Source organism: Mustela erminea, chromosome X (assembly GCF_009829155.1).
Source record: "Mustela erminea isolate mMusErm1 chromosome X, mMusErm1.Pri, whole genome shotgun sequence".
NCBI classification, from domain to species: Eukaryota; Metazoa; Chordata; class Mammalia; order Carnivora; family Mustelidae; genus Mustela; species Mustela erminea.
This window is the reverse complement of record NC_045635.1, coordinates 67,811,697-67,955,875: the sequence shown is the minus strand read 5'-3', so window position 1 is coordinate 67,955,875 and position 144,179 is coordinate 67,811,697. Positions and strand designations below refer to the sequence as shown.

Here is a 144,179-nt window from a genome sequence, read left to right as displayed (position 1 = left end):
CGTCTCCCCTCCTAAATCCCCTGCAATGAACTGAATGGCAGCCCTGAACATATACATCCACATCTGGAGCACCTGGTTGTCGCAGTCAGTTGAGCATCCACCTCTTGGTTTTGGCTCAGGTCATGATCTTGGGATTGTGAGATCAAGCCCTGCTTTGGACTCCATGATCAGCACAGAGTCTGCTTCAGATTCTCTCTTCTTCTCCATCTTCCCTTGCTGCTCTTGCTGTCTCACTCTCTCAGATGAATAAATAATTTTTAAAAGATTTTATTTATTTATTTGACAGAGAGAGATCACAAGTAGGCAGAGAGGCAGGCAGAGAGAGAGGAGGAAGCAGGCTCCCTGCTGAGCAAAGAGCCCAATGCGGGGCTAGATCCCAGGACCCTGGGATCATGACCTGAGCCGAAGGCAGAGGCTTAACCCACTGAGCCACCCAGACGCCCAATAAATAATTTTTTTAAAGATATGTCCTAATCCCTGGAACCTATGAATCTTACTTTATTTGGACAAAGAGGTTTTACAAGTGTAGTTAAGGATCTTGAGATGAGAAGATCATCCTGGATTTTCCAGGCAGGTTCTAGATGTAATGAGAAGAATACCTATAAGGGTGAGGCAGAAGGATAGTATATAGAAGAGGAAGTACTGTGACCACAAAAGCAAAGATTGGAATGATGTTACCATACACCAATAAATTCTTGGAACAAAAAGCAGTCAAAAAATACAAAGAATAGATTTTCCCCTAGAGCCTCCAGAAGGAATACAGAACTATTGACATCTTAATTTCAAACATCTGGACTCCAGGACTGAGAAAGGTTAAAAGTTTGTTGTTTTAAGCTACCCAGTTCATGGTAATTTGTTATGAGACTCATGAGAAACTAATATGCCCCATGTACAATTTCCCCAAATTAAGACGAAATAGAAAAAAAAAAAAACCTGGGGTCATGGTGAGGTCAGAAGCGGTTTCCCTTTATGCTGTTAAAAAGGGAGACAAGGATATTCCTAAGATCATACTATGTTAGAGAAAGCTAGTGGAATAACATAAGAATCACTCCAAGTCCCAAGTAGTTTTTTAAAAATAAATTTTGTAATACAGAGATTTTGAAAAGGCAGGTGGCTACACAATAAAATTAATAGGGTTGTATGCTATGAGTTTTTTTTGGAAAGATGAAATGAAACAATTGAAAATAATACATTATATGGCACATATTTGCATTTTTGTATTCAATTTGAATTTATTACTTATGATAATAATTATTAATAACACTGTCTTCACTTAATGTGCCAGCCATGTGTTATCTTTTTTTTTTTTAAGATTTTATTTATTTATTTCACAGACAGAGATCACAAATAGTCAGAGAGGCAGGCAGAGAGAGGAAGGGGCGAAGAAGTCTCCCTGCCGAGCAGAAAGCCCAATTCGGGGCTTGATCCCAGGACCCTGAGACCATGACCTGAGCCGAAGGCAGAGGCTTTAACCCACTGAGCCACCCAGGTGCCCCCAGCCTTGTGTTACCTTATAACTGATTGGGTCTACATCTTATAGCTGATGAAAAGAAAAGTTAGAAAATTAAATAATTTAACAAATATCTAGAACTAGTAAGTGATACAATAATCAGAATTTGCAATGATGTGGATGGAAATAGAAGAGATTATGTTAAGTGAAGTAAGTCAATCAGAGAAAGACAGTTATTGTATGATATCACTTATATGTGGAATTTAAGAAACAAAACAGAGGAGCGTAGAGTCCATAGTCTCTCATGGTTCACCTCCCCTTCCAATTTCCCCCAACTCCCTTCTGCTCTCTAACTCTCCATGTCCTCCATGCTATTTGTTATGCTCCACAAATAAGTGAAACCATATGATAATTGACTCTCTCTGCTTGACTTATTTCACTCAGCATAATCTCTTCCAGTCCCGTCTATGTTGCTACAAAAGTTAGATATTAATTTTTGATGAAGGTACCAAGACTACTCAATGAGGAAAGAATAGTTTTTTTCAACAAATGGTGCTAGTACAATCAGCTATCTACATAGAAAATAATTTATATGGACCCTGTACCTTAAGCCAATATATAAAAATTAATTGAAATTGGATGAAAGACATAAATGTAAGAGCAAACACTGTAAACATCTTAGAAATAAACATAGAGATAAATCTCTGTGTCCTTGTATTATATAATCATTTCTTGCACCACAAATAAAAAGAGATAATTGGATTCTATTGAATTTCAAAATGTTTGTGTATCAAAGGCAACTATTAAGAATGTGGAGAGACAACAAACACGATAGGAGAAAATACTTGAAATTATGTATCTGATAAGGGTAGAGTATCTAGAATATATGAAGATTTATTACAATTCAGCAACAAAGAGGACGATCCAATTTAAAAATGGGCAAAAACTTGGATAAACATTTCTTTAAAGAAGATGCAAAAATGGCCAACACATACATAAAAAGATGTTCAGCATCATTTGTTACTTGGGAAATACAAATCAAAACCATAATGAGATATCACTTCACACCAATTAATATGGCTGTTTTCAAAAGAAACAAAATGCAGATATTAAGAAACATTGGGGAGATTGTGGAGAAATTGGAATGCCATGCACTATTGATGGGAATGCAAAATGTCATAGCCATGGTGGGAAAGAATTTAACATTCTCTCAAAAAGTTAAACATGGAATTATCCTATGACCTCACATATACATTCTAGATATGTGTAAATGTAAACACATGCTTATTGGAGCACTAATCACAATAGCCAAAAGGTGGCCATAACCTAAATGTCCATTACCAAATGAATAGATAAATGGTGGCATAAACATACAATGGACCATTATTCAGCTATAAATAATTGAAGTATTGATACCTACATCATGGATGAACCTCTAAAACATAATGCCAAATGAGAAAAGCCAGACACAAAAAGTCATGTATTTTATGATTCCATTTATATGAAATACCAATAATACATAAATCCATACAGACCAAATGCAGATTGTTGGTTATATAATACTTGGGAGAGTGGAAATAGGAAGAAATTGTTTAATGAATAAGGAGTTTTATGTTGGTAAAAAATAACAAAAATTAACAAACAAGAAATACAACATCAACTTCTGTCTGAGTTTCTAGCCTGCTAATCTCTACAAATTCTAGACTTTCTAGTTCACATAGTTGTGTGAGTCAATTCCTTAAAATTATTCATATATCAGTATATACACAAATTTAATTTTGTATATACTGATATATGAATAATTTTATATGTACACTTATAATCATATAATATATACATATTTTTATGTATACATATACATATGTTTATGCATATGTATATGTATATATGATACATCATATATATATATATGATGTATATGTATATTCCACACACATATATATCACATTTGTTCTGTTCTATTCCTCTAAAGAATCCTGACAGAGATTTTGGTACAAAGGGTTGTTCTATAGGAACAGAATCTTAAGGATGAGTACTTTTGTGATTTGGTTTTGGGATTTTTAGTATTGTTTCTCTAATCTGATTAGATTTGAAGGCATTACTGAAAAGGGCATTGATAGTCCCAAGACATTAAGTTGTCAATAGAAAAAAATCAAAATATAAACACTGGATACCCCTAATCAAATATTTATAAGAAGTTTCTATGTAACTAAGTATTTTATGCCATAAAATATTCTTGTCAGATTCGTGAATATAATGAGATGGCAGTCTCCCCCTAACTGCACCAGAGAAAGTGGGGAAAGGAAAAAAAAATGCTGGTATCTAAAATTTCTTTTCCAATTATATGGAGAGATAGAATACATGATTATAAATACGTATATATTATATGATTATAAGTGTATATATAGAGATATCAATGCTGATAATGATGCGTATACATATAGATGTATATTAAGGTGCATTTCTCACAGGACATGTTGAGCATCTTTCATGTGTCTGTTGGCCATCTGTATGTCTTCTTTGAAAAATGTCCTCTGTCCATTTTAATCAGATTATTTGTTTGTAGGGTGTTGCTTTATATCATTGTTTTAATCACTTTGGATATTATGCTGCATTGGATATATTGTTTGTAAATATATTTTCCCATTCAGGAGGTTGTTCTGTCATTTTGTTAATGGATTCCTTCACTGTATAAAACCTTTTTTTAATTTGATGTAATCCCAATAGTTTATTTTTGCTTTTGTTTCCCTTTTCTAAGGAGACAGATCCAGAATTATATTGTTAAAGCCAATGTCCAAGAGATCACTACCTATATTTTCTTTAGGAGTTTTATGGTTTCAGATCTCATATTTAGGTCTTCAACCCATTTGGGGTTTGTTTTGTGTATACTATAAGAAAGTGGTCCAGTTTTACTGTTTTGCATGTAGCTCTCAAGTCTTCCCAACCCCGTTTATTGAAGAGATGGTCTACTCCACATTGTATATCCTTGCCTCATTTGTTATAGATTAATTGAACATATAAGAATGAATTTATTTCTGGCCTCTATTCTATTTCATTGATTTATCTGTCTGTTTTTGTGCCAGTACCACATTTTTTTTTTTCATTTCTGCAGCTTTGTAATATAGTTTGAAATCTGGGATTGTGGTACCTCCTGCTTTGCTCCCCCCACCCCCGCAAAGTGCTTTGGCTATTTGTAGTCTCTTGTGCTTCCATACAAATTTTAGGATTATTTGTTCTAATTTTGTGGAAAATGCTATTAGTATTTTGGTCAAGATTGAATTGAATTTGTAGATTGCTTTGGGTAGTATGGATATTTTAACAATATTAATTTTTTCATTCCATGAGCATAGACTATTTTTGAGTTTATTTGTGTCATCTTTAATTTTTCATCATTGTCACAGTTTCCAGAGTACAGGCTTTTTACATTCTTGGTTAAATTTATTCCCAAGTATTTATTCTTTTTGATGCAATTGTAAATGAAATTCTTTTTATTAATTTCTCTTTGTGATGGTTCATTGTTAGTGTGTAGAAATGTACCAGATTTCTGTATATTAATTAACTAGTATTTGTGTATATTAATTTCATATCCTCAAGCCTTACTGAATTTATTAGTTGTTTATTAGTTGTGATAGTTTTATGTGAATTCTTTAGGGTTTTCTAAATATATTGCTATGTAATCTGGAAATAGTTTTACTTCTTCCTTTCTTTTTTTTTTTTTTTTTTGAGATTTTATCTTTTTTTTTTTTAATTTTATTTATTTATTTATTTATTTTTATTTCCAGCATAACAGTATTCATTATTTTTGCACCACACCCCGTGCTCCATGCAATCCGTGCCCTCTATAATACCCACCACCTGGTACCCCAACCTCCCACCCCCCGTCCCTTCAAAACTTCTTCCTTTCTAATCTGGTTGCCTTTTATTTGTTTTTTTTTTGTTTGTTTGTTTAGTTAATATATTTGTTTTTACTGTCTAATTGCTGTGGCTAGGACTTCCATTACTGTGTTGAATAAAAGTGGTGAAAATGGATATTTTTGTATTGCCCCTGATCTAAGAGTAAAAGATTTCAATTTTTTACTATGAAGTATGAGGTTAGCTGTGGGTTTGTCATATATGGCCTTTTTTTATGTTGAGATATCTTCCTTCTAAACCCACTCTATTGAGAGGTTTATCATTAATGGGTGCTGAATTTTGTCAAATGCTTTTTCTGCATCTGTTGAAATGATCATATGATTTTTATCCTTTGTTTTGTTGACATCATGTATTACATTGATTAGAAGATGCTGAACCATCCTTGTATGCCTGGAATAAATCCTACTTGATTATGGTAAATCATAATTTTAATGTATCACTGATGTTTTTGTTTTAATAATTATAGCTATGTTTGTGTGTGTGCAGTGGTGTCTCACTGTGGTTTTGATTTTCTCTAATGACTAATAATGTTGAACTTGTCTTCAAGCACCTGTTTGCCATTTGTATATATTTCAGAAAAAGTCTATTCAAATATTGTGCCTAATTTTAAAATGGACTAATATCTTTGAATAGCTGAGTTGTAAGCTTTTTAAATATTATGGATATAATTTTCTTATCAGGTACATGATTTTCAATATTTTTCCCCATCCCATGCATTGTCTTTTCACTATCATGATGGGTGCTTTTGGAAGCACAAAAGTTTCAGTTCTGTTGATGTCCAATTTATTTTTTCTTTCATCGTTTGTGTTTTGTTGTCATATCTAAAGATGTTTGCCTAACTCAAATCCATCTTTGCTGCCAAAGCAATAATAACAAATTTTTTACAAGTATGAAGACATGTGGACCCAGGACACACACTAGGAAAATTGTAAAGCAAGACCACCATTCCATCACAAGCCTCTTTTTCTGTTCTCACAGATAGGTCTGTACCGTAACAAAATTTTCATGTGTCTGTTGGCCATTTGTGTCTCTTTGGAAGTATCTATTCAGATTCCCTGCCCATCTTTAATTGTTTAATTAATTGTTTAATTATTTGTTTTTGTTATTGTTGAGTTGTATATGTTTTTTTTTATTTCTGAAATTAACCCTTTATCAAATATATGATTTGCAAATATCTTCTTTCACTCAGTAGTTTGCCTTGTCATTTTGTTGATTGTTTCTTTTGATGTGGAAAAGCTTTTTATTGTGGTGCAATTCCAAGAGTTTATTTTTAATTTTGTTCCAACTTGTTAATCATAAGGGAAATGCAAATCAAAATCACAATGATATATCACTTGATATTTGTCAAAATGACCAGAATTAAAAAGATAAGACATAAGAAATATTGGTGGGAATTAAAATTGGTGCAGTCACTATGAAAAACAAAATGTGGGTTCCTTGAAAATTTAAAAATAGAATTACCACATGTCTAGTAATACTGCTATCTGGTATTTAACCAAAGAAAATAAAAACACTTACTTGAAAAAGTATATGCAGCATTATTTATAATAACCAAGATATGGAAGCAACCTAAGTGTCCATCCATAGAACAATGGAGCAATAAAATGTGGTAATGGAATATTATTCAGCCATAAAAAGAAAAAGATCTTGCCATTTATAACAACATGAATGGAACTACAAGGTATAATGCTAATTGAAATAAGTCAGACAGAAAAGAAAAATACTAATGATTTCAGTCGTATGTAGAATTTAAGAGCCAAAACATGTTTGAAACAAAACTTTTTTTTTCTTTCTTCTTTCTTTTTTTATTATCATTAACATATAATGTATTATGTGTTCAGGGGTATAGGTCTGTGATTCATCAGTCTGACACAATACACAGTGCTCCCCACAACACATACCCTCCCCAATGTCCATCACCCAAACACCCCATACCCCCTCCATTCAGCAACCCTCAGTTTGTTTCCTGAGATTAAGAGTCCTTTATGGTTTGTCTCCCTCTCTGGTTTCTTCTTATTTTATTTTTTCCCTCTCTTCCCCTATGATCCTCTGGTTTTTTTTTTTTCTTAAATTCCACATACCAGTGAGATGATATAAATGCCTTTCTCTAATTGATTTCTTTTGCTCAGGGTAATACCTTCTAGTTCCATCGACATCATTGCAAATAGCAACATTTCATTTTTGATGGCTGCATAATATTCCATTGTGTGTGTGTGTGTGTGTGTGTGTGTGTGTGTGTGTGTGTGTATATATATATATATATATATATATATATATATATATATATACCACATATTCTTTATCCATTCATCTGCTGATGGACATCTGGGCTTTTCCCATAATTTGACTATTGTGGACATTGCTGCTATAAACATTGTGATGTATATGCCCCTTCAAATCACACTTGTATCTTTGGGATAAATACCAGTAGTGCAACTGCTGGGTCATAGGGGCTCTATTTTTAACTTTTTGAGGAGCCTAAATACTGCACCAGCTTGCAGTGGCTGCACCAGCTTGCATTCCCCCAAATTTTTCTTTATGAAGAAAAAAAAATAAAAAAGAGACAAGAAAACCAACTCTTTTTTTTTCCAGGAAAAATTTTTTTTTAATTTCTTTTCAGTGTGACAGAATTCATTGTTTTTGCACCACACCCAGTGCTCCATGCAATACATGCCCTCCTTAGTACCCACCACCTGGCTCCCGCAACCTCCCACCCCCCGCCCCTTCAAAACCTTCAGACTGTTTTTCAGAGTCCATAGTCTCTCATGGTTCACTTCTCCTTCCAGTTTCCCTCAACTCCCTTCTCCTCTCCATCTCCTATGTCCTCCATGTTATTTGTTATGTTCCACAAATAAGTGAAACCATATGATACTTGACTGTCTCTGCTTGACTTATTTCACTCAGCATAATCTCTTCCAGTCCCATCCATGTTGCTACAAAAGTTGGGTATTCATCCTTTCTGATGGAGGCATAATAACCAATTCTTAAATACAGAGAACAAGCTACTGGTTACCAGAGGTATGGTATTTGGAGAGAGGGATGAAACAGATAAAGAGAACTAAAAATATACTTACCTTGATAAATGCTGAGTAATGCATAGAACTATTGAGTCCTTATATTATAAAATGTAGACATAAAATTTAGAGAGTCATATTTTTACGACAGACTTCCTTGATGACCCAGAATGCCTTTTTCTTTTTTTTTTTAAGATTTTATTTATTTACTTGTCAGAGAGAAGGAGAGAGTGCACACAAACACATGCAAGGGGAGAGGCAGGCAGAGGGAGAAGCAGGCTCCCCACTGAGCAAGGAGCCCAGTGTGAAACTCAATTTCAGGACCCCTGGGATCATGATCCAAGCTGAAGGCAGACACTTAACTGACTGAGCCACTCAGGCATCCCCAGAATGACCTTTTCCTTTTTGTATCTCCTTAGAGCATATAAAATAAATTTTAGGGAGCAAAAAATGTAGAATGGAGCTGGAAGGGCTATTCCAGAATGTAGAATGGAGCCGGAAGTGCTATTCACCACTAACTATATAGACTGATGTATCACATACTGAGGTGGCAGTCACTATACCAGGTGCTCAATTTGTGGTTCTTCCCACCTCCACTACACTTTAGTTATTATAAATTGAATATACACAATCATTCCCAGTGCCTTCATTTAATATTTTATTAATATTTAGAAATAGTTGAAATCATATATGATTTGCATGTATTTCATCTGATATTATGAGGAAATGTGAAAAGAAATGAACTTATCCATTATTTCTCCCAAGATCCATCTACATGAACAAACCAGTTTCATTGTTTTGACTGACTTAACCAGTTTAAACCGGCCAGAAGCTGTCAATCACACATCATTTGACATTTTCCCCTGATGGCTGGAAAAGTCAGCACAAAAATCAAAACACTTCACTCATGAAGAGCCAGATTAAAATTAGAAAAGCTAAACATTGGAGACAAAATTTGCACTTTCTTTTGTTTCCTAAATTATTTGCATTTATTTGCCTCAAAATACCATTTCACAGAGCAGACATTCTGCTTCTATAGTAACAGCAACATTCAGTAGGACTAGGATCTGATCCTTAAACATAAACAACAACAACAAAAAAATGGTTTTGGGCCTCCAAATTTGACTTTATAGTAACGTTTTCAGAAATATAGTGATCTCATATATGTGGCCTGGGAATAAAAGGGGCAAAAAAGACAGTTTCTTTCATGCTAACTTTTAAGGAGAGACAACACTACAGATTTTGAAGTTACTAGGACTAAGGTAACTGCTATTTCTCAGCTGTGTGTCCCTGGTAAAGTTATATAACTTCACTTTTTCCATCAAAAATATGGAAATAATAATGCCTATTGCATTAATTAGGGTTCTCAGAGAAACAATGCCAATAATACCAACAATACCTATATATATGCATCTCCTATTGATATATATAAAATATATATTGTATACTATATATATATATACATATATATTTATATATATATATATATATAGAGAGAGAGAGAGAGAGAGAGAGAGAGTTGGTTTAAGTGATAGTGTAGGTTGGCAAGTCTGAAATTTGCAGAACAGGTCAGAAGGCTGGAAATTCCAATAAAAATTGATGTTGCAGTCTTGAGTCCTGAGGCACTCTGAAGACAGAATTCCTTCTTCCTCAGGGGGCCTAGGTCTTTTTCTCTTAAGGCCTTCAACTGATTGGATGAGGTCTCCACACATGGAGAGTGATACTTTATTCAAAGTCTACTGAATTCAATGTTAATCATCTCTAAAAAATACCTCTAAGACGATATCTAAATGCATGTTTTAACAAACATCTGGGCATTAGAACCTAGCCAACTTGATACATAAATTTAGTCATAAATTTAATTTAATCATAAATTTAATGATTACATCTACTTCTCATGGTGTTGTGAAGATTAACTGAAATTATGTGGACAGAAGACCTGTACAGTGGTCAGAGTATGTGCACAGCCTTCACCTTGCCCAATCACAATATAATAATTGGGATTTGAATGAAGAAAAGTAGTGAAGAAAGAAAAGGTGCTATATATATATTATATATATATTATATATATATATATATATAGTCTAGACTATAGACTAGGTGCTATATAAAAGACTATAGAAAGGTGCTAGGTGCTATAGACTATAGAAAAGGTGCTTTATATATATATATGTGCTATATATATATATAGTCTAGACTATAGACTATATATTGATATATAGTCTATCCATATGTAGTCACATATATGTGACTATATATGGCTATATATATATATATCATATATATGTATATATATGTGTGTGTATACATATGTATATGTATGTATGTATATATACACACATATATATTCACATATATATATATATATATATATATATATATAGTCATCTTTGCTTTGCTTAAAAGTAGGGGAATGAAAATAAAGTTACTAAAATAGGTTCCCATTACTGTCTCTCTGCTTCTTCCCCTACACTAACCCAGTACTAGGGCAAATGGTAATACAAATTAGTAGCTCAAAGTTTTCAAGAATCTCAGTCACTTAAATGGTTTGACTAATTTCTGAAATTGAGTCCTTTTCTTTACCCTTACATTTTTAATTTGGGTCATTACGTTAACCTTCCCACAATGTGGACTTTTTAAGAAACCTGGAAAGATCACCAATTTTTTTTTAAAGATTTTATTTATTTATTTGACAGACGTAGATCACAAGCAGGCAGAGACAGGCAGAGAGAGAGGAGGAAGCAGGCTCCCCACTGAGCAGAAAGCCCGATGCGGGGCTCGATCCCAGGACCCCGAGATCACGACCTGAGCCGAAGATAGTGGCCTAACCCACTGAGCCACCCAGGCGTCCCAAGATCACCTATTTTTAAAGTTATGCTATTTTGATGACATTTTGGGAAAATATAATTTTTTCCATAAATCCCATGGCATGATATGTTGGAGGAATTAAAGACTTTGTTTTTAGAGTATAGACCTATACTGGAATAAGAAATGGCGCCAGATGGTAACTTAATTCCACAGGAAGAGATTCAGCAAAACAAAATAGTAAATAGGATTAATATGCACATAAAAAGTCATTTATATTTGTTCTGTCTCTCTTTTCTCAGACTCTTTTAAAGACATAAGATTAAATAAAGTAATAAATAAAACAATCTGTTGTTGAATTTGTAACATATGGATGTAAGAAGCATAATAATAACAGCACAAAAAAGAAAGAAATAATGGAATCATATAGGAGTGAATTTTCTATATCTCACTGGAATTAGGTCAGTATGAATCTGAGGGTGATTTTTACTAAAATGAATATTGTGTCCTCTGGACAAACATTAGAAAGTTGAAATATTATTTAAAAATTATCAAAAAATTAAAAGATTATAATAGAAAATAACTAATTCAAAAGAAGGTAACAGGGAAGGAAGAAAGGAACAAAAAGATTATGAGGTATAGAAAACAAAAAGCAAGATAACAAATGTTAATCCATCTATATCAATAGTAACATATGCAAATGGATTTAAAAATCTGATTTGAAAGCAGAGTACATCAGATTGGATTAAAAGAGCAAGTTCTAACATTAAATTGCCTGTGGGGGATATACTTTGGATTCAAAGATAATAACTGGTTGAAATGTAAGGATGGAAAAGATATAGTTTGAAAACAACCACCATAAGAGAGGTAAATTGGGACGCCTGGGTGGCTCAGTTGGTTAAGCGGCTGCCTTCGGCTCAGGTCATGATCCCAGGATCCTGGGATCGAGTCCTGCCTGGGATCTTCCTTGCTCAGCAGGGAGTCTGCTTCTCCCTCTGCCTCTGTCTGTGCTCGCTCTCTCACTCTCTCTCTCTGACAAATAAATAAATAAGATCTTTAAAAGAAAAAAAAGAGAGAAGTAAATTGATAATACTAATATCATGCAAAACAGATCTTCAAACAACAAAAATGTCATTAAAGAAAAAGATGGACATTTCATAATTATTTTAAAAATCAATCCATGAAGAAAATAAAACAATCATAAAACTACATACACCTAACAAAAGATTTCCAAAACAAAGAAAGAAAAAATTTGCAGAATTGAAGTGAAAAGTAGCCAACTTAGCAGTAATAGTTTGAGACCTTAAACAACGTGTTTTCAATAATGAATAGAATAATTGGGCAGAAAATCAACAAAGAAATTTGAATAAAAATATAAACCAATATGTCGTAGTAATCATCTTTAGGACAACATTAAAATACTTGCTCAAGTGTACATAAAATATTCTCCAGAGATCATATGTTAGGCAATAAAACAAGGCTTACTAAATTTAAAAGGATTGGAATATATGATGTATGTTATCTAAACATAATAAACTAAAATTAGAAATTAAAAAAGGAAATTTGGGAAACACAAAAAGTAGAAATTAAAAATAACAACAACAGCAATCCTAAGTAACCAATGAGTCAAAGAAGAAATCACAAAAAAATTAGAAAATATCCTATTGCACTTACCTGATAGAAGAGATACCATAATCAAAAAAATACATTGATATAAGTGAAAATAAAATCATAACATTCTCGAACTTATGGGATACAGCTAAAGCAATCCTTAGAGGAAAATTTATAACTAATATTTTAATATAAGAAATATCTCAAATCAATACATTAACCTTCAGCTTTAAAAAGTTAAAATAAGACAAGCAAGCTAAACTCAAGAAAGCTAAAGGTTAGTGTGGAGAATTAAAAATAAGTTTTTAAAAAACCCACAAAAGTTGATTTCTTGAACGATCAGCAAAATTTGCAATTATTTAATTAGACTGATGAACAGAAAAGAGTAAAGACTCAGAAAAGAAAAAAGGAACATCATGATCAACTACACAGAAATAAATAGAAGCATATGGAACAGAACAAACAACTGTATTTCAACAAATAAGGTAATAGATAAAATGGATAATTTCCTAGAATTTTTTTAAAAACTGTAAACTAACAAAGAAGTAGAATATCAGAACAGATTTGTAACAAGTGAAGATATTTAATTAATAATACAAAGAATGTCCAAATAAAAAGGCCATCGATCAGGTTGTTTTACTGGTAATTTCTGCCAAACATTTAAAGAAAAAATTAGCACTTATCATTACAAAAATTTGAAGAGGAGGATAAACTTCACAATTCATTCTATGAAGCCAGTATTACTGTGATACTGAAAGTAGACTAAGTCATCACAAGGGAAAAAATGACAGAACAATATTCCTTATGAATATAGATTCAACATTGCTCAAAAAACACTAATAAATGGAATCCAGAAATATCTAAAGGAGATTATGCACTATGGCCAAGAGGCACTTATCCCAGGAATGCAAAGTCAGTTCAACATATTTAAATCAGTTAATATCCAGATACGATATCACCCTCAATGGGGAAAAACTGAGAACTTTCCCTCTATGGGCAGGAACAAGACAGGGATGCTACTACCCAAAGCAATCTACATAAATGCAATCCCTGTCAAATATCAACAATATTTTTCACAGAGCTAGAGCACATGATCCCAAGATCTGTATGGAAATACAAAAATAAAACAAAACAAAAAACAAAAACAAAAACAAACAAACAAACAAAAAACTGGGTAGCTCAGTTGGTTAGCAGCTGACTCTTGATTTTGGCTCAGGTCATGATCTCAGGGTCATGGGATCAAGCCCTTCATCAGGCAGTATGCTGGAGATTCTTTCTCTCCCTCTGCTTCTTCCTCCTGCTCTTTCTCTCTCTCAAATAAATAAATAAATCTTTAAAAAAAAAGACCCTGAACAGTGAAAGCAACCATGAAAAAGAAATGTAAAACTTCAAGCATCACAATTCTGGACTTCAAGTTATCTTACAAATGTGTAGTGACCAAAACACTATAATACAGACACAAAATAGACACATAAATCAGTAGAATAGAAAAACCAGAAATGAACCCACAACTATGTGGTCAATTAATCTTTGACAAAACAGGAAAGAATATGCAATGGGAAGACGACAGTCTTTTCAACAAATGGTGTTGAGAAAACTGGGTAACTCATACAAACAAAGGAAACTGGACCATTTTCTTACACCATATGCAAAAATAAATTCAAAATGGGTGAAAGACCTAAATGTGAGACAGAAAACCATCAAATGCTATAGGAGAGCACAAGCAATAACCTCTTTAGCACTGGCCATCACAACTTCTTACTAGACAGGTCTCTTGAGGCAAGGGAAACAAAAGCAAAAATAAGCTATTTGACTTCATTAAGAAAAAAAGTTTCACCACAGTGAAGAAATAATCAACAGAACAAAAGACAATCTATGGAATGAGAAGATATATTTGCAAATGACATATTTGACAAAGGGTTAATATCCAAAATATATAAAGAACTCATCAAGCTCAGGACCCAAAAAATGAATGGCCCAATTAAAAACTGGGAAGAAAACAAGAATAGACATTTTTCCAAAGAAGACATACAAATAGCTAACAGGCATATGAAAAGAGACCCAACATTACTCATCATGAGATATACAAATCAAAACTATAATGAGACATCAATTACCTCACACCAGTCAGAATGGTTAAAATCAGCAACACAAGAAACAATAGGTATTAGTGAGGATGTGTAGAAAGGGGATCCCTCTCTCACTGGTGGTGGGAATGCAAACTGGTGCAGCCATTCTGGAAAACACTATGGAAGCTCCTCAAAAATTTTAAGTAGAACTCTTCTATGACCAACAATTGCACTAGTAGTTATATACCTAAAGAATATGAATATGAATTCAAAGGGATGCATGCACCCCAATGTTTATAGCAGCATTATTTACAATAGCCAAATCATGGAAACAGCCCAACTGTCTACTGTCTATTGACAAATGAATGGATAAAGAAGATGTCATATATATATATATATATATATATATATATATATATATATATGTCATATATATATATATGATATTACTTAGCCATCAAAAAGAATGAAATTTTGCCATTTACAGTGACATGGATGGATCTACTAAATATAATGTTAAGTGAAATAAGTAAGACAAAAATACCATATGGTTTACTCATATGTGGAATTTTGGCAACAAAACAAATGAGCAAAGAGGGAGAAAAGAGAGAGAGAGAGAGAGTCAAATCAACAAATAGACTCTTTACTATAGAGAACAAACTGCCAGTTACCAGAGGGGAGGTGAGTGGAAGGGATGGCTTAAAAAGGTAAGGGGATTAAGAAGTACACTTGTGATGAGCACCAGGTGTTGTATGGAAGTGTGAAATCACTGTATCTTACACATGAAAAAAAATGCACTGTATGTAACCAACTGGAATTTAAATAAATACTTAAAATCAATTAATGTAATATAACATATTAATAGAATAAAGGGAAAACATGATTATCTCAATAAATACAGAAAAATAATTTAACAAAATTTAATACTGTTGCCCAGAATATCTTACACATTGGCAAAGACTGAGTGCTCTTCCTACATCAAATTATAAATCATAGAAATACCATATGATTCCTATATATATATAGCAAAGAGAGAGGAAAATAAGTGCTCAAATAAAACAACTGTACACAAATATTCTTAGCAGCATTACACAGAATAGCCAAAAAGAGGAAACAACCCAATTATCAACTGATTAATGGATGAACAAAATGGTTAAAGACATACAATGAGATATTATTTGCTAATAAAAAATGAAGTACTAATGCAAACTACAACATGGATGAATCTCAGAAACATGTTACTTGAAGCCAGCAACAAAAGACCACATATATTGTGATTCCTTCTATATGAAATATTCAAAATAATTAAATCCATAGAAACATAAATAGATTAATTGTTGCATAAAGTTGAGGGAGTATGAGATGGGCAGTGTCTGCTAATGGACACAAGGTTTATTTGTTGGGTGATAAAATGTTCTAAACTTAAATTATTGCCATAGTTGTGCAACTCTAAGAATATACTAAAAAGCATTTAATTGTATACTTTAAACAGGTGAATTTTATGGTATGTGAATTGTATATTAATGAAGATATTTAAAGGCAACTATACTCAAATAATACTTATATTAACTGTATGTTAACATTTAGGTAGAAATTCAAAATTGTGTTTCCTAAATAAGAGAGAGATAACTGATAACATTTAGGGACAGCATGGGGGTGGTGGGGGGCAGAACACAAGAAAGCTCCAATGAATCAAATGTGAATGACTCTTAATCAGTTTTACTGGAATTCTTCAAAAGAAAAGAAATATTTATTTTACAGAGAAAAAGATAAGTCAATGCCAATCTTTCTATATTTTCACCATCCATATCAGGACAATAAAATTCATGTGAGTCTTCTTTCTTTTTTTCCTTTTGCTGAATAAATGAAATATGTGAAGTGAAGTCTGATTGTACAAAATTCTCTGTATTTATACTTTCCTGAGGAAGTAAATAATAGCCTGTTTCAAAATTCTGTTTCCATATTGGATGAGATAGACATAACAGACATATACAGAACATTCTATCCCAGCACAACAAAATACATATTCTTTTCAAACACACATGGAATATTTTTCAGAATAGATCACATATTATGCTATAAAACAAGCCTCAATAAATTTAAGAAAATTGAATCATAGCATGCATCTTTTCTGACCATAATTGTATGAAACTAAAAGTAAATCACAAGAAAAAATTAGAAAAACAAAGACATGTAGAAACTAAACATTATATTAAATGGCCAATGGGTATATGAATCAATCAAAGAATAAATAAAAAAAATACATGAAACTGAAAACACAATGGTCCAAAATCTATGGGACACAGCAAAAGCAGTTCTAAGAGGGAATTATATAGAAACAGGGGCATACCTCAAGAAACAAGAAAAAACTCAATGTTAACTTAGGCCAATGGAGGAAAAAATAAGAAGAACAAAGTCCATGGTGAATAGAAGTAAGAAAAGAATACAAATCAGAGCAGAAAAACATGACAAAGAGAATTTAAAAATAAAAGAAAAAACTGAATGAAACCAAGGTCTGGTTCCTTTAAAAAATAAACAAAATTGAAAAGCACTTAGCCAGACTTATTAAGAAAAAAAAAAAAAAAAAAAAGAGAGAGAGAGAGAGAGAGGACCCAAATAAATAGAAGGACAAACGAAAAAGAAGAATAACAACTGACACAACAGAAATACAGATTTTTTTTATTTATTTGACAGAGAGAGATCACAAGTAGGCAGAGAGAGAGAAAGAGAGGGAAGCAGGCTCCCTGCTGAGCAGAGAGCCCGATGCGGGACTCAATCCCAGGACCCTGAGATCATGACCTGAGCAGAAGGCAAGGGCTTATCCCACTGAGCCACCCAGGTGCCCCAGAAATACAAAAGGTTGTAAGAGAAAACTATCAAAAGTTATATGCCATCAAACCAGATAATCTATTAAAAAATAGATAAATTCCTAGAAGCTATTCCAATCTTCCAAAATTCGTAGAAGCAATTCCAATCTTCCAAAATTAAACCAAGAAGAAATAGAAAATCTGAATGGACGGATTATAAGTAATAAAATTGAATTAGTAATCAAAAACCTACCAAAAAATAAAAGCCCAGGACCACATGTATTCACAAATTAATTCTACCAGACATTTATTTTTTTAATTTAAGTTTAATTAGCCAAAATATATTACATCATTAATCCCACAAGTAGTGTTGAGTAATTTATCAATTGTGTATAATTCCCAGTGCTCATCACATTACATGCCCTTCTTGATACCTATCAACAAGCTCCCCCATACCCTCACCCACCTACCCTCCAGCAAGGGAGGTGTTCTATAGTTTGTTTTCAGTTTTTTGTTTGTTTGTTTGTTTGTTTGTTTTGTTTTTATTTTTGTTTTTGTTTTTATATTTAAGAGTCTCTCATGGTCTTTATTCCTTTTTGGTCACTTCCCATTCAGTTTTCCCTCCCTTCCACTATGATCCTCTCTATTGTTTCCTATATTCCACATGTGAATGAAAACGCTTGATAATTGTTTTTCTCTGATTTACTTATTTCACTCAGCATAATACTTTCCAGTTCCATCCATGTTGATTCAAATGGTAAATATTCATCCGTTCTGATGGCTAAATAATGTTCCATTATATAAAAATACTACATCTTCTTTATCCATTAATCTGTCAATGGACATCAGGGCTCTTTCCACCGTTTGTTATTGTGGATATTGCTGCTATGAATATTAGGGTGCAGGTGCCCCCTCAGATCACTGCTTCTGTATCCTTGGGGTAAATTCAAAATAATTAAATCCACAGAAACATAAATAAATTAGTTGTTGCAATTGCTGGGTCATAGGGTAGCTCTATTTGGGAATATTTTTTAGGAACCTCTATACTGTGTTCCTGTGTGGCTGTACCAGTTTGCATTCCCACTAACAGTGAAAGAGGGATACCTTTTCTTCCCATCGTCACCACCATTTTTTGTTCCTTGTCTTGTTAATTTTAGCCATTCTGACTGGTGTGAGGTGGTATCTCATTATGGTTTTGATTTGTTTTATCTGATGGTTAGTGAGATTGAACACTTTTTCATGTGTCTGTTATCCATTTGTATGTCTACTCTAGAGAAGTGTCTGTTCATGTCTTCTGCCCATTTCTTGACTAGATTATTTGTTCTTGGAGTGTTGAGTTTTATACGTTTTTTGTTTTGTTTTTAATCAGTCTTGGATACTAACCTTTTATCTGATATATCATCTGCAAATATCTCGTCCCATTATAGAGGTTGCCTTTTGGTTTTGTTGATTGTTTTTTTTTTGTTTTGTTTTTGTTTTTGTTTTTGTTTTTTGCTGTGAAGAAGCTTCTTATCTTGATGAAGTCCCAGTTGTTCATTTTTTGCTTTTGTTTCCCTTGCCTTTAGAGACAAGGGACATATCTAGCAAGAAGTTGCTATGGCCGAGGTCATAGAGGTTTCTGCCTGTGTTCTCCTCTAGATTTTGGTGGATGCCTATCTCACGTTTAGGTCATTCATCCATTTTGAGTTTAACTTTGTGTATGGTGTGAGAAAATGTTCCAGTTTCATTCTTCTGCATGTGGCTGTCCAATTTTCCCAGCACCATTTATGGAAGATATTGTCCTTTTTCATTGGCTATTATTTTCTGTTTTGTCAAAGATTAGTTGACCATAGAGTTGAGGGCCCATTTCTGGGTTCTCCATTCTCTTCCACTGTTTTTGTGTCTGTACCATACTGTCTTGATGATTACATATTTGTAATATAGTTTGAAGTCTGGTATTACGATGCCAGCAACTTTGGTTTTCTTTTTTAACTTTCTTCTGGCTATTCAGAGTCTTTTATGGTTCCATACAAATTTTAGGATTGTTTGTTCCAGCTCTCTGAAAAATATCTAAAGTATTTTGATAGGGATTGAATTGAATGGCCAAAGTCAAATGCTTGTGTTCTCCTCTAGGATTTTGATGTGTTTGTAAATTAAATTTAGGTTTTTCATCCATTTCAAATTTATCTTTGTGTATGGTATAAGAAATTGGCCCCATTTCATTCTTTTTCATATTGCTGTCCAGTTTTTCCACCACTGTTTGTTGAAGAAACTATCCTTTTTTTCCACTGGATATCCATTCCTGCTTTGTCAAAGAGTAATTGACTGTACAGTTTTGTGTATTTCTAGGTTTTCTACACTGTTCCTTTAATCCATGTGTCTATTTTTGTGCCAATACCATACTGTCTTGATGACTACAGCTCTGTAATATAGCTTGAAGTCCAGAATCGTATGCCTCGGTGTTTGCTTTTCTTTTCCAGGAATGCTTTGAATATTTGGAGTCTTTTGTGGTCCCATAAATGTAAGGATTGTTTGTTTTAGCTCTGTGAAATATGCTGTTGGTATTTTCATTGGGACTGCATTGAATCTACACACTGCAAGTGTAGATTGCTTTGGGTAGTATAGACATTTTAACAATGTTCTTCCAATCCATGCACATGGAGTGTTTTTCCATTTCTTTGGGTCCTCTTCACTTTCTTTCATAGGTGTTGTATAGTTTTCATATTACATATGTTTTACCTATTGATTAGGTTTATTCCTAGGTATCTTATAATTCTTGGTGCAACTGTAAATGGAATCAATTCCTTGAGGTTATTATTATTATTATTATTATTCCTGCTTCATTATTGAGGTATAGAAATGCAACAAATTTCTGTGCATTGATTTTATATCCTACAACTTTCCTGAATTCATGCATTAGTTCTCACAATTTTTTTTTAAAGATTTCACTTATTTATTTGACAGACAGAGATCACAAGTAGGCAGAGAGGCAGGCAGAGAGAGAGAGAGGTGGAGGAAGCAGGCTCTCTTCTCTGCAGAGCAGAGAGCCCAACGCGGGACTCGATCCCAGGGCCCCGAGATCATGACCTGAGCCACAGGCAGAGGCTTTAACCCACTGAGCCACCCAGGCGCCCAGTTCTCACAATTTTTTGATGGAGTCTTTCAGATTTTCTGCACAGAACATCATGTTGTCTGTAGTGCGTGAACATTTGACTTCTTCCTTACCAATTTGGATGCCTTTTATCTCATTTTGTTGTCTGATTGCTGAGGCTAAGACTTCTGGTATTATGTTAAAGAGTAATGCTGACAGTGGATATCCCTGTCTTGTTCCTGACTATAGATGAAAAACTCTGTTTTTCTCTAATGAGGATGTCATTAATTGTGGGGCTTTTATATATGGCCTTTATTAGGTTAAGGTATGTTCCATGTATCCCTACTTTCTTGAGGGTTTTTATCAAGAATGGATACTGTATGTTGTCAAATGCTTTTTCTGCTTATATGAAGAGGATCATATGTTCTTATCCTTTTATTAATGTGATTTATCACATTGATTGATTTGTGAATATTGTACCACCCCTCCAGTCCATGAATAAATCCCACTTAATTGTGATATATAATTATTTTAATGTAGTTTGACTTTGATTTTCTAATATTTATTTATTTTTTTAAAAGATTTTATTCATTATTGGACAGAGAGAGAGATCACAAGGAGGCAGAGAGGCAGGCAGAGAGGCAGGCAAAGAGAGAGGAGGAAGCAGGCTCCCCGCTGAGCAGAGCACCCGATGCAGGGCTCGATCCCAGCACCTCGGGACCATGACCTGAGCCGAAGGCAGAGGTTTAACCCACTGAGCCACCCAGGTGCCCCTGATTTGCTAATATTTAATTGAGAATTTTTGCATCCATATTCTTCAGGGATATTGGCCTGTAATTCTCCTTTTCAGTGAAGTCTTTTTCTGGTTTTAGAATCAAGGTCATGTTGGCCTCTTAGAAGAATTTCAGAGTTTTCCTTCCATATCTGTATTTTGGAACAGTTTGAGAAGAATAGGTATTGACACTTTTTTAAGTGTCTGGAAGAATTCTCTTGGGGAGCCAGGTATCTGGCCCTGGACTTCTGTTTGGTGGGATATTTTTTGATTACTGCTTCAATTTCTTTGCTGGTTATATGTCTGCTCAAATTTTCCACTTCTTCCTGTTTCAATTTTGGTAGTTTGTACGTTTCCAGATACTTATGCATTTCTTCCATATCTCCCAATTTGTTGGCATATATTTTTTTCATAATATTATCTTATAATTGCTTGTATTTCTGTGGTGTTGGCTGTGATCTGTCCTCTTTCATTAGTGACTTCATGTATTTGGGTCCTTTTTCTTTTTTACTTTTTGATAAGTCTGGCTAAGGATTTTTCAATTTCATTATTTTTCTTCAAAGAATCAACTCTTATTTCTGTTGATCTGTTCCACTTTTTTTTTTCCTATATCATTTATTCCTGCTCTAATCTTTATTATTTCCCTTCTGCAGGCTTTAGGCTTTATTTTCTGTTCCTTTTCTAGTTCCTTTAGGTGTAAGGTTAGGTTGTACATTTGAGGCTTTTCTAACTTCTTGAGGTAGACCTGTATTGTTATATACCTTCCTCTTAGGATCTCCTTTTTATGCATCCTAATGGTTTTGGACTATGGTGTTTTCATTTTCATTTGTTCCATATTTTTTTCCTTCTTTAATATCCTGGTTAACCCATTCTTTAGTAGAATGCCCTTTGATCTCCATGTATTTATGGTCATTTAAAATTTTTTCTTATGGTTGACTTTGACCTTCATAACATTGTGGTCTGAAAATATGCATGGTATGATTCTGATCTTTTTGTACTTGTTGAAGGTTGATTTGTGGCCCATATGTGATCCATTCTGGGGAATGATCCATGTGCACTTGAAAATAATCAGTTTTCTGCTTCTTTAGGATGAAATGTTTTGAATATATCTGCTAGTTCACCTGGTCTTGTTTATCATTCAAATCCATTGTTTCCTTGTTGATTTTCTGCTTAGATGATCTGTCCATCACTGTGAGTGAGGTGTTAAAGTCTCCTACTATTACTGATTATTGTAAATAATTTTCTTTATGCTTGTTCTTATTACTAATTTATATATACATATATATACACATACATACATGGGAGAAGTACAATATATATATTGTATATCAAAGTACAATATATATATTGTATATCAAAATTAATGGGTTTATCCATCAAGATCTAACAACTGTAAATAGTTATGCCCCAACATGGGAGAAGACAAATTTATTTACAGTTGTTAGATCTTGATGGATAAACCCCTTAATTTTGATATAGTGTCCTTCTTAATCTTTTGTTACAGACTTTGTTTTAAAATCTAGTTTTTCTGATATAAGTATGTCTTCTCCACCTTTCTTTTGATGTCCTTTAGAATGATAGATGGCTCTCCATCTCCTCACTTTCAAGCTGCAGATGTCTTTAGCTCTTAAATTGGTCTTTTGTAGGCAGTGTCTAGATGGGTCTCTTTTCTTTATGCATTCTGTTATCATATGTCCTTTGATTGGAACATCTAGTCTACTTACATTCAGGATAATTATAAATATATATGAATTTAGTGCCATTGTGTTACCTGTAAATTTGGTGCTTCTGGTGATGTGCTGTTACTTTTAAGTCTTTGTTGCTTTTGGTCTTTCTTTGCCATTCAAAGCCTCCCCTTTAATATTTCTTGCAGGACTGGTTTAGTGGTCACACATTCCTTTAGTTCTTGTTGCCCGGGGAAACTTTTTATCTCTCCCCTATTCTGAATGATAGTCTTGTTGGGTAAAATATTCCTGATTGCATATTTTCCCCATTCAGCACATTGAATATATTATGCTACTGTCTTCTGGCCTGCCACGTGTCTGTCTGTGGACAGATCTACTGTTAAACTTATTTATCCTCCCTTGTAGGTTAAGGACCTTCCCCCCATCCCTTGCTGTTTTCAGAACACTTTCTTTGTCTATGTACTTTGTAAATTTGACTAGAATATGACTTGGTGTGGGCTGGCTTTTGTTGAATGTGATGTGAGTTCTCTGTGCCTCTTGGATTCTGATGTCTGTTTCCTTTCCCAGATTCAGGAGTTTTTCAGCTATAATTTGCTCAAATAAACCTCTTCTCCTCTTTTTTTATTCCCTCTTCTTTTGGGACTCCTACGATATGAATGCTATTACATTTTAATATGCAGCTGAGTTCCCTAAGTCTACCTTCATGTTCCATTATCTTTATTTTCCTCTTCCTTTAAGCTTCATTATTTTGTATAATTTTATCTTCTATATCACTGATTTGCTCCTCTACTTTGTCCATCTTCATTGTGTTTGCATCCAGTCAGCTTTACTTCTCAGTTATAGCATTTTTTATTTCAGCCTGACTAGTTTTTAGTTCTTTTAGCTCTGCAGGAAGGAATTCTTTGGTGTTTTCTATGGTTTTCTCAAGTCCAGCTAGTATCCTTATGATTATTGTTTTATAAATTCTGGTTCCAGTACCTTATTTATATCTGTTTTGTCTAAGTCCCTGGCCATTATTTCTTCCTGTTCTTTTTTAGGGGATGAATTCTTCCACATTGTCATTTTATCTGAGTCAGTGTGTGTGTGTGTGTGTGTGTGTGTGTGTGATTGTTGGAAAAGCCTGTTATATCCCTGCTTCTGAGACTAATGGTTATATTTAGGAGAGGTCTTATATTGTCCTGCCCTGCTGCTTGATGAGGTGTTTCAGCATGTGCACTCTGCTTTTGTGTTTTGTTTACTCTTCCCTCAGGTCAGTCTTCTGCAAAGTTTCTCCTTGCTTGCAGTAGGGAGTATTTAGACCTTTTCCACTGTTTGGTAAGTTTTACTTAGGTGTGTTTTGGTCTGCTTCTTAAGATAAGTTTGATCCTGGGGCCCCTGGGTGGCTCAGTCAGTTAATTGTCTGCCTTTGGCTCAGATCATGACCCATCAGTCCTGGGATCAAGCTCCGTATTGGGTTATCTGCTCAGTGGAGAGCCTGTCTCTCCTTCTTCCTCTGCCTGTCACTCTGCCTGCTTGTGTGCATGCTCTCTCTCTCTGTGTCAAATAAATAAATAATAAATAAAATCTTTAAAAAATTAAGTAGAAAGAAGCTTGATCTTATTTCCCCTGGAGCTGAAGCTTTGCAGCAGTCTACCATCCATAGATCTGGTGTGTGCAAGGGGTTTGTGTTGGTCTTCTGGGGGAGGGTCCTGCTGTGCTGATTTCTCAGGTGGACTTGATTTAGTGGAGATACACCCACAAATGGTGGGTCATTTATGCAAGCTGTTCTAGCCTCCAATGGGGACGCTGTGTTGCTCACTGAAGTTGGTTTGTACTGATGGGGAGGAGGGGAATGCATTGTCTTGTTCTCTCAATCTTGTAGTGGGGAATTCACTCCTGCCACTTTTCATGAATCCCTCACAGAAGAGCAAACTCTCTTCTAGTCTCCCTAGCTTCCATCAGATCCATGCCTTCACCCTGTGTCCAAGCTCCCTGTCTTCCAGGCTACACAGTACCTCTGAGTTTTGTCTCAGGCCCATGGCTGGGTTTCAAAACTCCAAATTTTAGGCACCTGCATGGCACAGACCCACACTGATCTTTTAGGGAGAGGATCTTGCCACACTGTGTCTGGTGCTGGTCTGTCCCGGAAAAGCAGTCACATGACCATGCAGTGGTTCTGAATTTATAGTATATTGCAGCAAAAATGGTGACACCAAGATTTGCTGCTATCAGCAGGGGTCTCTGTTCCTCTGGTAGTGAGCAGGGCAGAACATGGGCTCCTGCCATCTCTTTTGTTCCCAGAAAGGCCATGCCAACACTCCCACATGAACTCCAGGAAGGGGAACTCTTCCTCCCTGTGGGACCCAGAGGATCCTGAGACTACATTGCCCGCTCCTGGGCCTCAGCCCTCCTTCCCCACAGGTACACTGCTAAGCCTACCAGGCACAACCCTGGTTTGTAGGGTTGTAAAATTTGTAGACTTGTAAAACTTCACAGATTTGTAGACTTGTAAAACTTCAGACTTTGAGCTCTGCTGGGTTACAAACTTGCAGTAAGTAGTCACCCCAACTCTTTTTCCCAGTCAATGGTTTTGGTAAAGTTTTTCTTGACCAATCTACTATATGCTTTCATTCTCTCTTTCTCACTCCTCTCTCTGTGATCAGGATTCCCTCCTCTCTCCACAGCACCCACATTATTTTCTCCCTCAAATGAACTCTCCACAACTCCTTTAACAATGTGACCATTGTTCTACTTGTAGATATGCAGTTTGTTCTGTCACTCCTCAGACTGATTTCTTGAGTGTTCAGAATAATTTTATATTTATCTACCTGTGTTTGAGGGATGAAGCAAGCTTAGGGCCCCCCTACTCCTCCATCATCTTAACTCTGAGGTCAAAAATGTCATTTGTTTTTGATGGATTTTTGACATTTTTAACTTATTTGATAGTAAAATAATTTCAGTGCGGTTAACATACAGTGCTGTATTGGTTTTAAGTGTACAATGTAGCAATTCAACAATTTCATATATTTCTCAGTGCTCATCAAAGTAAGTGTAAAAAAGTAAAGTAAGTTAAAAAAGATGCTTTTTAACACTATAATCCATAAGTATGTATATGTAGCATGTTGAGCCTTATATTCTGAAATAATCTATTTATATAAAACAGAAAATATGTTTTGAATTTTCAGAATTTCACAGTAGCAATATTATATTATTATTATTATAAGATATTATAGTGTCTTATTCTATCTTGTGAAAATTTGGATTGAAATGAAAATTAAACTATTAAGTACAAACTATAGAATGCTTCATTGGAAAGGCACCTGGGTGGCCCAATTAGTTAACTGTCTACCTTCAGCTTTGGTCATGATCCCAGAGCCCTAATATGGAGCCAGGCATCTGGCTCCCTGCTCAGCAGGAACTCTGCTTTTCTCTCTCCCTCAGCCTCTCCCTCCACTTGTGCTCTCTCTCTCTTTCTGTCTCTCAAATAAATAAATACATAAATAGATAAACAAAATCTTTAAAAAAAAAAGAATGCTTCATTGGAGACAATGTAAACTTGAAGGATGAAAAGTGGGTTGACATTGGTTTCTATACTCCACTGTGATTATAGGTTTTTTTAAAAGATTTTATTTATTCGACAGAGAAAGACATCACAAGTAGGCAGGGAGGAAAGCAGAGAGAGAGAGAGGGGAAACTAAGCTCCCTGCTGAGCAGAGAGCCTGATGTGGGGCTTGATCCCAGGACCCTGAGTCCATGACATGAGCTGAAGGCAGAGGCTTAACCCACTGAGCCACCAGGCACCCCTCCACTGTGATTATTCTGAGCACGTAATAAAACTATAAAATTGTATTAAACAATTGAATTAAATGTTAATTTCTTTCTCTTGTTGAATATCTGTGTCATGAATAGCAATGTTTTAAAAAGTATAAGGGAGGTATTATAAGACTCTGAACTGCTGGAGGAATGATTCACTCTTCATGTTGGTAGTATTATGTCTTACATTCCCATTTATAATATCAAAATAATTCACCATAATTAATGTTAGGATAGTAAGCCAACGAAAGCAATAGTGATTTGCTATATTATTTGTTATTATCATTTAAGAATATTTCAACTTAGTACTATTACTTTTCTCATAATTTAAATGAACTGAAATACAATTTTTGAATGAGTAAGTATAAAGAAATGTCCACATAGAATATCGCAAGTAGTATAATCAACTTTTAATAAAGCTTAGGAAAAGATAGTCACCAAACATTTTTTTAGCATTTTCCAGAATCTATGACAAGGCATCCTGTTTTCTCTAGAGTTCTCCCTGGCCTATTTTTGAAGACAAAACAATGGAATAGCTCTTTGTGCTAGTCTAGTGTGGGTAGCAAAATTTAGAATTTTAAAAAGGAAATTTAGAAATTGCATTCAAATTATTTTCTTTCTCTTTATTTAATTTTCTCCTTTGACGCCTTTTAAAACATGTGTTATTCATCTAAAATTACTATTATACTATTTAGAAACTCTAGGAACACATAGATTATATTTCTAAAAAGACTGAATTTATTTTAAAGCATTGTGTCAAGTTTGAATTTCAGTAAACAAAGCTATATCTTCATTATATGCTGATTTTGGCAAAAAGCACAGACTTGAATATATCAAATGATATGATAAAGTAATTTAAATTAAAAGGGTTTTTTAAAGTTTTAGTATGGAATTAAAGTATAATATGTATATCTTCTGGTTAAGTAATTTAAGCCATAATGTTTCTTATTTTCTTAGAAGTTTTCATGATTAAAATTTTTAAAATGGAAGTTTTTAATCTAATACTTGTGCTATTCACTGTAATAGAAGCATAGAAAATATTCTTTCCACTTACATTAATAATTTCATGCAATATATGCCTAAATTGAAAAAATATCAAATATCTAAGAAGTAGTGGCATTCGTGATCATAAGTCATTTTAAAAGGAGGAAATGCTAAGAATTTTTTAGCAAAGATCCTACAAAAACCAGTCTTGGGCACTGAATGCTGTGACCTATCTTATAGTAGTTAATTAAAATTCTGAGCTCTTTGCAAAAGGTTGCCATTTTAAACTTGCATGCTATCATACATTCCTAACATATATACACATGTATCACTGGGCAAGCAACTTAGAAACATGATCACATTATAGCTGTGCAGTTAAGCAGGGAACTTGTTAACTGAATGCATCTATTTTTTGTAGGAGGTCATCTGTTCTAATCACTGAAATATACAATGAAAGGCTACATTTAGAAGCCTAGAAAACCTGTGGTTTACTACATACAGTTTCAATTACAAAATAATAGGAATGTTATAGTTACCATAAGAAATTACAATGTCTAACATATCATAAATATTACCTGCAGGTACCTTTCAATCACAAAAACTTCACATCAAATGGTACATATTTGGGGCGCCTGGGTGGCTCAGTGGGTTAAGCCTCTCCCTTCGGCTCAGGTCATGATCCCAGGGACCTGGGATCAAGCCCCGCATTGGGCTCTCTGCTCAGCAGGGAGCCTGCTTCCCCCCCCCCCGCCAGCCTCTCTGCCTACTTGTGATCTCTGTCTGTCAAATAAATAAAAGTTAAAACAAAACAAAACAACAACAACAAAAAAAACAAAGTGACTGTACCATTAAAAAAAAAAGGTACATATTTTTATTAACTAAAATTAATGAGGCAATTTGGGGACAAGAGATGGATTCTTTCTTTCACTCTGTATTTTAAATTCCTCAACATAAAGCTACAGAAATACTTAAGCTGCAATAATAATACCACAAAAAAAGGACACATCTTCGCTTTTTAAAGTAACCGAAGTACATAAAATGCCTTGGAAGATAACAATACTATTCCATGACATCTAAAATTTTTATGCACACCTCCCATTAGCCTCATCATAATATTCATATTTTAGTTATGTATTCGCTATGATTGTTTGCATGTGAAAAAACCAACTAATCTATTATCTCAACATTAAGCTGATTTCTCTTGAAGCCAAGATGATTTTAAAAGCAATAGAGACTCCTTTTTCAGGATGCTTAAGGCAGAATGTTTAAGGTTCATGCTTGCTGCTTTGCCTGAGCTTCTGCTTCCTGAAATGAAAAACAAACAAAAAAGATATATTTAAATATCACAGAAGGGACATCTATGTACATTGTGGATAAATTATATTAACTTAAATTATTAAGAATATTCAAAAGCTGGGGTGCCTGGGTGGCTCAGTCTGTTGAGCATCTGACTCGGCTTCTGCTCAGGTCATGGCCTCAGGGTCCTGGGATCTAGCAAGTCCTCTGGCTGGCTCTACTCTCAGTGGAAAGTCTGTTTCTTTCCCTCCACCCCTTCATGTGTCCTCTTTCTCTCTCTCTCTCAAACTTAAATAGATTTTTTAAAACAGAATATATTTTTTGAGGTTAGATTAGATTATATATTTCAGTGAGTTGCCTTGTTCACATAATAAAAAAATAGGAATCATCTTTTCATGACAGAGGATATACATATATCACCCACCACCAGGGTCACCTATCAAAACAGAATATTCAAAAACAAAAACAAAAACAAAAATGGCTTCTGGAGAAGACTGCCTTGCCTAAAAATTCTTAGTAGAAAAACTGTAAAGGGTGCCTGGGTGGCTCAGTTGTCTGCCTTTGGCTCAGGTCATGGTCCCACGGTGCTGGGATCCAGCCCCGTATCAGGCTCCCTGCCCAATGGGGACTCTGGTTCTCTCTCTCCCTCTCCCTCTGTGTGTATGCTCTCTCTCTAGATCTCTCTCAAATAAATAAAAATCTTTAAAAAAGGAAAAACCATAAAGTAGAAATTTCTGCTTAGAAGCAGCTATAATAGAAGACTGCCTAATCATTACTAATTATTTGAAATAATTCCATAAAGGCAAGTGATTTACAAGTATAGTTCATATGTTATTTGGAAGTAGATGATTTCTTTTCTGTATGATTTTTCACCAAAACTGGCTGTTCCACAACATCGTCACCTAAGGTTTACCGTAAATTGTTTTGTTTAATTAAGGTTGAAATTACTTGGAAATCGATCTTCTTGACTCTTTCAAAAAATATGCTATTTGTTAAAATATTGTTGCTTTTAAATTTTACAACTGTAGGCAGGAGAAGAGGTCAAGTTGCTATTCTTCTCCTCTGGCAATGAGTATCTCCAGCATAGGAACTCTGACCTATTGATGTGCTCTGGCACCTACCATAGTACTTGACACAAAATACATTGCAGGAAAAGTTTGTGGAACTAAAGATGGGTGGTAAAAGTGACTTTGGTGAAAGTTACTTCAGAGTTAGGTTGTAAAAATCGTGTATACTAGACAATACCATTATAAACATGTGCCGTAAGTTGAATACTTGATAGTCTCAGGAGGAGTGGGGACAGTTGAATACTCCAAAATGGGCATCTGATACTATGCCCAGAAAAAGGGGAAAAAGAAAAAAAATATGCTAGATTTTTATGAAACAAAAAATGGAGAGATGAAAGAAGGACACTAGAGAAGACACTGTACTAACTCACCTTCCAATACCCTGCCAAAAAAAAAAAAAAAAGCAGCCCTGAGCTCTTTTAAAACATCAAACTCAGTGTTTGGCTTTCAAAATGAATATATCTTAGACCCACATTATACATTTTGTTTCATTTTATGAAGTTAAATTCCAAGAATTTCCTTGCACAGAGAATGAATTTTACACCAAGATCCCTCAAAGTCCTAGCACATATAGTTGGGGAAGTAGTTATATGTAAATATGTTCTAATATGATGTCCTTTTTCTTTTACACATCCAATGCCCCTGAGTAACTAGTATTTTGGAAACAGCCTAATTCCCTAAAATCACATCCTATCAATCTTTGCTGTAATTTGTCATAAATACTTTAGTTCTCAATTATCCCTTTTAATGGAAGAAATTATTAGCACAAACATCCAAAACAAAAAGACAATTCAAAGTTCTTTATGGTTTATCTTTTTAATACATCATCTTTAAATTATTTTATTTTCTTTTTTTTTAAAGATTTTTAAAAATTTATTATTTGACAGACAGAGATCACAAGTAGGCAGAGAGAGAGGAGGAAGCAGGCTCCCTGCTGAGCAGAGACCCTGATGCAGGGCTCAATCTCAGGACCCTGGGATCATGACCCGAACTGAAGGCAGAGGCTTTAACCCACTGAGCCACCCAGGCACCCTTATTTAGTTTTCTAATTACATTTTATACACCATTTATGTAATTGGGCTGAAATATTTGTTACTGCACAGATGTGCCAATATTTATAGTTCATGGATTATGTAACCAACCAGAGAGATTGGAAACAGAGATATGAGGCATCCTCCTCCTCTATTCTTAATATAAACATTATTCTATAAATGCACTGATTTTGAGTCAGATAATCCTGGGTTCAAATTCCAGCTCTGCTACTCAATTATTATGTAACCTTGAACAAATTATTTAAATTATCTGAACATCAATTTCCTCTACTGTAAAATGCCATTGAGGATACCAAGCTCATAAGTATGATATAAGGATAAAACAAGATGTATGTGAAGTGTCTAGCTCAGTGCTTGGCCCATTGCAGACATCCATCCTTCTTTCCTGCTTTTCTCCACTCCACTTCTTGCCTAATAACTAGCACCAACACCACAGCTAAGTGAAATTAATATAAAATTTCTCTTGGAGATGTAGTACAATAGGATGGGCTTAGTGGAAATAGGAATGCTTCAAATCTCACAGCAGAGGGAGTTTCCATTGCTCCTCCCTAAAGCAGGGTGGTTCAACCAAAGCTAATGAGAACATTTCTCTAATCAGTGTTCTCTACTCCATCAACATACTAGTGAATAACAGTTAATGATTTTTCTCTCAACATGATATCACCAAATTTTTACTTTTTAGTATATATACAATATTTTCTTTCATATCTGAAAATAATCACCTCCACTATAAAGAAATGCTAGTACTAAGGAATAAACTTTTGTATTAATAAAAAAGAGTAATTTGTAAGTATCAATATGCACTGTTTTAAATGCATCCAATATACAAAAAAATATAAAAACTGTCTTCCACAGAAGGATGTATTTTATGGAAGTATATTTGTCATAAGGTACTTTTAAATATCAAGTTCTCCACTGCATTGGTTTTGAATAATTCTTAAATATAAAGACAATGTATGTTAATTATTTGGAAAATGAAGAAAGGAGAAAAATAGTCACATTTAGCTATGGTTAAGTTCAGTCTCCTAACATAATTAGAATATTAATTATACAGTAAAAACAGCTATGTACTGTATTATAGTGTATCTTTACACAAACCCCTTATGTATTTATTAATTATTTTTATTAGCATATAATGTATTATTTGCCCCAGGGGTACAGGTCTGTGAATCGTCAGGCTTACACACTTCATAGCACTCATTATATCACATACCCTGTCCAATGTCCATAACCCAACCACCCTCTCCATACCCCTCCACCCCGCCCCCAGCAACCCTCAGTTTGTTTTGTGAGATTAAGAGTCTCTTATGGTTTGTCTCCCTCCTGATCCCATTTTGTTTCATTTTTTCCTTCCCTACCCCCCAAACCCCTAACTCTGCCTCTCAAATTCCTCTTATCAGGGAGATCATATAATTGTCTTTCTCTGATTGACTTATTTCGCTCAGCTCTAGTACCATCCATGTTGTTGCAAATGGCAAGATTTCACTTCTTTTAATGGCTGCATAATATTCCATTGTATATATATACCACATCTTCTTTACCCACTCATCTGTTGATGGACATCTAGGTTCTTTCCACAGCTTGGCTATTGTGGACATTGCTGCTATAAACATTCAGGTGCACGTGCCCCTTCAGATCACTACATTTATATCTTTAGGGTAAATACCCAGTAGTGCAATTGCTGGGTTATACAGTAATCTATTTTCAACTTTTTATAAACTAATTTAAATTTTTTTTATTTCTTTAAATATTTTAAATGATTTTATTTATGTATTTGACACATAGAGAGAGAGAGAAAGAGAGAAAGAGAGCACAAGCAGGCAGAGGGAGAGGGAGAAGCAGGATCTCTGCTGAGCAAGGAGCCCAATGTGGGGCTTGATCCCAGGACCCTGAGATCATGACCTGAGCTGAAGGCAGTTGCGTAACTGACTGAGCCACCCAGGCATGCCTACAAACACATTTTTTACTGAAAGCACTAGTTCATTCAGTAAATAAACTGTTTTTGTTGACCCTATATTTGGATGTTTAACTTTGTTTTCAAAGTTTCAAGACTATACAATGGGTTGGCCTATCTCTAATATCTAATTTCCCCCATTTTTTTTTTCACAATTTATACAACTGCCAATTTTCTTTTTTTTATATTTTATTTTATATATTTTTTTATAAACATATAATGTATTTTTATCCCCAGGGGTACAGGTCTGTGAATCACCAGGTTTACACACTTCACAGCACTCATCATAGCACATACCCTCCCCAATGTCCATAACCCCACCCCCCTCTCCCAAGCCCCCTCCCCCCAGCAACCCACAGTTTGTTTTGTGAGATTAAGAGTCACTTATGGTTTGTCCAGTTGCCAATTTTCTTAAGACATAGATAAAATCACATCTTAAAAATGCAGAGATAAACTTATCATTGTCTTCCCCCATTTCCTGCCATGGCTTTTGTATACCTAGAGGGTAAAGCTGAAAGTACCTAACACAGCATTTATAATTTAGTCAAACTTACCTAGCCAATCTCACATCCTCTATTTAATATGCCTTATTCTGGAGATGAACTGCACTACATTCTGCTCCCTGAACATACCATCATTTGAAGTTACATCCCAATGCAGTGGTTCCTATTGCTGCCTCTGTGAAAGACATCTTTGTGTCATTTCAGTATTTTTGAATCCTAACAGCTCAACTGTCATTTCCTCTGTGAAACTTTCCCCAAATTCCTTAGTAATAATTTATTATTATTTCCTCTGGTCACCTACATTTTATTCAGGGTATACAGAATTTACTATAATATGTGTTTGATTATAATTATTTGCAGACATTTTTGTTGTAGAATTATTGTATACTTTTCCTTCATTAGGTTAAATACACTTTGAAGGTAGTGACTATGCTTCATTCTCTGTATTCGTTCCACCATTAATGTCAAGTTAGTGCTTGGCAGTCAATACTTGCTGAAAGAATAAGTAAATGAATTACTCATAATTTTAATTGAAGGAGAGGGAGTAATGAGCCACAGAAAATAGATGATCTCTCCTTTCATACTTCCTCTTATCTGCACTGATATCAGTGATTTAAATTGGATTTTCCTAACTTGATTAAAACAAAAATATTTTACTTAACATTTCTTACAACTCAAATTATACAAAGCCTAAAATAAGACATTTTATCCATGGGAAAAGAAATTTCATCAAGGAAACAGAATTTCACAGTGACTCAGAAAACAATGCTAGTAAATGTTCTCTGCTGAAAACATGAGCAATAACAGACTCTCAAAATTGAAGAAGTTGGAGTTCAAAGAATCTGTTTAACATAAAATTAGTTGCTAAGAACAAAACATAAAGTGATAGAACAGGGACATACGTTCTGGTTACGATAGCCTGTATAGAATAGACCTATGGTGAAAGGCAAAGAAATATTTAATGCCCATAGCTTTAAGACATTTCATTAAATAGACAATCTAATTTTTTTTATTCTTTTCTTTATATGGTCTCCCCTGGAAACATTACCACTTGAAAAATTAATTTGTTGTTGGCAGGGAGAAAGCCCCAAATTTAGCCAGCAAATTTAGCAAGCTTGGCTAAAGCATTTGCTTTCACACAAAGACAATAGATGCTGCCAAGAAGATAACTATAAACTAAGATCAGTTCTGCTGATATAAAACCATGCATGACAGCTGAAATAATGGAGTCTTTAAAATTGGTAGTCACTTATGAATGGGTCAATGATAAATTTGTTGCTTTGGATAACCCAGTGAGGAAATCACTCCACCTACCTCCTACTCCTATACTTTACATATTTGATTATGCACATCTGTTTGCCATACCTGGGATTAAGTGCATGCAGAGAAGGAATATTTCCTTTTAGCCATGTTACACTGCCTCTAGTTTAACCTGAATACTTAATAAAGGTAGAACTCTCACTGACTAAAAAACCCAGCAGCAATAAAATGGCTTATAAAGGAGGGGGAATAAAAAAAAAGAATCATACCTTTGAACCAGGTGGGGCTGTCAATCCTAAAAAGGCATACACTGCATTATTTTCTCTGGCTTCAAAGAAGGCATCATAGTCCTTAATGAAAATAAGGCAAGAAGAGTTAGCAATAAACAACCAGCAAGGTAAATAAAAGAATAAATTTATTCAAAATGAACTCACTGGTCAACCTTTTGGGTGGGGCATACAGACTACCTAACTTCCAAAATGCTAGAATTTTAGAAAGAGAAGTGAAAACGCAAGGCATATTAGATCCCATTTAACGCGGGTTAGAATATGTGCTGTTCTGCTGGGCAGAAACTGCAAAATGGCTTATTCCATATCATATAGCATTCAAATCTGTCTGAGGACAAGTAGCTTTCTCCACAGCCCAAAGCAACCACAATTTACCAGTAAAAGGTTGGTTATTTTTGGTAGGGGGGTGTTGTTCCTGTTTTGCATTATTTCCCTTTCGTTATTGATTAAGGTAGAGATATCCTCAGAACCTACAGTATACCAGATATTAGCTAGGCCATGAGAGTAATAAACCTATGCTGTCTTTGGAGGAAAGGAATGAGATTTTCATGAAATATGACCAGAAGAGCAAACAAACCAGTAAGATGTTTCAGTTCAGGGATCCAAGAAAAAAACCCACATGACTGAATTTGGTTGGGCTTTCCACTGTCATCCTCTAAGTCACCAAGCATGTTTTAGAAGTAACACAAAGAACTGCCTAAATTTAACTATAAAATGTAATCAATAGCAAATCTACTTATAAAACACAGCCATTGCCTCTAGCTGGCCTTTGTTTAATTTAAAACACATAGAATTAAGATTGACATTTTGGCTAATTTATTGGAAGTAAAAAGCATTCATAATTTGCTGGTTTCTCTAGAGATTCCCTCACCAATAAATAATCAATTACAGGGTTACGTCCTGGCACTTGGAGGATCTGTAGATATAAAGTTTAGATATATGCAGGATTTCTGGTACTTGGAGGATTTCTCAAGCCACTGATGACCCTAAATTGGAACCTTACCCCAAGAAACATCAGTATCTCTCTTATTTAGGGATTATTTTAACAAAGTCAGAATTGTTCAGAGCTACTTGAATCTCCCTAAGGATTGATTCAAAGCATCTTACTGTGTTCCCTCCATGTTGGCAAAGGAATAAACCCTAAATAGCAGACATTTATGAACAGCCTCCTATGAGTTTACTCTTCAAAAAGTGAAACTAATTGGATCTTGACAATAATTTCATACTGAGACACGTGAGACTTATAAACTACTCAAAGTAAACAGACAATATACATCATTTCTACACTCAACCACTTGAAAGGAACCTCAAAATGCTAGTTGTAAGAGTTCAACATTCACAGAAGAGGTATTTCTTACTGCTTGTTCAAAGTAACAGAAATAACTCATGCCAGTCTTTAAATTCATGTGAAAGAAAGTAGGTTTCAGCTATACTGAAATCTGATCATAAAGTGCTAATCTAGTTGTCTGTTTCAAGTGTTTTGGGATCAATGTATATTATAATTTTTTGGCCCTGGACTTAGGTTTGTAACTCTGAGAGAAAAGAACATGATCCATTTCTCAATTAAGCCAGATTAATTAATTTATTCTGCAAATATGTACTGAGAACCTACTACATAGCAATCATTTTTGGTGCTAAGAATACAAGATAAACAAAACATGAAGATCTTCGTATCTATACATGGCTCAATCCTACGGAATGCAAATTTAAAATATTTACAAGGAGTATACAAAAACAATTGTGACATTGTCTGCTTCTTCTATAGGAATTCACTTGAGGAAAAAATAAAAGATATTTTGTTTACACCTCTGGGACTTCAATAAGATTAATACATAATGTATTCTACCATATATTGGTATCATATTAGTTACTAATCATGAAAAAATGCTCCAGTTCTCCATATACATATCAGAAGCTTTTTCAGAACCAAGATTATCCTTATAAATGTTTTACCTACTATAACAGAGCTTCATCTATGTTGTAGATTGGTTATTTCCAGTCTAGAAATAAGAACCTAAGCCAGAGTTCAGTGGTAGGAAGTAATCCACCACCCTACACCCTGGGACATCTGGCAAAGTCTGGAGATACTTTTGGTTTTTCACAACTGTGAGGGTGTTACTGGTGCTCATAGATGGAAGCCAGGATGCTGCTAAATGTCCTACAATGCACAGGGTAGCCCCCAACAACAAGAATTATCCAACCCAATATGTCAGTTGTGCCAAGGTTGAGAGAACTTGAGATGTTTTAAACAAGGGAATTTGATGTGAAGAATTTATTTACCAAGGAACTGATGAAAGACAAATGGGAAATAGCAAGGCAACCACCAAGATTAGCAATAGCAAGAAGATGTTACCACAGTTATAGGGCTAAAGGAAGAATTGCAGAAGATGATATTACAGAAACCAGGAGCTGGGATACCTGGTACCACAAAGGAGACACAGCCACTGCCATGGCCACCTCCAGAAGCAGGAAGGAAGTGAATACCTTGGCTTTTCCTCTCTTCTGTCCTCCATTCTTCCAACCAATTCTCCTGTTAATTGGCCAAACCTAATAGGTAGCCAGTCAGCAATAGAGACTGGGAAATATAATTTACTGAGATCAGTACCCCCCACCATAATACAGAATGTAGGAAGAAAATAATGAAAATGAAATCTTTGTATAAATAGGAAAATGACATATACAGTAATTTAACAGAAAAAGTAAGCTTGAGAATAAAACAGATTTAGCTACTCAGTTAACCTTCTAGGCCTCAATTTTTTCATCCATAATACAGGAATAACAACACCTACCTCATGGGATTAGTATGGGAACTAACTAATAAAATACACATAAAGTATGTAGTATAATAACTGACACATCATACGCTTTCTATGATGGTTATTATATACCCTTCTCTCTAAGAGTCTGTATAGAGAAAAATCTTAATTTTTATTGTTATTAAACTCTTAACTTAGTGCTTGATACACAGCAGGCATTCGATAAAAATTGGATTCTTCTTCCATTAACAAATATTTATTTGGTTGAGTCTCATCTCCTGCCCCTTCTTTTCCAGCTCCCTATTTCTCAGGGATACCTGATTTGTGTAATACACTCCATTTCCTTACAGTGTGGCTTCTGAAGGAGAAATAAACCAGGTCAATGGGGTTTTTTGAAATGTTACCCTTATAACCTAAAATGTGTTTGTTTTTAAAGCCAAATGAATTAAAATATCTACTTCAAAAAAAAAGTTAAGAACATATGCTGACTTATATTGGACTGGATGGCCTCTGAGGCCTCTTCCAGCTCCTGGGATACAGCATTTACAAAAATTTCAATTATAGAGGCATTGAGGTTTCACTATCTAAATGAATAGCCTAATTGCCTTTTTCTTATCTGCAGAGTACATCATTACACATTGGTACTGTTAGTAACAACAGATGAAATCTTCAGGACCCTCCTCGGAACTAAAAAAAAAAATTCAATTCACAGAGAAAATATTTTGTGTCAATAAAATTCTCATTTTTGCCATGTTCCCTCCCCTTAATTTTCAGAATTGGCACACAAGAAAAGATCCCCACCAAAGGAATCCTTTTACTTCCATGGAAACCTATAAACTAGAATATTTGGATTGCTGGCTATAATACATTTATTCTCCAGTCATGCTAATTCTGAGGACATAACAATGCAAACAGTTCTTTACTGGAAATTCCTGTAAGCCTTACAAATGCTTTCTGTATTCTCTCACCACATAGCTATGGATTCATAACCACACTCCAATTGTTTGAGGTGTGTGTGACTTTTCCAAACCTCACTTTCAACCAGCTCCTTAAGAGAAAAAAATATATATATTTATACTTGTACTTGCCATGGAACCCAGAAAGGCCATAAGCTGCTAAATATAAAGTGTTAAATGTTAAATATACATTGACAGAAGATTAAAGGAAACTACTCTATGGCTTAAATAAAGACTAAAGATAGCATACTTGAAAGCACCAGTCACAAAGCAAAAGCCTATTTTTGTTTCCCTTGTTTCTCAATGAGTTTAACTACCTAACATAACATTTTCTAAAACTTCATTAATAATACCAAAATAAAAGTATTACTGGCTTCAAGTAAGAAGTAAGATATTACTCTTTTTAAGTTATTTTTAATCCAAATAAGCAGCTGACTTCTCAGAAGCTTCTTCATGGACATAACAGAAACAACACGATTGCTCTAGATAGAAATAAGATGAGGAAATGGAAAGGCAGGTTGCCTGGCTGGCTTAGTTGATAAAGCATGCAACTTTTGATCTTGGGGTTATGAATTCAATCCACAGGTTGGTTGTAGACATGGCTTAAAAATAAAATCGTAAAAAAAAGAAATGGAAAGGTAACTATATATTCAAGGTCTGTATTTATGCATTTACAGGACATTTTGGGGGGAATGACTCCATTTGCTTCCTAGTAGAAATAACCCAGCTGCCTAGGATGGATGAAGAGATGAACAGGAGAAATGTCTCTATGCAAAATTGGGGGTGGGGTGAAAGGGATAGGATGGATTTAAGGTGATCCATTTGATAAAACAAGAGTTTAAATTGGTTACTTACTCCACGGTACTGGCTTTCATTGAAAATCTGAGGTGGCAGAGGGTATCCTGTGGCTGGTCGATTGTTTTCAGGTACATTTTCTCTCATCCACTTCCGATTCTCTTCATTGGCTGCAATGTCTTTTTCTTCAAATCCTATTTTGTTAGCTTCTAAAAAACCAAGCACGTCTTGCTGTTTCTTCTTAATCTAGAACCCAAAGGACAAAGAAACTATGTTGAACATACAGATTTTGTTTTTATTTTTCATTTTTTTATTATGTTATCATCCATGTCCTTGCAAATGTCAAGGAGTTTTTGTTTTTTGTTTTTTGTTTTTTTTAATAGCTGAGTAATGTTCATTTATTTATAGAATCACACTTTTATCCATTTATCTAACTGCACACTTGGGCTGCTTTCATAATTTGGCTATTGTATATAATGGTATAATAAACATGGGGTGCATGTATCCTTTTGAATTAGTGTTTTTTTGAATTCGTGTATTTTTGAAGTAAATACTCAGTAGTACAATTACTGGATCATAAGGTAGTTCTATTTATAAAATTTTGAGGAAACTCCACATTATTTTCTGCAGGGGATGCACATATTTGCATTCCTACCAATGCTACAAGAGTTTCCTTTCCTCCATATCCTTACCAACACTCGTTTCTTGTTTAGACAATCTGATAGGTATAAAATGATATCTCGATGTGTTTTTAAATTGCATTTTTCAGAGTTTCTGAGTGAATTGGTTAAAACTGCTTTTAGCTCTGGTCATGATCTCGGGGTCTGGGATCAAGCCCATCTGGCTCCCTGCATAGCAGGGAGTCTGCTTCTCCTTCTCCCTCTACTCCTTCCCCCTACTCATACACTCTTCTCTCTCTTTCTGTGTCACTCTCTCTCTCTCTCTCAAATAAATAAAATATTTTAAAAAATAAAATAAATTGTATTTTTCTGATAAGTAATGTGCAGCATTTTCTCGCGTATCTATTGGCCATCTATATATCTTTTATTTCAATTTTTAATTAATATATAGTTAAATATATATAAATATATTAGTTAATATATAGTGTAATATTGGTTTCAGGAGTAGAATTCATTGATTCATCACTTAACATATAACACCCAGTATTTATTATAACAAGCGCCATCCTTAATACCCATCATTCATTTAGCCCATACCCTACCCACCTCCCTTCACCAACCCTCAGTTTGTTCTCTGTCCTTTAGAATCTTTTATGGTTTGCTTCCCTCTCTTCTTTCCCCCTTTCCATATATCCATCTATTTTGTTTCCTAAGTTTCAGATATGAGTGAAATCATAATTGCCTTTTTCTGACTGACTTATTTTCTTAACCTTGTACTAGATTGATTCAGCTGAATCATTGCAAATGGCAGGATCTAATTCCTTTTGATGGCTGAGTAATATTCTATTATATATATATATACACACACACACACCACATCTTCATTATCCATTCATCAGTTAATGGACACTAGGGCTTTCTCCATATTTCAGCTATTATTGAGAATGCTGATATAAACATCAGGTGCATGTACCCCTTGAAATCTGTACTTTTGTATCCTTTGGGTAAACACCTAGTAGTACAATTGCTGGGTCATAGTGTACTTTTATTTTTATTTTTATTTTATTTTTAACTTTTTGAGAAACTTTCATAAAGTTTACAAAATAGCTGCACCAGTTTGCATTCCACCGGGAGTGAAAAGAGGGTCCCCCTTTCACTGCATCCTTGCTAAAATATGTTGCTTCCTGGACTGTTTATTTTAGTCATTCTGACACGGGTGACCTGGTATCTCATTGTGGTTTTGATTTATATTTCTCTGATGATGAGTGATGTTGAGCATCATTTCATGTATCTCTTTGCCATCTGGATGTCTTCATTGGAAAAATGACTATTCATGTCTTCTGCCCATTTTTAAAATAGATGATTTGTTTTTTGGATGTTGAACTTATTAAGTTCTTTATAGGTTTTTGGATACTAAGCCTTTATTAGAAATGTCACTTGCACATATCTTCTCCCATTTGGTAAGCTGCTTTTAGTTTTGTTGATGGTCTCCTTCACCGTGTAGAAGCTTTTTATTTTGATGAAGTCCCAAGAGTTAATTTTTGCTGTTTCCCTTGCCTCCAGTAACATGTCTAGTAAGAAGTTGCTATGGCCAATGTCAAAGAGGTTACTGTTCTCCTCTAGGATTTTGGTGGCTTCCTATCTCTCATTTAGGTCTACCATTTTTTTTTCTTTCAATATTCTATTTAAATTTGATTTAGTTCAGGGGTACCTGGGTGGTACAGTTGATTAAGCATCTGACTCTTGGTTTCGGCTCAGGTCATGATCTCAGAGTCATGAGATCAAGCCCTGCATCAGGCTCCACACTCAGCACGGAGTTGGTTTAAGACTCTATCTCTCCCTTGTCCCTCCCCACTGTGCACTCTCTCTCTCACACTCTCTCTCTCAGCAAAATAAATAAATACTTTTAAAAAGCGAATACAAGTTATTTCACATATAGTGTAGTACTAGTTTCAGGGGCAGAATTTAATGATTGATCAGTTGCATATAACATCCAGTGCTCATTAATTCAAGCACCATACATAATGTCCATTATCCAATTACCCCATCCCCCCCACCTATTTCCTCTCCTGCAACCCTCAGTTTGTTCCCCATATTTAAGGGTCTCTTATGCTTTGCCTCCCCATCTTTATTTTCTTTTCTTTTCCTTCCTTCTCCCTATATTTATCCATTTTGTTTCTTAAATTCCACATGAGTGAAATCATATAGTATTTGTCTCTATGACTGACTTATTTCACCTAGCATAATAAACTCTAGTTCCATCCATGCTATTGCAAATGGCAAGATTCCATTCTTTTTGATGGCAGAATAATATTCCATAGTGTGTGTGTATGTGTGTGTGTGTGTGTGTGTGTGTGTGTGTATCACTTCTTTATGCATTGATCAGTTGATGGACATCTTGGCATTTTCCAAGTTCTTGGCTACCACAGATAGTGCTGCTATAAACATTGGGTTGCATGTGCCTCTTTGAATTTTTGTATCCTTTGGATAAGTACATAGTAATGCAATTGATGGGTCATAGGGTAGTTCTATTTTTATTTTATTATTTATTTATTTGTTTATTTTACTTTTTAGGGAACTGTTTCACAGAGTGGCTGTCCCAGTTTGCCTTCCCACCAACAGTATAAGACGGTTCTCCTTTCTCCACATACTTGCCAACATCTGTTGCTTCCTGAGTTGTTAATTTTAGCTATTCTGACTAGTATGAGACAGTATCTCACTGTGGTTTTGATTTGTATTTCTCTGATGATGAGAGCAATCTTAAGCATTTTTTTTAAAAGATTATTTATTTATTTATTTGTCAGAGAGAGAGAGAGCGAGAGCGAGCACAGGCAGACAGAGTGGAAGGCAGAGTCAGAGGGAGAAGCAGGCTCCCTGCGGAGCAAGGAGCCCGATGTGGGACTCGATCCCAGGACGCTGAGATCATGACCTGAGCCGAAGGCAGCTGCTTAACCAACTGAGCCACCCAGGCGTCCCAATCTTAAGCATTTTTTCATGTCTTTTAGCCATTTGTATTTCTTCTTTGGAGAAATATCTGTTTATGTCTTCAGTCCAGTTATTAACTGATTTTTTTTTTTAATTTTTGGGCTGTTGACTTTGTTAAGTTCTTTATAGATACTACCCTCTGATCTAATATACTGTTTGCAAATATCTTCTCCCATTCCATGTCTTTTAGGGTTTTTTTGTTGTTGTTTCTTTTCATGTGTGGAAGGTTTTCCATTTTGAATTTATTTTTGTGTCTGGTGTAAGAAAGTGGTACTGTTTCATTCTTCTGCATGTTACCGTCCAGTTTTCCCAACACCATTTGTTGAAGAGACTGCCTTCTTTCCATTGGGTATTCTTTTCTGCTCTGTTGAAGATTAGTTGACCATATAGTTATGGATCCATTTCTTGGTTTTCTACAGTGTTCCATTGGTTTATGTGTCTGTTTTTGTGCTAGTGCCATAATGCCTTGAAGACTATAACTTTGTAATATAGCTTAAAGTTCAGAATAATGGTTCCTCCAGCTTTGCTTTGCTTTGCTTTTCCAGGATTGCTTTGACTATCTGGCATCTTTTGTGGTTCCATACAAATATCAGGATTTTTTTTTTTAAGCTCTGTGAGAAATTCTGTTGGTACTCTGATAGGGATAGCATTAAATGTGCAGGTTGCTTTGGGTAAAGTAAATATTTTAACAATATTATCCCAACCTATGAGCATGGAATATTTTTTTCCATTTCTTTGTGTCTTTCTCAATTTCTTTCATAAGTGTTCTATAGTTTTAAGACTACACATCTTTTATCTATCTGGTTAGGTTTATTCCTAGGTATCTTGTTTTTGACCCAGTTATAAATGGGATCAATTTCTTTTTCTGCTGCTTCGTTATTGGTGTATAGATGGCAACAGAGATCTGTACTTTGATTTTTTTTTTAATGTGTAACATTACACAATTCCTGTATCTTTTCTAGAAAGTCATTGGTAGAACTGTTTGGATTTTCTATAGAGCGTATCATGTCTTCTGCAAAGACTGAAAGTTTGGCTTCATTCTTGCTGATTTGGATGCCTTGTATTTCTTGTCTAATTGCTGAAGCTAAGACTTCTAGTACTATGTTGAATAGTAATGGTGAGAGTAGACATCCCTGTCTTGTTTCTGACCATAGAGGAAAACCTCCAAGTTTTCCCCCATTGGGTATGATATTAGCTGTGGGTCTTTTGCATATGGCCTTTATGATGTTCCATCTATAACGGCTCTTTTGAGGGTTTTTATCAAGAATGGATGTTGTATGTGGCCAAATGGTTTTTCTGCATCTATTGTGATGATCATATATAGTTCTTATCCTTTCTTTTATTAATGTGGCGTATTACATTGATTGATTTACAAACACTGAACCATCCTTGCAGCCCAGGAATAAATCTGACTTGATTATGATATATGATAAATAATTCTCTTCATATACAGTTAGATTCCATTTGCTCATATCTTGTTAAGATTTTTTTTTTCATTCATGTTCATCAGGGTATTGGTCTGACATTCTCCTTTTTAGTGGGGTCTTTGGGTTTGGAACCAAGGTAATGCTGGCTTCATAGAATGAGTTTGGAAGTTTTCCTCCCATTTCTATTGTTTGGAATATTTTGAGAAGAATAGTTATTAATTCTTTTTTAAATGTCTGGTAGAATTCCCCTGGGAAGCCATCTGACCCTGGACTTTTGTTTGCTGGGAGATTTTTGATTACAGATTTAATTTCTTTGCTGGTTATGGCTCTGTTCTGATTTTCTATTTCTTCCTGCTTCAGTATTGGTAGTTTTCAGGTTTGTAGGACTGTGTCCATTTCTTTCAGGTTGCCCAGTTTGTTGGCATATAATTTTTCATAATATTCTCCTATAATTGTTTGTATTTATGTGTTTTTTGTTGTAATCTCTCCCTTTCACTCACAATATTATTTATTTTGGTCCTTTCTAATTTGTTTTTGGTAAGTCTGGCTAAGGGTTTATCAATTTTGTTAATTCTTTCAAAGAATCAACTCTTAGTTCAGTTGATCTGTTCTACTGTTTTTTGTTTGTTTCTATATTGTTTATCTCTGCTCTGATCTTTATTACTTCTCTTCTTTTGGCTTTAGGCTTTATTTGCTGTTCCTTTTCTAGATCCTTTTAGTAGGTGTAAGGTTAGGTTTTATCTTTGAAACTTTTTTGCTTCTTAACCCACTCTTTTTTTTTTTTTTAAAGATTTTATTTATTCATTTGACACAGAGAGATCACCAGTAGGCAGAGAGGCAGGCAGAGAGACAGAGAGGAGGAAGCAGGCTCCCCGCGGAGCAGAGAACCCGATGCGGGACTCGATCCCAGGACCCTGAGATCATGACCTGAGCCGAAGGCAGCGGCTTAACCCACTGAGCCACCCAGGCGCCCAAACTTTTTTGCTTCTTGAGGTAGGACTGTAAAGTAATATTCTTCCCTCTTAGTACCACCTTTGCTGTATCCCAACTGATTTGGTATCATATTTTCACTTTCATTTGCTTCCATTTTTTTAAAAAAAATATTCTTTAAGTTCCTGGTTAACACATTCATTCTTTAGTAGGATGTTCTTTAATATCAATGTATTTGTGGGTCTTTCCAATTTCTTTCTTTCCCCCCATTTTGGGGTTAACTTCAATTTACATTGTGTTGTGGTCTTAAAATAAGCATGGTAAGGCCTTACTCTTTATGTAATGGTTGAGAGCTGATTTCTGGACCTACTATATGATTTATTCTTGAGAATGTTCCATGTGCCATTGAAAAGAATGTGTAATTTCCTGTTTTAGGATGAAATTTTTTGAATATATCTGTTAAGTTCATCTGGTCTAAAATCAATGAGGGAGGCAAACCATAAGAGACTCTTAACTATAGGAAACAGACATGTTTGCTGGAGAGGAGGTGGGTGGGTGGATGTGGTAACTGGGTGATGAGCACTAAGGAGGGCAATTGATGTAATGAGCACTGGGTGTTATATCCAACTGATGAACGACAAAACTATTTCTAAAAGTAATAATACACTATATGTTAATTAATTGAATTTAAATAAAAAATAAAGTAAAATTATGAAATAAATAAAAAGTAAAAAAATTTCATCTGGTCTAGTTTGTCATGCGGATCCATTATTTCTTAATGATTCTTTGCTTAGTTGATCTATTGATGTAAGTGGGATGTTAAAGTCTCCCTACTATTACTGCATTATTACAAAGAGTATTTTTATGTTTATTATTAATCAATGTATATTTTGTGTGCTCTCAAGTTGGGGACATATTTACAGTTGTTAAATCATCTAGTTGGATAGTCGCCATTATTTTGATATAGTTCCCTTCTTCATCTCTAGTTACAGGCTTTGCTTTAAAATCTAGTTTGTCTAGATTTAAGTATGGGTACTTCAGCTTTCTTTTGGCATCCACTAGCATGACTGATCATTCTTCATCCCCTCACTTTCAATTTGCAGGCATCTTTAGGTCTAAAATGAATCTCTTGTGAGCATTATATAGATGGGTCTTTTTTTAAAAATCCATTCTTATACACTGTGACCTTTTTTGTTTTTAAAGATTTTATTTATTTATTTGTCAGAGAGAGAGAGAGAGTGAGCAAGCACAGGCAGACAGAGTGGCAGAGGGAGAAGCAGGCTCCCTACAGAACAAGGAGCCCGATGTGGGACTCGATCCCAGGATGCTGGGATCATGACCTGAGCCGAAGGCAGCCGCTTAACGAATTGAGCCACCCAGGTGTCCCACACTATGACTTTTGATTGGAACATTTAGTCTACTTATATTCAGAGTGATTATTGATATATATGAATTTAGTGTCATTGCATTATCTGTAAAGTTGGTGTTTCTGTTGATGCTCTCTGTTCCTTTCTAGTCTTTGCTGCCTATGGTCTTTTTTCACCGTTCATAGAGTCTCCTTCAAAATTTCTTGCAAGGTTGTTTTAGTAGTCATAAACTCTTTTAGTTTTTTGTTTCTTTGGGAAACTCTTTATTTTTCCTATTCTGAAGGACAGCCTTGCTGGATAAAGTATTCTTGGTTGCATATTTTTTCCATTCAGCACGCAGAATGTATCATTCCATTCTCTTCTGGCCTGCAAAATTTCTGGGGACAGATATGCTGTTAAATTTATTTGCCTTCCTTGTAGGTTAAGGACTTTTTTCCTTGATGTTTTCAGGGTTCTTTCCTTGTCTGTGTATTTTGTGATTTTGACTACGCTATTTCTTGGTGATGACCATTTTTTTATTGAATTTGTTGGGAGTTCTCTATGGTTCTTGGATTTGAGGTCTGTATCCTTCTCTAGACTAGGGAACATTTTAGCTATAATTTGCTAAAACAAACCTTCTGCTCGATTTCTTAGTCTTCTTCTTCTAAGATTCCTATAATATGAATGTCATTATTACACTTTAAGGAGTCACTGATTTCCTTTAGTCTGTATTCCTGATCCAATATCTTTTCTTCTTGTTTTTAGCTTCATTATTTTCCATAATTTTTATCTTCTTTATCACTGATTTGTTCCTTTGCTTCATCTATTCTCATTGTCATTGCATCCATTCTGTTTTGCATCTCAGTTATAGCAGTTCTTTTTGGTTTTTGTTTTTTAATTTCAGCCTGACTAGTCCTTAATTCTTTTATGTCTGTAGAAAGGGATTTTCTAGGTCTTCTATGTTTTTCTCAAGCCCCATTGATTTCCTGATGATTACTGTTTTAAAATCTGATTCAGACTTCTTTTATGTGTATTGATTAAATCCCAGCTGGGACTTTCTCCTGCTCTTTCTTTGGGGCGAATTTTTCATCTTGTCATTTTTTCGGGATCACTGCTTATTCTGTGATTATTGGAAAGCTTGTTGTGTTCTTCCTCTTAAGAGTAATGGTTATACTAAGAAGAGGTAAAATAAATAAATAAATAAATAAATAAATAATTTTAAAAGGTAAATCCTGGGTCTGCTGTTTTGGTCTGCTTATTAAAAGAAGCTAGATCCTATTTTCCCTAGAGTTGAAGCTTTGCAGCCCTCTATAATCAGTAGACTTGTGTGTGAGGGGTTTGTGAGCATCTTCTGGGGGAAGAGCCTGCTGTGCTGATTCTCAGGTGGACTTGCCCTATTTAGAGAGGCATCTGAGACACAGGAGGGTGGGGCTCAGTGTAAGGGACAGCAGCTTCCACTGGGTGGCGCTGTTTTGTACACTGAGGTGGGTCAGTGATGATGGGGGATGGGAATATGATGTTATCCCACTCTAACTCCTCAGAGTGGGAAAGCAGTGCCCATCACTTTTCAGGAAGCCCTCACAGAAGAGCAAAGAATCACCTCATTTGTGTCCCTGGCTTCATCAGATTCTTGCCTTCTCCCTGCCTACGTTCAATCTATCTGTCTGCCAGGCCACGTGGTACTCCTTCTTTTCATCTCAGGCACACAGGTGGGTTTCAAAACTCCAAATTTTGGAGAACTGCCTGCTACCGACTGGCACTACTCTGGGGGAGGGCATCGCAGCACTGAGTCTGGTCTCAGTTTGTCCTGGAAATTGGTAACATAACTATGCAGCAGTTTGGAGTTTATGGTAAAGCGTAGTCAGAACCCACCACCAAGGTTTGCTGTCCTCAGATGGTCTCTCTGTTCCTTCGTCAGTGAATAGGGCTACATGTTGGTATCTGCTGGATCTTTTGCCCATGGAGAGGCTGTGCTACTTCTCCCAAATGGAGGGGAAAGATTTCTCCCCAGGCAGTCAAGGGGATCCTCAGATGATGTTGCCCACTCCTGGATCTCTACCCTCCTTCCCCAATGGAGCACTGCCAAGCCTCCTTGGGGCCACCCTGGCAATGGCACAAACCTCCAAATTTTCAGACTTTGCACTCTGCAGCTCATAAAAACTTGCAGTAGCCAGCCCCTCTTATTTCCCAATCAATGGTTTTGGGGAAAAGTTCTTCCTGTGTAATCCCCTGTACATGCCTTCAATCTTTGTCTCTCTCCTGCCTCCCACCTACACCCCCCCAACCCGCTCGGCCATCTCCTCTCTCTGTGATCAGGGCTCTCTCTCCTTTGCAAAACCTTCAGTTCTTTTCTCTCCCAAATCAACTCTCTTCAGCTTCTAACTTCCATGATATGGTTGGTTACTTTTCTACCTCCAGCTTTGCAGCATTTCTCTCTCTGTCCCCAGATTGATTTTTTGTGTGTTCAAAATGATTTTATACTCATCTAGCTGTGTTCAAAGGACAGTGCAAGTCCAGGGTCCTCCTACTCTTCCATCATCCTCCATCTATATGTCTTCTTTGGAGAAATGTCTGTTCATGTCTTCTGCCCATGTTTTACTTTGATTATTTGTTTTTGGGGGACTATTGAGTTGCATTAGTTTTTTTAAAATATATTTTAGACACTAAGCCTTTATCAGATATGCCATTTGTAAATATCTGCCCCCATTTAGTAGGATGTCTTTTAGTTTTCTTGATTGTTTTCTTTACTGCATAGAAGCCTTTTATTTTGATGTGGTCCCAATAGTCTGTTTTTGCCTTTGTTTCCCTTACCTCAGGATATATATCCAGAAAAATGTTGCTATGTCCAAGGTCAAATACAGTAGCCTGTGCTCTCTTTTAGGATTTTTATGGTTTCAGCTCTCACATTTAGGTATTTTTTTAAGATTTTATTTATCCATTTGACACAGAGAGAGAGAGAGAGATCACAAGTAGGCAGAGAGGCTGGCAGAGAGAGGGGGAAGCAGGCTCACTGCTGAGCAGAGAGCCCGATGTGGGGCTTGATCCCAGGACCCTGAGATAATGACCTGAGCCAAAGGCAGAGGCTTAACCCACTAAGCCACCCAGGAGTTCCTCACATTTAGGTCTTTAATTCATTTTGAATTTATTATTGTGTGTGGTATAAGAAAGTGGTCCAGTTTCACTATTTTACATGTAGCTGACAAGTTTTCATAACACTGTTGAGGAGACTCTATCCCATGAGATCTTTTTTGCTACTTTGTCAAAAAATAATTCCTGATATAATTGTGGGTTTACTTTTGGATTTTCTATTCTGTTCTACGGATATACATATCTATTTCTATGGTGGTCCCCTACTGTTATGATCACTACACTTTTGTTAACATAACTTGAAGCCCAGAATTGTGATGCCTCCAACTTTGCATTTATTTTTCAAGATTGCATTGGCTATTCAAGATCTTTTGTGGTTCCATACAAGTTTTGGATAATTTTTTTTCTAGCTCTGAGAAAAAGGTTGTTGGCATTTTGATAGGGATTGTATTAAATGTGTAGGTTGCTTTGGGTAATATAGACATTTTCACAATATTTGGTCTTCTAATCAATGAGCATGGATTGTCTTTCCATTTCCTTGTATCTTCTTCAATTACTTTCACCAATATTTTATAGTTTTCAGAAAACAGGTTTTTCACCTCTTTGCTTAGATTTATTCCTAGGTATTTTATTGGTTTTGGTGCAATTGTAATTGGGATTGATTCCTTAATTTCACTTTCTGCTGTTTTATTATTAGTGTATAGAAATAGAACAGATTTTTGTATGTTGATTTTGTAACTTGTGACTATTGAATTGATTTAGGAAATCTAATATCATTTTGGTGGAGTCTTTAGGGTTTTCTATAGATAGTAGGCATCTGAAAAGAGTGAAAGTTTTGCATCTTCCTTGCCAATTTGAATTGGTTTTATTTCTTTTCGTTATCTGTTGTTGCTTGGACTTCCAGTTCTATGTTGAATAAAAGTAGTGAGAGTGGACCTCCTTGTCCTGTTCCTGATCTTAGAGGAAAAGCTCTGAGTTTTTCACCATTGAGTATGATGTTCACTGAGGATTTTTCATATACGGACATTAGTATGTTGAGGTATGTTCCCTCTAAACCTAGTGTGTTAAGGGCTTTTATCATGAATGCATGTTTTACTTTGACAAATGCTTTTTATGTATCTATTAAAATGATCATATGGATTTCATATTTTCTTTTATTAATGTGATTTATCACACTGATTGATTTGCGAATATTGTACCACCATTGCATCCTAGGAAAAAATACCCAATTGATTGTGGTGAATAATTTTTTAAATGTGTTGTTGGAATCTGTTAGTATTTCACTCATGTTTTTTGCATCTATGTTCATCAGAGATATTGCCCTGTAGTTTTCTTCCTTCCTTCCTTCCTTCTTTTCTTTCTTTTGGTGTCTTTATCTGGTTTTGATATTAGGGTAATTTTGGCCTCGTAGAAGGCATTTGAAAGTTTTCCTTCCTCTTCTGTTTTTTTTTTTTTTTAATAGTTTGAGAAGAATAGGCACTAACTTTTTAAATATTTGGTAGAATTTGCCTGTTAATCCATCTGGTCCTGGATTTTTGTTTTTCAGGAGTTATTTGATTACTAATTCAATTTCCTTGCTAATAATGAGTCTGTTCAAATTTTCTATTTCTTTCTGCTTCAGTTTTGGTAGTTTATATGTTTCTAGGAATTTATCCATTTCTTCTAGTTTGTGCAGTTAGTTGACTTTTTTAAAATAATATTCTCTTAAATTTGTTTGTATTTATGTGGTTTGGGTTGTTTTTTCTCCTCTCTCAATTGTGGTTTTGTTTATTTCAGTCCTTTTTCCTTTTTTCTTGGTTAGTCTGGCCAGAGGTTTATCAATTTTGTTGTTGTTTTTTTTTTAAAAAAAAAAACCTTCTGATTTTGTTGATTTTTTCCATTGTTTTATTTTTCATTTTATTTTCTATATCATTTATTTCTGTTCTAATATATATTATTTCCTCCCATCTGCTGGTTTTAGTTTTTTTTAAAGATTTTATTTATTTATTTTTACAAGAGAGAGAGCATGCACAAGTTGGGGGAGGGGCAAAAGGAGAAGTAGAATCATCATTGGGTAGGAGCTTGATGCAGGATTTGATCCCAGGACATGAGCTGAAGGCAGATGCTTAACTGACTAAGCCACCAAGGCACCCTGGTTTTAGGTTTCGTTTTTTCTCCTTTTTCTAGCTCCTTTAGGTGTAAGGTTAGGTTGTTTCAGATTTTTCTTGCTCCTTGAGGTAAACTTTTATTGGTATAAATCTTTGCTGCATCACAATGGTTTGGATTATTATGTTTATTTTCATTTTCATTTGTTTCCACATAATTTTTTAAGATATTATTTATTTATTTGACAGAGAGAGAGAGATCACAAGTAGACAGAGAGGCAGGCAGAGAGAGGGGAAAGCAGACTCCCCACTGAGCAGAGAGCCTGACACAGGGCTCAATCCCAGGACCCTGAGATCATGACCTGAGCCAAAAGCAGAGGCTTAACCCACTGAGTCACCCAGATGCCCCTAATTTTGTTTAATTCTTCTTTAATTTCTGGGTTGACACATTCATTGTTTAATAGCATTTTATTTAACCTCCATGAATTTTTGCTCTTTTCAGATTTTTCCTTGTGATTGATTTCTAGTTTCTTAGTTTTGTGGCCAGAAAAGGCACATGGTATCATTTCAATCTTTTTTTTTTTTTTAATTTTTTGAGACCTGATTTATGGCTAATCTGTAGTCTATTATTATCTGTATTCTAGAGAATGTTCCATGTGCATTTGAATAGAATGTGTATTCTGCTCTTTTAGAATGCAATGTTCTGAATATATCTGTTAAATCCATCTAGTCCAGTGTGTCATACAAAGCCACTGTTTCCTTGTTGATTTTCTGTTTGGTTGATTTACCCATTTATGTAAATGGGGTGTTAAATTCCCCTACTATATTGTATCACTTCGATTATCTTCTTTCTGTTTGTTATTCACTGTTTTATGTATTTGGGTGCTTCTATATTGGGTGCATACATATTTACAATTGTTACATCTTCTTGTTGAATTATCCCCTTTATAGTATCTTTCTTTGTCTCTTGTTACAGTCTTTGTTTTAAAGTCTGTTTGCCCTAGCTTTCTTTTGACATCCGTTTGAACTATAGATGTTTCTCCATCGTCTCACTTTCAATCTGCAAGTGTCTTTAGGTCTGAAACGAGTCTATTATAGGCAGCATATAGGTGGATCTTGTTTTGTTTTTGATTTGTTTTTTAATTCTCTCATCCTATGTCTTTTGATTGGAGTGTTTATCCCACTTACATTCAAAGTAATCATTGATAGATATGTATTTATTACCATTTTGTTACTTGTTTTGTGGTTGTTTCTATCATTTTCTCTTATCCTTTCTTCTCTTGGTCTCTTTCATTGTTTGATGGTTCTCTTTGGTAATATAATTTGATTCCTTTCCCTTTATACTCTGTTCTAATAAGCATCCTAAAACAAACAGAAATGAATCTTTCCTTGACCATGTTACAAGTCAGAGTTACTCTACATTCAATTTTCATTGTTTAGAACAGAAATTGGATAAGAATTTATGAGCTAAACATGCCTGTATATGAGGTTCGGAATATACATGTACCACTCATGAGCCACTAACATGTGCTGTTAAGGTTATGTTTCATGTGTTTGTGCTACTTCTTTCATAGAAGATTTGAAACCCTATATTCCCACCCTGTGACAATGGAACAAGTATGGTCATGTTTCAATCATATTTTCTGTCCTCAAACTCTTTCTTGTTTTTTTTTTCTTGTTTTTTTTTCTTCTCCAACACTGATCAAGCATAAAACTGATGAAGCCAATAAGAAAAAAACAAACAAACAAACAGCATTTGTACCTGATGCTTTAACAATATTTGGGGGGGTTATAAATTAATCCATTAAAAAACAAACTTTAGCGGCACCTGGGTGGCTCATTCATTAAATGTCTGCCTTTAGCTCAGGTCCTGATCCCAGGGTCATGGGATTGAGCCCCACCTCAGGCTCCCAGCTCAGCAGGAAGCCTGCTTCTCCCTTTCCAACTTCTCCTGCTTGTGTTCCCTCCCTTGTTGTGTCTCTCTCTGTCAGATAAACAAATAAAATCTTAAAAAAAAATACAAAGTCTACATTTGATTTCTGTGTTAGCTCTTTAGATTACCAGATAGAGATAATACACTTATTTTGTCTCCTAATCATCCTAGGAGAGAGAGCTTTAAGATAGTAAAATTAATATTTTTAGTTAGGTTTTTTCACCACTGATTTTTTTTAAACTTTAATTCACACATCTATGGTAATTTGCCCAAACTTAAAACTATTACTTAACATTTCTGAGCTGCAGGGCTCAATCAATAAATTTCTCAATGGAGTCACACTGAAAAGTTACATGGAGCAGAGGCATCAGAAATACAAAATCAACAGGAGCAGTTATCCCAAAAGATATAATATTGCAAAACAAAAAGAAAAACAAAGAAAAAAAAAACAACAAAGCTCTATGGTCAAAACCCCTCTGAATTTGTACCCCACATATACATACATGCATACATACATATATGTGCATACATACACAAAGGCTGTATTTTGTCCTTCTAACTTGCTTGTGATTGTGAGTAAACAATTTTCTCTCTCATCACATAACCTCAGGAAAAATAATTCTCTTCTTTAAAGATGCATTACAATCCAAAAAAATTTACAAGATACTTTTGATAACAAGAATCCTATTTCCTTATTAGCTAATAAGGTCAAATTTTTACTCTTAAGTATAACATATAGACTTTTATGAATTTTGAGGAAAATCAATGTAAAATCAGTAAATAATCAGGAGTATCTAGTAGACTAATGCATTTAATGGAAAATTCAATTAAATCAGTGGTTTTAAATCTATTGAAAACAACAGGTGTTCAGTTAATGTGAAGTGTGTCAAGTAATTTGTCAATTATGTGCATATTTACAAATAAGTTTTATATAAAAATGATACATAAATATGGTATTTTCAGGAACTTATCACATTAACACATATATTTTTTTAAAGATTTATTTACTTTATTCTAAAAAGAAAGAGTGTGTGCAAGTGAGAGCATGAGTGCTGGGAGGGTTATAGGAAGAGATAGAGAATCTCAAGTAGACTCTCCACTGAGCACAAAGCCAAACATGGAACTCAATCCCAGGACCCTGAGATCATGACCTGAGCTGAAATCAAGAGTCGGACACTTAACCAATGGAGCCAACCAGGCACCCCAACAGATATTTTTAGATAAACAAAGAGTTAATGTTATAGGTCACATGCTAAGCATTACACATGGCACTGAGCAAATGTCATGTGTTCTGTCTGTGTGAAACACAAAAGGCACAGAACATGTAAGATTAATCTTTGAAGTCTTTCCCTCCTTATTGAATGCTATGCTAAAAACAATGTATACTGTGCTCAGTTAGGATGGTGGTTAGGCCTAGTATCACTGGGCATTATAGCATATATTAATCGATATCCTTGTCTTTCAACCATCAGCCGCAGACCCAAAATATTTTTCCCATCCACTGGAACTACCTGACAATAACTATACATGCTTCCCAAGTGTTTACATCTCTATAAGGTTGAACAGGATGGGCCATAATAACACTAGATAGGTTTTGCCCTGTCAAATGTTCAGCTTTGAATCATCAGGATAGGTACATTTCCCCCCTAATTTAATCATATCTGTGAGTTTAAATTTATATATCAAATTTATTTCTAACTTCATTAAGTCCTCTAAAATAGCTAAAGAAAGATAGCAGATTCCATTCCAAGATTACAATCTAATGGAAAATATTATACAACATGGTACTTCAATATGAAGCTAAGACAATCAAATATACAGTCTGGTGAGAGGTGCCAAGTGAATGACAAAGCCAATGAGTGCAAGGACCTCAGAAGAGAGAGCAAGTGCCTACAGCTATTATTGATGTCACTTAGACTAACCTTAATAATAGCACAAATGCTGTATGCTACATCTGTGTCTACTGCATGAAATCTGTAATTTTAGTGAAAAGATACTGTACTTAATAAAGTTTAATAAACTGGCCTGCAGTGAAAACTAAGCACACAAATGTTATAGCATATTGCACTAGAACAATAAACTTGGAAAGTTTCTAAATGGATACTTCACAATTTCTATGACTAAACGTTTATCCATAATTAAACTCTACAAATGAATAAACCATTGTGTGGATGTGTATTTTGTCTTTTTTAAAGAGGTTAAAATTTGTGATCCAGTCAACTTTTGCAAAGCAGAATGCAGATATATATATTTAATCCTATTGGTTCTGCTAATTTTAAATGCTTCCTTAAGAAGGATCACTCCTCTTTGGAGGAAAATAATAAGCCTCTATTTGCCTAGCCTGTACCTAAAGATTTAACAGTGAAGTGAAGGAGGAGTGAACAAATAACATTTAAATATGCCGACCTACTTACAAAAAAAATCCAAAAGGAGAATCAAATCTGAATTACCACTTAGTTTGTTTGACACTGGACAAGTGCCATGTTACCACTGTTAACACTGAGAGAGGAGGAAGAAGGCTCCCTGTGGAGTAGAGAGCCCGATGGGGGTGCTCAATTCCAGGACTCTGGGATCATGACCTGAGCTGAAGGCAGTGGCTTTAACCCACCGAGGCCCTAGTTTTACTTTTACCACCTCATGTCTACACAGATACTAAGGCCCAAGTAGTTTATCTGAGGGTTTTGAAGGGGTGGGGTGTGGGAGGTTGGGGGAGCCTGGTGGTGGGTATTATGGAGGGCACATATTGCATGGAGCACTGTGTGTGGTGCATAAACAATGAATTCTGTTACACTGAAAAGAAATTAAATTTTTTAAAAAATAGACCCTAGTGTGAGAAGAAGAGTAGATATTTAAGGTATTTTCTCAGAAATAGCTATTTCTTAAGATAGTCACAGTAAGGAAAGTACAGTCACATTTATTTTCTAGGTTAAAAAGGCTTTTCTTGACTAAATTAAATAATCAGTTCTGAAGAACCTCATTAACCCAGCTGTTTATTATTTAGCACTTTTTTTCTGTGTGTATTTTTTCCCCAGAATCAGAAGGATTGAAGCTCATAAGCTTCACAAGATTTAGAGTATGTGGGCTCACAGAAACTATGGTTTCATCTACCACAGAGGGACATTTTGAGGTATTAGAAGGTGACCAGTAAATATTCCCAAATTCACAGTAATTTCAAATTGTGGCTGCATTCAAACAAGACTGGGAGACAGATATTTTCTTTATTATTTATACCAATCAATCACAACTACGATTCATAGAAAGCCAATTAAGTGACAGCTGGCAAGGTAAGTGTTTTATAAATGCTATTTCATTTAATATTTATAATAGCTCTATAAGGTAAATATTGTTACCTCCACTTTACAGATCAGAATAGTGAAGCTAAAAAAGGTTAAGTAAATTTACCCGAAGTTACAAAGTTAGTGAGTGGCAGGGCTGACATTTAAACCTAGTTATCTCTATCTCCAAAGCTTAAATTCATTCAATGATAATTCCCTACCCAGCTTCATGATTATCTTATATAGTTTTTTTTTTTAAATATGTAAGATTGGCAATCTCTTACAAAGAGCAATAACACCTTTTGATGTGTTCTTACTATATAATTTAATACTATATTCTACTTACCAGACTATAATTTTGGTTCCATTATCATCTAAATGTACATACAATTTAATCAATCTCACATCATTATGAAAAAAAGTGACTAGACTACTCAACTCCAACTCTAGGATCCTTTGCTGCTAGAAAAGGATTAGTGCTGGACTCCTGCCTTGGTAATATTAAGGGCTACCATTCAATCAAGAAGGGTAGCTACACTTGTGCTAAGCATAGCATAATGTATAGAGAAGTTGAACCAGTAAGTTGTACACCTGAAAATAATGTAACATTGTATGTGAGCTACAATCAAATTAAAATATTATAAAAATAATATAGTTTCTAAGTAAACACTGAGCCTCCAGGCCCTTATTCTTACCCTGATATAAGTAAAAATAAAATAAAATAGATATTACTTATAGTCTTAAGGAATTTATAAATTATAATTATAGGATTATAAATTCCATACTAGCAGATAATTTAAGCAATGGAATCTAGGCCCTTAATCAAAGTCTGGCCTCTTTCTGCTGCATGGTAGTGGGTGGATTAGGGCTGGGGTAATTAGGAGAAACAAAAGAACACAGACTCCAAGTTAGGGTATGCTAATAATGTGCTGCACAATTTTATATGTACCAGGTCCCTGTCTGCATTGCACAAAATGTAATCTAACTCTAAAGCTTAATTTAGTAATTATTATTTATTAAGGATTTTTTTATGGACCAGGCATTATACTAAGTCCTTTATGTGCTTATCTTTTTTCTGCCACGTACTTATCTTTAGTTTCCATAATGGCTGGAGCCAGCTAAGGCAGCTACTATTATTTTCATTCCAGACTCATAGATGAAGAAACTAATGCTCAAATGAATAAGAAACTTCCTTCAAAGCACACACTTGCTCAACATCTGTCAGAGTGAAAACACCACTTAAACACTAAGTATAATGAATAATGCACCACCATGCATCACCATGGTGCACCACCATGTGTGTTATCTCATACTAAACTGTACTGTCAACTTAATGATGGCTCTTTGAGTGCAAATATGGGTCGATTCTTTTGTATCATTCTTAACTCCAAACCTTGGCCTAAAGTAAGAGTGAGAAAACCCATTGGTTGTTTCAAAGGTTTTATACACAGGGTGGATTTTTCTACATAACCCCTTCAGTCTTTTCCTATTCTGAAGGTCTATGATAATGAAACAAACATACCACAAGTAATAAAAGCCTTCTGGCACTTTAAAACTTGGTAAGAAAAAGTTACAGTGAAGAAGCAGTCATTCGTATGAATCTCCCTGTTTTTATATATTAAAAAAATTCTCCATTTAAAACTGTCATATATTTGGACAAATAAAGTGTGAAGTTAAGAACATTTCTAAGTGCTTCCACGTAAGTGTTAGTCACTTGTGGCCATAGGTAGCTACAGGAAATTAGCGCAAATGGAGAAATAGGGCAACAAGTATTTTTGGCTGTTCCAGCTGCTTTGGGAATGCCCTTAAAGCAAAAACTGTCCTTGAAGCAAATCATGGTGTTATAATCAAATATCAAAGCTAAATATTTGTGACAAGTGCTAGTTTAACATATGTGTGGATCTTATGTTCCAGCAAAATTCAGGCTAAGTTTGCACTAAGAATTTAAAAATAAACAAATTAATTTACTCCAGCTTTCACCTCTCTGATCTAAACACTTAAATCATTATCAATTCAGGGACACCTGGGTGGCTCAGTTGGTTAAAGCGGCTGCCTCTGGCTCAGGTCATGATCCCAGGGTCCTAGTATCAAGTCTTGCATTGGACTCCTTGCTCAGTATGGAGCTTGCTTCTCCCTCTGCCTGCTCTGCATGTTCTGCCTGCAGCTCTCCATGCTTTGCTCTTTCTCTGGCAAATAAATAAAATCTTTAAAAGAATCATTATCAACTCAGTACAATGAGTTTCTATACAGATTTCAATCCTCTTTAGAACTTTCTTATAATAGAATAAAGGAAATTTGGTATATTAAGAGGTATAAAATGCTGGTGATTTTAGAGTTAGCAAGGATATTCTCCAACTCAGTATCTCTGTAAGAAACAAATTATGGCAGTATAGAAACTTAATTACACAAACTGAGACTTCTTCCTAATGCTGCGCTTTCTGCAAATGCTACAGGTTTCTAATTCTGGTCAGACAGATTCTCGAGGCAGTCTTCCCATATAAGGATAAGCAAAAACACAGGAATCCTCCAACAGGCTAATGTAAGGTCACAGGGCAGGCATATGAAAACCAAATATGGTAGCTAAATTCTCCAGCTCACAACAGATACTTTAAAAAAGGGAGGGGGGGTGCTGTAACCACCAACTCCAAACTATCAGTTCTTGGATCATAAGAAAAGTAAGCAATTGATCTGCTCTTATTAGTGTTAACCAGATGACAAATACGAGCCAATCTACCATGCATTATATCAGCTATTCCCTTTTCTTCTTTTCCTTTTCAATTCTAGGAAAGGCTACCATGAAATGTGCTGCTAACATGGAGCAGTCAACACAGGGTATGGCATCTGAAGAAATAAATTAGTCAAATCTGCCCCTGTACAGAAGAAAATATAAATTTCTGAAGTATCTCATGTGAATAGTTTCTGCCCCATTGTAGGGAAGACAGTGTCTTACTCTATGATTATGAAAAATATCTGTGTAAGTAACATCCTTTGGTATTAAGTATATGACCTGAGGGGATCCTTTTCCTCACCTGAAATCCAGGATAGAACAACATCCTGAGACCTGGTCCATGACCATAAAGAGAAGATAATGTCTCCTACTTATCACTACCAAAACCCCCACATTAAAAACAGTTAAGTTACTGTCTTTCTTTCCTGTGGTCATAGAATTTCAATTAGCATTATCATATGCTTCTGTAATTTTGAAGCCTGGTTAATTCATTCAAAGTCAAATAAAATTAGAAGGATTTTGAGAGTGTGCGTCAAGAGTCATGGAAATATTCAAGTTTCTTGATGCACTAATTTCACTTCTAGATTTCTGGTTTAAGTAAATAATCCAAAAGAGGCTAGAAATTGTGCCTAAAGATGTTATACAATGTTTTGTTGTGTTTTTATTGTTGTCATTTATTTGTTTGACCTTTTAGCAGTGGAAGATTGAAAGTTGTCTGCATCAAAATATTTGGATTTAGTTAAATAAACCATGGTATGGTCATTCAAAAGATTGTTGACTCCAATTGAAACTGACAACTGTATGATTACGTAGCAACAAGGAAAAATTTTATGGTAAAAATAATGGAAAAGGAAGTCTAGAGAATCATGTATTTGCTATGAATCCAATTTATGAAAAGGAAAACTTTTTTGAAGATTGGACAGGAATTCAAACACAATTATTATGAGTGGTTACATAGATAGTAGGAATGTTATCTCTTAGCACCTTGCTCAGGAGACTGACTAAGTAGTGCCGGGATCATGAGACTATGGGGATTCCCCCATTGACATTTTTCAAGAGAGAGAGAGAGCTTGCATATGCAATGGGGGAGGAGAGGAAGAGGGAGAGAGAAAGAGAGACTCTTAAGCAGGCTCTACTCCCAGCATGGAGCCAAGATGGAACTTGATCTCACAATCCTGAGATCATGACCTAAGTGAAAATCCAATGTCAGATGTTTAATTGAAGAGCTACCCAGTGCTTACTCATCAAACTTCTTTAGTGGTGTTATATTGTTTTACACAATTTTTAATAATATTTCAAAAATCAATTTATGTACATTGGGTTCTTAATAGAAGCAGCATAGTATAGTGAAAAGATTATGGAACCCGTGGCAAACATATTATCATGGGGCCCCCCCACATGACCCTCACCTCCCGGTATTCATGCCCTTGTATAATACCTTCCCCTGGAGTGGGGAAATAACCTGTTATTTGTTTCCAATTAATAGAACATGGCAAAGGTGATGGGATGCATCTCTAGTGATGAGGTTGTAAAACGATCTTTCTAGCTGATCCACATTAGATTTTCTCTCTCCTTTGTTGGAAATGAAAAAAAAAAAAAACCTGCCATGAGTGTAACAGCCTCAAGGAAATGAAATCTGCTAATAACCACATGAGCTTGAAAATGGATTCTTCGATAGTGGATCCTCTCAATGGCAAGCCAGTCCTGGTTGGCACCTTGCTTACAGCCTTGTAGAGGACCCAGCTAATGTATACCAGATTTCCTGACCCACAAACACTGTGATATAATAAATGTCTATTGTTTTAAGCCACTAAATTCATAGTAATTTGTTACACAGCATTGAAAATTAATACAGAACACGACTGACTTGGGTTTGAATTTATATCCTCCACTTATTATCTCTGTGATGAGCAAATTAATTAACCATGCTGAGTCTCAAGTTCCTCATTTATTAGTTGAGAGTAATAGCACTCACCTCCCAAAATGATTACAGACAAAATTTTAGGTAAGAGAAGCAATGTACCTCTTACACTGCCTCCCACAAAGCAGGCTAAATTGTAAATTATATGCTCTTTCATGGCTGGAACAATATCTATCTTGCTGATGATTTATCCAGTGCCCATTATCATATCTTAACTATTACAGGTGTTTAAAAAAAAAAAGCAGGTGTTCCTTTTTAAAAGATTTTATTCATTCATTTATTTATTTGAAAGAGAGAGAAAGAGTACACAGAAGTGAAGGGAGGAGCGGAGAGAAGAAGAAGCAAACTCCCCACTGAGTAGGAAGCCTGATGCAGGGCTCTATCCCAGGACCCAAGGATCGTGACCTGAGGCAAAGGCAGATGCTTAATGTACTGAGCCACCCAGACACCTCTGTTTAATACTTTTTGGAATTTAAAAATTTTCTGTTTCTAAGGTGAGATCTACAAATCTTGAAATTAAAAATGTTAAATGTATATAGGAGGCTTAACTGACTGATCAATCAGGTTCCCCATATAGCAGGTCTTCTATAAATAAGCTCAATTATTTTCTATAGCTTATTATTCTATAGCTTATTATTCTTATTATTTCTATAGCTTATTATTCTATAATAAGCTCTCCAGGAATGGTAGCTACTATTTTAAATATGCATAAAGAACCCCTGTTCTCAAGTTATTAAAAACAATGAATTACACCATAGTGCATCAATCATAATACAGGACAGACTTTCCAGAACAGTATGATAGTGAGGGTAGGCATATTAAGGGCCAGACACTGGAATCAAACTTAAAAATATTGTATCTGCACAATTCAATGTAACTTTTTGATAAGCAGCTATCAGTATCAATGGAAATTGCACATAAGGATGATAAAGTGGTGTTTAAAGCAAGCAGTGCAGTCCCTAGGTAGTCACAATAGGGCAAGTGGTTTGTAAAGTGCTGGACTGATGCCTGAACATTAACATAGTCTAATGATTTCTCTCTCAATTTCTGGGGCTCTGAGAAACAAGATGGGCTGTCAAGCACACCAACCAAATGTTTGAGGGACCACTCAGAGACTGTAAAATTCCTCTTAAGAAACCTTAAAAAGATGAAATTCTTTACCATGTTACAGTAAGATTCTGAAGGTGTTGTGCTTAGAAATTGTTGACCAAAGTAAGAAGTTGTATCCTGATAATATTCTATAGAAAAGCACTTCTAATGTAAGAGAATCTAATAGAAAGTTGGCTGGCAGTTAGGTATTGTCAAGCAATACATTTCTTGAGACCTAGAGTCAATTTCCATTAAAAACATCCTGCCAAGGGGGCGCCTGGGTGACTTAGCATGTTAAGCCTCCAACTCTTGATTTCAGCTAAGGTCATGATCTCAGGGTCATGGGATAGAGCCCTACATTGGGCTTTGTGCTCAACGTGGAGTCTGCTTGTTCCTCTCTTCTCTCTCTCTCTCTCAAATAAATACATATATAAGATCTTTTAAGGATATATTAAAAAAAAAAAACAACATATGGCCAGAAGTATGTTGGCTGGCTCAGTTGGTAGAGCATGTGACTCCTGAACTTAGGGTCATGAGTTCAAGCCCCACATTGAGCATAGAGCTTACTTAAAAAAAAAAAAAAATCCTGTCAAATCATAAAACCGGTCTTTTTCTTAGATTGGTTGCTTTATCTGGCATCTATTAAACTGCTCCAAATGCAAAATAATTACCTCTCCCAACTGAGATATATCTGAAGCAGTAGAAAAAAAATTCTAAAGTTAACAAACTCTATACTCACAACACTTAGCTAGTGTTCACCATAAAAATCCACTAACATTTGTTACTGTTAAAAGGGTAAGACCAAAAATACAGTGAAACAATGAGTAACGAAGTCATTGACTTAATCTCTCAAAGTCCTCCAAATTATTCTCGAAAGACCAGTAATACTCTCAAATAAAAAGACACATGCACATTCTCAGAATGCAATTCCTAATAATTCTTGGTTGAAAGAAAATGATATCTCTACTTCCCTTTATTTTTTCAAAGGGAAAAGAAACTGTTTTTACATATGTCATATTATATTTTTAACCCAGTAAAACATATTATTGCTATAACCAAATTCTGTCTCAGTACAATAAAAAATATTTTAAGGCAATGGTTTTCTCAATTAAGAGTGGTATTGTAGTGGCAACAGAAAGAAGGGGAATAAAACGTAATGATTTGGGAAGGTTTGACCTATTACTAATGACATTAGTCAAATAGGGAGAGAATCTCAATTGCTCACCATGAAGCAAAACATCAAATGCAGGAAAAGACCATAATCCCTTTGAATGTTGATCAAATTCATGGGCATGGCACAAAAGGTACCAATTCAACTTATTCAAATTCAATTTATTTACATTTAAAAATTACCGTTCTATCAAACACATAACAGGAGATATCAAATTTTTGTACACATTACTTAACTGGGTAACTTTCACAAATAATTCTGCCAAATTTTTAGATCTTAGGGTCAGCTTTCCAAATAATAAAAGCTTTGTCTAACTAAATAGCATGGTTTATTAATGTAATATAATGTAAAAAATAAGCATTTTTGTTTGTTTGTTTGTTTTATACACTAAAAACAAACAGCCACTCAATTAAAAGAAAGCCCTCAATCTCTTCAAGGTAAAGAATTTCAAGTGGCCTTACACAAACATATGATGATTTCAACTTTTTTCTTTGTTTTTTAAAGGAACTTTTAAGAATCTTTACAAAGAAGTACATATTACTAAATGTTGTTTAATAATTCAAAAGTTGTTTATATGACTATTTATTTAAGGTGTGCGGGCTCAGTTGGTAGATGAATCTTTGTCCAATTACTTTCACACACATATAAAAAGCATGTCCCTGATCACGCTTTCTAGAATTTCCTGGGAAAACAACTGCTAAGTATATCCAGCTGATGGTGGGTCCATAGCATACTCTTGACACCTATAATGCTGCCTATGACTTCAGGAAGCAAACACAAAAAAAGTAAATACGACATTTTCAAACCACCGACTTATCTGTAGTGCTAATATTGTCCCCTATTATTGGTGAAGTGATAACATTATAAGCGAAATTAAATACTTTCTTTTCAAAGGACCATGGCAACATAGAGAATTCTGGACAAAAATAATCTATTTTCCATAGGAAAAATAACTAGTCTAAAAGAAAAAAGAAAGAAAAATAACTAGTCTGAAGATTTAGCTGACCAGTGGGGCCCATGTGAACATTCCAGAGAACACTATGAATGTATCCCCAGACTAAAGCCAATATAAAGCATGTTCCAAACTATTCAGCTGAGAATAAGTATGTGTTACCTAATTAGTTAAATAAGACAGGGATCAAATGGTCCAAGCAGTTAACCAACTAGCAAACTAAAGTTGCTAAACAAAAGAGGTCTGGATTATGCCATTCTGTGGGCTCATCAGTGAGTTTCAATGCAGTTTAATAGTCACCATTGTTATTTGGACTATGACCATCAAGAAGAAGAGCATGAACATCTATAAGAACTACTGTCAAGGGGGAGAGAAGATGGTGGGAAAGTAGGCGGAGGCACCATTTCAACCTGTACCCTAAAGTGAGCTGATTACCTACCAAAGAGCTCCGATCACCCATGAAATCAGACTGAGATCAGAATTATACACGTCTGGATCTCTACAGGGGCAGAAGATGCCAGTGGGCAGGTAAAGCGGAGTGGGAACGTCGGACTGATATCACAAGATAAACAAAAGGGGTAGGAAACCACCAGAGGTGACCAATTAGAGTAATACCCCTAATATGAGAGTGCCCTGCATCTGGGGACCAGCATTAACTTGGAGACTGGTTGAAAGCACTCAAAAAGAGCAAAGGATCGTGGGGGTGGGGGAATTGTGGGAATTGGGGTGGCTAGGGAAACGGGCTTAAGTCCCCAGACCCAGGACAGCCTCCCCTAGCGCTGAGCCAGAGAGAGTGCTGTGGAGAAACCAGGTCTTGGTCCCTGAGCTGCCAGCGCGCCGGAGAATGCATGGGGTCCAGCTCCTATGAGGGGCTGGGAGCCTCGCCAGATGGCAGAACGCTGAGCCGTGCTACAGAGCCTGAGACACGTGTGCCCCTCACTCTCCCCTGAGAGCGGTGCGTGAAGGCACAGCCTGGTTCTCTTGGACCTGAGCCCTGCTACCAGAGCTTGAGACACACGTGCGACCCACACCCTCCCAGGAGAGAGGTGCGCGAAGGCACAGCCTGGTGCTCTTGGACCCGCGCCCTGCTCTCAGAGCCTGAGACACACGCGTGACCCACACCCTGCCCTGAGAGAGGTGCGTGCAAGCCCGGCACTCTTAGACCCAGAAAGACCAGGCACTCCCAGCCCGGGCCAGCAGGAAAATCTGTGTGTGATCACTACTTGGAACCTCTCTGGTGGTCTGGAGTTGCCCAGACAGCTACCGCTGCCGTGGTTTTGGGTACAAGCAGAAGATCCTGTGTCCCAAGGGACCGTGACTTGGAATCTGCTCTGCCAGCGGCCAAGGGGGAATTTATATGGGCTCTGCAGCACCCACAGGGGACCATACTGAGGCTTCTTTCTGAGAGGGAGGTCAGGGTGCATTTTGCTTTCCTCTAAACCTACAAAAACCATCAAAAGTGGTCAAGGCGAGAGAGAGAGAAAAAAAAAAGTGAACAAACATAAAAACATGAGAGAACAAAAGCCTGAAATAAACAGTTTTCTCAGAGCCCACCCCCTTGAGGGGAGCGGGAGGACTTAACTCAGGGAACATTATTGACTGAAAACCCAGGAGGCAGGCCCCTCCTGGAGAAAACCAAACAGGAAAGAAAAAAAAAAAAAAAAGACTACAAGAGATCAACCACCACTACTTCATAGGACAACTTTTATTTTTAACTCGTTCCCACTATTCTGGTTCATTTTTTTTATATAGATAATTTTTTAACCTATTTACCATCACAGTGAGATGTCCAGTACATCAAATTCCATAATAACCTTCTAAACTGAACTTTTTGATACATACACCTGTGTTTTTCTTTTACATTTTGATTTTTTAATTTTTTTGTAAATTTTAGTTTAGTTTAGTCTAGTTTACTTATTTTTATTTTTATTTTCTAATATTCATATAGAGTTAAACTTCAAGGTAATCCCCTTTCTCCAGTCAATGTTACCCCTATAGGTAAACCAATTTTTAATCCCCCTTTATCTTAGGAAAGTTGAGTCCTTTAACAAAGGTATCAAGATACATCCAGGAAGAATCAAAACAAACTTCCTCACCCATACTGAGAATTTATAACCACTCTCCCATCTTTTTCTTCTGCCAGTGTTTCTGTATTTTTGAGTTTGTCCTGATAGTATATAAATCTTATACTTGGGATTCTTCTTGACGAGATTCTTCCTTTATTTGCATATACATATACATATATATTTTTCCCTCTTGTCATATACTATTATCAGTCTTTCTGTTTGTCTGTTTTTGTTTGTATACTTCATAAATCTTACCTTGGGGCCCATTGGGGCTAAACCTTCTCTTTTATCCTCCCATTTTTTTCCTCTCTTTATCTCTCTTTTTTCTTTTTCTTTTCTTTTTTTTCTCGTTTGGGTGTGGAATGCTGATTGCTCAGAAGTGTCCAAGGTGCACCTTGACTGCACCATGATCGATACATCCAGCTACATCTGTTCAGTCATCTCTCACCAAAATGACTAGGAGGAGGAAAGCCCAACAGAAGAAAAACACAGAGGATGGGCCTTCTACAACAGAGCTAAAAGCTATCAACATAGACAATATGTCAGAAAGAGAATTCAGGCTAACAATTATCCAGGCAATAGCTAGGTTGGAGAAAGCCATGGATGACCAAACAGAATTGATTAGAGCAGAACTGAAAGCGACCAGGGATGATTTTCACAATGTTAGGGAGGAGTTAAAAGCTACCAGGGATGAGGTTCACAATGCTCTCAATGAGTTCCAATCTAATTTAAATTCTCTAAAAGCTAGGGTAGCTGAGAAAGAAGATAGAATTAGTGATCTGGAGGACAAACAGATAGAGAGAAAGGATCAAGAGGAAGCATGGAAACAAACAGCTTAGAAGCCACGAAAACAGAATCAGGGAAATAAATGATGCCATGAAACGTTCCAACATCAGAATTATTGGAATCCCTGAAGGGGAGGAGAAAGAAAGAAGTCTAAAAGATATAGTGGAACAAGTTCTTCATGAAAATTTTCCCAATCTCACAAATACAACCAGCATTCATATACTAGAGGCCAAACATACCAACCAAGATTATAGATTCCAAAAAAACATCAAGGCACCTGATAGTCAAATTGAGGAATCATAATTGTAGATACAACCTCTTGAAAGCCGCTATGACAAAGAGGCTCCTTACTTACAGAGGAAAGCTCATCAGAATAACATCAGACTTGTCCACAGAGAAATGGCAAGCCAGAAAGGGCTGGCAAGATATATTCAGGTCACTAAATGAAAAGAACATGCAGCCAAGAATACTTTATCCAGCAAGACTGACATTCAAATCGGATGGAGAGATAAAGAGTTTCCAAGACCGGGAAGGCTTAAGAGACTATGCAACCACTAAGCCGACACTGCAGGAAATATTAAGGGGGGTTATATAAAGGAGGAAAAATCCTAAGAATAGCATTACACAGAAATATAGAGACAATCTACAGAAAGAAAGACTCCAAAGGTAACATGATGTCAATAACAACATATCTATCAATAATCACTCTCAATGTGAATGGCCCAAATGCGCCAACAAAATGACACAGGGTTGCAGATTGGGTAACATGACAGGACCCATCCATAGGTTGTCTATAAGAGACCCATTTTGAATCTAAAGATACCCCCAGACTGAAAGTGAAGGGATGGAAAAGCATCTTTCATGCCAGTGGGCCTCAAAAGAAGGCCTGGGTAGTGATTCTCATATCAGATAAATTAGATTTTAAACTAAAGACTGTAGTCAGAGATACAGGAGGACACTACATCATTCTTAAAGGGACTATCCACCAAGAAGATTTAACAATTGTAAATATCTATGCCCCCAATATGGGAGCAGCCAATTACATAAGAAAACTGTTAATCATATTGATATGAATACATTAATAGTAGGAGATCGTAACACGCCTCTCTCAAAAATAGACAGATCATCGAAGCAGAAAATCAATAAAGAAACAAGAGAGTTGAATCACACTTTGGACAAGATGGACATCCTAGATATATACAGAACATTCCACCCTAAAACAACAGAATACTCATTCTTTTCAACTGCACATGGAACTTTCTCCAGAATAGACCACAACTGGGTCACAAATCAGGACTCAACCGATACCAAAAGACTGAGATTATTCCCTGCATATTCTCAGATCGCAATGCTTTGAAATTGGATCTCAATCACAAGGATAAGTTCAGAAGGAACTCAAACACCTGGAAGCTAAAGACCACCTTGCTTAAGAATGCTTGGATCAACTAGGAGATCAAAGAAGAACTGAAACAATTCATGGAAACCAATGAGAATGAAGACACTTCAGTCCAAAACCAATGGGATACAGCAAAGGCAGTCCTAAGGGGGATATATGTAGCCATCCAAGCCTCCCTCAAAAAATTGAAAAAATCCAGAATACACCAGTGGTCTCTACACCTTAAAGAACTGGAGAATCAACAAAAAATCAAACCAACTCCACACATAAGCAGGGAAATATTCAGGATTAGAGCAGAGATCAATGAGGTAGAAACCAAAGATACAGTAGAATGTATCAATGAAGCTAGAAGTTGGTTTATTGAAAGAATCAATAAGATTGATAAACCATTGGCCACACTAATCCAAAAGAAAAGAGAGAAGGCCCAAATTAATAAAATTATGAATGAAAAGAGAGAGATCACAACTAACACCAAGGAAGTAGAATCATCAGAAGTTATTATCAACAGTTATATGGCAATAAGATAAGCAACCAAGATGAAATGGATGCATTCCTGGAAAACTATAAACTCCCAAAATTGAACCAGGAAGAAACTGACAACCTGAATAGACCAATATCTATTAACGAGCCTGAAGCAGTGATCAAAAACCTCCCAAATAACAAGAGCCCAGGACCTGATGGATTCCCTGGGGAATTCTATCAAACTTTCAAAGAAGAAATAACACCTATTCTGCTGAAGCTATTTCTAAAAATTGAAACAGAAGGAAAACTTCCAGACTCTTTTTATGAAGCCAGCATTACCCTAATCCCCAAACCAGGCAAAGACCCTACCAAAAAAGAGAATTTCAGACCAATATCACTCATGAATATGGATATAAGATTCTCAACAAGATCCGAAGTGACAGGATCCAACAGCACATTAAAAAGCTTATCCATAATGACCAGGTAGGATTCATCCCTGGGCTACAAGGATGGTTCAATATTCGCAAATCAATCAATGTGATAGAACAAATTAATAAGAGAAGAGAGAAGAACCACATGGTCATTTCAATTGATGCAGAAAAAGTATTTGACAAAATCCAGCATCTGTTCCTGATTAAAAAGCTTCAAAGTTGGGGTGCCTGGATGGCTCAGTAGGTTAAAGCCTCTGCCTTTGGCTCAGGTCATGATCCCAGGATCCTGGGATCAAGCTCTTCATCGGGCTCTCTCCTCTGCGGGTAGCCTGCTTCCTCCTCTCTCTCTCTCTGCCTGCCTCTCTGCCTACTTGTGATCTCTGTCTGTCAACTAAATAAATAAATAAAATCTTTAAAAAAAGATTAAAAAATGCTTCAAAGTATAAGGATAGAGGGAACATTCCTGAACTTCATAAAATCTATCTATGAAAGACCCACAGCAAATATCATCCTCAATGGGAAAAAGACTGCAGTCTTCCTGTTGAGATCAGGAACACGACAAGGATGCCCACTCTCTCCACTCTTGTTCAACATAGTATTAGAAGTCTTAGCAATGGCAATCAGACAACAAAGAGAAATAAAAGGTATCCAAATTGGCAATGAAGAAGTCAAACTTTCTCTCTTCGCAGATGACATGATTCTTTATTTGGAAAATCCAAAAGACTCCACCCCCAAACTACTAGAACTCATACAGAAATTCAGCAACGTGGCAGGATACAAAGTCAATGTGCAGAAATCAGTGGCTTTCTTATACACTAACAATGAAAATACAGAAAGGGAAATTAGAGAATCGATTCCATTTACTATAACACCAAGAACCATAAGATACCTGGGAATAAACCTAAGCAAAGAGGTAAAGGATCTTTACTCGAGGAACTACAGAACACTCATGAAAGAAATTGAAGAAGACACAAAAAGATGGAAGACCATTCCATGCTCTTGGATCAGAAGAATAAACATTGTTAAAATGTCTATACTGCCTAGAGCAATCTATACTTTTAATGTCATTCTGATCAAAATTCCACTAGTATTCTTCAAAGAGCTGGAGCAAATAATCCAAAAATTTGTATGGAATCTGAAGAGACCCTGAATCGCTAAGGAAAGGGCATCACATTACCTGATTTCAAGCTTTATTACAAAGCTGTGATCACCAAGACAGCATGGTACTGGCATAAAAACAGACACATAGACCAGTGGAACAGAGTAGAGAGCCCAGATATGGACCCTCAACTCTATGGTCAATTAATCTTCGACAAAACAGGAAAAAATATACAGTGGAAAAAAGACAGTCTCTTCAATAAATGGTGCTGGGAAAACTGGGCTGCTATATGTAGAAGAATGAAACTCGACCATTCTCTTACACCATACACAAAGATAAACTCAAAATGGATAAAAGACCTCAGTGTGAGACAGGAATCCATCAGAATCCTAGAGGAGAACATAGGCAGTAATCTCTTCGATATCAGCCACAGCAACTTCTTTCAAGATATGTCTCCAAAGGCAAAGGAAACAAAAGCAAAAGTAAACTTTTGGGACTTCATCAAAATCAAAAGCTTCTGCACAGCAAAGGAAACAGTCAAAAAATCAAAGAGGCAACCCACGGAATTGAAGATATTTGCAAATGACAGTACAGACAAAAGGTTGATATCCAGGATCTATAAAGAACTCCTCAAACTCAACACACACAAAACAGACAATCATATCAAAAAATGGGCAGAAGATATGAACAGACACTTCTCCAATGAATACATACAAATGGATATCAGACACATGAAAAAATGTTCATCATCACTAGCCCTCAGGGAGATTCAAATTAAAACCACATTGAGATATCACCTTATACCAGTTAGAATGGCCAAAATTAACAAAACAGGAAACAACATGTGTTGAAGAGGATGTGGAGAAAGGGGAACACTCTTCCACATATTCCTCGCAGGGGGTTCTCCATGTGTACGGTTGGTGGGAATGCAAGTTGGTGCAGCCTCTTTGGAGAACAGTGTGGAGATTCCTCAAGAAATTAAAAATAGAACTTCCCTATGACCCTGCAATTGCACTACTGGGTATTTAACCCAATGACACAGATGTAGTGAAAAGAAGGGCCATCTGTACCCCAATGTTTATAGCAACAATGACCACGGTCTCATATAAGGTCTCATATAATGGCTCTCTATAAGATTCTCAAGGCTTCTAGGTATCTGAAAAGGAAGCTATCTAAACATTGAATGTAGTTGCCAAACTGTGGAAAGAAACAAGATGCCCTTCAACGGATGAATGATAAGGAAGATGTGGTCCATATACACTATGGAGTATTATGCCTCCATCAGAAAGGATGAATACCCAACTTTTGTAGCAACGTGGACAGGACTGGAAGAGATTATGCTGAGTGAAATAAGTCAAGCAGAGAGAGCCAATTATCATATGGTTTCACTTATTTGTGGAGCATAACAAATAGCATGGAGGACAAGGGGAGATGGAGAGGAGAAGGGAGTTGAGGGAAATTGGAAGGGGAGGTGAACCATGAAAGACTATGAACTCTGAAAAACAATCTGAGGGTTTTGAAGGGGCGGGTGGTGGGAGTTTGGGGGAACCAGGTGGTGGGTATTATAGAGGGCACAGATTGCATGGAGCATTGGGTGTGGTGCAAAAACAATGAATACTGTTATGCTGAAAAGAAATAAAAAATATATAAAAAAAAGAACTACTGTCAAGAATTGTGAAAGATCTAATATTTTTATCCCACTTGCAAACTAACAAGTAACCCAGCCAGAGTTTTAAGGATAGTGGCCGATAACATGAGACTTCTAGGTCACAATGGCAATAGTATTCAGATTACCTGCATTTTCTTATACCTTTTCTCTGTTCGTCAATTCCTTTATGGTGGCACAGGAAGCCATGTTAAGGAACCCAGATTTTTTATACTGAACCAAACACAAATCTTCCTTTTGCTTTGGAGAGAGAAATTATCTCATATTTCAAGACTGGTTGCATCCTTGAAAGGATAACACAGAACAAATGTAGTCAGTGCCTTTGCTCACAAGATGTGCACAAATGAAGGAGACCAATGGATAACTGCCAACATTTACTATTTACAACTTATTTGGCTATTATAAGGTTCTCAAGGCTTCTAGGTATCTGAAAAGGAAGCTATCTGAACATTGAATGTAGTTTTAGGTGATGAAATCCCATAATTTCACCACCTTGTAGAACAGAAAATTCTAAGAATTTGGTTGTACAGAAATTCTACTAAAAAGAGAAATCATGGGGCACCTGGGTGGTTCAGTGAGTTAAGCCTCTGCCTTTTGCTTGGTCATGATCCCAGCATCCTGGTATCAAGCCCCACATTGGGCTCTCTGCTCAGCAGGGACCCTGCTTCCCTTCCTCTCTCTGCCTGCCTCTCTGCCTAATTGTGATCTCTGTCTTTAAAATAAATAAATAAAATCTTAAAACAAACAAACAAAAAAACCCCAGAAGTCATTCCTTTCAACCTTTTTCTTGTGGTTGAGTTCCAGTTTCAAAGAATTATGGTCTGATAATATGCAGGGGATAATCTCAGTCTTTTGGTATCGGTTGAGCCCTGATTTGTGACCCAGTTTGTGGTCTATTCTGGAAAAAGTTCAATGTTCACTCGAGAATAATGAGAATTCTGTTATTTTAGGGTGGAATGTTTGGTATATATCTATGAGGTCCATCTGGTCCAATGTGTCATTCAATTCTCTTATTTCTTTATTGATTTTCTGCTTGGATGATCTTTCTATTACTGAAAGTGGTGTGTTAAGATCCCCTACGATAATGTATTCATATCAATATGGCTCTTTATCTTGATTAACAGTTCTCTTATGTAGTTGGCTTCTCCCATATTGGGGACATAAATATTTACAATTGTTAGATCTTATTGGTGGATAGACCATTTTTTATCTGACTAAAGTCTGTATTTTAAAATATAATTTATCTGATATGAGAATCACTATCCCAGCTTTCTTTGAAGCCCATTGGCATGAAAATTGCTTCTCTCTTTCTTCACTTTTAGTCCAGATTTTTCCTTGGGTTCCAAATGGGTCTCTTGCAGACAGCATATGGATGGGTCCTATTGTTTTATCCAATCTGCAACCCTGTGCCATTTTTTTGGAGCATTTAGGGCATTCACATTGAGAGTGATTACTGAAAGATATGTTTTTATTTACGTCATGTTGTATGTGAAGTCCTTGTTTCTATAGATTGTCTCTGTAAATTTCTGTTCTATGTCACTCTGGAGTCCTTTCTTCTTTTATAGAGATGCCCTTAATATTTCTTGTGGTGCCAGTTTGGCAGTCACATACTCTTTTAAAATTTTCTGGACTTGGAAGCTCTTTCTCTCCATCCATTTTGAATATCGGCCTCACTGGATAAAGTATACTTGGCTGTATGTTCTTCTCATTTAGTGCCCTGATTATGTCTTGCCAGCCCTTTCTGGCTTGCCAGCATTCTCTGGGCAGGTCTGATGGTATTCTGATGTACTTTTTTTTGTACATAAGTAATCTCTTCCTCCTAGCTGCCCTCAGAAGCTCTTGTCTAAAATTATGATTTGTCAGTCTCACAATCAAGTGCCTTGAGGTCTTTCTAGATTCATCGGTCTTTGGAGGTGTTCTTTCTGCCTCTAAGACCTGAACATTTGTTCATGTCCAGGGAAAATTTTCATGCAGAATTTGTTCAACTATAACTTCTAATCTACTCTTTCTCCACCCCCTCAGGGATCCCAATAATTTTAATATTGGAACACTTCATGGTGTTTATTTCCCTGATTCTGTTTTCATGGCTTCTAAGCTGTTTCTTCCATGCCTCCTCCTGATCCTTTTACTCTATCAATTTGTCCTCTAGATCACTAATTCTATCTTCTGCCTCAGTTGCCCTAGCTGTTAGAATATTTAGATTAGATTAGATCTCATTGATAGCATTTTTAACTTCTTCCCTTTCGCTTCTGCCCTTAGAGATTCTATGGTGTCACTATGTTGTCACTAATGGTTTTCTCCAACCTAGCCATCACCTGAATAATTGTTACCTTTAATTCCCTTTCTGATATAATGTTTATGTACATATCCAATAGTTCTGATGGAGAGGGCACAGTCTCTGAATTTTTCCTCTGTTGGGTGTTATGTATAGAAGAATGAAATGTGATCATTCTCTTACACCATACACAAAGATAAACTCAAAATGGATAAAAGACCTCAATGTGAGGCAGGAATCTATCAAAATCCTAGAGGAGAACATAGGCAGTAACCTCTTCAACACTGGTCATAGCAACTTCTTTCAAGAAATGTCCCCAGGGGCACCTGTGTGGCTCAGTGGGTTAAAGCCTGTGAGTTCAGCTTGGGTCATGATCCCAGGGTCCTGGGATCTGGCTCTCTGCTCAGCAGGGAGCATCTGGCTTTCTGCTTAGCAGGGAGCATCTGACTCACTGCTAAGCAGGGTGCTTCCTTCCCTTCCTCTCTCTCTCCCTAAGTCTGCCTAATTGTGATCTCTGTCTGTCAAATAAATAAATAAAATAAAATAAAAAAAGACATGTCCCTAAAGGCAAACGAAAAAAAAGCTAAAATGAACTTTTGGGACTTATTAAGATCAAGTTTCTGCACAGTAAAGGAAACAGTCAACAAAAACAAAAACAAAACAAAAAAAGAGGCAACCCACAAATGGGAAAACATATTTGAAAATGACACTACAGGCAAAGGGCTGATATCCAAGATTGATAAAGAACTCCTCAAACTCAACACACATGAATCAGATAATCACATCAAAAAATGGACAGAAGGGGGCTCCTGGGTGGCTCAGTGGGTTAAGCCTCTGCCTTTGGCTAGGGTCATGATCCCAGGATCCTGAGATCAAGCCCCACATCGGGCTCTCTGCTTGGCAGGAAGCCCACTTTCCTTCCTCTGTCTGCCTGCCTTTCTGTCTACTTGTGATCTCTGTCTGTCAAATAAATGAATTTTCTTTTTAATGGGCAGACTACTTGAACAGACACTTCCTCAAAGAAGATATACAACTGTCTGATAGACACATGAAAAAAATTATCATCATTAACCATCAGGGAGAATCAAATAAAAAACACATTGGGATTCCATCTTATACCAGTTAAAATGGCCAAAATCAGTAAGACAGTAAACAACAAGTGCTGTAGAGGATGTGGAGAAAGGGGAATGGAACCCTGTTACACTGTTGGTGGGAATGCAAGTTAGTACATTTGGAAAAAAGTGGGGATATTCCTTAAGAAATTAAAGACAGAGTTACTCTATGACCCTGCAATTGCACTACTGGGTGTTTACCCCAAGGATACAGATGTAGTGAAAAGAAGGACCATCTGCACCCCAGCGTTCATGGCAGCAATGGCCACAGTTGCCAAACTGTGGAAAGAACCAAGATGCCCTTCAATGGATGAATGGATAAAGAAGATATGGTCCATATATACAATGGAGTATTATGCCTCCATCAGAAAGGATGAATACTTAACTTTTGTATCAATATGGATGGGACTAGAAGAGATTATGCTGAGTGAAATAAGTCAAGCAGAGACAGTCAATTATCATATGGTTTCACCTGCTTGTGGAGGATAAAGAATAACATGGAGGACATTGGGAGATGGAGAGAAGAAGTGAGTTGGGGGAAATCACATGAGAGATGGTGGACTCTGAGAAACAAACTGAGGGTTTTGGAGGGGAGGAAGATGGGGGACTGGGTGAGCCTGGTGTTGGGTACTAAGGAGGGCACATATGCATGGAGTACTGGGTGCAGTGCACATGCAATGAATTTTGAAACACTGAAAAAATATAAAATATATATTAAAAAAAAAACAGAAATCATGGATTCCTCAAGAATCCATCAAACCAGACTGAGCTCTTCTTCCCCCAGGGATAATACATGTATTCAGCAGTCCCTCATAAGTTAGGTTGTTCATTTGTGAAATCAGTTCTTGTAATCAATGTCATATCTTTAACTTCTCTCACTGAAAAAACAAATATCCATATGTTTGCCAAAAGACAAAAAATAAATCATGACCTCATTTTGAAGTCCAGACAAGCTGCAAAGCATTCATTCTCTATAAACATGTGTTTGCCTTAAGGATTTTGATCCTGATTCAGGAAATGATTTGTTTAAAAAATCTATTATTAGTCAAGTTTAAAAAGGAAAAAAAAAACTTGGAAGTTATCACTTTTTTATTGAAAGTAAATTCTATGAAAAAAGGACTGTGATGTCAATGTTACTATGAAAATGTTATACAAACAACATTGCTTTTATATTTTGTTTTGATTTTAATCAGTATTAGAAGTAACCATTCACTGTAGGGAATAAAATTACAAAAATTAAAATGCTAATTTTACCTTACCATTTTTTAAAACAAAATTCACATTTTATTTAAGTTGAAATAAACTATACAAATTGATCTTCTTCACCAAAAATAACAGCAATATTTTCTGTATTAATCCTAGATAAACCACAAAACACTTATTTTTGTAGGTTTTCCAGGTTTTGTTTATAAATCAAGATGAGGCGGTAGATATAGTCATGGGAAAAGACAGAGGAAAACAGACAAATCAGTTGTCAGTATCCATGGCCTCTGATCCTGCCTTGACCATGAACAGAGGTGTTCAACATATACCTGCTAAAAAGCTTATGAAGTCATAGGTGTTTCAACATACCCGTGCTAAAGAGCTTATGAAGATGTAGGCTCAACAAAGGAATGTAAACAGCAACAACCCAATGTGGAACAATGGGAGGCTCTCCCATTCAAACTTCAACTGTAACTTGTTCTGTTAAGTTCATTTGGTAAAGACAAAATCTCTACTGCAATCCTTGCTTGGCAAGCTCACATGTTTCTGTCTGGTAACTCCCTGAACTGTCCATTACAGATTTTAACATACTAACACTCCTACTACTCAAGGGTCACTCATGAGCTTCTTGTAACATTTTCTAAAATGTATCCCTTCCCCCCATACCTCTTCAAAATCTTTATCTTCTAAGAAGTGATAACTCAATACCCCACAATTGAATCCAGTGATAATAAATGTTATGTCTAAAATGACTTAACTAAAACAATTCCCAAGTGTCACTAGCAGAAATCCCATAGAAGTGTAATGTGGCACTTTCAATGCTATCTTCTGGAAGAACAGGTATGTCTCCAAAGCATGAGAGTTTAAACAGGGGCCATTTAAATAGGCATATTATCAACATCTAATATACTCAATGAGAGGTCAATATGTCAAGATATTCAGTGATTAAATGGCCTACATACACCTGACAGATTTTCTGTAAGATGTTTTCAAATTTCTTACAGATTTTTCCAAATATCAAACATAAGAGAAAGCCTACTTTAAACGTTTCTTAGGTATTTTCAATGGTTTCTGAGTTATCTGTAGGAAGCTCTGACTTAGTTGTATAGAGTTTGATATATGTGTCCACCATTAAATCGAGATCATGTTTTATGTCAAAATTTATGTTAAGCAAAGCCAAGTTACTTGACCGTTGGTCTGTCAAAGTGTTCCTCAGGTATGCTTTGAGGTGCTTTTGCCCATTTTCATTGCGTTCACTCTCAACCTTCATCACAGGAATAATATACAGGACTTTCAGCAATGCATAAACATTAGGAAAAAACTTGATGTCTGGTAGATGGAGGGCTTCATAAATGGTAGATGGAAGCTCTATATCTTTCCCTCTGTGTTTCCATTTGATTCTCCAGCAATGCAGCTCAGCTGAGAGTGTGTCAGGATTGCGCGTCACTTCTGCACATGTCAGCATGGTGTTCCTCTGATGTATTAAATTTGAGCTGTCCCATGACAGAGGGTACAAGAGATATGCATTTAAGAGCTTTGAGGTGCTGTTCTGAGACTGTATCTTTCAGATCCTGAATAATGTGTTCCACTGTTGGAACACTTAGTTTCTTTATAGTAACTCTCAGAAGTGAGCTGAGATTCCAGGTTACCTTGCTGTGCTCTGCGGAATTTCCCAGGGAGTTTCATCTGAATATCAAGTTTAGTTGACAAATTTGTGGCTTCTTCAAACCAAAATTCATGATAAACTTCAATATTTTCCATCACTTCATTTAGTGAATGCAGCACTGCTGTCAAGCTACTGGCTGCAAAGAAGACATCAGACGTCTGCCCTTGGAGATTTTCCCCAAAGGCTCTTGTAAAAGATAGAACATTTTTAAGAACAACAATGGTAACAATGAAATCAAAATCTGTTACTGCACAGCAGAGTACAAAAGCTCCACCAGCTATATAGTTATTCCACCTAATATTTGTATCACTATTTATACCATCTACACATAAAACAAGTGCGTCATGCCTACCTGTCCACTGAGAATGGCAGATCTCCTTCAGTTCTTTACCCTTTTCCTCATTGTTCTGAAAGAGGACAGAAATTAAATTGTCAAGCTCCAAAAGCAGTTGTGAGGATCGATGGAGGAAAGAACAAACTTCCTCAATTGTTCCTAACGCAACAGACACTCCCACAACAGGCACTGATTTTGCCAGCCACATATTTAAGGCACAGGATGAGCAAAGTGTGTAGACAGCTTGGGGATATTTCTCTGAAAGTCTAGAAGCAACAACTTTCATTTTGGAAGAAAATCCACTGGACACAATGTAAGCCTGGCCACGACAATACTCCATGTTTAACCCCCACTTCTCAGTTATGATAGTGTGAAATTTCACAGCCAAAATTTCTGCATCAGCTTCACAAGGCAAGAAGCCCACAAATTCCTCTCTCAGGTTATGAGATTCATCAACAAACCTCACCAACACAGGCAAGTGTTCTTCTCCTGCTATGTCCACTATGTCATCAGTGATGATGGAAAAGAACTGCGAGTCTCTCACTTCCCTGAGAGTTTCTTCCCAAATGCAGCTCTCACAGATCTCTATCATCTGTTTCTGCTGTGTTTTCCAGCAGAACAATGTGTTAACTGCTGTTGTCTCAAAGCGCTTTATCAGAACCTCTTCACCAGAATTTATCCGGCACTCCAGCAGTGCTTCAAAGTTATCAGGAGTAAAAAGACCCTCTGGGATTTCATCAGTTTCATGCCCATCCAGAGGTATGTTTTGTTTTCCCATAAGAATCAAAATTTCAAATAGAGATTTTAAGTATTCTTTGTTTTCTTTCTCTTCAAGGGTTAAAGGTAAAATATCTTCATCCTGTTCCTCACCCCCTTCTTCTGCACTAGGATTCTGAGCGTTGCTGTTGTTTATTTCTTTATGTTTTGGTTCCTGTTAAGAAGTTTCATCAATTTTTTTTTCTGTTTCAGTGTCCTGGTTTCATCTTCACTCAATTCTTTTATACGTTTTCTGTGTCTACTATGTGGATTGTTGAAATGACTGGTAAGATCAAATATTGTTGGTATTGCATTATCTCGAAGAACTGTCCTATAAGGACTCTCCCAATGACTTCACAAGTATCTGCTTCAATTAATTTTGAGAAATAAAATAACCCAATCATTCTTTAGTTTTCTGATGCCTCTGCAAAATGTATAGTTCTACAGATCATAGAGGTCTCAAAGTGTTTGGCACGTAATCGATAATGTTTGTTTAGTTGATCAGGCGTTTTATCTTCTAAGTCTGCACTCCTACAATTCTCCACCCACTTCTGGCATCTGGCCGGATCCGGCGGGAACCTGAAGAAGGCCAGGTCCGATTGCGTGCTCTTCCTCGTGCAGTTGGGGGCATTGCAGATGTTCGGCATCGTCGCCCACCCGCCGGCCGGCCCAGACCTCCCCTCCCCGCCTCCTCAGGGCAGCCCGCCCACCCGTCATGGCCGGGGAGGGGAGCCAGGCCCGCTCGCCAGCCAGGCAAGGCCGGCGCGCCGGGGGGAGGGGCGGCGGGCGAGAAGCATACCTTACCATTTTTAAAAAGTGTTTTACTCTTATGGCAAATGTAGACAAAACCCGTGAAGAATCCAAGGATACTGAAAACTCGGGGTCAATTATAGATCAGTTTCCATGGTGAGCCAATAAGATATATTCTTTGCATTAAGATCCATATGCACAAGAAGGATAAATTATTCTAAGTTATAATCTAGTGATTGGACAGTGTAGATAATTTTTGGAAATATATCTAAATGCCCTAAGCATCTGACTCACTCAGATTATAGTAAAGAATTGTAAGAATAATTAACAGAATATGGTCATCAAATCCACACTTATCATGGCCTTTATAAAATTTGAATGTTACTGATTAAATGTGTAATCTACCACAGCAGTAACATCTCATATTTGTGGGTTGGGAGATATGCAGTCTCCTTAAATATTCATGGGTCTTATAAAATATCTACATGATACATATTTATTAATGATTCTTCATCATAGAATCCTGCCACTTTTTAACATTAGGCTTGGGACTCACAAACATTTCAGTGACTAGTTTTGTAGGGCAACAGGAAATAATTGCTAAATATTCCCAGCCTTCAAGAATGTGTGAAATTCCATTTTGGGAGCATAAAAACAAGTAAAATGGTGGAAAAGAGATTCATTGTTACACTGCATGTAATTAAAAGAATTTTTAAATTAACATTTTTTTTTTCTATTTTCTTCAATCCATCCTTATATCTTAGTAAAGAAATCCACCCTTTCCCCCAATCCTGTATATTAATTCTTTTTCCACAATCTAGCTCTTCAGGGAGCAAAAAAGGAAAAAAACATTATTTCTGTTTTACAAAAGTTTAAAATTAAGGACACTAAATTCAATTTTCTGCATTTCAGCAAAATGCTTGTGATAGACTTTTTAAATACTTATGTGCTAAATATCACACTAAGCACTTTGTGTGATTATCTCATTTTTATAGGTCAGAAAATAGTTCTTAGAACAGTTAACCTTGTCAAAGACACAACTAGAAAACAGAGGAACAGAGAATCAAAGTAAGCAGATTTTAATTTTTTTTTTTAGTTCCAAGTTTTTATTTAAGTGTCTTCTTTTAACTCAGGTCATGATCCCAGGGTCCTCAGGACTGAGTCTCACATCAGGATTCTTGCTGAGTAGGGAGCCTGTTTCTCCCTCTGCCTCATGCTCCCCTTGTTTGTACTCTCATTCTCTCTTTCTCTGATAATTTTTTGAAAAAATAAATCAATTCCAGTTAGTTAACATCCAGTGTAATAGTTTCAGGAGTAAAATTTAGTGATTCATCACTTAATTTCAACACCCATTGTAAGCAGGCTTTTTTTTTTTAATTGAGATACAGTTGACATAATATTACATTAGTTTCAGGTATACAATAAAGTGATTTGGCATTTTTTAAAGTTTTGTTTTGTTTTATTTGAGAGAGGGAGAGAGAGAGAGAGAGTGCACAAGCAGGGAAAGGGACAGAAGGAGAAGCAGACTCCTTGCTGAGCAGGGAGTCCAACAATGGGGCACTTGGTCCCAGGACCCTGGGATCATGACCTGAAGTGAAGGCAGACACTTTTTTAAATGATTGAGCCACCTAGGTGCCCTATGATTTGACATTTCTATGCATTACAAAATGCTCACTGGGGAAGTGTAGTTATCATCTGTCACCACACAAAGTTATCACAATATTATTGGCCATAGTCTTTATGCTGTACTTTTCATCCCCATGATTTATTTATTTTATTACTGGAAGTTTGTACTCTTAATCCTCTTCACCTATATTGCCTATTCCCCCACCTCCCCTCACCTCTGGCAACCAGCTTGGCTTCAGCTGCACGAATCCATTATCTTCACCACCACATTATACAAATAGAAGTTAAGTAATTAAGTAAGCTATAAGGAAATGATAGCAGAAATTTATTAAATAATTAGGAATTTTTTTTATTCTAAAAATTGAAAAGCGGCTAACCAGTCAAGCCACTGAAAAGACCGATGGTTTAAAACTAATGAAAGGGATATTATTGGACTAAAATATAAAATTATACTTTTTAAGACTTTAAAAACATACTTTAAGCAGTTGTTTCCATTTAAATACATACATTTGTCCAATACATTTTCCCAGTATTTGTTACTTTTCAAATGTAGAACTGAAGGTAAAAATGGATTTAAAATGCAATTGCATAGGGTGCCTGGGTGGCTCAGTGGGTTAAGCCGCTGCCTTCGGCTCAGGTCATGATCTCAGGGTCCTGGGATCGAGTCCCACATCAGGCTCTCTGCTCAGCAGGGAGCCTGCTTCCTCCTCTCTCTCTCTCTCTGCCTGCCTCTCTGCCTACTTGTGATCTCTCTCTGTCAAATAAATAAATAAAATCTTAAAAAAAAATAAAAAAATAAAATGCAATTGCATAAAATATATTAAAAAGAAAGCAATGATTATACAGTTTTTTTAGATTTTCCAACTTAGTTTATGATTATGAGGACAGAGCTGTGTTTTTGCTTTGGGAAAGTCTTAGGAGATTTCTTTAATTATGTAGCATCCATTTAAAACTAGCTATTTGTTTTTTGAAATATCAGATATTTAGATTGAGATCTATCATATATGCTAAAACTGTATTTTTCCTGCTCTTTACCAAATGTTATGTTATCAAATATATTTTCCTTGAGTCTGTACTAAATACAGTTGTTTCCTCAGTAAATATGGTGGTTGAATAGTTCACAGAACAATTCTTGTCACAGCTTCTGGTCAATATGATCTGTAGGGTTCATCTGCATGAAAGTGTGATTAATGAAAGACTGGAAATTATTATTATTATTATTTTTTATCATACCACTCTGTAGTCAGTTTGACTAGAAGTTGAGGCTGGCATATTTCTTTTAACTACTAAATGTGCAGACACAGATGGAATTTATTTGTCACATTAAAATTTCCTACTGAAAGGATAGCTGCAATTATTTTGAACTTTTTTATCAAGATATTTGGTATATCAGAGTAATTTTCCCATCTAGCCTAGCACAGAGTAGAGGCCCACCAAACCTTCCCTGGCAGCTGAGAACTTATTTCCTTGGAATGTTTTGGTCTGGAAAGGAGATTTCCATAATTTCTGTTTATTTGGCAGGGCAACAGGACACAGAATGAAGGTTTCTAGCTTCTCCATCCAGCAAAGGATACATTCAGATATATTCAATACATGCTTAATTCTCATAAACCTACTAGTATAATTGAACAAAATGCCTCGTGCCTGTTTTTTGAACACCATTGGCGGGGGGGGGGGGGAAGAAAGTTTAAACTAAAGTGTAAATCCAGCTTTTTTTTAAAGGACTTATAGTTTCTCCTATAAAGAACCAGAATTTGGCCTTAAAGATTTGTTCTTTTTGTTTTGTTGTTGTAGATGTTGTTGTTTGTGTTTTTTGTTTTGTTTTGTTTTGTTTTTAGAGAGAGGGGGAGGGAGAGAGAGTGCATGTGTGCAGGGTGAGAGGGGCAGTGGGAGAAGGAGAGAGAGAATCTTAAGCAGGCTCCATGACCATTGTGGAGCCCGATATAGAGCTCAATTCCACAATACTGTGATCATGACCTGAGCTGAAATCAAGAGTCAGACACTTAACAGACTGAGTCACCCAGGAGCATGGAAAATTTGCTCTTTAAATGAGAATAAGATAGTTGAAAAAAAAGAAAAAAAAACAGTTGAATTTGTAGACTTTACATAAATTAAGCTATTGCATCACTAATGAATGCATACTTTCACCTTTATTTTGAAAGAGAGAAAAAGAAGTCAACACCAAACTTGAATTATAGAAGGTATTATACCTTAGCTTAAGAAAGAAACTGGGGCACCTGGGTGGCTCAGTGGGTTAAAGCCTCTGCCTTTGGCTCAGGTCATGATCCCAGAGTCCTGGGATTGAGCCCCACGTCAGGCTCTCTGCTCCGTGGGAGGTCTGCTTCCTCCTCTCTCTCTGCCTGCCTCTCTGCCCACTTGTGATCTCTGTCTGTCAAACAAATAAATAAAACCTTAAAAAAATAAAGAAAGAAAATAATCACAGTTCCATAATTATAAAACATAGAGACCTGATACTGCTTAGCAGATAGAATAGAAAAAAAAAGTTGAAAACTTCACAATACTAAAAATATTTTAGAGGTGCCTGTCAGGTTCAGTTGGTAGAGCATGCAATTCTTGATTTTGGGAGAAATCAAGAATTGGGAGTGAGTTTGAGTCCCATGTTGGGTGTAGAAATTACTTAAATTTTTTTTTAATATTTTAAATTTATTTTTATACATTGTGAAATTTACTCCTTTGGGGTACAATTCTATGAATTCTGACATATGCGTAAAGTCATGCAATCACCAGCAGAATCAGAATAGTTCTCTTATTCCCTCTGAAATTTTCTAGTTATGCCTCTGTGTGGATTAGTTTTTATAATTAAAATTTCAGTTCACAGATATTCTTCTTAACTACTATTATTGCATAGTTACTTGCTGGATTCTTTCAACCTTTTGCTGAATAAGAATTTAGTTTAGTTGTTTGTTTTTTTCACAGAAACACAATAGGATAAGGGCATGTATGTCAGGCCAGAAGTGCCTCTTCTGAGCTCAGATAAGGGTATGTATGTCAGGCCAGAAGTGCCTCTTCGGAGCTCAGAATTGCACAAAATATTCTGGGAACTACAGTAAGAGAAGATAAAAATAGTACATAAGAAGGGAGGTCATAGGAATGTGAAACTTTATAACAATTTGAGAGTTTATATAATGAAATGTTTAATTGTGAGGTTCATATTATGAAAGGGATTCTTTCTCTAAAATGCGTACATGTATATCTTTGAGAAGCGGCTCTAGTGTTTTTATCAGGTTATCAAGATGATTAAAGTGGAAGGTCTATAAATGTTTTAGAAAGGAAATAAGAATAGAGAGCTGGGGTGGAAATAACTGGTAAATCTTATAATCCAATAAGCAAAAGGAAGATCAAAACATCACATAGCACTTTAAGCTTTCATATTCAAGACCAAGAAGCATTTGGGGAAGATTCCTAAGTAATGAAATGAGATAAAAGATACTGTGAGGAAAAGTAGTACATCAGAATGTACTATGTACCATGAATGTACTATGCAGAATTGATTGAAAAAAAGACTGAAGGTAAGAAATTATTTTTAGGTCTAAAGGGACAAGGGGTCAATTGAAAGGTATGAGTTATATAAGTGTGGAGGGAGTAGAAAATCTAAGAAACATTATTAAGTGAAAAACTGATAGGATTTGTTGGGAAACATTATGATTAGGATTTTTAAAATCACTCAGTCATTTATTTATTTTTAAGATTTTATTTTTATTTATTTATTAGAGAGAGAGCATGTGTGTGAACCAGGGGAGGGAGAGAGACAAGCAGACTCCACACTGAGCATGGTAGCTGATGTGGGCTCCATCCCAGGACCCCAAGTCCATGACCTGAGACAAAATCCGGAGTCAGACAGTCAACTGACTGAGCCACCCAGGTGCCCCTAAAATCAATCACTCATTTAATAAGTATTTACTGAGCTGAACCTATTAGGTTCTTGGCACTTATAAGGAACAGATAAAAGAGCAATAAACAAGACAGACAAGGAAGGTCCCTTCCTCTATGGAGTTTATAATCTAATGCGGAGAAGCAGGCAATAAATAGGGAAACAAATTAACAAATAGATGAAATAATTTCAGATATTAATTAATTGATAAAAGTTATCAGTTATCAAAGTGAAAATGACTCCCAAATTTAAACGGGACAAATGCAAGAGAACTAAGTAAGTGTTAATTAATGGAGTAGGCTTTTAAAAATTTTTTTTTCATTTAATGAAAAGATGTTGCTGACAATCACATGGGACCACTGGCAAAAGCAAGACATTGTAAATGAAGGCAGACCTTCTGTATGTAAGAGTGTGTGTTGAGAGGGTATATCTGAGAAGGAAAAGATGGTGAAAGAAGGAACAGATAGTAAAGATGATGCGTTATGTTTAAATAAATTGAGCTAGAAGTCCTCTGTTTGGGGAAGAAATCAACCCATGGGTATGATAGCCAAAAGTACAATCTGAACAAAGAAAAAAAGAAACTACCTCAGCACAACAAAACAAGATGACAAATTTAGAAAATGCTATCTTTACACATGAAGAAGTTTTAGTTTATGATAAACATATGACTATTCATAGTAAGGAATGAACAATTGGTAAATTAATGCATTGTGCTTCTCTTTTGTTTTCTACTGCCATGGTTAACTGTTAATATAAGTTCTTTGTCATTATAGAGCTGATACTGAAAATATATACACATACACATGTTTACATACAAGTTTTGTTATCCCTACTAGATTGCAATCTGAAGGGCAGGCCCCACATTGGATTTATGTTTATTTCCATCAGAATACCAGAATGCCTTACACATTGTGAATATTGAAAAAATATTTTTAGGTTAAGGTCTGTTCAAGGCAGAAGACCTTATTTAAACCATGATGCATCACTTTGATGGTTCTCCTCTCATGAGAATACTAACTGGATTTATTCTTTTGGCACTGTAACCACTGTAAAATTATTTACTACTAGTATTGTCAACTTTCAATCAAAGCCTGTTTTGATCCAATTCTAAATAAGAAGAAAAGGAACTTGAGAAAAACAGAGTATATGGATTTTCAGGCTCTAAAACTAAGCCAGAAAAAGAGGCAGGCAAAGAGATAAAGAAGGTAAAAATGCTTTGCTAGTATTTCTAACTCCTTCCAGGTTTTTGTCTTCCTCTGCCCAACATCTAAAATGTCTTCTGTTTATGGACAGTAAGGAATCTTTCTTAAAGCTGTTAACCAAATACTTAACATATGAGCCACTAGAAGATCTACTTAGAATTAGCTAAGGTTAAAAGATGATTATGTATGTACAACTGGTTTTTACTCTGCCTGTATAGTTTGAGAAGGTAGACAATTCAAAAATGAAAAAAATACACCTTGAGGCAAAAAGCATGAAATTAAATGCTATATAGAGGCATAATATCACAAGGTTCACAAAAGATGAGTCTCAATTAAAATCTTCATGGAAATGTGCACTGTTGATCAACATTTTAAAGTTTAACATTATTATTTGACTACTTCCTTACAAATGGTCATCAGAGATAGCTACATGAACATAGTCTTAAATAACATGACCTCTCTGGCCCTATAATTTATAAGTGTCCTTCTACCACTCCTTTTTCTTAGCTTTCTTTTCCACCTTTTTTTTTTTGTCTGTGTTCTATAAAGAGTTCTAAGGAGTATCTAAGGATAGGAAAGGCACATATGTTAGATACAAGGATTTTAGAAGTTGGGATGGAAAACCAATCTTGGATAGATAAAATGATTCTAGAAAAAAAGAGGACTAAATGAATTAAGATATAAAATGCTGAAAACAGTATCTGACACACAGTAAGCATTTAACTAATGTTAGTTGTTGTTATTACTGATATTATTATTTCCATAGGTGAGGGAGGCAGTACTGGTGTATTGGTAATATTACTGAACTTTGACTTAAAAAATAGGCTCAAAATTTGTCTATTCTACCTACTAGGTATGTGATTATAAACAAGTCACTTAAATTTTCTGGGCCTCAGTTTCTAATGTCCAAAAGAGTGACATGAGTACTTACGCTTATAAATCATTGCAAGTATTAATGTGAAATATGATATTCCAAGTGAAAAGACTTTGTAAATATAATAAATAATGATTTAATTCAATAAAATTTCTTGACTTTTCTCTCACTAACATTGTCTCACTTGAGTCTACTTAATTCCCATGGTCCCAAGTCTCCAGGCTGCGTCTGCTTTCTTACTGAGTGTTCCCTGGGACTTCAAAACCATATCAGGATTTCTTTGCACTGTTATTCTATTCTATTCTCTCTTACACACCCACCCACACGTGCACATACACACACATACCACAAAACTTACTGAATTTCAGAGTAGTTTTTCTTTTTCTCCTAGAACCCTACGTATTATTTCTCAAGTGGTTCCCTGGACCTAGACTAATTCCAAACACTGCCACTTATTTTAGAAAGTCATTATTCATTCTCCAAGCCATGTAATTTACATTACTTTAAGAAGGACTTGGTTTGGTCTCCCCAGTTCCTCAGCTCCTTAACCTTAGTTACATATAGCTACTTGATTCTTTTTGATATTGCCTCTGATGCTCAAAATGTAGACTCTTGAGTCACATTCTTACAGATCATAATTCAGTAGAGCATCCATGAATGGCATTTTGAACAAGCATCTTGTGAGATTTCTTTTTTTTTTAATTTTTTATTTTTTATAAACATATATTTTTATCCCCAGGGGTACAGGTCTGTGAATCACCAGGTTTACACACTTCACAGCACTCACCAAAGCACATACCCTCCCCAATGTCCATAATCCCACCCCCTTCTCCCAACCCCCCTCCCCCCAGCAACCCTCAGTTTGTTTTGTGAGATTAAGAGTCACTATGGTTTGTCTCCCTCCCAATTCCATCTTGTTTCATTGATTCTTCTTCTTCTGAGATTTCTGATGCAGGTGGTCCCCATATTACACCATGAGAAACAAAGAAATGTTTATAGAGCACCTAACATTGAGTTGTTCACCAGTCCCCTTATCATATCTTTGCTCTTACTGTTGCCTCTCTCAGGAATGTTTTTTCCAACACTAATAGTAAAAACTTTGCGTATTTTTTAAGGTTTGGCTTAAATGTAGCCTTTCAGTCTACTTCCCTCACACCTGACACATGTGTTCTTTTCCTCTGAATAAAATATGGAACATTATCAGCACTGGGATATAAGTATTGAGTGATCATAGGGTCTCTGGGCTTTACAAACTGAAGTTTTATATCTAAGTCTGTGTCCTTGAGTTAAATTTGCTATAAGGCCTGTAAACTGGGTAAACTAACTGAAAAGTTTACAGAACTTGGCATCAAGTTGGTTTAAGGTAGTAACCCAAACCACATAGAAACTGGAAAGGAAGACTGGCAGCTATGTCAGGACCAATCATTGAGAATGAGAAGTAAACAAAATACAATGTTAGCTAGAACAATGTGCAAGTTCTGTAAGGAGTAGTTAAGTGATACCACTCCAATGGTCTCAGGGGAAAAGATGATTGGTTACACAACTACCCAAATCAGTTTATACAGTTGGGATTAGCTATATAGTAACAAGGAGGAAATAAGGGAGGGAGGGAGCTAACAGCAGAGTTGGCAGTGACACATGAGAAGAGTTGAAGACTTGGGGATAGTTAATAAGTGGCAAAATAGGGATTTAAAACCAGATCAACCTAATGTCACTATACTAATGGATTTTCAGACCTTAGTATGACTTGGAATATAGTTCAGGAAATCTTGACATGGGCTCAGAAATTTGCATTAAAAAAAAAGAAAAAAAAAAAGAAACCACCCTTCTAGGTGCAGTTGGGCAGTCTGTAGGTCATATGTAAGAAAGAGTGAACTACTGCTTTTCAGTTTGCTTGAAGTATTATTTCTTTCCTTCTCCTTATAGCCACATCAGCCTTTCAGAGATACCAAGCTACCTAGCAAGCCCAAGCATTTAAAAGATAAATTCACTGACCTCTTTCCCATTTTCCCCATCTTTGCAAGGTCTGGGTTCTCAAAATTAGACTTCTTTAAACGTCCCAAAATATAAAAGCAACTAACTTTCTGAGACAGCTTGGTAGTGGTCTCTGCCAGACATATTAGATCCTGAACACTTAAGCTCATAAATGCATGTTTTCTTTGTTAAAATTAAATATCATCATCATCATCGTTGTCGTCATCATCATCATCATCATCATCATCATCATAAAGATACCTTATATCTTATCAAGTCATCATCATCATCATAAAGATACCTTACATCTTATCAAGTACCCACTATACACTAGGCACACTGTAAAGCACATCACATTCTCTCTTAATTTTTAAAAGAAAACTGTGAGGTTGATAGTATTATCTTTATTTGACAGAAACCAGAAACTTTATTTGACAGAGCCTTTGAGGGAGAAAAGTTAAGTAACCTACTCCAGATAACCAACAGTAAATGGTGGTTTAAACCACTACATGGAATTTGAACCCATACATCTGAATCTAAACCCTGTGCTCTCAATTGATCAACTCTATAGTCTGCAGAAACTCAGATATTTCATGACTATTTACTATCTCATAATTATCTGCACTAACTACTGGCATAAGTCAAAGACATAACCAAAAATTTTTAAAGGAAGAAAAAAGGACTTAGTCCAAAGCTCAGAATTATAATCCTTCATGATATTACCCATCCTAGGTATCCTATTACCAAGTTCATACAGTTGTGATCAAGTATTTGCATGCCTCAAGATCCCGAGAGGTTTAATGATTTTAGAGGGAGACAGAATTGGGAAAAAAATAAAAGGATGAATAACTCCTGTCAACTTGCATCTAAGAACTTTTAATTTCCATAATGTCTAATGTTATGTTAAATATCACACATCCTCTCACAACAGAAGAAAATTTTTTCCATGTTATAGGAAAAATACTCAACAAAGAACATTTTGTCATAACATAGATCATAAAACAGTGTAATCAACAAATCGCATCTACTGTCTTTAGACACAAAATAATCAACAACAAGTAAAGTCAATCAAAGATGAAATAATCTCTTCAATGATGGTCTAGAAACAGCATAAGTTTTCTCAACAGGATATTCAAAACATATTGGGATAATTAAGATGGGCCTGCCAAATGAGGAAGTTCAAAAGCAAACCACTGTTATAATTTCTGTGGAGGCCAAGCTTACAAGTTCAAATTCACTCTCTTTATCAACATTAACAGTAGCTGGATTTTGTAATTCTCATTAGAATAATGCTAAGGTAAAATCCGACTATGGATCCTGGTTATGCAGATTTACTGGCTGTAAGACCTCAGCCAAGTTATTAAATACATTGAGACATTATTTTCTTATATGTAAAATGGATATAACACAGATATATTAGTGCATGTATGTATGAATGTGTGTGTATATATATATATTCATAATAATTCAAGGAATAATGAAAGGATAAATAATATAAGGTGCTTGGTTTTGAGCCTGGCACCCTCAAACACTCAATAAATAGAAAGCCTTTCCACATCCTTCTCCTCCTTTTCTTTCTTTTTTTTTTTTTCCTTTCAAGATTTATTTAAGTCCAAGGTAGTTAAGATATAGTGTAGTATTAATTTTAGGGGTAGAATTCAGTGATTCATCACTTGCATGTAACATCCAGTGCTTACTACAAGTGTCCTCCTTAATACCCTTCACTCATTTATCCCATCCCCCACCCACCTCCACTCCAATAACCCTCAGTTTGTTGCCTATGGTTAAAAGTCTCTTATGGTTTGCCTCCCTGTTTTTTTCCTTATCTTATTTTTCCTTCCCTTCTCCTATGTTTATCTGTTTGATTCTTAAATTCCACATATGAATAAAATCATCTAGTATTTGTCTTTCTCTAACTTATTTTATTTAGCATAATACACTCTAGTTCCATCCACATGAATACAAATACCAAGATTTCATTCTCTTGGATGGCTAATATTCCATTGTATATATACACTACCTCTTCTTTATCCACTTATCTGATGATGGAGATTTGGGCTCTTTCCATATTTTGGCTATTATGGATAGTGCTGCTGGATGCATGGGCCCCTTAGACACTATTTTTGTATGCTTTGGATAAATACCTAGTAGTGCGATTGCTGGACCTCAGCTACTTTATTTTGAACTTTTTAAGGAACCTCCCTACCGTTTCCCAGAGCGGTTGCATAAATTTACATTCCCACCAACACTGCAAAAGCATTCCCTTTTCTCCACATCCTCGTCAATATTTGTGGTTTCTTGAACTGTTAATTTTAGTGATTCTGACCAGTGTGAGGTGTTATCTCATTCTGGTTTTGATTTGTATTTCCCTGATGAATGATGCTGAGTATTTTTTCATGTGTCTGTTGGCAATTTGTATTTCTTCTTTGGAGAAATGTCTGTTCATGTGTCTGCTCATTTCTTAACTGGATTTTTTTTTTTTGGTGGGGGGTGTTGAGTTTGATAAACTCTTTATAGATTTTGGACACTAGCCCTTTATCTGATATATCATTTGCAAATATATTCTCTCATTCTGTTGGTTGTCTAAGTTTTGTTGACTCCTTTGTTATACAAAAGCTTTTTATCCTGATGAAGTCCCAATTGTTCTTTTTGATTTTGTTTCCCTTGCCTCTGGAGATAGATGTCTAGCAAGAAGTTGCTGCAGCTGAGATAGAAGTTGTTGCCTGTGATCTCCTATAGGATTTTAATGGATTACTGTCTCACATTTAGGTCTTTCAGCCATTTTGAATTTATTTTTATGTATGTTGTTAGAAAGTGGTCTAGATTCATTCTTTTCCAAGTTTTTCTCCAATTTTCCCAACACCATTTGTTGAAGAAACTTTTTTCCATTGGGTATTCTTTCCTGCTTTGTCAAAGATTAGTTTACCATATAGCTGTGGGTCAATTTTTGGGTTCTCTATTCTGTTCCATTCATCTATGTGCCAGAAACATACTGTCTTGATTACTACAACTTTGTAATACAGCTTGAAGTCTGGAATTGGAGTGCCTCCAGCTTTGGTTTTCTTTTTCAACATTCTTCTGACTATTTAGGGTCTTTTCTGGTTCCATAGAAATTTGAGAATTATTTGTTCTAGCTCTGTGAATAATGCTGCTGTTATTTTGATAGGGATTGCATGGAATGTGTAGATTGCTTTGGCTAGTATAGAAATTTTAACAATATTTTGTCTTTCAATCCATGAACGTGGAATATTTTTTCCATTTCTTTGAATCTTGCTCAATTTATTTAATAATTATTCTATACTTTTCAGATTACACATTTTTAACATCTTTGGTTAAGTTTATTCCTAGGTATCATTGTTTTGGTGTAATTGTAAATGGGGTCAATTCCTTGATTATTCTTTTTGCTGTTTCATTATTGGTGTATTGAAATGCAATAGATTTCTGTCTGTTGATTTTATATCCTGAAACTTTGCTCTATTCCTGTATTAGTTCTAACTTTTTTTTTCTTTTTTTCTTTTTTTTTTTTGGTGGAGTTCTTCAGTTTTTATATGTAGAGTATCATCCCATCTGTGAAGAGTGAAAGTTTGTCTTCTTCCTCACTGATTTGGATGTTTTGTTTTGTTTTTTAATTTCTTTTTGTTGTTTGATCCAGATGCTGGGTCATCCAGTAAAATATTGAGCAACAATGGTGAGAGTAAACATTCCAGTTTTGTTTCTGAACCTAGAGGAAAAGCTTTCATTGAGGATATTAGCTGTGGGTCTTTTGTATATGGCCTTTATGATGTTGAGGTATGTTCCATCCATACCTACTTTCTTTTTTTTTTTTTAAGATTTAATTTATTTGTCAGAGAGAGAGAGAGAGAGAGAGAGTGCACAAGTAGGGGAAGCAGCCAGCAGAGGGAGAAGCAGGCTCTCAGCCAAGCAAGGATCCTGATGCAGGACTCAATCTCAGGACACTGGGATCATGATCTGAGTTAAGGCAGAGGCTTAACCAACTGAGTCACCCAGGTGCTGCTTCACTAGGATGTTCTTAAACCTCCATGTATTTGTGCTTTTCCCAATATTTTTCTTATGTTTGACTTCAAATTTCATAGTGTTTTGGTTATTCCTTCCCTCAGGCCAGATCTCTGTAGTTTCTCCTTGCCTGCAGTAGGGAATATTTGGACTTTTACCACAGTCTGGCAAGTTTTACCTAAGTATGTTTTGGTCTACTTGTTTAAAGAGGCTTGATCCAGGGGCCCCTGATGGCATCCCTATCCCTACTTTCTTGAGGGATTTTATCAAGGATGCTGTATTTTATCAAATGCTTTTTCTGCATCTATTGAGAGGATCATATGTTTCTTATCCTTTCTCTTATTAATGTGATGTATCACTTTGATTGATTTGCACATAGTGAGCCACCCCTACAGCACAGGAATAAATCCCACTTGGTTGTGGTGAATAATCCTTTTAATGTACTGCTGGATTCAATTAGCTAGTATCATGCTGAATATTTTTGATCCATGTCCATCAGGGATATTGGTCTGTAATTTTTTTTTTAACAATCTAGATTGGAATTTTGGTTTTGGCCTTTACTAGGTGTGCAACATTTTTTAAAATTTAATTTTATTTTTTTAGTGTTCCAAGATCCATTGTTTATGCACCAAACCCAGTGCTCCATGCAATACATGTAATTCTTTTTATTGGGGCCTTTGTCTGATTTTGGAATCAAGATAATGCTGGTCTTACAGAATGAGTTTGGAGGTTTTCCTTCCATTTCAATTTTTTGGAACAGTTTCAGAGAAATAGGTATTAATTATTTTTTAAATGTTTTGTGAAATAAAATGGGCAGCCATCTGGTCCCAGACTCTTGTTTGTTGGGAGATTTTTTTTAAGTGTTTTTTTTCAAACTTTATTTATTTATTTGACAGATAGAGATCACAAGTTGGCAGGCAGAGAGGCAGGAAGAGAGGCAGGCAGGAGGAAGCAGGCTCCCTGCTAAGCAGAGAGTCTGATGTGGGGCTCAATCCCAGGACCCTGGTATCATGACCCAAGATGAAAGCAGAGGCTTTAACCCACTGAGCCACTCAGGTGCCCCTGTTGGGAGATTTTTGATTACCAATTCAATTTCTTTGTTGACTATGAGTCTGCTCAGATTTTTTTTTTATTTCTTCCTGATTTAGTTTTGGTGGTTTATATGTTTCTAGGAATTTATCTATTTCTTCCAGATTGCCTAATTGGTTGGCATATAATTGCTCCTAATATTCTCTTATAATTGTTTCTTTTTTCTGTGGTGTTGGTTGTAATATCTCCTCTTTCATTCATGGTTTTATTTATTTGAGTCTTTTCTCTTTTGTTTTTGATAACCCTGTTTGGGAGTTATCAGATCTATAAATTATTTCAAAGAACTTGCTGCTAGTTTTGTTGATCTGTTCTACTGTTTTTTATATATATATATATATATATAAATATATATATATATAAATATATATATATATATATATATATATATGTTTTTTAGTTCTATATCATTGGCTTCTGCTCTAATCTTTATTATTTTTCTCCTCCTGCTGGACTTAGGCTTTATTTGCTCTTCTTTTCCCAGCTTCTACAGGGGTAAGGTTAGGTTGTGTTTTTGAGACTTTTCTTGATTATTGAGGAAGGTTTGTTTTGCTATATACTTCCCTCTTAGGACCACCTTTGCAACATCCCAAAAGTTTTGGACTGTCATATTTCCATTTTTATTTGCTCCCATGTATATTTTGACTTCTTTAATTTCCTGAGTAACTCAGTCATTTTTTAGTAGGATGTTCTTTAACCTCCATGTATTTGTGTCAGTTCCATTTTTTTTTTCTTGTGGTTGACTTCAAGTTTCACTGCATTGTGGTCTGAAAATATTCATGGTATGGCCTCAATCTTTTCGTACTTGTTGAGGCCTGATTTGTAAGCCAGTATGTGATCTGTTCTGGAGAATACTCCATGTGCACCCAAAAAGAATGTGTATTCTCCTGATTTAGGATGAAATGCTCTGAATACATCTATTAAGTCCATCTGGTCCACTGTGTCATTCAAAGCCCTTGTTTCCTTGTTGATCTTCTGTTTAGGTGATCTGTCCATTGCTGTGAGTAGGGTGTTAAAGTCCCTACTGTTATTGTATTATTATCAATGAATTTCTATGTGTTTGTTATTAATTGATTAATATATTGTTAGGTCCTCATGTTCAATAGAACCCTTTGTTATGATAGAATGTCCTTCATCTCTTCTTACATTCTTTGTTTAAAATCTATTTTGTCTGATATAAGGATGGCTATTTTAGCTTTGTTTTGATGTTTGTTACCATGATAAATGGTTCTCCACCCCCTCACTTTCAATCTGGAGGTGTCTTTGCGTCTAAAATGGGTCTCTTGTAAATGCATATGGATTTTTTTAATCCATTCTGACACCTTATTTCTTTTGATTGGAGCATTTAGTCCATTTATATTCAGTGTGATTATCGGTAGGTATGAATTTATTGTCATTGTATTATCTGAAAAGTCACTGTTCCTATAGACTGTCTGTGTTCCTTTCTACTTTTTGTTGCTTTTGGTCTCTCTTTCCCTCTCAAAGTGTCTCCTTTAATGTTTCCTGAAGAGCTGGTTTAATGTTCATGAACTCCTTTAGTTTTTGCTTGTGTTGGAAACTATCTTTCCTATTCCAAATGACAGCCTTGCTGGATAAAGTATTCTTGCCTGCATATTTTTCCCATTTCACACTCTCTTCTGGCCCACAAAGTTTCAGTGAACAACTCTGCTGCTAACCTTATGTGTCCACCCTTGTGGGTTAAGGAACTGCTGTCCCTAGCTGCTTTCAGAATTCTCTCTTTATCACTGTATTTTGTGTGTTGCACTAGGATATGTCTTTTTGTTGACCTGGTTTTATTGATTTTGAGGGAAATTCTCTGTGCCTCTTGGACTTGAGTGCCTTCACCAGATTAGAGAAGTTCAAAGCTATAATTTGTTCAGATAAATCTTCTGCTCTTCTAACCCACTCTTCTTTTGGGACTCCTAAAATACAGATATTACTAGTTTTATGGAATCACTGAGTTCCCTAAGTCTACTTTGGCGATCTAATAGTTTTCTTCCCCTCTTATTTTCAGCCTCATTATTTTCCACAATTTTTTCTTCTATACGACCTGTACTCTCCTTGATGTCTTCAGTCTTCATTGTGGTTATATCCAGTCAGTTTTGCATCTTAGTTACAGCACTTTTTTTTTTTTTAGTCACCTTAGCTTTTAGGTCTTTTATCTCTGCAGCAAGGGTTTCTCTGCTATCTTCTAGGGCTTTTTTTTTTTTCCAAGCTCAGCTAATAGTCTTATAATTATTGTTCTAAATTCCTGTTCAGAAATACTGCTTATATCTCTTTTGAGCAAGTTTCTGATTATGATTTCTTCTTGACACCCCCCCCCGGGGGGAGAATTCCTCCTTTCTGTCATTTTGGCTAAGTTTCTATCATTTGTGTGTTTTGAAATCTTGTTATGTTTCCTGTACCTGACAGTAATACTATATTAAAAAGGGGTCATACACGGTCCAGGACCTGGCACTTCAGGAAGTGTTTCTCGTGTATGCTGTGTGCGCCTTACTGGTACATTTTAGTTGTTCTTTCCCATTGTTTATTCCTCTGCAGAGTTCCTCTTTGCTTGCAGTGGTGAGTGTTTGCACCTTTAACTAGGTTTGCTTTGATTTGTCTGTTAACATAAGCCTGGAAAAAAGGGGGGGAAAAGCAAAAAAAAAAAAAAATCCTGACCAAAAATACATAAACAAAAACAATAACAAAAAAAAAGAACAAAGGAAAAGGAACAACAACAAAAAAGACAATAAAAAACTATACTATATAAGCTTGATTCCAAAGAAAAAGAAAGGTTAAAAAAAAAAGAAGAAGGAAAAGAAAAGCAAAAAGAAGCCACATTAAAAAAAAAAAAAAAGTAAGGGAAAAAACAAACTAAAAACACACAAAAAACTATAACCCTGATTCCAAAGAAAAGGAAAAAAGAAAGTAAAGCCTTGTCCTATTTCCATCAGATTTCAGGTGATGCTTTGAACCACTCTATGTGGTGCATGTGGAGTGCTGCCTATGCTGGTCTTCTCAGGGAGAGGCCTATTTCAGTGGCTCAGAGTCAGACTTACCCTAGTAAACATGCACTTGCCACACACAGCAGCGTGGGGTTTGGTATAAGCAACTCTCTCCTCCACTGGGGGCCACTGTGTTGCTTTCTGAAGTTGACCATGTTATTGGTAATGGTAAAATGGGAGCACCGCACTGTCTCCTACCTGGACAGGGTATCTCATATCTCTCCACCGTTTAGGAAGCTCTCACAGAATAGTGAAGACCTTCAGTGTGCCCACTGCCACAGCTCTCCTGCTTTTTATGTTTGGTGCATGGATAGGATTCAAAATTCCAAATCTTAAAGTACCCGCACTAAAAGGACCAGTCCCCTCTTTTGGAGTACAGTCTTGTTGCAGCACTCTGTCTAATGTTCTTTGTCCTAACTGCACAGAGCACAGAATCTATGGTATAGCACAGGGAAAAGCAGTGACCAAATTACCCACCCTTTGTGCATGCCTCTGACCCCTGGGGATGAAAGGCTGTTTGAGGGTGCCTATAGGATTTTGTCCTTGGAGAGACAATATACCTTCTTTCAAATGCACTCCAGGAAGGGGAACGTTTTCTCCCAGTGTGACCTAGGATATCCCTACACCACGTTTGCACTCTGGGTCCAGCACCGTCTTTCTCCCCAGGAATACACACCACAGCTTTGCTCTGATGGAAGTTGTACCCTTCCCAACCTTAGAGTTTGAGCACCACCAGCTGATGCAAAAGACCTGCAACATTCAGAACCCCTTGCTCATCAGTCTGTGATGCAGAGAGATTTTCATCTTGTGTGAACTCAGTGTTGCATTTCCTCGACCCCTCTATCTCTCCCTTTTCTCTCTCCCTGGAAAACTAGTATTTCTCTCCCCCAATTCACTTCCAAGCCTCTTGCATCTGCCACATTATCTCCCTCCAACTGTGGAGTTCCTTCTCCCAGTCCTTAGATCGATTTCGTAGGTGTTCCATGTGATCTGACCTCAATATAGCTGTGTTTGAGGGATGAGGAAAGGTCAAGGTCCCCCTGCTTCTCTGCCATCCTAACTTTTTGATGGCCTCCTCCTTTTCTTTTACTCGATCTTCAAACTCAAGCCAAAGTTTTACCTTTCATATAATACATTTACATATATTATATATAATATGTGTAATATATAATATATGTATTTTTTAAAGATTTTATTTATTTATTTTACAGACAGAGATCACAAGTAGGCAGAGAGGCAGGCAGAGAGAGAGGAGGGGAAGCAGGCTCCCCGCTGAGAAAAGAGCCTGATACGGGGCTCTGTCCCAGGACGCCGGGATCATGACCTGAGCCACCCAGGCGCCCTAAAATTAGGGTGCCTGGCTGGCTCAGTGGGTTAAAGCCTCTGCCTTTTTTATTTTATATAAAATAAAATATATTATATATATATAAATATATAAACATATAATAAATTTACAATTATATAAATTATATATTTATATTTTATATAAATATATAAATAAATTATATAAATATATTGTATGAATATGAATTAATATATAAATATAATAAATAAATAAATTATATAAAATATGTTTTATTTTATATACATAAAATATATTTTAATTACACTGATTTTCCTTATTTAATCTGAATTCCTATACAGTGGTTTCTGATCTGTGGTCAAGAGATCACTGTGAAGAGGGAAGAACAGAGTTATTACTGTAAATGACTTAAAAAGCTCTGAGTACGGGAAGCATTTTCTAGAGATTTAAAGAATACGTCTTGAACTGAAACGTATGACTATGTTTTCTAATATGTATAGAAACTGTTGTGTAAATTAAAATACAAATTCATTTCATTGCTTCTCAGCCTTTTGGCTAAGATCAAGTATAAAAAACAAATTCATTTCAAAGTATTACCAAATTTATGGTAGTTTTTCTTATTATTTATTAATCAATACATAGTAAAAATTCAAATACTATCAGGGTATATTTCCATATTTATATTCTGAAAAGCTATATCCCATTATCTCAAGGAGCTCTATAGTTTTATGATGTTCTTCAATTGTTTAGAACAGACCTAGACTAGGGTGAAGGAAGTGAGGCCCTCACCTAGAATAAAATTTTAAGGGGTGCCAAAAACCCCAGTAATCAAGATAAATAATATTTTAAAGAAATATTTAAAATAAAAATTAATACAAAAAATATATGATGAACAAAATATCAAAATTTTAAATAAAGACATGATCTGATAAGGCCAAATTTATGGTAAAGTGAGTTAGATGAATCAGACAAGTGCAGAGTCAGATACTAGCTCATAAGCATATTGAGAATATGACCCTTTATGTCAAAAGAAAAAGGAAATACTGGATCATTATTTCACAATATGAAAATTGTTTTATTAAGTATTCAGTTAGATCTCTGAAAGGGCAAATATATGCCATGAGTGCTTTCCCAAAGCAGCTACCTTTAGCATGCAAAAACCAGAGCCAGCACAGGAGAGAGAATGAGAAGAGAAAGAGATGGGTATGCATTGAAAGTCTAAATTTAGTAACAGGAAAAACCGTTCCAGGTCAGTATCAATAGACCAGTAAAAGTCTTTCTGTTCAAAAGGGCTGACAGCTAGTCTACACTTCTTATTCATGGGACAGACAAATCATCTTTTTTTATCATTATTATCGTCATTATGATTGATTGAATACTTAGAGTATGCCAAATATTAAATTGAGAGCTTCATCATGTTTAGTTATCAGTGATTCTGTGATGTATATGTAGTCATATTACCTCCATTTCATAAAATGAGCTTCAGAAGGGATTAAATAACTTATATACAATGCTGTACCTAGTAAAGGATTTTATGGACAATATGAATTCATCTATTTATATGTAATAATAAATAATAATTATAAAAACAATAATAATATCAAGTGACATTGAACAATTACTGCTTTAACACTGTACTAATTATATTATCTCATTTAAACTTCATAACAGCCAAGTAAGGTAGGTTTATTATCTCTGTCTTACTGAGGCTTAGAGGTGTGTGCATATGAGTGTGTGTGTGCATATTTATTTGTAATAAATTTCTTTTTTTTAATTAACATATAATGTATTATTTATTTCAGTGGTACAAGTCTATGATTCATCAGTCTTATGTAATACCCACTGTTCATTACAATACATAACCTCCCCAATGTCTATCACCCAGCCACCCCATCCCCTCCACCCCCGTTCCCTCCAGCAACCCTCAGTTTATAATTTCTAAGCAAAAGATGGAGCCACTCCTGACTGGGGTGCCATGTTAGGAAACTAAAATTTGGATATTTTTTTGTGTTCCTATAATGTTGTACTTGGCCAGAAACAGTATACCCAGTCAGTCAATCTCAAAATAGCATGCTGGGGGGAAGGAGTCAAGATGGCGGAGAAGTAGCAGGCTGAGACTACTTCAGCTAGCCAGAGATCAGCTAGATAGCTTATCTAAAGATTGCAAACACCTGAAAATCCATCAGCAGATGAAAGAGAAGAAGAACAGCAATTCTGGAAACAGAAAAACAACCACTTTCTGAAAGGTAGGACCGGCGGAGAAGTGAATCCAAAGCGACCGGGAAGAAGAGACCCCGGGGGGGAGGGGCCGGCTCCCGGCAAGTGGCGGAGCAACGGCGCACAAAATCAGGACTTTTAAAAGTCTGTTCCGCTGAGGGACATCGCTCCAGAGGCTAAACCGGGGCGAAGCCCACGCGGGGTCAGCATGGCCTCAGGTCCCACAGGGTCAAAGAAGGATCGGGGGTGTCTGAGTGTCGCAGAGCTTGCGGGTATTGGAACGGGAAAGCCGGCTACAGAGACAGAGCCGACAGTAAGCTCACAGCTCCGTGTTACCTTGAACCGGTCGCAGGCTCGGTGAGCTCGGAGCACGGCCAGAGGTCAGGCAGATGGGAGTAACTGGGCGCTGTTCTCTGAGGGCGCACTGAGGAGTGGGGCCCTGGGCTCTCGGCTCCTCCGGGCGGGAGACCAGGAGGCTGCCATTTGTATTCCCCGTCCTCCGGAACTCTACGGAAAGCACTCAGGGAACAAAAGCTCCTGAAAGCAAACCCAAGCGGATTACTCACCCCGGCCCCTGATAAGGGCGGTGCAATTCTGCCTGGGGCAAAGACACTTGAGAATCACTACACCAGGCCCCTCCCCCAGAAGATCATCAAGAAATCCAGCTGAGACCAAGTTCACCTACCAAGGAGTGCGGTTTCAATACCAAGGAGAGCAGCAGAATTCCAGAGGAGGAGAAAGCAAAGCACGGAACTCATGGCTCTTTCCCTGTGATTTTTTTTAGTCTTGCAGTTAATTTAATTTTTTTTCTTTTTCATTTTTTGTTTTTTTTCTCGCCTTCTGGTAAAATTTTTTTTTAGCTTTTACCTTTTTCTTTTTTAACGTTTTTTAACCAGTTTATCTAATATATATATTTTTTCTTTTTTATATTTTTCTTATTTTTTTAAAATTCTTTTCTTTTTTCTTTTTTTTTTTTTTTCTTCCTTTTTGAACCTCTTTTTATCCCCTTTCTCCCCCCTCACGATTTGGGATCTCTTCTGATTTGGTTAAAGCATATTTTTCTGGGGTTGTTGCCACCCTTTTAGTATTTTACTTGCTCCTTCATATACTCTTATCTGGACAAAATGACAAGAAGGAAAAATTCAACACAAAAAAAAGAACAAGAGGCAGTACCGAAGGCTAGGGACCTAATCAATACAGACATTGGTAATATGTCAGATCTAGAGTTCAGAATGACAATTCTCAACGTTCTAGCCGGGCTCGAAAAAGGCATGGAAGATATTAGAGAAACCCTCTTGAGAGATATAAAAGCCTTTCTGGAGAAATAAAAGAACTAAAATCTAACCAAGTTGAAATCAAAAAAGCTATTAATGAGGTGCAATCAAAAATGGAGGCTCTCACTGCTAGGATAAGTGAGGCAGAAGAAAGAATTAGTGATATAGAAGACCAAATGACAGAGAATAAAGAAGCTGAGCAAAAGAGGGACAAACAGCTACTGGACCACGAGGGGAGAATTCGAGAGATAAGTGACACCATAAGACGAAACATTAGAATAACTGGAATTCCAGAAGAAGAAGAAAGAGAGAGGGGAGCAGAAGGTATACTGGAGAGAATTATTGGGGAGAATTTCCCCAATATGGCCAAGGGAATGAGCATCAAAATTCAGGAGGTTCAGAGAATGCCCCTCAAAATCAATAAGAATAGGCCCACACCCCGTCACCTAATAGTAAAATTTACAAGTCTCAGTGACAAAGAGAAAATCCTGAAAGCAGCCCGGGAAAAGAAGTCTGTAACATACAATGGTAAAAATATTAGATTGTCAGCTGACTTATCCACAGAGACCTGGCAGGCCAGAAAGAGCTGGCATGATATTTTCAGAGCACTAAACGAGAAAAACATGCAGCCAAGAATACTATATCCAGCCAGGCTATCATTGAAAATAGAAGGAGAGATTAAAAGCTTCCAGGACAAACAAAAACTGAAAGAATTTGCAAACACCAAACCAGCTCTACAGGAAATATTGAAAGGGGTCCTCTAAGCAAAGAGAGAGGCTACAAGTGGTAGATCAGAAAGGAACAGAGACCATATACAGTAACAGTCACCTTACAGGCAATACAATGGCACTAAATTCATATCTCTCAATAGTTACCCTGAATGTTAATGGGCTAAATGCCCCTGTCAAAAGACACAGGGTATCAGAATGGATAAAAAAACAAAACCCATCTATATGTTGCCTCCAAGAAACTCATTTTAAACCCGAAGACACCTCCACATTTAAAGTGAGGGGGTGGAAAAGAATTTACCATGCTAATGGACATCAGAAGAAAGCAGGAGTGGCAATCCTTATATCAGATCAATTAGATTAACAGCAATGTCCACAATAGCCAAACTATGGAAAGAACCTAGATGTCCATCAACAGATGAATGGATCAAGAAGATGTGGTATATATACACAATGGAATACTATGCAGCCATCAAAAGAAATGAAATCTTGCCATTTGCGACAACATGGATGGAACTAGAGCGTATCATGCTTAGCGAAATAAGTCAAGCAGAGAAAGACAACTATCATATGATCTCCCTGATATGAGGAAGTGGTGATGCAACATGGGGGCTTAAGTGGGTAGGAGAAGAATAAATGAAACAAGATGGGATTGGGAGGGAGACAAACCATAAGTGACTCTTAATCTCACAAAACAAACTGAGGGTTGCTGGGGGGAGGGGGTTTGGGAGAAGGGGGTGGGATTATGGACATTGGGGAGGGTATGTGCTTTGGTGAGTGCTGTGAAGTGTGTAAACCTGGCAATTCACAGACCTGTACCCCTGGGGATAAAAACATATGTTTATAAAAAATAAAAAATTAAAAAGAAAAAAAAATAGCATGCTAGGGCGCCTGGGTGGCTCAGTGGGTTAAACCGCTGCCTTCGGCTCAGGTCATGATCTCAGGGTCCTGGGATCGAGTCCCGCATCGGGCTCTCTGCTCAGCAGGGAGCCTGCTTCCCCTCTCTCTCTGCCTGCCTCTCTGTCTACTGTGATCTCTCTCTGTCAAATAAATAAATAAAATCTTTAAAAAAAAATAGCATGCTAAATCTGGGCCTTCTCACCCCAAACAAGTTAGACTATGTGTCCCCAACCAACTAGATATTTTCTACCTTTCTCTTCCTTATTCTTTATTCTTTATTCTGTAAAAGCTTCCTGCCTTCCACCCCATTTTGCAGCTCTCTAAATGAAGACTTTCTCCTTCATGATGTGTTGAATATAGTTTGTTTATATTACCTACATTGTTTAATCACTTTTTTAAAATATACACATACACATTAATAACATATGGACATACATATATAATATATTTAGCATTTACTATGTGCCAGGTATTATGCTAAATACCATACACATTATCCTAGTTAATTTAATTTGCTAGTTCCCAGAGAATATTGCTACTGTAGCCTTGTACCCAAAGCTGACACTTTTACAACTGGGGTCTTCTAATAGCTTGGCATTAATGTTTATGTAGCTGAGTTTCATATATTATAAGGTTCTGAAAGGTTCTTCTATAGAGACATTATTGGTATCACTTATGAACACTAATAAATGTTACAAAACAAGAACCAAAGAAGAGTACTGGAATTTAAATGTCAAACATTCACATTTTAATCTCAAAACTAACTAGCATGCTAATGTGGTTTTTCTGACAGCTATATGTAATTTTTCTGCATTAATAACCAATTTTCCAATTCTCTGATACCACATGTGTCTACCAATACAATTCTGACACTATTTGCAATTAAATAAGATCCCACATTTATAGGACTCAGTCCTGGGATTATGCCAGTCACAAGTGGTGACCCCAGGAAGCCCATACTTCTAACTACAGATTCAAGGGTTTCCACACCCTACCCCCCAAGATCACTAGAACAACTCATAGAACTTAGGAAAGGTCTATGAAAAACAAAACAAAACAAAACACTTCTATTTACTATTTATTGTGAAGGATAGAAATAGGCAGCCAGATAAAAAGATAAATAGAGTGAGGTTTGGAAGAATCTTAAGTGTAGGAACTTTTGTTCTTGTTGAATTAGGGTGCACCATTCTCCTGGAACATGGATATATTAAAAAACTTATAAATTCCCCAAATCCTGTCATTTTGGGGTTTTATGAAGATTTCATTATGTAGGCAAGACTGATTAAATTTCTGGCCACTGGTGATTGAGCTCAATATCCCGTCCTTCTCCAAGTCCCAACCCCCTAATCACTTGATTGTTTTTCTGGAGATCAGCTTTCAATCTAAAGCCATTTAGAGGCTACACCCAGCCAAGGGCCACCTCATTAGCATAAAATTCCGTGTGGTCGTTATGAATAACAAAAAGCACTCTTACCATTCAGGAAACTCCATGGGTTTAGGAGTTCTGTGCGAGGAACCAAAAGACCAAATATACATTTGGTCTTTGGTTTTATATATATATATATATATATATATATAGAATTAATATATACATATTTTTAATTAATTTATTTATTGAACCACAATGGCATGCTAAAACTTAAATAAGAAGTCATTATGAAAACTGTCAACACAGTAATTTTGCACAAATTGAAACTGAATATTGTTTCTTAATTACACCTAACTTAATTATACCCAATTAATTACACACTTAACTTAATTACACTAACTTTTCAGCAAAAATTTGACAAGCTCATCACAAAATTGATTATACAATCACCAATTTAACAGGTAGCAATTCAGTTAAAATAATTGCTATTAGATGATAAGAGTTAGGAATCCCCCTTCCAGTCAGCTATAGCAACGAGTCAACTGCTTTCTAGCACAGGGCAAAATCCCATAGAACTGTACCACTTTATTTAGGTCCTTAGTTTCAGAAAGAAATGATTAAAAAAATAAAGTGCCCCAAACTATAAACTAATTTGTCTATTTTTAAAATGACAAACAACGGATACTGTTATTTTCAAAGGCCAATAATATGTATGAAATGAAATTCAATTTCTCTCATTAAAAAAAAAAAAAAGCCTAATGTCACGGAGTTAGGAATGATGAGTATTCACTTGACTGCAAATGTACAAACAGAACTTCATCTGCAAGTGCATCTTTTTTAGATGACAGGTAGGTATATGGTATATGGTCAGTGAAATGTGTCATTCTCTTCGGCAGAAAACTATTTTCTTGAAAGATTAAGAGCAAACAACGCTTGCATTCACAGGCTTCTTACTAAAATTATATCTAAACTTATTTTTTTAATATTTTATTTTTATTTATTTGACGGACAGAGATCACAAGCAGGCAGAGAGGCAGGCAGAGCTAGAGAGTGGGAAGCAGGCTCCCCCTGAGCAGAGAGCCTAATGCAGGGCTCGATCCCCAGACCCTGAGATCATAACCTAAGCCGAAGGCAGAGGCTTAACCCTCTGAGCCACTCAGGCGCCCCTTAAACTTATTTCTACATGAAAAATTTTCAAGAGCAATCCAACATGGATTTTCTGGATTCTCTCCTTATAGAGCCACAGACTACCAACTAGTGAATGCATTTGCCTTCAATGGCTATGCCTTCAATAGGACACAGAGGCAGAAGAAAAATTACTAAATTTCCTTACCCCCTGACAAGCCCATAAAATAGGCAGAGTGACATTCCTCTAGGAACTCAACTACCCCCACCTTAAGGCTTTGCTAAGAGCAAAGGGCAATCCTAGCCTGATGATTCCTACCCCCGGACCAGGATCCTGTAAGTCTATTTTAACAATTCCTTTGGACACTATCTCTAAACCCTTCAAGATACAGGTTGACAATCACTCCCAAGCATATGGCCCACTGATACACATCTAAAGGGTCTCACGAAAAGGTTTTATTACTGGTAATGAATAACCTTTTTCCCAACAATAGCTAGCCCCTCAAGGTCCTGAAACCTTGCTTCCAAGATTCCTTAGAGACTTATGCCATCCCTAACCCCCTTCCAACTTGCAAGCCTATAATGCACCACTCCTCAAAACCCCAGAGTAGCAGCTCTTTCTGCCCATGGGTCCTATCCCTGTGCTTTAATAAACCACCATTTTGCGTCAAAGACATCTCAAGAATTCTTTCTTGCCCACTGGCTCCAAACTCTACATCACTGAAACTTATCTATACTCTAAGATTTCATCATTTGGTGACCATGAAGGGACTTTGAGTTTTTAGATCTGGACTCTAAGTTTTGGTGCAAAATTGGTGAGTACTTTCTCTCTTCCTTTACTCTCATTTCAGGGGCTTTTCAAGGAGTATGGTCTTATTGGAACACTTTCATGTCAATTGCTCAGGCTGCATGCAGTCCTCTAGACTATGACTACTGAATGGGGAGGAGAATGTCTGCCTTTGGGCTGGAAGTTAGTACCCTGGCTGGAATGGTAATAAGATCCATAAACTTGATGCCCTCTCTTTATTCCTGTTCTTATACAAAGTGGTCTGTCTTGGGCACGGGACAGCCACCTAAGTCACCAGGATGGCTGCCAATCAAGACTCCTGTGTGACGCTTCTTCCTGATTGATCTAATATGATCCCCTCTACATCCTTGGTCTAGCCACTTCTGACCATGGGACCCCCACTGGGAGCTGGCCAAAACCAGTACCTGATTGAATTAAAACCCAACCAGGGATCATTTCCTACGGAATTTGGCTGTAAGGACTATGTGTGTTGGAATGTTGCTTAGACCATGATGGATTTCAGTCTTTACTGTTTCTTGTCAGTGTCCTTCACTACTTAAAGCTACAAAATTGGGTAATTTCCCCTTGCCAAACCTTTCTAGTATTTTCCATGGGTTAAAATAGCAAAGCAGTACAAAAATTTCAGGACAGATGATGGCATGGCACAGCACGGTATTTTAGTCCATTCATCAGGCATCCATCGGCAGCCTAGGATGTGATGGGGTAGTGGAGGGCATCAGTACCCCTTCAAGGCCTTTTACAGCAGGAATGCCTTCCCAGGGAAGGCAGGATACTGATCAATAGTGATGTCTTGTGTGAGGGATGCCTCCGGTCCCTTTTGACAAAGGGGAACCTCTGACATATCTGGTGTGGGACCCCACCCAGGAGTCAGCGGGGATTTAATAATAGACCTTCCTTACTTTTCTGGGAGCACGGCCTCAGTAGGCTTCTTTGGTTTCCAAGGACTCTACCTTGGAGTGCCCTTTTAACCCACTGGAAACAAATTGCATTATAAAACTCAGGAAAGGACTGAGCTCCTGTATCACTGCATGGCCTCAGTAGGATCTATCAGTTAGATCCCCTCTGTAGGAAATAGGGCAAATGGACTGGGATACCTTCATTGCTCATACCTAGGCCTTCATGGCTCTACACTTTAAGGAATATTCCTAAGCAGCTGCTGAAACTCCTTTTGTTTCAGGCAAATTCCCTGTCTTTTCTGGCCCGACATGGATTGCCTAACCCTTCCCTCCTTGTTGGTGGGAAAACATGACATCTGCTCCTCTGTTGGAGCTGATGACCTCTAAAACCAGGAACACTTTCTCTGCCTTCTGGCAGCACTTTGTTTCTTCTGTCTTCCCCTTCTCCTGTTTCTGCACCAACCTGGGTATGACTTGGATAACTGGCTTCTAGACCATCTTCAGTGCCTCCTGCACCATGGCACCTCCTCTCTTCTCTCTCAAGGAACAAGAAGAGCATCCCCTGGACCTAACACGCCCCACTCCAGATTTCCCCACCCTTGTCTCAAGTAAACATTGGAAAGTGGAGTGGGCCCAGGTGGAACATAAATCAGTATTTGAACTAAGTTAAGTCTGTTTGTTTAATTAAGATAAATGTGTCTTTTGAGTTACTATCATTAAAGATGACACTTCAAAGTTTACTAAAGGTCAAATAAGCTCGTGTTATCTGTTGAAATTTGTTAGCAAAGAGATGACTAAAATGATGGTTAATATTCTGTCTCAAATTTCTTATGGGTACTTGCTGAGATAGCTTTCAAAAGTTTCTGGTAACCTAAAAGTTTAAAGTTTTGCTTGGATGACAAATGAAATTAAATTTATTGGACATCTAGGTCTTTTCCAAATAGGATAAGGTGCTAAAACATTGATTACTGGACATAGGTTTGTACTTTTAACTTACTGCAAAAAATTAAAAATATTTAAATTTGTTGGCAAACATATTGTGTGCTTAACTGATTCATAAATTTGCCATCTAAAAAATTATCTTGTAACAGTTGACAATCGGTTAATATTTAGCCATCACTAGAGATTAAGGTGCTTCTAAGAGTACAGAATTCTGCTAAGTGTAACTAAGACTGATGGAAATAAGGAAAACAACTCTGTATGTGTAAAAGTAGAAGATATGTAAGCAAGATATAAGGAGTGGGAATGCATTTTGTTGAAGGTAAAGGAAGGTAATTTTGTCCTAAATGAGATGGTTGTTGGTAAGGAAATGGCTTGGGACAAAATCTGAATGGAAAGGAAATGCAAACCTTGTAGAAGGTTTGTGAAGGGAAATCTTTGGAATGGAATTTTAGGTATGGTCAGGATGGACTAAAGATTGAAATGAATTTTAAAAAGGCACTGGTATAGAAAGCTGGTTTTCTCTCTGTTCAAAAAGACAAAGTTTTCTTAGATTAATTGATCTGCTGTTAAGAAGAAAATGTAAATAGATTTCTCTTTGCCTGCCCAGAAAAAAAATAGTTTCTATGTTTTGTTTTATTAGATCTTTAACATCCCTAATCCTATTTAGGCATGTGCTTTAAAAGGTTTTAACAAACTTTCCCAAGATTTAAATCTTGAACAAAGTCTTGACTAATTAGGCTTGCTTATTTGGTATGGTACATTCTGGTTCTGGCTGTAAAAGTGTTATGTGCCAGTGTGTCATAGGATAACTGAGTTTCCTTGGCTATAGTATCATAGTGAACTCTTATTTCAGATCATTAACAATGTCCATTTCTGAGTTTTTTTGTCACTTATAATTGTTCTAATTCTCGTGTAAAATGAGTTTTGTCTTCAAGGAGATTCATATAAAGGACTTTCAGGACAAATACAGGTATTCAATATATTGAAAATCCTAAAACTGGAATGGGTAAGAATTTCCAGAACTAACTAAAGCTACATTCAAACTAAACCAGAGTTAGTAACATGGGACTAAATGAACTAAAAGATTATAGTGTTATGTCTCTTATTTTAGACATTGCTTGTTCTCTAATTTTGCTCTTTCAGACTAAGGAAAATTTTACTTAAGTTATCTGTGACTTACAAAAATGTAAAAATATTCATTTGTAACAAATCAAAGCATTCTTTTTCTTTATCTGAACCCTCTGAAACTCAAGGTCTCAGAAAGTATTCTTTCTTCCATGCAGTCATTTGCATAAGTTCAATAAGAATCTGTTCTCCTTGTAACAGGACACTATTGGAAACATTGGTTATTTTACCAAGGCTTTGACTAAAATGTCATATTTGAGAAAGACATGCATAGACTCACTCACCAGACAGCTTTAAGGAATTGAGATTGACTTAATGAAACCTGGAGCCATAAAGCCCCTTGGAACTGTGGGCCTGATACCTTGCTTACGGAGTTCGCAGCAGCCTCAACAGGTGAGTAAAGAATGTCACTTCCTGTCAGGTACAGGAACCTCAGGATATTTGGGGGACCTCTAACAGGACTCTGCCCAAATCGACAGGTATTGCAGGCATGTCTGATGGCAAGTACTTGTCTTGGCTTCTGGCCTCGGAGGCTACTAAAAGTTCAACCTAGATATTCCTTATAAGAAGTTCCAGCAAAGCAGATTCTAAAAGATTTATATGATCACTCATTGTTCTTGCTGAACTTATGTAAATAATTAGGCCAACTTTGTTAAAACTGGACTTGTTTTTCAAATAAATTAGTCCTGACTTGGCTATCTCTGGAAATGAGGGTTATTTTAGAGTGAAAAATTCTGGGGCACCTGGGTGGCTCAGTGGGTTAAGTCGTTGCCTTCAGCTCAGGTCATGATCTCAGGGTCCTGGGATTGAGTCCTGCATCGGGCTCTCTGCTTGGTGGGGAGCCTGCTTCTCTCTCTCTCTCTCTCTCTCTGCCTGCCTCTCTGTCTACTTGTGATCTCTCTCTGTCAAATAAATAAATACAATCTTTTAAAAAATTCTGTTTTAATAACACACCTTGGTGAATGTTAAATTCTAGATTTGATTGTCTTTAAATGTTGTTTACCTAAGCTATACAATTTGAGGTAAACTTCAGAAAGGTTGCACAATAGCTTGTTTAGACAATCTTCTTGCTTTTTATTCTGTGGGGATTATACATGATTAAACAACTGGAAAATGGGATTGATTCCCCAACAATTATATAACTTAACTATAACCTTTACCAATTCTGTGTGGTTGGGATAATAAAATTGCCCAAAAGTCAAAAGCAGACCCTACTCCATAGGATTAACTATGGACTTGTGGAGATAATAAATGATGCCAATTTCTTTATGACTGGATTGGATGATGCACATGATTAAACAACTGGAAAATGGGATTGATTCCCCAACAATTATATAACTTAACTATAACCTTTACCAATTCTGTGTGGTTGGGATAATAAAATTGCCCAAAAGTCAAAAGCAGACCCTACTCCATAGGATTAACTATGGACTTGTGGAGATAATAAATGATGCCAATTTCTTTATGACTGGATTGGATGATGCATGTGGGACTCCCCTTATCTCTTGACAAGTTTTCTCCCACTTGCCAGTAATTAGGATATTATTAAGGCTGGACCACTCAAAAAGAGCTTTTTAATGGTCTCATCCCTTAGTCATATTTATCCTAAAAGCCACCTCTATTAAGGTACAATTGCAAACAAAGGCTTTAGCTAAGCATACAACAGTGCTCTTGGTAAAGGGAGCCTCAAATCTAACTGTAGGACAGTCCCTGACTATAATGACTTCACATCAGGTCCAGATTTGTCTTCGAAACCAAAGGCCACCCACCAATGGATGATGGAGGCCAACTTATTAAATACCAGGTTTCACTTACAGATATGCCTGAAATAATACTCAACCTATCAGACTTATCTACCCTTATATCTGGACCTGACCATTCAGAGGTTATTGATCTTGTTTACTCTAATGACCAGATTTAAGATGCCCCTATTAAAAATAAATGACAGTTGGTTTATTGAAGACAATATTTATAGTTTTCATAAAAAGAATAAGAAAAGCTGGGTATGCCATAGTGCTCACTAGTGCTTTGCAACTGCCAAAACCTAAAAAATAAATATTAATACTGACTCCAAATATGCTTTTCTAGTCCTATATGTCCATGGAGCAATTTGGAAGAAAAGGGGATTATTATCAAGCTATAACTCCACAATCAAATACAGGCCTAAAATTATTACTTTTCTTAAGGCTGTACACCTACCTAAAGGAGATAGCTATAATTCACTTCAAAGGATGTCAAAGGATATGACCTTAAGATCCAAAGTAATATAAGGTTTACACCAGGCCAGTGATTTGGGCAAAAAGGCCATGGAGGTGACAAAAACTTTGTGAAAGAAAACTGTCCCTAGGTTTGGAGTCCCTTGGTCCCTACAAAGTAACAATGGACTGCCTTTATTACACATTAAAAAGATGGCCCTCCAAAACTAAACAGCCCTTGAGATTTTAACTGCAGTTATAGAAACCCAGAATTGGAGGATTGTCTCCTAATGGGACCTGATGGTTATATGGCTCTAATTTATGTTCATGGCTTCCCCAGGGTGGATAGGTCACTGTACTTTGGGTTTTGCCCAGAATCATGGATGCATTATTAAAACCATTACCAACCTGGCCAACCTTCCAAAACTTAAAACAATGGTGAGCTCATTCTGTGTCTCATTGGTGCGACCAACTAACCACCATTTTTGTTTCCCCTTTGGGACTGAAAGGTGTTTTTTGGCACATAAAAGGTCTTAACAAGTATATGGTTAAATACCATAGTGATACTCAAAATAGCATTTCTCTATTAAATAACTGAAACACAAAAGGTGTAAAGCAGTTTTACAAAATAAAATCACCTTAGCTGTCCTAAGAGCAGCACAGGGCAGCACATGTGCAGTTACCAGAACAAAATTCTGTGTGTACATCCCAGATTATCATAAAAATGTCACCAGATTATAACATAAGATATGAATACCCAAATTGGGATTCTACAAAATCCTTCTTTTTCTCTCAGTGATTGGTTGAGTTCCTGTTTTAAAGGAGGATTATGGTCAACAATTAAAGATTGTTATTGAACTTCTCATTGTTAGCCTTACTAATCTTAATGTGTTGCCTTGCTCAGTGTGTCTCTATTTGGTGCTGAGACTCAATTGCTACAATGACTTCTCATCGACAGATGATCCTTACCACTCACAGAGACACTTCTTTACTGTCAGCATTGGGTTCAGCTGGCTCTGTCTTTTGTAATTCCCCTACACATTCCTCGACTGACCAATACTGACCCGTAGGTATGGACGGCCTACGCTCCTATTCAGCAGGAAGAAGTTATAGAACATGAGAACTTCTACCCTCAGCAACCTTAAAAATTTAAGGGTCAAGATTGTTCAGGGGAGAATGATGTGGGAAACAGAGGCAGAAGAAAAATTACTAAATTTCCTTTCCCACTGACAAGCCCTTAAAACAGGCAGAGTGACATTCCTCTAGGGACTCAACTGCCTTCACCTTAATGCTTTGCTAAGGGCAAAGGGCAATCCTAGCCTGAAGACCCCTACCCTCAACCAGGATCCTGTAAGTTCTACTTTAACAAATTCCTTTGGAAATCTTATCTTTAAACCCTCCAAGATAGTGTTGACAATCACTCCTAAGCATATGGCCTACTGATACACATCTAAAGGGTCTCATGAAAAGGTTTTATTACTGGTAATGAATAACCTTTTTCTCAACAATAGCTAGCCCCTCAAGGTCCTGAAAACCTTGCTTCTAAGATTCCTTAGAGACTTATGCCATTCCCTAACCCCCTCCCATCTTGCAAGCATATAACGCACCACTCCTCAAAACCCCAGAGCAGCAGCTCTTTCTGCCCATGGGTCCTATCCCTGTGCTTTAATAAACCACCATTTTGCATCAAAGACATCTCAAGAATTTTTTCTTGTCCATAGGCTCTGAACTCTATGTCATTAAACCTTATCTATATTCTAAGACTTCATCAAGTGTATCAACATACTGTTTTCAAGAGCTCTGACCTACAAGTCAAGTAACCTGGAGTTTAGTTCCTGAGCTGTAGCTCTTTATATATACAATCACGAATTTTAAATAGCTTATTTCTAAGGAAGCTTTCTATTCTGCTACACTGTTGTTTCATGAAGTCTTCCACTTCAACAGACAGATAACCCAAGTATAATAAGTGATGTCTAATTATCCCTGAATCTTTCTCTTCTAGAAACTAGTTGGAAAAATAAGTCCTTGTTTTTCCTGATGAGTGTGACATAAAAGTATGCCTTCTAGTGACCACTCAATAAAACAGTTCTTTACTTAGTTTTCAGGGATGAAATTGTTGATATTAGAATTGCAAACATATAAAACTCTTCTGCCTACTGTGACTTAATCAGGAACTCCAAGAAACCAATAATTTCATTTGGGGAAAAGTAACTATAGAAGACACCTAGAATACCTTTGATCTGAAGACAAATGAGGAAAACCCAGCTTTCATCCAATCTGACTCAGAGTCAAAGCTGAAATACAGAAATCCACAGGCCTATCTCCATGTGCCAAGATTCACTTAGGGCCACACATTCATTATAGGTATGAGAGAACTCAGGGATATTACATCAAAAATAGTAGTGCCAATAATATTATCACCGCTTAAACTTACAGAGGATTTTAGAGTTTATAAAGTTTACCATCATGTTCTCAAAGCTCTATTTAATGTCTTCTCACTTCTATCTCAGTTTTATCTCAAAATATCTCAAAAAGTTGCTATTAATCCTTCTGAAATATTATTTTTCTTGCGTGTCATGTAACTGATTCTTCCTTCTTTCAAGAGTAAACTTAATTATCACCTCCACAGTGGGATCCTTCCTGACCACACTACCTGAAGTCTCTTGTTATGCTCTCACATTAAACCCCAAACCCCTCCTTCATGGTACTTATCACAAATTGTAATTCCATATTTATGTGTTTACTTTTTTAGTATCTGCATTTACCATTAGAATGTAAGCTTAATGAAAGCAAGTGCTATGTCAGTCTTATTCATTGCTGAATCCCCATGGCCTAGCACAGAGCCAAGCAACATAGTAAAGGCTCCAAATGTACTTGATGAATGAATAAATAAATAAAGATACATATTCACTCATTCTTTACAACAACATTATTGAATAGGTAGAGCAAGTACTAGTATACTCATTCTCTAGTTGAGGTCACTAAGGTCTATAGAAACTAAATGACCTAGTAACACAGCTATGAATGATGGAACTGAAATTCAACTTCTGAATTTCTTACTCTAAATCCAATGGACTTTTCATTACACCACATGTTTGGTAAATCCCTAATTACTAGTAATACCATTTCATTTAATCACTGATACCTCCTCTATAGTCTCTGGAAATGAATTCTAGGCACCAGAGATGAATATGCATCATAGCTTCCTTGAAGAAGAGTTACCCAGGAGTGCCTGGGAGGCTCAGTTAAGTGTCTGTCCCAGGATCCTGGGATTGAGCACATCTTCTGGCTGCCTGCTCAGCAGTGAGTCTCCTCCTCCCTCTCCATCTGGACCCCCCTTGTGCTCTCTCTCTCTCTCAAATAAGTAAATAATATCTTTTTAAAAATAAGAGTTACCAGATTATCTATGTCCTTTTCAAAAGCAGACCTCCCTTTCATCCAGACATTCAGGATTCCCAAAATTCGATAATAGTGAATCTCAAAACCTGTAAGTCCTATATGTAACTTATAAGCTATAGCTCATGTGTCACACTTAATGTCATTTTGCTGAACAAAAGATTTTAGAGTTATATATCCAAAAAATATAAACAAAGTAAAATGGGTTGACTATATACTATAGTTCAAAATGGACTGTTCTTATAAACATAGTAATAATAACTACCACTAGGAAAGTCAATACGTATTCATGGGCAATCACTTTAAGCATATTTTCTAGAGCCCTTGTATCTAAAATTACCTGCTTGATAAAATATATAAAAGAATGAAGCTACATGGTCACAATTTTTTTTGTAATATTTCTGTAAATTAGAGAGTGCAGAAATCCAAGAAATTAGTTAGTTTATTGTATTAGATGTTAGTTTATTGTACTCAGCCACTCTTGGTTTAGGTTATTTAACAGCATACAAGATTATAAGAGCTGGGAAAAATGACAATTTATTTTTAATTCCATGATTTAAAGAGTATTTGATATTTAAAGGCTATTACTTTTAAGAAGCAAATTAATTATTGTGACTTTAAGACTTAACCATGACAGCAAGTTAAAAAAAAAAAAGTCCTTTGTAAAGCAAAAGTAAAACTTGGTTCCCTTTATGCTCGAGAGATGTCAACAGTTCCATCTGATAGTCTGTTCAAGAATTTTTGTGCACTCTTCACATAGACTCAAGCCCCAAGGGTTTTGCAAGCAATAAGGCAGGTTTTCCATTTTCTAAAATAAATCTAGCAGAGTGAGGACATATGGTGGTAAGAAATGTAAGAAAGGTACAGAAGAAAATATTTTCCTTGTTTTTAAGTAGAAAAATAAAGTGGAACTCTTAAATGAGAGACTAGTTAATTGCTTTAGCGATATTGTAGTGAAAAGCCCAAAATATTTATTTCAGGTACAACTTTACACAGTTCCTCATAACAGGCTTGAGAGAGCTATAATACAGGCACTGTTAAACCCAACATTACCTAAAAGGAACAAAAGTAGTCACAGAATTAAATGAATTAGCCAAGAATACATGATTTAACGACAGAGCAGGGAATTATATTGGTTTCCTATTGTCACAATAACATATAATTACAAATTTAGTGGCTTCAATCAACACAGATTTATTCACCTACAACTCTGGAGGTCAGAATTTGAAATTAGCCTAATTGGGCTAAAATTAAGATGGTGGTAAGGCTAGTTTCTTCTGAGGGCTCTAGATGTAATTGATTTCCCTAGCCTCTTATAGTTTCTAGAGACTACCTGCACTTCTTGGCTTGTATTCCCTTCCTTGTAGCACTCTAACCTATTATTTCCATTATTATATCTCCTATTTCCCCTTCTGTCATCAAATATTCCTTTGCTTCCTTCTTATAAGAATCCTTGTAATTACAATTAGGTCCTACTTAGATAACTTAAGATAATCTCCCCATCTCAAGATCATAAATTTAATCATACCAGCAAAGCCCGTTTTGCCATATGAGGCAATATTACCAGGTTCCAGAGATTAAGACTTGATATCTTTGAGGGCTAGATCTAGCCTACCTCAGGAAGAACACCAAATTCAAATACATTCATGTTTCACCCACTAAACCAAAGATGACTTGCTCATGGTAATATGGCCTCCATGGGTTGTTTCTGGTTTTCTGTGCGATCCTGGGATTCTGGTGAAATAAATAATCCATTCTCAATCTTCTCTCTCTCTCTCCTTCTCTCTCATTTACACATTGTTAAAACAGAGTATCAATGTAATTTAAAATTTAAAAAATTAACAAACATAGAGTAATAATAAAAATATAAAGAAATATTTGAGTTGAATATTTTCAACAGAGCAAAACATTTTCACAGTAAAAAAAAGATTGTTAAATTCTACCTTTAAGACTGTCAGCAGTAGACTAAGATGCAGAGTAAAAGCTTATATACCAACATTTGAAAGATGGCTGGTAATTATCTAGTGAGTTCAAGTATTACAAATGAAAAACTTTACATAAACCAGATAATTCCTATCCCTCCTTCATCCCATGTAACCCCCAAAATATTTTTACCTCTATAGATAAAAAAAAAAACTGGTATTACATCTGAATTATGAAGCTTAATTTTGACGTCAGCTGCCTAATTAAAACCACATATATTCTCTCAGTGACCTCACTGGTGAGCTGTGTGACCTTGATCAAGTCTTTTCATCCTTCTAAAACTCACTTTCATATTTGAAATAAGTTTAAACAAGATATTAAAAGTTATTAACATGAATGACATAAATTGCCAAATAGAATAGATGTCCTTATTATAGTGAAATATAGAGCAATCTAAAAATACTAATTAAAGCCAAAAAATTCTAATCCTCACTTTGCTACCACTTCTTTAAGAATTCTAAGACTAGTCATTTAATATTATCATATCTTGGGTTTCTGCCATTCACAAATGCTTAGCAACCTTCATATGAATTAAACATTCTATTGTTTGTCATCTTCACGAAGCTTTGAGAAGAACTACTAAGAATTATATTATATCATAAAATCTATCTATGAAAGACGCACAGCAAATATCATCCTCAATGGGAAAAGGCTTGCAGCCTTCCCATTCAGATCAGGAACACGACAAGGATGCCCACTCTCACCACTCTTGTTCAACATAGTATTAGAAGTCCTAGCAACAGCAATCTGACAACAAAGAGAAATACAAGGTATCCAAATTGGCAATGAAGAAATCAAACTCTCTCTCTTCACAGATGACATGATTCTTTATATGGAAAATCCAAAAGACTCTACCCCCAAACTACTAGAACTCATACAGAAATTCAGTAATGTGGCAGGATACAAAGTCAATGTATGGAAACCAGTGGCTTTCTTATACACTAGCAATGAAAATACAGAAAGGGAAATTAGAGAATCGATTCCATTTACTATAGCACCAAGAACCCTAAGATACCTGGGAATAAACCTAACCAAAGAGGTAAAAGAACTGTACTCGAGGAACTACAGAACATTCATGAAAGATATTGAAGAAGACACAAAAAGATGGAAGACCATTCCATGCTCTTGGATTGGAAGAATAAACATTGTTGAAATGTCTATACTGCCTAGAGCAATCTATACTTTTAATGCCATTCTGATCAAAATTCCACCAGTATTTTTCAAAGAGCTGGAGCAAATAATCCAAAAATTTGTATGGAATCTGAAGAGACCCTGAATCGCTAAGGAAAGGGCATCACGTTACCTGATTTCAAGCTTTATTACAAAGCTGTGATCACCAAGACAGCATGGTACTGGCATAAAAACAGACACATAGACCAGTGGAACAGAGTAGAGAGCCCAGATATGGACCCTCAACTCTATGGTCAATTAATCTTCGACAAAACAGGAAAAAATATACAGTGGAAAAAAGACAGTCTCTTCAATAAATAGTGCTGGGAAAACTGGACAGCTATACGTAGAAGAATGAAACTCGAACATTCTCTTACAGCATACACAAAAATAAACTCAAAATGGATAAAAGAGCTCAACGTGAGACAGGAATCCATCAGAATCCTAGAGGAGAATATAGGCAGTAATCACTTCGATATCAGCCACAGCAACTTCTTTCAAGATATGTCTCCAAAGGCAAAGGAAACAAAAACCAAAATAAACTTTTGGGACTTCATCAAAACCAAAAGCTTCTGCACAGCAAAGGAAACAGTGAAGAAAACAAAGAGGCAACCCACAGAATGGGAGAAGATATTTGCAAATGACAGTACAGACAAAAGGTTGATATCCAGGATCTATAAAGAACTCCTCAAACTCAACACACACAAAACAGACAATCATATCAAAAAATGGGAAGAAGATATGAACAGACACTTCTCCAATGAAGACATACAAATGGCTATCAGACACATGAAAAAATGTTCATTATCACTAGCCATCAGGGAGATTCAAATTAAAACCACATTGAGATTTCACCTTACACTAGTTAGAATGGCCACAATTAGCAAGACAGGAAACAAGGGGATAGAGGGGATGTGGAGTAAGGGGAACCCTCTTACATTGTTGGTGGGAATGAAAGTTTGTGCAGCCACTTTGGAGAACAGTGTGGAGATGCCTCAAGAAATTAAAAATAGAGCTTCCCTATGACCCTGCAATTGCACTACTGGGTATTTACCCCAAAGATAAACAGATGTAGTGAAAAGAAGGGCCATCTGTACCCCAATGTTTATAGCAGCAATGGCCACGGTCGCCAAACTGTGGAAAGAACCAAGATGCCCTTCAATGGACGAATGGATAAGGAAGATGTGGTCCATATACACTATGGAGTATTATGCCTCCATCAGAAAGGATGAATACCCAACTTTTGTAGCAACATGGACGGGAATGGCAGAGATTATGCTGAGTGAAATAGGTCAAGCAGAGAGAGTCAATTATCATATGGTTTCACTTATTTGTGGAGCATAACAAATAGCATGGAGGACAAGGAGAGTTAGAGAGGAGAAGGGAGTTGGGGGAAATTGGAAGGGGAGGTGAACCATAAGAGACTATGGACTCTGAAAAACAATCTGAGAGGGGTTTGAAGCGGCGGGGGGTGGGAGGTTGGGGGAACCAGGTGGTGGGTATTAGAAAGGGCACAGATTGCATGGAGTACTGGGTACAAAAAACAATGAATACTGTTATGCTGAAAATAAATAAGATAAAATAAAATAATATATTATATGCTAATTGTCTTTAATATAAGAAATATGACCCATTTGCTTAGTCATAAAGATCTTAGGTAGATAAAAGCAGGGAAACTTGCTTAAAATCTCTCTTGAGGAAAAAAAAAATTGGGGATTGAACTTTAAAATAGACCTGCATTTGGCTCTTTCTGCCAAGCTCTTTCCATAACTCTGTAGATTATATAGTCAGAAAGTTTTATATGGAGTTTAAGTTATATTGACAATCTATAACATGCTGACTCTGTTCACTGTCATATGTCTTTCTCAACAAAACAATCAGGCAGGCAGGCACAATTCTTGTGGTGCCAGATTAGATAGTTCAGGGCTCTGATCATAGTTTCTTACAGACAATTACCAAATGACCAGATCATTGGAAAAATGCTCAATTGTTCCATATAGAAATCTCACCCTACTCTTCCATTACTGACAATATTCTGGAACCTCCTATTTTCAATTCTCTATACTATATCAAGGGAAACTGAGACTATTCAATTTAAATAAATATTGGTTTATTCACTTCTGTAACAAATCACCACAAATTTAATGGCTTAAACTAACAGATATTTGTTACCTTAAATTTCTAGAAGTCAGAAGTCCAACATTTCTCAGTGGGCTATAATCAAGGTGTTGGGAAGGCTGTGTTCTCTTCTGGAGACTATAGGAGAGAATCCATTTTGTATCTCTTTGCAGCTTCTAGAAGCTTTCTGAATTCCTTGGTTCATGGCCCATTTCTCCATCTTTAATCCATAAATGGCTGTCAACTTGTTCTCATGTCAATCTGACACTGATTGTCCTGTCTCTATCTTTCACTTATAACAAACTCTGTGATGACATCAGTCCCTTCTGTATAATCCAAGATATTCTCCCATCTCAAAATCTTTAATCACATCTGCAAAGTCCTTTTTGCTATGTTAGGTAATATAGTTACAGGTTCCAAAGATTAAGATGTGGCTATCTTTGGGAGGCCATTACTCTGTCTACCACAGTTAGCCTTAACACTAATAGTTAATCCAATGTGATTGTATGCAGGCATTCATCTATGTTAATTCACCCAATAAATGTAGCCAGTATAGTCAAATGATCATAAAAATAACCCTCTTCAATTTGCCCTAATAGAAAAAAGGAGATTTGAAAATTACTTTTCTACTTAACTATAAAACTTAAGCACAGCTCTTATCTCTGTCACATTTATTCCAAGTGTTGTTGCCATCAGATTCTCTCTCAGTCACAGGGACAACCTGAACACATCATTCATCTTAATGTGCTTTTATTAAAATTCATCAAATTTCTCAGAAATATAAGCATATATATCCCAAACTACACTGAATACTTACACCAAGGTTTCAGGATTAAAAACTTTAAAGATAATTAGCGAGACTTAAATTAGAAACTCACAGTCAGGATAGTAAATGACAAAATATATGCATTATATGGAATATTTGAAAGAACTAAGAACAATCAGTCTGCAGACAGATATTCAAAAACTATTTTCAAAAAACTTCAAGAAGTCATGATGTGGGTCTTACCTTAGGTAAAGGGATCTAATACCAAAGAGATGATTTAGTTCCAAATTAAAAAAAAATTCAGACCACTGGTAGAAGTTTGAATGAACCATAATTTGACTTAATTTAAAATTACTTTTTAAAAAAATATTTATTTGAGAGAGAGAGAATGAGTGGGGGGCAGGAGCAGATGGAGAAGCAGGCTCTCTGCTGAGCTGGATGCATGATGTGGGGCTCTATTCCAGGACACTGGGATCATGACCCAAGCCAAAGGCAGAATGCTTAGCCAGTGGAGTCACCCAGGTGCCCCTAAAATTACTTTTAATAACTGGAATTGTCTAACAATGAAACAACTATTTTTTTTAATAAAGATTTTTTATTTATTCATTTGAGAGTGAGCAAGAGCACCAGCGGGGGCGGGGGGGCAGTGGTCGGGGAGAGGCAGATTCCCTGCTGAGCAGAGTGCTCTGTGCAGGACTGGATCCGCAGGATCACAACCTGAGCCAAAAGCAGATACTTAGCAGAATGAGCCTCCCAGGCACCATCCACGTGCCCCAAAGTGTGAGTGAGAGACAGAGTGTGTGTGTGTTTTGGTTTGTTTTGTTTTTATAGAGGGAGAAATGGGGAGGGTCACAGAGCAAGGAAGAGAGCGAATCTTAAGCAGGTTCCATGCCTAACCCAAAGCCCTACCTGGGGCTTAATCTCAAAACCCTGAGATCATGACCTGAGCTGAAATCAAAAGTTAGATGCTTAACTGACTGAGCCAACCAGGTGCCCATGGAAATAAAATCTTTTAAAGGCATTACATTAGGCCTTACATTAGTCATGGCATATGATTCTCTTCATTATTAATACTGTCATCTATCATAAATGAATGATGCCTAATACTTAGACTTTAGCAAATTACTGATTTCAAAGTGCATAAACTGCTGATTTTGAAATTAATTTAAAGTCAATAAATCACAAGTCTCACGAAATATATATAGCTGGAAATCCTATAGTCCTTGGAAAAGAAGGAAAGAGCCAGAGAGAACACAAAGGGAGAGACAAAAATAAGATGGCTGAGGTGTTATAAATAAAGGAATTAATGAATACACCTTAGATTTTTGTAAAGCATAATTGTTTACACAAAAGATCAAAGCTGGGGTGACTCCAAAGTGAAGGGATTATTGAGTGGACTAAAAGACATTCTGAGGTAATAAAATAGAGGTCTAGCATGCTTTGTTCAAGAATCCCAAGGTAACTGATAGAAATAGGTAATAAAACCACAAATCCTTAACTTGTCATTGTTGCTACATTTGACTTCAATCAGAACTGTATAATAGTACCAGTGCAGAATGTATAAATGTAAGTGAAATGGCAGGAAAAAGGAGTAAAAGTTAAAGTCAATATTAAACTATCACTGTTTTCAGAATAGTGATTCAAGGTGAAGATCATTGTCAGGGCAACTGGAAGACGTAGACAAAATACTTTGGGGCATTTTTTGGAGGTAAGAGAATGCTAATTCCTGCGAGACAGCATACCAACTTGCACAGAAATAGTCCCTAAAGTACTTCCACTTTCAAGCCCCTCATATATATCTTGTTATTTGTAAACCATATAATTTGGTCACTAAAACTGACATCTCTATATGTCCTCCCTTATTCTGGCTCAGGGAAGAGGCTGAGGATTATTCCTGGCTCTTTTCACTCTTGAGTACCTGGGTCTAGAATCTAGCTCAATGGATGACAATAAATATTTTCTGAATGAATGAATGAATATTGGGATAAAAGAAGGGAATGCTCAGCATAGCCTATAGATCCAGAATTGGCAGGGCCTGTCCATCCTAAGATTCAGCACTTGAGTATCTCCACCAAATTTTCATCTAGTATGTGTATGTGTACGTATTAAGTTTGCTCAATGTAGAAGTACTAAACCAGAGCTCTATAAACTCTCTGAAGTTGAATTTAATAATTTAATTTATATGGAGCCTCAAATTTCTAATTTCTTTCCATTTATCTTTGTCTTTTTTATTGAGTTGCTTTCACCAGATCCCAAGTCAGCCCAGAAATTTTGGAAGCTAGGTTAAGATTAGGAGGTGGAGGACTAAATGTAGAAGAACAAATTGAAAAAAAAAAAAAAGATAAATTGTACTTTCTTTTGACTAAAATAATCCACCTCATAGAAGTTAGAGCATAGAGAACAATATTTTCTGAAGAGTAAAGCTAGTTTTTACTGAAGTTTAGAGTAATGTAAGTTGTCCAGCTATTCTTCATAATTTCTGTAAGAACTTTGACTTTCCTGACTATTCTCGTACAAGGGCAATTTAAATTTACAGCTAAAAATAAAGACATTTTACTACATAGTCAACACAGACTTTATATGGTAACTGAAATTAACAAAGACTTTTATACTTTAAAGACAATACTTTCTGAAGTAATTTGTAACTGTCTTGATAAAATGTTCAGTGGACATTTCAACAAAAATGTTTACTTGTTTTCATTGTTTTATAATTACAAATATTCATTTTTCTCTGTCATAATTTCTAAAATACTAATTCTTGAATATTTCAGCCACTAATAATTGAGTTAGTTTAAAGTTGATTATACAATGAAATAAAACAACAATGTTCTGATAAATATAGGCTGGGAAAACTGACGAATAGGATTTTTTAAGGCAAAATTCCAGCTCACTTAGTTTTGTTCCATTTTAATAGCTCTAAGGTAATGTTACTTAATTCTTTTCAACTTTTTTTTCTTTTTATCAAACTACTCAAATCTTAGCCTACCTACTCACCTCTTTTCAATATATAATGCATTTCTTTAGACTTTTTAATCAGGTTTCTGTCCTCAGCATTCCACTGAAACTGCTATTTCCAGGATCACTAATGATTTCCTTACACTGAATTCAACAGCCTTTCTAAATCAGTACTCTGGTTTCTACTAAAGGATGCCACTCTGATCTCTCTTAATGAATCCTGTTATCTGCTGCACCTGCTTCCTTTTACCCTATCCTAAATGTGAACATCCACTAATATCCTGTCCTTGTTCTTAGCCTTCTTCTCATTTCACTCTACAATTCCTCCTTTCAAATGAGCTCATTCTTTCCTTTGGTTTCAAGTACTTATTTCTGAATGACTCCAATATATATTCTCCAGCACCACCTTCCCCAAGTGCTAGCCACACATTTCCCACTAGCAACTACAGAACCCCATTTGAATGACATGTCTGAACATGAATTTAAACAGGCCATCCATTCATGCATCAACAAATATTTATTTGGAAACTTACCATGAATAAGCATATTCTGGACAGTAAGAAGTTCATGATATGGTAGAGAAAGAAGGTAGGTAAATTGTTATCTCTATTGAATTTTCCATAATTTAGCTAGTGGTGATAATGCTGCTGTAAGCATCGGAGTACAGATATCTCTTTGAATTAGTACTTTTATATTCTTTGAGTAAATATCTAGCAGTGCAATTGCTGCATTATAGGGTATTTATATTTTTAACTTCTTGAGGAACCTCCATACTGTATTCCAGAGCTGCTGTACCAGCTTGCATTCCCACCAACAGTATAAGGGGGTTCCCCTTTCTCTTCATCCTTGTTAACATTTGCTGTATCCTGACAGGCTCATCATACTGAGAGGAGAAAAGCTAAGACATAAACTGTAGAAACACTGATGAAGCCTCAAAATCTGTTCTTTTATGTACAGAAACCCACCTTGTGTGACTTAAAACAATTATTGCAGTAGAGACAATATTTATAGATTTAAAAATATTTATAAAAAAACTTAATCTTATTTTATACAACAACACTTCAAGCTATTATTACAAAGCTGTAATCATCAAGACATTATAGTATTGGAACAAAAACAGACACACAGATTAATGGAAGAGAATAGAGATCCTAGAAATGGACCCTCAACTCTATGGTCAACTCAACTAATCTTTAACAAAGCAGGAAAGAATATCCAATGGAAAAAGGACAGTCACTTCAATAAATGGTTTTGGGAAAATTGGACAGCCCATGTAGAAGAATGAAACTGGACCATTTTCTCACACCATATACAAAGATAAACTCAAAATGCACGAAAGACCTAAATATGAGACAGGAATCTATCAAAATCCTTGAGGAGAACACAGGCAGCAACCTCTTCCACCTCAGCCAGAGAAACTTCTCATTAAACACGTCTCCAGAGGCAAGCAAAATGGCACGTTTCCAGAGGCAAGCAAAAAATGACCTATTGGGATTTCATCAAGATAAAAAGCTTCTACACAACAAAGGGAACATTCGACAAAACTAAAAGGTAACCTAAGGAATGGGAGAAGATGTTTGCAAATGGTATATCTGATAAAGGCTGGTATCCAAGATCTATAAAGAACTTAGCAAACTCAACACTGAAAAAACAAATAATCAGTTAAGAAATGGGCAAAAGACATTAATAGACATTTCTCCAAAGAAGACATACAAATGGCCAACAGATAACATGAAAAAAAATGCTCCTTATCCCTTGCCATCAGTGATATACAGATCAAAACCACAATGAGATACCACCTCACACCAGTCAGAATAGCTAAAATTAAGAAGTTAGGAAACAAGAAATGTTGGTGGGGATGCAGAGAACAGGGAGCCCTCTCACAGTGTTGGTAGGAATGCTAGCTCATAAAGCCACTCTAGAAAACAGTATGGAGTTTTCTCAAGAAGTTAAAAATAGAGCTACCCAGGACCCCGCAATTGCACTACTAGGTATTTACCCCAAAGAATTTGAATTTGAATTTGAATTATGTTGGCCTATAGCAATATGAAAATACTTTTTCAGGGAAGAGAATCAAAATCATAAGGGTTCAATACATGGCACAAACGCTATTTAAAAATCTGCCCTTAGGCAATTTTATTAGCAACAACAAAAAAAGAACTAAAACGTATCTGAAATTGATGCTACTAACCAACCTCCCTACTTTCCACAGTCTCACCTAACTCTCATGTAAAGAGTATGGATGAAGACACATTTGCCTGGTTAGGCATCATTCAATCTTTTTCTTTCTTTTCAGGCATCATCCAGTCTTAAAGAGCAACTATAGACCCATAGTCACATGACAAGATTTTAATGCACTATTGACATAATTTTTGTTTAATACCTATCCACTAAGTGAATGTGTAAGCAACAGAGTGTTTAGGAGTGGGTTCTGGAGTCAGAACAACTTGTGCTCTTTTTTTTTTCTTCTTCTTTTAAGCAGGCTCCATGCTCCATGTAGAACCCAACATGGAACTTGAACTCACAACCCTGAGATCAAAACCTGAGCTAAGACCAAGAGTTGGATGCTTAACCAACAGAACCACTCAGGCACCCCCAAAACAACTTGGGTTCTAATCTCAGTTCTGTTATTTGTAACTCTTTGATCTTGACCAATATACCTAATGTTTCTGGGTCTTAGAAATACTCTAATTTCATTAAATAGATCTAGTAATAGTATTTATATTGATCTTGACCAATATACCTAATGTTTCTGGGTCTTAGAGATACTCTCTCCAATTTTATGGAATAGATCTAATAATAGTACTTATTAGTGTTATTATAAAAATAAAACTAATTAAGATAATGTATGTAAAGCACTGGGCACAGTGTCTGATATATATATGTTGCATAAATAAATGTTAGCTTTTACTATTAATAGTGTCAAATCTTGATTAGTCGTGTTAATGAATGAGTAATGAAACAAAAAGCTCTGGGGCGCCTGGGTGGCTCAGTTGTTAAGCATCTGCCTTGAGCTCAGGTCATGATCCTTGGGTCCTGCGATCAGGACCCATGTCTTTTGGGCTCCCTGCTCAGCAGGAAGCTTGCTTTTCCCTCCCTCCCTCCCCCTGCTTGTGTTCCCTCTCTCACTGTGTCTCTCTCTATCAAAAAATAAAATCCTTAAAAAAAAATCTAATAACACTGACACTGAATACTTCTAAATATATAATCTTTGAATTTGTCATGATATGTTTTAATTTATATTTAAACTTTACCTAATGTTCTGGCAATCTGCAAAACTTCAAACAACCTAATAAAGCCAAAATGTGAGGGACTGGACTAGCAAATAATCCCTTTGCTTAGAATTCTGCTAAACCAAGTGTAAAATGTCAGCTTCCCCTCTCATATTAATAAAAAAAGTCTTCATAAATGAACAGCCCCTTCTCTCTAATTATACTTTCATTTAATTTTGATCTGGATTGGAGGAAGTCATTAAGGACTAGGCATAAAAGGCTTTCTGGTGGGCTACAAAGCAGAACTGAAAGCAAACAGATGGTCATAGTCACTGACAAATTGTCAATATGTTTAATATTTTCAGTAAGAGATGAAATATCACATTCAGGCTTAATTATTCAATTAAGTAGCAGAAAATATTTCTATAAAAAGATATATGTTTGATTGTGCAATGTATATTTTAGAGAAGAATTTAGAGATAAACTACAGAGAATTAGAACATTTGACCTGAATGTGTCTGGGGTTTCAATTTATTTTTTTCCCCCAGGCCAATCCAGGGGGAAAATTGACCTTAAGGTACATAGATCAAAATGCCTCCTCAGTAGAGAAACTAGTTTTTGAGCTAGAGATGAATTCATTTTATCTTTCTCTTCTACCAGATCATAAACCTAAATTTATACTAAATTCCCAAAATACATTCTTCCCTAAAACCATTTGACTTTTAAGTGCTCAAGAATCATCATTACTGATAATTGTGTTTTCCAAGCATCTTTAAGTTGGGCCAAATTATTCCAAAAACTTTTCCATTATTGCTGTGAAATTTAGGAAGTCAGTCATCGAATATAGGGCACCAAGTTGAAAGCACTAATATTGAGTTCCTGCATTAACCTAGAGAATGTTGTCATTTTCCACTGTTTAGAGCATCCAAAAAGTATGTCCAAACATTCAAAGAATAGTTCCTGATTTTGTTCTTTTAAATAGTTTGTAAATACCTTTAAACAGCATCCAAACAAACCTTGAAAGCTATAACAAAGACCATACATCAAATCAATGTTCATTATAAATGCAGACTCAGAGCAGCAAAATACTCTGTCACCTAAAATACAATTAAGTGAGAATCATATAAATGAAGAACTGTAGTGTTTTATTCCACATCTATATTATCCAAATCAAAAAAATACTGTGCCTAGTGACTCATGCTTTGGCAATCACAAGCATTTATTTACTTGTTTTTATAAGTTGTGTACTGAACACTGCCATAAAAAAATTATGTGTATTTCATTTCTTACATGGATAATAGTTTCCTTTAACGGTCATAAAAGAGATCATTTTTAAAAAGTCATTTCATAAATAAACCCCTCAGAAACCATCTATGTATCACAATCTTAACATTTCTACACCAAGCATACCTAGAATACATAGAGATCATAAAACAGAGATTATTATGGGTCCAGGGAAAAGAAGTATGAGAAAAAATCCTCCCAAAACAGTTAAAATTTTCCAAGCAATCATCCCTCTAGCAATTCTCATCAAAACCCAATGCTGATTTTTGTTAAAAGTTTTTGAAGTTTATTAAGATACACAAGGTCTGTGTTTTCTATTCCTTTTCCATTAAATATAAATGTATAATGCATTACAATCTTGACAAAAAAGGTATACACTTCTGTGTTATAGTTGGTCAAGACATGCACAAACAGTTCTGAACAGGCAGAAATCACCTCCTATAGTCAGACAACTTTGGAATTGCATTCCTGCTAAATGATTTCCATAAAAAGAAACTGTATTAAGGTCTGAATTTCTTCTACCTTGACCTATAAAAAATAGTTCCAAATAGGAATGTCTTCTTTATCTCCATGTTCTTGAACGAAAAGTCATTTACCTCACTTACTGACATTCAACTTTAGACATGCTATCCCTCTTCCACATCAGCTCCTCATTTTTCTAATCCCTATATGTGTATATGCTCAGGTAATTCTTCCATATACAGGGGATAGTCATTTCTGTACCTCTCCTCTCATGTTCACATTTATCTTCTCATGCCTCCTCTACATGCCTCACTGGGACAATGTATTTCTTGGTGGTTAAATACATGTTACTGTATTTAAACAGCTTGTGTTGGATTCAAGTTCTGTGGATTTCTAGTTATGTGACCTTGAGAAAGTTGTTTAAACTTTCTGAACCTGTATTTCCTTATCTTAAAAATAGAGATAATCATAAACTTAATTCACAGGACTAGAAATTGTAAAGAAAAGGTGAGATAGTACCTGATACACTTAATTGTTCCTATTATTATCACTTTCTTTTTTTATTATTATGTTACATTAGTCACCATACAGTATGTCATTAGTTTTTGATGCAAGAAAACCATTGCAAAACCAACCTACTTGCTTTCATTTCTAAACTTTTGAGAAGCAAGTGCTGTGTTGGGGCAGAGTTGAGTAAACACTTGAAAACTGTTTTGTTTTGTTTTGTTTTAATCAGTCTATGAAGGAAAAGGAGTCTTGAAATAAGAACAGAACAAGTTAATGTTGTTTTGGACTTAGCATAGATTTTCCTCTAGCTGATAAAACATCTAATATTGGTTATTTTTATAACAGCCACTAGAAGGAATCAGAAAACAGTGAGAAATTACAAATTCAAAACCAAAAGCTTTCTTTTAAATACTCTTCAGAGACCTACACTTAGTAACTTATAGGACTGTCTCATTTTGACCAATTATTGTGTTCCCATTAAGATTTTTGCCCCAAAATTTCTAAATCGTGTGTTAAAAACTATATGGTAGCAATTTTAATGAAACCTTAGTATTTGTGTTATAAATGAAGTATATAACTATTATAAGTATTATAAGTATATAAGTATATAACTATTTGTGTTATAAATGAAGTATACTCACTTTATACTGTTTTAGCACTATTTAAAAGTACCCATGCTTTTTTAAAAAATAATTTATTTTGGCCTTATGCATAATTTTGATAACAGGCTCATAAAACTATAATTAGTAAAACAACATACAAATCTCTACTGATAAGAAAAAAATCAAACAAAACACAAGTAGCATAAATATTTCCTATTTGTATAGTCTTCAGCAATCCAGTCTAACAATGTTCATAATAAGAGACAGCAGTCATTTTTTAAGGCCCTTAGAAACTTAAGTCTTAACAAAGAAAGAGGTACAATTATTCTTTAATAGAAATTATGAAAGGAGTTTATTTTTTAATCTGCTTTTGGGGGAGGGGCAGAAGAGCAAGAAAGCAGAGTAAATGGCAATATTGGAACTGCATATCACCCAAAATGAAACTAACTTCCTGATCTGTTCAGTCTAATAAGGAATTTAAGTAAGGTTATTAAGCTGGTCTTTAAAATTTTACAATTACTGTATTGGATTTGAGACTCAGAGTAACTCAAATATTACTTCAAAATATCAAAATTAATATATGTGGTTAATAATAAAGCAAGAAGCTCATGAAGTGAAGTTCAAAGACAATATGAAAATTTTATGTTTTCAACCTGAACTTGCTAAAAAAATGTCAAGTTTTCTGTCAGAGAACTGTCTAAACACATCCACACATAGTGTCTAGAGAAGACAAATTTCAAAGTTCAAGGTTCTTGTGATTTCACATAACCTTCAGTTTTATCCCAAACCCACCTAGGGGTACATAAGCAAAACAACCAGCAACAGTAAAAACATGGAATAGCTGCTGCTCTAAAGCTCAGAAGAGGAGGCAATTATTACATCCTATATCCAGAACTCTTCTATCTACTCTTGCTACTGTTAGCTTTGTTCGAGTTGTGAAAAACAGGCACTTTCATTTATCATGGATATACAGTCAGGTTACATCCCAGTTTATCCTATTGCTTCCCACAGCCGCTGAAGAATTGTTACTCTAAATTAAAAGCACATGAATCCAGGGAGGAACTGTTCCAGCATTTGAAGAAACAGCAACTGGAGTCTACCACTACACAAACCACTTGTTAGTTCCCTTTTTAGTTCTCAATATATTTGAAGCAGTTAGAACCTGTTAGAAGACAAATCTTTGGGGGAAAAAAAAAGAAGTCAAAATAAGGGACACTATGGAAAGAAAAAACAGGTCCCTTGTTACATTGCTTTTTAAAAACCCCACAATTTTGCACCATTGTTCTCAACTTCACCTCCCGAATTCTGCCTAGTTCTAACACTCTTTTTAGGCTGAGTTTAAACACCCTCTCCTACACACTGGCAAAATGATTCTTTGATTAAAGAGGCCTCACTTCAAAAATAATCGCAATGCCTCAGTAGGCCTCCACTCAATGTCATCAGCCGGCGCATGTTTTACATCCTTACAGAACGGCACGCCAGCCCTTCGTCTCAGTACCTAAAACACAAATGTCAAATTTCCCACTCCTGAAACTCACCAGTCTGTGATTTTATTTGACTTCTTCCACTAACCTTAAAGACCCTATATACATATATACCACCTTTCCCCATCTACCAAAACTCAGTAGCTTTTCTTTTCCCTCAAAGAAGAAATGTGATCTTAACATCATAAGGCAAACAAAGCTAAACTCCACGGAAAAATGAAATCGAAGCAACAAAGGAAAGAAAGAGAAGGGCAGGACGCGGAAGACGCTTGTGTCCTCTGAAGGAACAGCTGCCCTGATGAACTTCTGCAATTTAACGGTTCTGGGGCAATAGGAGATAGGTGTGTAGGAAAACAAAGGCGGTTTCCCCACCCTCCTTACCGCCGTAGAACCAGAGGAAGATGCAATATACACACGGATCACCATCCTGGGAACAAATGCCGCTGTTCTTTGGGTCGTGCAAACGGCTAGAGAGCAGCTGCCGCAAAGGCTGGAATCGAGGTAGAGGTGGAAGAAAGGTGGGAAGAGAAGGGTGGGGGAAGGTAGAAGGGGAACTCGCCCGAGTCCCGCCTCCTCCTTTGACTGCTTTCAGTGAGCTCAGAACACTGCAGTCCCAGCCCCAAAGCCTGGAAAACACAGGCTCCTTTGCATCCTTCCTTCCTTCCTTCCTTCCTTTCTTTCTTTCTCTTTCTTTCTTTTCTTTCTTTTTTTTTTTTTTAAATAGGGAATCTCGAATAGCACCGCGAGATCTGTTGAAACAGATCTGTTGACTGTTCTATCCCCAAGAAGTGGTAGAGGAGAAAGAAAAAACAAAAGGGAGCATTGAATTAAATTACATTAGAATGAAAGACATTTTACCACAGAAAGTCAAAGTTCTGCGCATAACTTCCTGCTTAGAAATGTATGCAAATAAGAAGACAGATCTTCCTTGAAAGAAGACTGTTGAATCCAGAGCCCATGCCTTCAAAGCCTTGCGCATTTTAAGACTTCTATTATGTAATGATCATTTTGAAGTTAGCTGGTAGCAGAAATCCGGCACTGAAGAAGTGAGCAATGGCACAAAAGATTTAAGAAAAGTTTCAAGTTTCCCTAAGACCAGAAATGGCAGGATTGGCTTCCTTTATGAGTTTTACTTTTTGTTAAGATAGTGAATCCTGTCTCTGAAAATTTTCAGGAGGCCTGACTGGCAAACTCAATAATGGAGGAATAAATTGCAAACAATAAAAAATTGAAAATACGGTATAAGAAAGTGAATGATTTTTGTTTTGTTTTATTTTTTAATTGACTGAAGAAAGGGAGTTGAGTTATATGTTGCAGGGATGTTGAAATGATGAACAGAAAGAACAAATGGTTATTTGTAGCTCTAAGGAGATGTATAAACAATCGATAATGTTCAGAGAGGGACCGTATTCTTAAGAGTATAATTTCATTTTCCCAGATTATGTCAAATGAACAGAAATAAGAAACTTGCAAGATGAATGAGAGTGAGTTGAAGGAGTCAGTCACCTGTCCTGCTTCTTTACTTTTCCTTTGCAGTCCTTCCTCCTTCTCCATTCCAGTGGTGTAATCACTTTTGTCTAGAATCAATAATTGTAATACCTTATCTTAACTGTTCTCTGTTCACAGATCTCCCTTCTTCAGAATATGTGATTCATACAACAACCTTGAGAGGTATATGTTATTATAACAATTTTGTAGATGAAGAAACTAAGACTCAGGAAAATAAGTAATTTCCCCGATGTCTTTAGCTGGTAAATTCCAGAATCAGGACTCAACCTCAAGTCTAACCAACTTCAAAGGTTCCCTGCTAACCATCTCTATATCACATCCCTGAAACAGGGAAAGTACTTAATAATTGTTAGCTGTTTTTCCTCCTAAAATTTTACTTTCATATATCAATAAAGACAATGTAGGCTGAAATACTTTGGATAGTTCTTCAATGACTATCAAACAAAACCTAAATTATGTTTTTGAGGATCTCCTTCCATGATCCTACCCTACAATATCCATAGTCTTACCCATTGCTCCTCTAAACTTCCCTGCATAATCATTATTGATTCCTCATTGGAATCACCATATTTATTCTAATTTTCATGCCTTTGCTCTTTTTATCCCATTCTTCACTCTCCCTCCATATTCTTATACGCTAGGCACTCTTATTTTGGAAACACCACTACACAGTGTAGCAAAATTTTAAAAAATTCAAATGTACCTATCTTCTTATTTAAATATAAATAATATAAATGTTAAATAAAATATAGTAATATTGACTTATTTCACTCAGCATAATCTCTTCCAGTCCCGTCCATGTTGCTACAAAAGTTGGGTATTCATCCTTTCTGATGGAGGCATAATACTCTATCCCCAGGGGTACAGGTCTGTGAATCACCAGGTTTACACACTTCACAGCACTCACCAAAGCACATACCCTCCCCAATGTCCATAATCCCACCCCCTTCTCCCAAACCCCCTCCCCCCAGCAACCCTCAGTTTGTTTTGTGAGATTAAAAGTCACTTATGGTTTGTCTCCCTCCCAATCCCATCTTGTTTCATTTATTCTTCTCCTACCCACTTAAGCCCCCATGTTGCATCACCACTTCCTCATATCAAGGAGATCATATGATAGTTGTCTTTCTCTGCTTGACTTATTTCGCTAAGCATGATACGCTCTAGTTCCATCCATGTTGTCGCAAATGGCAAGATTTCATTTCTTTTGATGGCTGCATAGTATTCCATTGTGTATATATACCACATCTTCTTGATCCATTCATCTGTTGATGGACATCTAGGTTCTTTCCATAGTTTGGCTATTGTGGAGCATAACAAATAGCATGGAGGACATGGGGACTTAGAGTGGAGAAGGGAGTTGGGGGAAATTGGAAGGGGAGGTGAACCATGAGAGACTATGGACTCTGAAAAACAATCTGAGGGTTTTGAAGGGACGGGGGGTGGGAGGTTGGGGTACCAGGTGGTGGGTATTATAGAGGGCACGGATTGCATGGAGCACGGGGTGTGGTGCAAAAATAATGAATACTGTTATGCTGGAAATAAAAAAAAAATATGATAAATTAAATTATATGAAAATAAAGGAAAAAATATATATATAGTAATATTTTAAAACTCCATTTCTAAATTCAAAATTACTTAACACCAAGTAATTCATTAAATCATGCTTGATAGTGATTTCTCTGCAACCATTATATATATATATATATATATATATATATATATATGAATTCTGCTACTGTAGAAGAAAAAATCTGAATTCCAAATTGTTTTCAAGTGAAATGAAATATTGATGAATACTAAATTTAATATTTAAAGAAGCTGACATGGTCATGTTTTGCATATATTTAGTTAAGCATTTCCTTTTTTTTTAAGATTTTACTTATTTATTTGATGGAGAGACAGAGCACAAGCAGGCAGAGAGGCAGGCAGAGAGAGAGAGGGAAGCAGGCTCCCTGCTGATCAGAGAGCCCGATGCAGGACTCGATCCCAGGACCCTGGGATCATGAACCAAGCTGAAGGCAAAGGCTTTAACCCACTGAGCCTCCCAAGTGCCCCTAGTTAAGCACTTCTTAATTGTGATTTTATAGTCTTCTTTTTGTATTATGGGGTAAATAATACTTTCACTTTCTCAACAGTTTAAAAATAGGAAATATTTCTGCTTCTGGCAATAATGGACTGGGTGATCTGGGACAACCTTTTTGCTAAAGACAATTTAAAATTTTAGAAGACAACTTAACAAAATCTTCTTAATAATATCAAAGACCTAGGCAGGAAAGTAAGGAATTACCAGGGTAAGAAATGGGGATCGATTACAACTCCAAAGGACTCAGTGATAAATTAGAGCTACTTTTGCCCAGGGTCCATTTGCTGAGCAAGAAAATGAAGCTTCTAAGCAGACCTTCGCTTTTGAAGATAATCCACTTAGAGACTCCTAACCCTGAGTGGTGTGTGAGAACATAAGCAGCCTCCACTTGAGAGGGGAAAGTGCTGTTCTGGAGAAACAAGTATCAGTTAAGGCAAGGAGGTAGAAAGAACACAGGAAAGGTTGAAGATGTGGATCTTTCTCATCATAAACAGAACCCCCAGTGAATATAGTAAAAAAGGTTTGGGTGGAAGGAAAGACGGAGATTGAAACTGAGAATTTCTGAATGGGAGATGGCCTCTAGCTCTTATCCTATGCAATATGTATGGACCCATATCTACCAGAAATAATTTGACTCTTGTTATGGAACTTTCCCATGTGAGAGATAAGCTCGATTCTGTCTTATTCTATCTGCTCAACCTATTCCTACATTATGTACCCCAATTCTACCACTGTATGGGTTTTCTATTCTGTTCCATTGATCTATGTGTCTGTTTTTCTGCCAGTACCTATGGTCTTGATGACTACAGCTTTGTAATATAGCTTGAAATCTGGAATTGTGACCCCTCCAGTTTTCTTTTGTTTTGTTTTCAGGATTTCCTTGGTTAATCAGGGTCTTTTGTTGTTCCACAAAAAATTTAGGATTATTTTTCCTAGTTCTGTGAAAAAATTGGTTGGTATTTTCATAGTGATGGCATTAAATGTCCCAATTGCATTGGATAGTATAGCCATTGTAACAATATTTGTTCTTCCAATCCATGAGCATGGAATGTTTTTTTTCCATTTCTTTATGTCATTGTCAATTACTTTCATCAGTGATTTATAGTTTTCTTCTATTAGGTTTATTCCTAAGTATTTCATGATTTTTGTGCGATTGTAAGTGAGATTGATTCCTTGATTTATCTTTCTGTTGCTTTATTATTGATGTATAAAAATGAAAGATTTCTGTACATTGATTTTGTATCCTGTGAATTTACTAAATTCCTTTATCAATTCCAGCAGGTTTTTTGGAGAGTTTTTCAGGCTTTCTAAATAGAGTACTATGTCACCTGCAAACAATGAAAGTTTTACCTCTTCCTTGCCAGTTTGGTTACATTTTATTTCTTTGTATAGTCTGATTGTTATGGTTAGGACTTTAAGTCATATGTTGAATAAAAGTGGTAAGAGTGGACATTCCTTTCTTATTCTTTATCATAGAAGAAAAACTCAGTTTATACCTATTGAGGATGATACTAACAGTGGATTTTTCATATATTGTCTTTTTTTGTTGAGGGATGGTCTCTCATGTTGTACTTTGTCAAATGCAATTTCTGCATCTACTGAAATGATCATATGGTTCTTATCCTTTCTTTTAGTAATGTGATTTATCACACTGATTGATTTGTGAATATTGATCCATATTTGCAACACAGGAATAAATTCTGCTTGATCAGGGTGAATTATTTTTAAAAGATATTGTTGGATTTGATTTGCTAGAATCTTGTTGAGAATTTTTGCAGTTGTGTTCATCAGGGATAGTGAACCACAGTTCTTTTTTTAAGTACTGTCCTTCTCTGATTTGGTGTCAGGAGAATACTCGCCTCATAAAATGAACATGTAAGTTTTCCTATCATTTCTATTTTATGGAATAGTTTCAGAAGAATAGGTGTAAACTCTTCTTTAAATGTCTGGTGGAATTTACCTGTGAAAATACCTTGTCCTAGAATTTTGTTTGTTGGGAGATTTCTGATTACTAATACAATTTCTTTGTTGGTTAACAGTCTTTCTCTTTCTTTTTTTTTTCTTAATTTATTTTTTATTTTCAGCCTAACAGTATTCATTATTTTTGCACTGCACCCAGTGCTCCATGCAATCCGTGCCCTCCATAATACCCACCACCTGGTACCCCGACCTCCCACCCCCTGCCCCTTCAAAATCCTCAGATTGTTTTTGAGAGTCCATATTCTCTCATGGTTTACCTCCCCTTCCAATTTCCCCCAACTCCCTTCTCCTCTCTAACTCTCCTTGTCCTCCATGCTATTTGTTATGCTCCACAAATAAGTGAAACCATATGATAATTGACTCTCTCTGCTTGACTTATTTCACTCAGCATAATCTCTTCCAGTCCCATCCATGTTGCTACAAAAGTTGGGTATTCATCCTTTCTGATGGAGGCATAATACTCCATAGTGTATATGGACCACATCTTCCTTATCCATTCGTCCATTGAAGGGCATCTTTGTTCTTTCCACAGTTTGGCAACCATGGCCATTGCTGCTATAAACATTGGGTTACAGATGGCCCTTCTTTTCACTACATCTGTATCTTTTGGGTAAATACCCAGTAGTGCAATGGCAGAGTCATAGGGAAGTTCTATTTTTAATTTCTTGAGGAACCTCCACACTGTTCTCCAAAGAGAACAAACAGGCTGCACCAACTTGCATTCCCACCAACAGTGTAAGAGGGTTCCCCTTTCTCCACATCCCCTCCAACACATGATGTTCCTGTCTTGCTAATTTTGGCCATTCTAACTGGTGTAAGGTGATATCTCAATGTGGTTTTAATTTGAATCTCCCTGAGGGCTAGTGATGATGAACATTTTTTCATGTGTCTGATAGCCATTTGTATGTCTTCATTGGAGAAGTGTCTGTCCATATCTCCTGCCCATTTTTTGATATGATTGTCTGTTTTGTGTGTGTTGAGTATGAGGAGTATTATAGATCCTGGATATCAACCTTTTGTCTGTACTGTCATTTGCAAATATCTTCTCCCATTCTGTGGGTTGCCTCTTTGCTTTCTTGACTGTTTCCCTTGCTGTGCAGAAGCTTTTGATTTTGATGAAGTCCCAAAAGTTCATCTTCACTTTTGTTTCCTTTGCCTCAGGGGACATATCTTGAAAGAAATTTCTGTGGCTGATAACGAAGAGAATACTGCCTATGTTCTCCTCTAGGATTCTGATGGATTCCTGTCTCACACTGAGGTCTTTTATCCATTTTAAGTTTATCTTTGTGTAAGGTGTAAGAGAATGGTCGAGTTTCATTCTTCTACATATAGCTGCCCAGTTTTCCCAGCACCATTTATTGAAGAGACTGTCTTTTTTCCCCTGTATATTTTTTCCTGTTTTGTTGAAGATTATTTGACCATAGAGTTGAGGGTCCATATCTGGGCTCTCTACTCTGTTCCACTGTTCTATGAGTCTGTTTTTATGCCAGTACCATGCTTTCTTGGTGATCACAGCTTTGTAGTAAAGCTTGAAATCAGGTAATGTGATGCACCCCATTTTACTTTTGTTTTTCAACATTTCCTTAGCGATTCCAGGTCTCTTCTGATTCTATACAAATTTTAGGATTATTTGCTCCAGCTCTTTGAAGAATACTGGTGGAATTTTGATCAGAATAGCATTAAAAGTATAGAGTACTCTAGGTAGTATGGACATTTTAACAATGTTTATTCTTCCGATCCAAGAGCATGAAATGGTCTTCCATCTTTTTGTGTCTTCTTCAATTTCTTTCATGAGTGTTCTGTAGTTCCTCGAGTATAGATCCTTTACCTCTTTGGTTAGGTTTATTCCCAGGTATCTTATGGTTCTTGGTGCTATAGTAAATGGCATCGATTCTCTAATTTCCCTTTCTGTATTTTCATTATTAGTATAAAAGAAAGCCACTGATTTCAGTACATTGACTTTGTATCCTGCCATGTTGCTGAATTGTTGTATGAGTTCTAGTAGTTTGGGGGTTGAGTCTCTTGGGTTTTCCATATAAAGAATCATGTCATCTGCAGAGAGAGAGAGAGTTTGACTTCTTCATTACCAATTTGGATACCTTTTATTTCTCTTTGTTGTCTGATTGCTGTTGCTAGGACTTCTAATACTATGTTGAACAAGAGTGGTGAGAGTGGGCATCCTTGTTGTGTTCCTGATCTCAACGGAAGGACACAAGCTTTTTCCCATTGAGGATGATATTTGCTGTGGGTCTTTCATAGATAGATTTTATGAAGTTCAGGAATGTTCCCTCTATCCCTCTACTTTGAAGCGTTTTAATCAGGAACGGCCACAAATGCTTTTTCTGCGTCAATTGAGAGGTCCATGTGGTTCTTCTCTCTTCTCTTATTAATTTGTTCTATCACATTGATTGATTTGGGAATGTTGAACCATCCTTGTAGCCCAGGGATGAATCCCACCTGGTCATGGGGGATAATCTTTTTAATGTGCTCTTGGATCCCGTTGGCTAGGATCTTGTTGAGAATCTTAGCATCCATATTCATCAGTGATATTGGTCTGAAATTCTCCTTTTTGGTAAGGTCTTTGCCTGGTTTGGGGATCAGGGTAATGCTGGCTTCATAGAAAGAGTCAGGAAGTTTTCCTTCTGCTTCAATTTTTTAGAAACAGCGTCAGGAGAATAGGTGTTATTTCTTCTTTGAAAGTTTGGTAGAATTCCCCAGTGAATCCATCAGGTCCTGGGCTCTTGTTTTTTGGGAGGTTTTTGATCACCACTTCAATCTTGTTACTAGATATTGGTCTATTCAGGTTGTGAATTTCTTCCTGGTTCAATTTTGGGAGTTTATAGTTTTCCAGGAATGCATCTATTTCATCTAGGTTGCTTAGCTTATTGGCATATAACTGTTGATAATAATTTCTGATGATCGTTTCTACTTCCTTGGTGTTCATTGTGATCTCTCCCATTTCATTCATAATTTTATGTATTTGAGCTTTCTCTCTTTTCTTTTGGATTAGTGTCACCAATGGTTTATCGATCTTATTTCTTTCAAAAAACCAGCTTCTAGTTTCACTGATACGTTCTACTGTATCTCTGGTTTTTACCTCATTGATCTCAGCTCTAATCTTGATTATTTCCCTTCTAATGTGTGGAGTTGGTTTGATTTGGTGTTGATTCTCCAGTTCTTTAAGGTGTAGAGACAGCTGCTGTGTTCTGGATTTTTCAATTTTTTTTTTTGAGGGAGGCTTGGATGGCTATGTATTTCCCCCTTAGGACTGCCTTTGCTGTATCCCATAGGTTTGGGATCGAAGTGTCTTCATTGTCATTGTTTTCCATGAATTGTTTCAGTTTTTCCTTGATCTCCTGGTTGATCCAAGCATTCTTAAGCAAGGTGGTCTTTAGCTTCCAGGTGTTTGAGTTCCTTCTGAACTTTTCCTTGTGATTGAGCTCCAGTTTCAAAGCATTGTGATCTGAGAATGTGCAGGGAATAATCTCAGTCTTTTGGTATTGGTTGAGTCCTGATTTGTGACCCAGTATGTGGTCTATTCTTGAGAAGGTTCCATGTGCACTTGAGAAGAATGTGTATTCTGTTGTTTTAGGGTGGAATGTTCTGTATATATCTATGAGGTCCATCTGGTCCAATGTGTTGTTCAATGCTCTTGTTTCTTTATTGATTTTCTGCTTCGATGATCTATTTCTGAGAGAGGTGTGTTAAGATCTCCAACGATTAGTGTATTCATATCAATATGACTCTTTATCTTGATTAACAGTTTTCTTATGTAATTGGCTGCTCCCATGTTGGTGGCATAGATATTTACAGTTGTTAGATCATCTTGGTGGATTGTCCCTTTAAGAATGATGTAATGCCCTTGTGTATCTCTGACTACAGTCTTTAGTTTAAAATCTAATTGTTCTGATATGAGAATCGCTACCCCAGCCTTCTTTTGAGGCCCATTGGCATGAAAGATGCTTCTCCATCCCTTCACTTTCAGTCTGGGTGTATCTTTAGGTACAAAATGGGTTTCTTGTAGACAACATATGGATGGGTCCTGTCGTTTTAACCAGTCTGCAACCCTATGCCATTTTATGGGTGCATTTAGGCCATTCACATTGAGGGTGATTATTGATAGATATGTTTTTATTGACATCATGTTACCTTTGAAGTCTTTCTTTGCGTAGATTATCTCTATATATCTGTTCAATGCTATTCTTGGGCTTTTTCCTCCTTTACAGAAGTCCCCTTAATATTTCCTGCAGTATCGGCTTGGTGGTTGCATAGTCTTTCAAGCCTTGCCGGTCTTGGAAACTCTTTATCTCTCCATCCATTTTGAATGTCAGTCTTGCTGGATAAAGTATTCTTGGCTGCATGTTCTTCTCATTCAGTGCCCTGTATATATCTTTCCAGCCCTTTCTGGCTTGCCAGGTCTCTGTGGACAGGTCTGATGTTATTCTGATGGGCTTTCCTCTAGAAGATCCTCTAAGTAAGGATCTTCTTTGTCCTAGCTGCTTTCAAGAGTATTCTGCCTACAATTATAATCCTTCATTCTTACTATTAGGTGTCTCGAGGACTTTCGAGAATCTCTAATCTTGGGGGGAAACCTTTTGGCCTCTAGTACATGAACACTGGTTCCATTCACGAGATTTGGAAAATTTTCATGAAGAACTTGTTCCACTCTATCTTCTAGACGTCT

General features: G+C 36.1%; 2 protein-coding genes across 5 annotated transcripts; both read right to left on the bottom strand.

Moving 5' to 3' along the window:
* Positions 1-29,130: 29,130 nt before the first annotated feature.
* On the bottom strand, positions 29,131-134,631 carry SH3BGRL (SH3 domain binding glutamate rich protein like). 4 transcript variants are annotated; one of them, XM_032331000.1, is made up of 6 exons: positions 134,305-134,319; positions 79,960-80,014; positions 73,496-73,635; positions 39,958-40,143; positions 35,373-35,453; positions 29,131-29,276 (listed from the first exon to the last, which is right to left on the bottom strand). In XM_032331000.1, the coding sequence occupies exons 3-6, from the start codon at positions 73,538-73,540 to the stop codon at positions 29,244-29,246; spliced, it is 345 nt and encodes a 114-aa protein (XP_032186891.1). In that variant the 5' UTR covers positions 73,541-73,635; positions 79,960-80,014; positions 134,305-134,319; the 3' UTR covers positions 29,131-29,243. The 4 variants fall into 4 exon arrangements, with proteins under 4 accessions (XP_032186891.1, XP_032186892.1, XP_032186893.1 ...); XM_032331001.1 differs by lacking the exon at positions 79,960-80,014 and having other exon boundaries at positions 134,305-134,353; XM_032331002.1 differs by lacking the exon at positions 134,305-134,319 and having other exon boundaries at positions 73,480-73,635.
* On the bottom strand, positions 80,554-81,449 carry LOC116583049 (52 kDa repressor of the inhibitor of the protein kinase-like). Its single transcript, XM_032330998.1, has 2 exons — positions 81,135-81,449; positions 80,554-81,039 (listed from the first exon to the last, which is right to left on the bottom strand). The coding sequence occupies exons 1-2, from the start codon at positions 81,342-81,344 to the stop codon at positions 80,851-80,853; spliced, it is 399 nt and encodes a 132-aa protein (XP_032186889.1). The 5' UTR covers positions 81,345-81,449; the 3' UTR covers positions 80,554-80,850.
* Positions 134,632-144,179: the final 9,548 nt, after the last annotated feature.

What these genes read in the sequence shown, in the direction of transcription:
- LOC116583049 (XM_032330998.1), bottom strand. Translation starts at nt 81,344, where the DNA reads ATGCCGAACATCTGCAATGCCCCCAACTGCACGAGGAAGAGCACGCAA. An exon ending in CCTCTATGATCTGTAGAACT is followed by an intron (nt 81,040 to 81,134) that starts ATACATTTTGCA and finishes AGTCATTGGGAG; the next exon opens with AGTCCTTATAGGACAGTTCT.
- SH3BGRL (XM_032330999.1), bottom strand. Translation starts at nt 134,349, where the DNA reads ATGGTGATCCGTGTGTATATTGCATCTTCCTCTGGTTCTACGGCG. An exon ending in CTTCCTCTGGTTCTACGGCG is followed by an intron (nt 40,144 to 134,304) that starts GTAAGGAGGGTG and finishes TTTGGGTTCTAG; the next exon opens with ATTAAGAAGAAACAGCAAGA. An exon ending in ATGAAAGCCAGTACCGTGGA is followed by an intron (nt 35,454 to 39,957) that starts GTAAGTAACCAA and finishes ATTTTCATTAAG; the next exon opens with GACTATGATGCCTTCTTTGA.